Source organism: Micropterus dolomieu, linkage group LG22 (genome assembly GCF_021292245.1).
Source record: "Micropterus dolomieu isolate WLL.071019.BEF.003 ecotype Adirondacks linkage group LG22, ASM2129224v1, whole genome shotgun sequence".
In the NCBI taxonomy this organism is placed as follows: Eukaryota; Metazoa; Chordata; class Actinopteri; order Centrarchiformes; family Centrarchidae; genus Micropterus; species Micropterus dolomieu.
Genome location: NC_060171.1, coordinates 23,167,519 through 23,270,715, shown reverse-complemented (window position 1 = coordinate 23,270,715; position 103,197 = coordinate 23,167,519). Strand labels below are relative to the sequence as shown.

The 103,197-nt window shown below is 40.5% G+C and overlaps 6 protein-coding genes across 15 annotated transcripts in view; 3 read left to right on the top strand and 3 right to left on the bottom strand.

Moving 5' to 3' along the window:
- Positions 1-20,241: 20,241 nt before the first annotated feature.
- On the top strand, positions 20,242-29,398 carry ldha (lactate dehydrogenase A4). 2 transcript variants are annotated; one of them, XM_046036703.1, is made up of 8 exons: positions 20,242-20,510; positions 24,929-25,054; positions 25,656-25,773; positions 25,908-26,081; positions 26,265-26,438; positions 26,596-26,713; positions 27,863-27,986; positions 28,137-29,398. In XM_046036703.1, the coding sequence occupies exons 1-8, from the start codon at positions 20,487-20,489 to the stop codon at positions 28,299-28,301; spliced, it is 1,023 nt and encodes a 340-aa protein (XP_045892659.1). In that variant the 5' UTR covers positions 20,242-20,486; the 3' UTR covers positions 28,302-29,398. The 2 variants fall into 2 exon arrangements, with proteins under 2 accessions (XP_045892659.1, XP_045892660.1); XM_046036704.1 differs by lacking the exon at positions 20,242-20,510 and adding an exon at positions 22,028-22,183.
- Positions 29,399-30,587: 1,189 nt separating this feature from the next.
- On the bottom strand, positions 30,588-42,368 carry tsg101a (tumor susceptibility 101a). Its single transcript, XM_046037978.1, has 10 exons — positions 41,947-42,368; positions 40,818-40,905; positions 40,630-40,695; positions 39,695-39,858; positions 39,147-39,273; positions 37,213-37,270; positions 36,894-36,988; positions 32,858-33,060; positions 32,507-32,746; positions 30,588-32,031 (listed from the first exon to the last, which is right to left on the bottom strand). Exons 1-10 carry the CDS (start codon positions 41,986-41,988, stop codon positions 31,942-31,944), a joined length of 1,173 nt encoding a protein of 390 aa, XP_045893934.1. The 5' UTR covers positions 41,989-42,368; the 3' UTR covers positions 30,588-31,941.
- An 8,759-nt stretch (positions 42,369-51,127) lies between these two features.
- zgc:123278 (uncharacterized protein LOC641569 homolog) lies at positions 51,128-51,883 on the bottom strand. Its single transcript, XM_046036352.1, is given in 5 exon segments — positions 51,128-51,159; positions 51,162-51,209; positions 51,385-51,450; positions 51,573-51,657; positions 51,768-51,883. Coding segments are annotated over 5 exon segments (273 nt in total). The 5' UTR covers positions 51,810-51,883.
- A 1,192-nt stretch (positions 51,884-53,075) lies between these two features.
- On the bottom strand, positions 53,076-67,953 carry hrasb (HRas proto-oncogene, GTPase b). 2 transcript variants are annotated; one of them, XM_046037553.1, is made up of 6 exons: positions 67,655-67,953; positions 59,628-59,779; positions 58,649-58,827; positions 56,944-57,103; positions 56,148-56,272; positions 53,076-55,921 (listed from the first exon to the last, which is right to left on the bottom strand). In XM_046037553.1, exons 2-5 carry the CDS (start codon positions 59,736-59,738, stop codon positions 56,153-56,155), a joined length of 570 nt encoding a protein of 189 aa, XP_045893509.1. In that variant the 5' UTR covers positions 59,739-59,779; positions 67,655-67,953; the 3' UTR covers positions 53,076-55,921; positions 56,148-56,152. The 2 variants fall into 2 exon arrangements, with proteins under 2 accessions (XP_045893509.1, XP_045893507.1); XM_046037551.1 differs by having other exon boundaries at positions 59,628-59,776; positions 67,655-67,952.
- A 1,373-nt stretch (positions 67,954-69,326) lies between these two features.
- lrrc56 (leucine rich repeat containing 56) lies at positions 69,327-82,022 on the top strand. 2 transcript variants are annotated; one of them, XM_046038709.1, is made up of 13 exons: positions 69,327-69,447; positions 69,683-69,860; positions 70,440-70,527; positions 71,171-71,231; positions 74,007-74,103; positions 74,565-74,762; positions 77,938-78,115; positions 78,211-78,399; positions 78,661-78,728; positions 79,921-80,063; positions 80,376-80,581; positions 80,822-81,077; positions 81,373-82,022. In XM_046038709.1, the coding sequence occupies exons 2-13, from the start codon at positions 69,696-69,698 to the stop codon at positions 81,548-81,550; spliced, it is 1,827 nt and encodes a 608-aa protein (XP_045894665.1). In that variant the 5' UTR covers positions 69,327-69,447; positions 69,683-69,695; the 3' UTR covers positions 81,551-82,022. The 2 variants fall into 2 exon arrangements, with proteins under 2 accessions (XP_045894665.1, XP_045894664.1); XM_046038708.1 differs by having other exon boundaries at positions 80,765-81,077.
- Positions 82,023-85,781: 3,759 nt separating this feature from the next.
- Positions 85,782-103,197, top strand: part of rassf7a (Ras association domain family member 7a) — a 36,935-nt gene continuing 19,519 nt past the window's right edge. For 2 of the 7 annotated variants that reach the window (XM_046038073.1, XM_046038075.1), the window contains exons 1-2: positions 85,809-85,925; positions 92,142-92,271. The gene's annotated coding sequence lies outside the window, so the exon portion shown is untranslated. Of the gene's footprint in view, positions 85,926-86,049; positions 86,166-92,141; positions 92,272-99,368; positions 99,724-103,197 lie in introns of those variants that run through there. The other 5 variants (XM_046038072.1, XM_046038077.1, XM_046038076.1 and 2 more) reach the window with 5 other exon arrangements.

The window sequence follows — 103,197 nt, the reverse complement described above, 5'->3', positions numbered from 1 at the left end:
CGGCACTGGCAGGAGCGCCACTTTGAAGTGTTCCAGAAACATCTGTAGCTTGAGTTTTTAATCACCTTGCCTGTACCTCCCTGCTTCCCATCAATCCTTCTCCACTTCTCCACTCTTCACAACCTTCATCCCTCTCTCCCTGCAAAGAAATTAATGAGAAGTCTTCTTAGTTTGTGTTTGAGCTTGTGCACTAGTGTGTGCATGTGTTTATGTATACACAGCCACCAAGCTGCAAAATTCAATCAACAGGATAAACAAAATTCAAAACAGCTCCTTGTCTTCTGGATGTTTGTGAAATATTCAGAGAGGCAAGAATTATCAGAGTCCTGTTAGATAACACACATTTACCATCAGCGAAATAGCAATCACCTGGAACTGCAGGCTCCAATACGTCACAGGATGTGCATACTAATAGTCTCTTCCCAAATATCTGATCAAACTAAACAATGATGTAATGAAAGGCTAGAAATCATGGAATACGTGTGTACAGTGCAAGACCGCTTTGTCAAATCTTTGTCAATGATCATCATGTTTATTTTTTAACAAAAGAAAGATGTGATGAAAGATGAGGTGTGCCAGAGATAAAAGATACAGAGGGAGGACAGAGAGGGAGAGATTTACCAAAAAGTGGAACATATTTGATGTGTGGCAAGAGTCCAATAACCTCTGGACGTGAGAGGGAGCCCAGGCTGCATAATAGCTCTACCACACTACCACATAATGAATAGCTTCATAGCAGAGTCTGACCAGTTCAACAGGGGGCCATAAACACATTACCTTCTACTAAATGTGTGCACATACACAACTCCACGTGCACTCACAAATCCACAAACTGGTAGTATTACAACGTTTACATCCAGGAACAACTGCTGCACACACAAACACATACTGTACATGTGAACTCACAGCCCTTCAGGGTTGTACAAACTGGTTATTGCCAGCTAGCTGCATGCTGGAAGCTGTTGCCCGTTACTGGATTGGCCAGCATGGTGTGCTTGATTAATTAGCGTGTCATTCACATACAGAGGAGACTATTAGTGTTCATCTGCATACATTTAGAAAACTGGAGAGGACAGAAATGAATATTAGGCCAATGGACATGGATTTTGGAATGACTAAATGAATGAACAAACATTAGAGTCATCTGTTGGCTTTTAAAATTAGATTCAGTGCAGCACCCAAAATAATGAAAGGAAAGGGGTGTAACAATTAAGAGAAAGGCGAAAGGCAAGTGAAAGAATCTGTTCATACTTTTCTCAGGCAATGCTGTTTCTCATGATACAGATAGCTTACCCTCCCATTGCAGACACAAAAGATTGGTGGGAGGTCAAGTAGGGCACACCCAATGGAAACAATTAGGACAGGTTACTCTTTCCATAGTCTCTCATAGATCTCTGTCAGATACATATGACAGTCAGCACAGCCTGTTTTCCCTCTGTCACATGCAGGTTTGTAGGCATGTAAGTGAGAGAGAATAAAAGTTTTTAGTCCATAAAGCTATCAAGGAAATAAAAGTGCATCATAAATACACATAGGTAACCAAATCCACATACTTAACAAAGCTGGAGCTTTTAGGGTAACGCAAGAAGGATGGATCCATGTGCAGAGCAGAACTGTGTCCTAAATTCACATGTGTGTCATTATGCAGACACTGGGGGACTTGTGCACGTCTCAGAGTCTGCATGAGGACTTTGGAGTGTGGGACACTTGAGCCCTGACCACTTCTGTATGCAAATGAGTGGGCTCACACAAACACACATACATATGTTCCACCATCCAGCGTGTTCATGTGCCATGATCAGTGGTCGGCTCATTTCAAATGTCACTACAGAATGCTGGTTGTACACTGGCATGGCCATGAGTGAGACTGTGAAGGGAATACTCACCAGGGGGAATAAGCCTCTCCCTCCCTCACACACCCGCACAAAAACACACACACACACACACACACACACACACAGATGTTATAGGCACACAGCTGCAGCTTCACTGCCCCCTGCTGGTTACAAAAATGCACATTCTTCTACTCCCTTTTCCCTGAAACCCCTCCAACCTCCCACACAGACATCGGTAATACTCTAATAGGATATGGAAACACTGTTCCTCTGCAATTATGACAATACACACATTTATCCAAATGTCGTCAGACAAGATCTCAACAGAGACTGTGTCTTGGATTTTCTCACATCTCACATGGTCTTGCACATCTCACCTCTCTGTACTGACATCATGAAGTCACAACCACAGTATCTGACCCAGTTTACTTCAGTTTCTTTTCTGTGGTGCTGCAGCCTTCGAGCCCTGAACAGCCCTGTTAACAGCAGGAATTAACATGCTGTACAATAAAGGTGGGTTTCTCCTGTTGTGAGTCTTAAGACAGAAAATTGGATCCCTGCACCGCACAGCAAAGAACCACTTCAAGAAAACCTGAAAATGACTTTTATTTTTACAATGAAGCTCTTAAAGCAGAAAGAGGTTGACAGTGGGTCTGTAACTGATGTAGTTAGCTTTGAAAGAATACAGCAAAACCATATTTGTTAGTATTATATCCCCATGCACACAGATACCTGAACACTTACAAACACATGGCTGCATACACAAAGCAAGCACGTCCTCTTTAATCATAGCTTTTTTGCCACTGCAAAGAACATAATTGTAGTATAAGAAACAAACAGCTAGCAATCATGTAGAGCGGTTGACTGTGGCATTGAATAATTAGGTTGGCCGTGTGCGCCTCACTAATCACAGGGACATATAATGGCAGCATTGGGTGAAGTACTAAAACAACTACATTTAGCTGTAATATATTTACTGATCACTCATTCAGCATGCACAATCCCTGTTGTCTGGCTGGCTCTTCATCAGTTTGAGTTTAGAGAAACACACGTGGAGCACAAGAATATAACAGCAATCTCTTCAGCGATCACTCCATGGTGTAAGGTTCTTTAAAATATATTAGCAGCATCCTTTGCTGCTCATTTGCATTAAGGATTTTACACGTTAGACAAGCAGCAGTCACCTGGTATTCATTACTTATTCCAGGCTTAGTGTTCTGCACATTTGCTGGAGTTGTTACTGAACCCATCTGAACTGTAGGCACCATTTATTTCATTCATTTGTTCATGTATTTAACTAAAAAGTATTTATTTCTTCACACTTTTCCCATTTAAGCCTCAGTTAATCCCCTAAGTGACCCTGCACCATTCCTACTTTAGACCCCTTTATGTATCTTTTGTAGATTCCAGACCTGACAAAAGAAAACACATTTTTAAAAGCACTGACTACTTGCCAATAACCATTTAGTCACTATTAAGAATAGTTGCTTGCGGGGCTGACATAGGTGACCTTTCCTTGTTGTGCAGTGGCTGAATACCCTTGAAAATGACTCACACATATACTAAAGCAAGCTTTCCTCTCTAGCCAATTTGAAATCTGCTTCTGGCAATGGCATTCACTCCAGCCTTTAGCACCTCACTAGCTACATGATCTAATGGACTTACATGAAAGAAAAACATAAAACACATCATGTATCATGTACAGTTCATTATAGTGCATGAATCCTGATTTTTAACCCCACTCCCCAAGCCAGACTGTTAACCTTTTACCATCTCTAATCATCTTCCTCATATCCATCCCACACCTTGCTGTCCTATTTGTGAGGAATTATTGGCAGCTGGCAAGGACAATGACATAACATGTATTCTATTTTTATGCTCATAAATTAATCTCTTCACATGACTATAAGGGAGGCGGTGAAGACGTTACATCAGAAGAAATAATAATGCAATTGCTGAACTGATAATAAAGGCAAAACATTTTCTAGAGAAAAGATGAAGGCTGAATGCCTACCTCTATCCCACAGTAACAGCAATGATGCTCAGTCAACAAAGCTTCCCTCAATACCGGTTGCTTCAAAACACAAAGCAATTCAGTTGCTTGTGTGGAGACCTCACTGGTGCTTCAATGCTTTACCCCTAAGAATATCTGATGTTTTAAGTCTGGAAAGGTGCAATAATCAGCGGGCCTACATGTTAATGTTAGTGTGCAATATTAATATTAAACTTGTGGAAATCTAAATTTCATTGTCAAGGCTGTATACCTCTCATCTGGAGTTGGACCAAGTCACAAAGATATTTAATCAACTTATTCAAAAAGACTAAGATACTGGTAACCAAGGACAGCGTTTATGGCATATGACATGAACTTGCTGATGCTGAATCTGAGGGCATACATTCAGGAGTAATACAGTCACTCAGGCACTATTTAGAAATGAGAAAATGTGGCTGACATGAGCCACCAAAAGTTCCTTTATTTCCGTAAATTAAATTTCAGACCTTTTTTTGTTTTAATCTTAATGATTACAGCTTACAGCTCATGGAAATCAAAATTCCATATCTCAAAATATTAGAATATAGAATAAATTATTTTTATTACAGAAATGTCGACCCTTTGCAAAGTTGAAAAGATCTGAAAAAGGTTAATGTATGCACTTGGTATTTGGTCGGGTCTTCTTTTGCACGAATTACCACATCAGTGCGGCATGGCATAGAGGCAATCAGCCTGTGGCAATTCTAAGGTGTCATTGAAGCCCAGGTTGCTTTGATAACAGCCTTCCGCTCGTCTGTGTTGTTGGGTCTGGTGTTCTCATCTTCTTCCTCACAATACCCAATAGATTCTCAATGGGGTTCAGGTCAGGTGAGTTGTAAGGCCAATCAAGCACAGCAACCAGCGGCGTCTTTAGCCCCGGATCTCAGAAGGATTTTAGAAATACAAACAACAAAAGGCCGAAAATTTAACTTTATTTATTCTTTCACTTTCCATTAACAGCGCATTGAAAGCGTCTTTAGTCTCTGCAGAGCAAATGAAGACTAGCCTACACACTGTAAAATCTATGTCAGACGATCACTGCATTGACTGAGATATATTAAAAGTGTCCTGTTGATCAGAGCATCGCTTTGGACATTAGCCTGTTTCTTTTCTTTAATACACATAGGTTACTATCTGTTTTATAGCGATGTCCATAAACAGTCCATAAACAGAATGTCGCCGGTGAAACTAATCTTTCACCCAGCAGCTACCAGCTGTTATTTATTTTTGAGATGCACTGAGAGAGCGAGAGAGAGAGAGAGAGCGAGAGAGAGAATATGGTGGATAAATACTCCTGTTGGGTTTTACGCATGACGCACAGTTTCCTCTGTATGTAGGTTTACCTGCTTCAACAACGAGCTGCTCTGGTGTTACTGCCACAATAATTCTTTGCATTGTGAAGATTATTTAGATGCTTCAGGGATAATCAGATTGTATTGGCAGCCTGTGCTACTGCAAAGCAAGTGGTTTGGTTGGCTACATCTCCATAATAAAAGGCACTGGCAACAAAAGTGATATTTTAAAATGATCTTATAAACACCTTCATGGAGATTTAAAAAGGAAAATAATTGTAGAAATAGAATTGTAGAAATAGCTAAATTACAGATAATCAGCTTCTTCACTGCATTTGCAGGAATATTTTAATGGGCTACTTAAAAAAATAAACTCATCAAGTTGCCTAGTCCCCATCCACACTACTCCGTTTTAGTTTACAAACGGAGAATTAAAACGAATACAACTCCGTCCACACCAGCGTTTCCGCTGCGTTTTGGAGTTGATCTCCGTCTACATTAAAACGACTGAAAACGCTCAGCTAGGACCCGTTCAGATACACTGGGCATGCGCGTGCCAGGGTAAACATGAAGCAGATGGTCTATTCCGTAGTTACAGAAGATTTGGCGAAAGAATAAATAAATACAGATGAGTGTTATTTGCACGGTACAGAATATTTTAATAAAAGTATGATGTCAAAAACCCGGTCAGCAGCATCGTGTTTTTGCTTTGCAAGACCCAATCAGAGAGCCGAGCTTGAGCGGCTGCGTCATCGTTTCTAAAGTCCTCCATTTTGGCCCGTCTTCACTAAAAAGCCCTCCGGAGTTTTGAAACGCTAAACGGGGTCGGCAGCGTTTCTAAACTTCTGCGTTTTAGGTGTTCGTTTTCATCCTTGTAGTCTGGACGGGAGGTGCAAACTTCGAAATTCTAAAACTCAGTTGTGTGGCAGTCCATTTTTACTCTCATAGCCTATCTTGACCTTTTCTCATGTGAACACATAGGGGCTGTGATCCTGCACAATAAAACAGGCAAGAATTAAATCCCCACACTACCATGGATTGTAGTGGTGCAACCGGTTGCAGAATCCGTGGTATGGATTGATTGCAAAGTTTATGATGATTTATCCTGTTTGACCTCTCAAAATATCCTTTATTCTGGAAATGTCAGAGAACCCAGTTAGATTCTGAATGTGCAGAACTTTGAACATGAGCAGAAAACCTGCTGAAACACAGGAGCTATTAAAGTCCAGGAGTTTATAACTGAATTAAAATGATTTAATTTATTATTGATGACGTAAAAAGAGGTTACCTCAATCAGTCAGGTCTGCATGTGTGTTGATTCAGCAGTGATGATATTAAAAGTTGATCTACAGGAGAAACATATCTGAAAGTAACCCAGATGTTGTGGTGGCAGCCCGGCTGACTGTGAGCGTCCTGTTTCTTTCTCCTTTTTTTTTTTTGTGATTCTGTTTGCCCCTCATGTTTTGGTTGTGTCTCCTCCCCTCTCCCTGTGTGTGTGCTCTCCCTCCCTCTCTCTGCTCCTGAGCCCAGTCAATTATTATGTGAAGATATGAAGTTTTATGGGCTGGGCTAAGCCCCCAATGTTTCAAGATCCTAAAAACGCCCCTGACAGCAACTATGAGTGGAAGCATGAGGTGCTCTAAAATCTCCTGGCAGACGGCTGCATTGACTTTTGACTTGAGAAAACAGATCAACACCAGCAGACGACATAGCACCCGAAATCATCACAGGCTGTGGAAACTTAAAACTGGACTTCAAGCTTGGATTTTGTTCCTCTCCACTCGACCTCCAGGTAAGACGCTTCTGACATTGTCTCTGGTTCAGGAGTGGCTTGACACTAGGAATGCCACACTTGTAGCTCATTTCCTGGACACTGTCTGTGTGTGGTGGTTCCAGGCGCAGTCCACTTCATGTGAAGCTCCCCCAAGTATTCTTTTCAAGGCTGTGGTCATCCCTGTTGTTTGTGCACCTTTTCCTACCACACTTTAGGCTTCCAGTCAACTTGCCATGAATATGCTTTGATACAGCACTCTGTGAACAGCCGGTCCCTTTCAGCAATGACTTACTGTGGCTTACCCTCTGTGGAAAGATGTCAATGAGTGTCTTCTGGAAAACTGTCAAATCAGAGGTCTTCCCCATGATTGTGGTTGTGTGTACTGAACCAGATGGAGAGATTAAAGGCTCTTCTCAGATCGTTTCTGTATTATACATTCTTTATTCTGAAAATTCTAACATTTTAATCTGTAAGCCAAAATCAAAGCTTAAAACAAAAATGAAATATTTCACTTTGTGTAATGAATCTAAAATATATGAAAGTTTCACTTGGTGAATTAAATTACGGAATAAAATTTACTTTTTCATGATATTCAAATATTCTGAGATGCACCTGTATATAGGACTGTGCTGTCCAATCAAAATAATTGATCTGTTTTGAAGACAAAGCTGGAACCAAAGTTGGACCAAATACTGTAAGTACAATTAGTGTTGACTGATATTTTTTAGTACTGTGCCAGCATGTACTGTGTGTGTTGAGCAGGTTCTTACATGAACATGATAACGGACATGTTTGAAAGGATGTCTGCATATGTCTTGTATGATATCAATGTTCTGTTGAACAACAGCGCAACAGCCAAGGTCACACAACCTCTTTGTAGCAGCAGCAGAAAAAGTTATTAAACCCCCCCCCCCCCCCCCCCCCCCCAGTTGAAGTGGCCCACAGCTCTACAGAGAGCACTAAAACCCCATTAATCATCTGGTAAACAGAGGTACCCTTTTATCAAATGACTGATGGCTTCTGGATATTTGCTATTGTGCTGTTGAACAGAACAAAATGAGGATTTGTAGTTGTGTTGACAGTCAGAGAACAGAACACCATTTGAACACCTTAGTTTGTCTGACAATATAAAGTTACACAGTTATATAGCTTATATTGTGTTTATTTCTTCAAAAACTATGAAAAATATAATTTACAATCCACAAAGGATTAGTTCAAATTACCAGAAGCTACATCCAACACACAAATCTTAACTGAATTACTTATCTTGAATTACTCCTCCCTACATTTTTGCATTAATCATTAAAGTAAATGCATTATAGTTGTCACAGGGATAGTATGATTATTGCATAATATTGCATGAATAATGTCTAGGAAGTTTGGTTACCCTTCTTTGAAAGATCCTCAAGAACCTAACCGTTCTAAAACAAGGTTGTTGCTACTTCAGGTAATGTGGTAAACATGCTACACTCTTGATAATTACATTATAAAAACAATTATTTATGCAGTGAAATTTAGGGACACTCTAAACATACAGCAGTTTAGACTGTAACTGCTCAGACGGTACAAACTGACATCATCTCATTTGAACAACTGTATACACTCTTGCGCAGCTTTTGTCTTTGTCTCAGTGGGAGGGACGAAGGGAGGCCGAGGGTGGAAAGAGAGAGATGGATGGAGAATAGGAAGGAGGCGACAGACGTGGGCGATGCAGGGGTGGCTCAGGCTGTCGAGGACGAGTGACAGTGGCAGATGCATTACCAGCAACATCTCCATCCCTGCTGATGCCGGATGCTCTCCGTGTCCACACACGCACGCACACACACACACGCACAAACACAAGCATCTAAGTTGATCGAAGCCAGCGGTTTGGCCCCACAGCAGGAACAGGGGGTTATAGCTGTCATCCTTTTTTCCCCCATCAGCCCCCTGCCTTAATCAACACACACATAGTTACACATGTACAAACTAACAACTACATTTACACGTATATTCTGTTTGTGCTATGTTCTCTCCTACTCTCTCCTGCTCTCTGAAATGTCAGGCTGGCAGGGGGTTGTGTCGGGTTCCTCCGGAGAGCAATAAAAGCTGATTGGAGTTAAAACAGTTGGTCAGGCCTCCCCGCCCCAGCATCTGTTGGATTACAGTCAGCCAACCTGTCATCTGTGAAATGAAGGGTAGTATGAGAGGAGAGGGGAAAGGCCACAGGAGGGGACAGAGAGAGCGAGAGATGGAGAGGGGTGTGTGAGACAGGGAGAAGAGGAGCACAAAGATTGGTTTAGTAAAGGTTATTGTGTAAATTAAGAGGACATACTGTGAAGAAATTCTTAATTTATCCACATTTAGCTGAAGAAAAAAAGGCAGAGAAAGACAAGGGGATCAAAGACAAACACAGCGATGGGTGAGGGGTCAGACGGAGGGAAGGACAGTCACACCTGACCTTTAGATGAATCATTTCATCTCTCTGTCATCATGTATCACTGCCACTGGGGGTGAGGAGCAATCCCTTTGCCCCCCCCCCCACCTCTTCGCCTCCTCCCTCTCTCCTGGTTTCTCTCCGTCACTCGCTGCTGAACCCACGCACCACCTCCACCTGCTATGCCCCCCCTGAGGGAATCATTTTCACTCTAACAACTTCAATTAACCTTACCCCTTCATGCACGCATGACACACACACGCGGGCATGGTGTGTGTGTGTGTGTGTGCACATCTCCCCTCCCATATCAATCACAGGTGGTAAGGTCACTGGACTGGGAGAACTCCTCTAGTGACATATAAAAGAATGTAAGGTTACCTGCCGCAGTCTACAACACAATGTATACACTGTCCTTAAACAACAGTGACATTGTCATAAATCCTCAGAAATAATTAGAGCTGGGACAGCCGAAGGAAATATATTTAATTTCATGCTCGAAGAAATGGTAAATGTCTGCTTCATTTTCTGCTCCAGGATTAATTCAGCCCATGACCTCCAGGTCACCTCAAGGTTGGAGGAGACATACATGTTGAGTGAAACTAAGGTGAATGGATGCTCCTACACACACAGTGTCTAGGAGTATCGCTGTGTCAATTGCCAGAATTACACCGCAGCCTTTTGACACTGAAATTGCAAGAGTTAATAAATATCTGCTGCGCTGTCCTCGAATCTTAAAACTCCCAAATTAAATAAGCAAAGTATAATTAGAGGTCCCCTTTGATACAAGAGTTGGATCATTGTTTCTGAAGCCAGTTGGGGGGACTAATCTGATGCGCACACAGTTTGGCAAGTTCACGGGTAAAAAGCAAATCTGGAATTGAAAGATTGGTGGGCTTCCAAGTCGCACAGCAGTAAACAGCTTTCAGGGTCTTTGATCTGCCATTAAAAAGTAGCTCCTGCTTGTGTGTTTCTATGTGCATGCAAGCGCACATGCGTGTGCACAATGGGGGGGGGTGCTTGCATGCATGTGAATGCGTGTTTGTGTGTGCAAAAACCCGGAGGGGGAGGTTAAATCCACACAGCTGTTCTTGAAATCAGACTTGGCTGGTATGTGAATGCCTGCAGGCAGGAAACTCATATCTACCCTTCCACTCGTTTTCATCATCATTTAGCTGCTCTATAACAATGCCAGGCTGCTGTTTAGGCAGTGAAAAACTAACAACTGCCAACATTGTAACTGAAGTGTTTTAATATGCTGTAATGATGACAGAAGGTAAGTCTTCAACCAGAGTAATCATGCACTGTACTGATTCAAAACCAAATGTATTCAGCTGTTTGCCGCACTCATGCTTATACTTTCAATAATAACTTTGAGACTACACAGCTGAGAACACTACCTGCCTGATCATGGCTTCAATTAACACCTGATAACAACCATGGGACAAGAACTGATTTCACATCTGATTATAATAATATGCCCTATGAAGGGATTAAGACTGCAGGCAAAAACAAAGAACACTCAATTAGCTTTACTTGTTTAACAAGTAAATGTATGCACAGACACACAGCCTTTAATTCTGTACTAAAACACACCAAATCACTCTACAACTGCCACATCCTTTTCCCACACCCAGCAGAGCTCTCCCTGGGCTTATCAGTGCATAATTGCTGTTGATTGGTGTATTATTGCTCTGGTTAATCTGCCTGTGGGTGGCTAATAAAGGAGCTCCATCAGGGATGTTATCAATCGTAGACAGAAGGTGTACATGGGGTGAAACTGGAAGCCAGGAAAAGGAAGGAGAGGGAGAGCTGGCAGCGTGAAGGAAAGGGGAAAGATATGAAGGAAAGGAAGGTGAGTAGTGATTGTGGGATGAAGGGGGAAGAGGAATAAGACAAAAAAAAAAAAGGAAAAAACAGAAATCAAACAGGATTGTGGGTTTAAAATGTTTGTATGTTCAGGATGCGTACATCTGAGGTGAAGTACGGTAACGTCAGTGGTTTGGATGTTGTTCTGACAGAGTTGTGACAGTGATCTCGCACCCCGGGGAATCCTTTAGTGATTGATGTGGCCATGTTCCTTGGCCTCGGTTCTATTTCTAAACAGACGCTGGAGGAGGAGGAGGAGGAGGAAGCTGTGGCGAGGTGATTAGATTCCTCTCCATTACGGGGCAGGCTGAGACAGGTAGGATATCACCCAAACCAGACACACCTCGGTCCCAAAGCCCTGTGCAATAACAGCATGCTGGCAACTGACCCGGTGGTGTGAGAGGGAAGCTAACATGACAAACTAGTGTTTCTTTATTCCACTGGGGGTGAACAGTGATTGAATTCGCACACGCTCCAGAGACCATTGAAAGAGGTGATGGAGGATGGAGACAAAGACAAGTAATTCAGTAGCAAGGACAAGAAGAAGTTACTTAGAGTCTGGGAAAGTTTGCAGTACATCGCTGTAGGCAAACTGAGGACATTAAACAACGAGAGATGAAGTATGATTTCCAACACATCTAATGAAACTTCATCCATCTCCAGCAGTGTTTTATACTGTCACAATCAAACACTGAAGTTTTTATTATTTTTCAAGTCAGGGTCCATGTGATAGATGTTGTTTAAAATGAGGAGTTGGCTGGGACTGCCATTTGAGGAGAATTGGCCTGGGGATCTGAGTGGCTAATATTGCAACCTTTGATTCAATACAGTGTATTGTATATTGTTAGGGAAGTATAGACATATATAAAGTATAGATTTTGCAGTACTCTGTCTACCTCAAAACCTTTTGATCCTGAAAAAAACTTGGAGGCTCATGGGAATCTACAACAGCAACTACTACTGTGGATTATGGATTAGTAAGTGAATTAAGTGAATTTTTACAACATATATACTTTACTTCTAATTAATTTGGCATTTAAGTTTAAATGTGATACATATTCTATGACCTAAAAAAATGTTTCCTTGGCTTCAGTTGTATGGAATGGAAAGTCAGTTTCATCTTTGTGTTTTTAGTATGCGCTGTGGGATGAGGAAACCACTCTACTGAATGTTGACATCCTTCACTATCAGGTAATGCTTCATGTTATCCAAGTAGAAACTAGTGCCCACATTAGAATTCAAATCCATATGGGAACATTATCAGTGCTGTTTTTCTACTGCCTGTATGATAGCACCTCCTGCTGGTGTGCTGCTTGTATTGAGCCAGTGTGGGTTTTTTTTAAGTCTGTTTATTGAGTAAACCCCCCCACCTAGGAAACATAAGCTACACACAAAAAAGTGTAGGACTCTAAGTAACATAAACAAATAGCTTCAACAGTGTCAATCAAATATACATTACAGAAGTACTCTCATCCTAAAATTAATAGAAGTTGGGCCGTTCTGAAAGGCATCCAGGTTTCCATGGACTTGTCCTTGTTACCCCTCAAGGCAAATTTTATCTTCTCTAACTGAAGATAACACATAATATCCCTGATACATCTGACGTATAAGACCATGGGCCAGTAAGGTAGTGAAGGCCCCGACATTATACTTATTCTGGTTATTCTTATTCTTTAGGTCCCACACTAAATATACCAAATAAAGGATTTGGGTCAATAGCAGTACTGAAAACTTTGTAGCGATTTGACCACGTTTAAATTTGCAAGGCAGGGGACATGGGCCAGTAAGGTAGTGAAGGCCCCGACATTATACTTATTCTACTTATTCTTATTACGTATTAGAGCAAAGGTTTAGAATATTTATTTTTCAGACCCTGATCAGTAGAACAGCAGTGGCAGCTAACACTGACACTTCTGGTGACAGCCTCAGCTGCCATTGACCTGTCGCTGTTTGTGGCAGCTGCCGCTAACCTGCCACTGTTTATGAACTAAAACAACTGCTGTAAACTGAGAGAGATGTAGATCTGTAACATGTGAACATGTGTATATTAGCCTACTAGTCTAGGTGACCACATTTATCTCTGCATCCCAGGATTCTAATTTAAAAGCATGTACAAAAGGCTTTCTATCAGTGACTTTTTTAAAGTATGCTGTTAATACAGTCTTGAATTTCAGATGCTGTAGTGCATGGGGAAAAGGTCACCATAATGAAGATAGTATTCATCTGTTGTTGGAAAACTTTCACAAACAGTATTTAGATGATTCACAATCAGCCAATGGGAAGTTTAAATATGTGGCACATTTCATACACACAAAATGCTTCACATAATGCAGTGAAAACAGCATAAAACATTACAATACAAATCTTAAAATTCAGAATTTATATCCATAACAGTATATCCAATACACAATACAGAAAATGTTAACTTCATAATGTCAGTGAACATCCCACACATCTTGTTACGGCAAATATTAAGAAGGATTGTGCTGTTTAAATACATTTCAATATGCTTGTATGTAATATGCACAAATACATTAAAAAAAACAGACAATGAAAAACAAGCATTACAAAATATGGAACCTGTAAAAGCAACTAAGAACAATGTGTCCTATCATCTTATTTACAAGGTGTGTTACTCAAATGTGTTACTTGTGCATATGATTTGCTTCATATCCGAACAATCATAATGACTGTCATACATCAAAATAACAAAACTAAATGGAGGTACACTCAAACATATATGTCTGTTAAGTTTGACACTTAATGTACATGGTGTAAATGTAAAATTTTCTTGTAGACTCAGGAGCAGTCTCATCGATCCAATCTAAAGTGCTCCCTCATGCACAGAATATATTTTTTAAATGATTAGCATTTTCTCCTGGAACATTCCTGATGCACTGGAAACAGCCATCAGACCTATTTACGCATAGAAGCAGTCACACTTCATAGAAAAAAGGTGCCATTTGTGAAATGTTTCCAGTCGCCATGCACCTCCCCCATCCTGCCTGTAGAGAAAAGGGGATTGGTGGCCAGTTTTCAAGATCATAGGAAGATAAATAAATGACCTTGTGTGGTAAAGCTAATGTTATAAGTTCTACCAGCTCCATTTTGGTTTTCTGTGACTGATTTAAAAAATGCCATTTAAGCATTCCTGTTTCCATCCTGACTCATGATTCTGTTCTCACATTTTTGCAATAGGTGGTGATGATATATTTGTGTGTTTCTCCCAAACCAGGAGATTGTCAAAGTGACACAGTGTCACTATTTAGTTTCTCAGCAGAAAACTGGTTTTTCAAATGATAAGGTGAGTTTTGTTCCAAAATGGATGCGTTTTAATTTGGATCACGAATCAGGGACAGGAAATCCAGGAATTTCCAAAACCACAATACTAGCAGGCTCGGGACATTCATGGATTATAATTTTTTGTGGCGATCTCCCACCCCAAACATGGGGGAAAAACAGCTGGCCATTGACTGATTTCATTTTTTGATCTTGAACTGCTAAGCAGACACATTTTTTACTGACTTAAAAGCGCTTTGAATGACTGCTTGACTAGGCTTAATATTTCTATCTTTTTAACTTTAACTTTAACTGTTTTTGTTTTGTAGATGGTGTTAGTGCGGGCAGCAATTTCACTTGATTTGTAGTGTGTTTCTATGTTTTTCTTTTCACTCTAGGAATGCAGTATGCATTTGATTCTCAGTATGCACTAAATGTTCCTTTTCTTTTCTACAGGTCCTGCCCACAAAGATGTTCTAATTAACCTATTGTTTGCATTCATTTCTCACCTGCCTTCTAATTCTGTATGCAAATGGTAGGCCCATAAAGGTTTCTAACAACCCGGTGTACAAAGGAAATGCAAAGCTGATTCTGCCCTGTTTCACAACAATTTCACAGTTTCACAACAATTTTCTTCCCCTCAAACTGTGTTAACGTTGGCAAGGCTGGATGATGGCACATTAAGTCACTGTTGTACATTTAACCGTGTTCTGAAGTTTTTTCCCTAAAAGTCTAGAGCAGCGTTTTCCTGATCCTACATCAGAAAAATAATAATAATAATAATAATAATAATCCTTATTTGTAGAGCACTTTTCAAAAACAAGTTACAAAGTGCTTTAACAAGTGTAAAGAATAATACAAAAAAAAAGATAAGTGCATGAAACAATAACCAGACAGGCGGCAAAATCAGTGATATCATCCCTGGCATTTAGGATTAAGAAGAGGGATCCACAATAACCACAAATAAACCATGTAATCAAGGAACAGACAATGACCATGTTTCTGGAGTATTCCTGTTTTGAACTACAAAGAAGATCTGTTGTTATATTTGTCTTAGTTTTTTCAGTTTTTAGGAAATTCCGTTCATGTTGTTTTTTTAGTTCCTGTTTCTGGTTGTTTTTTCTTTTTAGTGGTATCGTTATGATTTTGTTTGCAGGCCTCATTGTACAGATTAAATAATTTTGGTTTCTATGTTTTTTTCCCCAACAAATGGATAAATGGCCAATTCTGGCCCCTACAGTACTATGACCATGCATGTAGGCTATTCAACTCCTGTATAATGTAAGTGTTTTTTCTAAATCATCCTATGTTTTTGAACCTGTCGATCACATGTATGTAAGCCCTAATGTACAGATGATATAGGTTTTTTACAAATTTAGTCCTTCATATTTTTCTCGTTTCTTTCCGTTTCTGATTTTACTGTTTGAACTATTCATCAATCATTTAATGTTCTTATTTTTTGGATTTCCACTAAGACACTTCTACAGTGAGTCCCATCATTTTGATTTTTCAAAGATATTGTATTGACACTTTGTGTCAAAAGTAGGGAATGTGAGAAATAAATTTTAGGTTCTTAAGACTCATTTAATTCTGAGAAGTCTTGGTCACAGAGCTTACTAATCAAAGGATTTTACAATAGACGCCTGCTGGCATGTAGGTGAGATTTTAACACATGGATGAGTAAGGGGACATTTCTGATGCTAAATTACATTTGCATTCTTTTGTCAGCTCAGGAAGTGTATTGTCAGCACACTGAGTGTATGCCACAGTGCCGCAGTCTACCATTTGTTGTTGTGTTTGTACTGGAGTGTTTTTAAGGAGAGGGAGACTACATGTCGGGAGAGACTTGTGATCTTTCTCGCCATGGCCACATTTAAAGAATTGATTCATCACATCTTTGACTCCGTATTCTTTGGGAAGAAATTATTCCACCACATTAGCCATAGAAACTTGTAAGAGTGTGAAGGATGAAGCCAGAGCTTGCTTAAAAACTCCTGCTGTTGCATTTTCTCAAAACAAAAAGTGAATACAACTTGACAGTGAAACTAACATTACAAAACTGTCACCAATGAAAATGTGTACAAAGTTCTCTTACTACAGTGGGAGTCATGTATACTACTATTGAGTATGATATTTTTTTTTTTAAACAGGTTTAAAGTCTTTGTTGAGTTTAAACTAGTGATAAAAATCTTAATTGATATTTCTGTTTTCATATTGAGAGGGATTATATTAAAGACTTTGAGTGCCAAAATGCAGACGGCAGTTGGTCTATCGGTTGCATCAGTCACAGCCATCAGGAGCAACGTGGGGTATCTTACCTAAGGACACTTAAACACACAGACTGGAGGAGCAGGTGACTGAAACACCAAGGGCGAGTTCACCCTGCTGTGTACGCAAGCGCACTGCATTTTCTTGCCTTTCTAACACCATTGTGTTTACAAACTTGTGGCAGCTGACTGGATAACACCTAAGACACGCCCACCAAACGGGAGAAAACATACCTCGAAGCCCGTTGCAGAACGTTGTGCAAAGTTGCAAGGAAACATGTCGTTCAATCAGAACACATTGCAAACCGGTGCAAAACGTTTTGAGATTGAACTAGCAGGTAACTGGCTCTACCTCTTGAGCCACATCCAGCCCTTATAAAGCATGGGTGAAAGTGCATGACTTAAAGACAGATATTGATTTTAAAATATATGCTCAGATTAACTGGAATCAAAAGTAGAAACTTCAAATAGAGCTCCTGTGTGCTCGTATCCTTGCTCCAATTAAAACTTCAGCAGCATGATTCTGTACCACTTATAACTATTAACCTTTGAAGAGACCAACTTCAAATCTGTGTAAAGAGACATCCACTTTTTTAAGGAAACCTAAGTCTACTTTTTGATGGTACATATAACTGAAATGTTGTATATGCAATTGGAACGTAAGTGCAGTTCGGTCGGTCAGGATCTAATGTTAATTAATGTTTTGTGATTTAACACACAAAGTGTGTGTGAAAAGTGGTGGGGACATAAGGGCTCAGATTAGGGGCGTGATAATACACTTGGGTCACGAGACGTGAGGATTTTAACACTATTTTGAAGAAATATGAAAAGCTGAAATACATGAGTGGGGGTCTGTGGGTCCTCCCCCAGAAAATTGGAGCATTAAATCCTTAATTTCCTGCATTCTGGAGACATTTTCTGCACCAATTTATGGTGGAAATGTCTTTATTTAAATAAAGGCAAACAAAAGATGGCAGGTGACAATTCATAATTATAAAAACATAACAGAATATAATGCAGACGACTTGTTTTGTTTTTTTAGCTTAACTTACTTTTTTTGGACAATGCACAGTTGTTGCATTGCATGTTTTCTTATTGTACAAATAAACCTTTTTCAAAGCATTTTCATTTGAAAGTTAACATTTCTTGCTGCTACTTTTCAGAACATTTTTAACAATTGCTTTCAAAAAGTGATGAGGATAAAAATCAGCCATTTCAAAATGTGGTAAGTACATATCCACAGCGTCCCTAGTGTACATGACACCTATGTCCAGAATCATGAAATGAAACTATTTTGGAGTAAAGCAGACATTCCCCTGATAAATGCTGAGCTCCATCAGAGCTGTCTAAATGTGTATTTCAGAAGCTAAAAGTTTATTTCTGTTTCCTCCGTCTATCCTGTCAAGTTTATTACTGGGTCAACATCACTGTAGGGTATTAACTTAACATAACATCACTATAGAAGTGTTGGTTATATTGGGCTAAGTTTTATGTTCATAAAAAAAGAATTCATTGGCTCTTAGATTTTGTATGCAAGGATGCATAGCCTACTATTTTGCTATGTCCCATGCACTGCTCATTCAATTTCAATGAGTGTAGCCTAATATATAGGCAAATTATAATATATATTTTTATTTTGTCTTCATATTAATATTTTAATACAGACGCCTCCTTTAAGAAAAGGCCATCCTCTTCGGTGACACGAGGACAGGGATTTTCTCTCTTCAGTGGTGGCAAATTCAACTACTGAGGAGAGCAAGTTTGACTTTCCAATTGACAAATTAACTTTGTATGAGTTTGCTTACATGTTTTGCCAAAGCTTAACATGCCCTTCCTATCAGCAGAAAATATGCAGGAAGTGATTAGAATACTATACAATACTATACAAGATACTATACTATACAATACCATACAAGATGTTTCAAATGTATAAGTTTAACTATATCAAAATCTCTTCAACTACCAGACTAGCTAACGTTAGCTTGTCATATTTTGTTGTATGCTAACCGAAGTTCAAAATGTCAACACTGTCATTGTCCCTGTTTCATTATCATATTTTGTCATGCTTTGTGTTTTCTGTTTTATGTGTCTACCCTGTCATCTTGATATTTTAAAATAATAATTTAAACAATTCAATCAAACTATATACATTCCACTGTGTTTAATAGCTCGGGGAGGGCCAATAAAATGCAAATAAAAAACTGTATCCAAATACCAAATATTTTCCCCAAATAACAAAAAAAAATACATGTGTGATTTTTGTGAGTTTATTTAAAAAGAAATGGTTGCATAAAATAGCCTATTTCATGAATTTATAGTCTGAAAGCAAACAAATAACCCTGTTTAGGAAAGGGACATCATACATTTCCGAAAATATAATTTGCATCTTAATATTGCAATGAAAATGTATTTTACAGTAGGATATTGTAATGTCCATGACAGGGTCTTATGGTTTACGCTCTGAATATTGGCCTATAATTATCAAAAAAAATGTTTGGGAGCTCAGTTAATATATATTTCTACAACTGACTTGTGACAAGACTAAGAGAATGAGAAGTTAATACCAAAATTAATGAGTAGAGTATTGTTAGGGCTGAAATGCACAGTGATATAAGATATTTGCTGTGACATTACTGCGCTCACGGAAACGTTTAGGCCTAGCTAATGATTAGAGTAATGTCAGTAATTTAAAAGAAGCCTAAATCGAAGACAACACTCATTCATAAATAAAACACACAATAAATCAGTCACCCGGAAAGCTACAGAGATCGGTAGAGATGGAGGGCAATGTCCATGCGGAGTGAGCCACTGGATTTCTGTGCATGATAGCTATGTAGGCTACTATGTGACTGCTTTTGACATACTGGTATGCTATAATGTCTGTTGCAACCTCGAGATGTTTCTACATGTCATAATGCCACGTTCCTGGATGGTGAAGATATGATCTGTAGCCTTTATGTAGCCTATTGGTGCCGACAGCTGGTCTGCTCACCTGACAGAGATAATAGCGGAAGGATGTAACCAAGGGGGTAAGACACAGTTGAAAAGGTGAAGCCGACCAAAGCCTGCACCATAGACAGTATATTACTGGACGAAGCCACCCCGCTGATTTGAGTGGAGAGCAGTGAAGACAGTTTTGGACCAATAAAATACTACTACAAGGTTACTTCCTGTTGGCACCAGCGTCAACTGCGCATGATCGCAAAGCATAACCGCGGTTTGATGACGTAGAACAGCGGCAGAAACACCGTAATCCTGGTAGCTGCATAGCTGCGCCAACAAAATGTTTCATGGCTCAGTGTGTTTGTCTGACTCGGCTCGTCACTGTTTAATCAGCCCACCTACGAGAATCACCTGTGAAACACCAACGCAGCGTCACTGATGGCCGAATAGTTTTTTTAAAATTCACTGAGAGTTTATAATCCAAGCAATACGGTTACATCTGTCATGTGCGACGGGATGTCACACTGTCCGTGCAGGCTTTGGTCGGCTTCACTGTTTCAACTGTGTCTTACCCACTTGGTCCAAAACTGGATTCGCTTCTCTCCTCTCAAATCAGCGGGGTGGCTTCGTCCTGTAATATACTGTCTATGGCCGGTCCCTCTGGAGTGATGGCGGGCGCCAGCAGCAGGTCATCTGTGGGAGGTCACTGGTTGCCATAAACAGGCTGCTGCGACTACTTGAGCTACATAGTAGGATGTGAAATCATCACATAATAGTAAAGCATGGAAATCATATCAAACCTCAAGGTCAGTATATATCTGGACTACGTGTTCTTGAGCAAAGTGCTAAAAGAGATGATGGTCTTCTGTGGCTGCAGTCTGAACAGCCTGATATTAAAACAGAAGAAGTAATGAGTTTGGAAGTGGGAGTTTAATCTATTATAACATTAATGTGTATTCAATTAACTGCAAAAATACATTAGTGTGTACCCATTTAATAACTTAATCACTGTTATGAGCCCTAAACTGAGGACATCTATTTGTATGATGGAAGTAATCTGCTTGGATTTGCTCCTCAGAGGACTTACAACCCAAAACATTACACAGTACACAAAAATAGATTATCAAAGCACACTGGAATGCAATGGGTTTTTTTATATAACACTTCTCATCTGTTGACAAAATTGTTACTGGCAAATGTTTAGGCCTACTGTCTAAATATCATGAACATTAAACTAAGAGCTGATTTAACTATTAGGAATTTGCTTTGTCCCTTTTGCCATCAATTTATGTTGGTGTTTTGTCATCTAGGAAATTGTGAATCATGACCTGACATTCAGTGCATGATGTTGCTCAAATAGAAAGAGTCCCATCTGTGAAAGACTTTTTTTGAAACAGTGGATAAAAATTACATAACTTCACATATCCCTGAATAGAGATGCTCAAAGAACATCCAACAGCCAATGTTAGCCTACAGTATATCTGGAAATGGATACTCTTGAGTGCAAGATGTTTTGCAGTGTTGGCCAAATAGTTGATAAAGAACAATAAAAAAATGGAAATGCTATGTTGTAACTAATATGCAACTCCTGTGTCTTTTGTCAGTCGAACCAGCTCTATCAGAACAAGAACATTCTTCAGATAGGTAACACAAATGACTTGTTACACTGCTGTGGGTTGAGTAATAGGGCTTACATTGTAACTGAAACCAAACAGGAGGGGGCGCTATGGCCATTTCCTTATCAGTCCATCACATTTGGCTACCTTAAAACTAAAACATAGCTTGGTGTGTTATTATTACATCAACGGCCACATTTCACAGGGCAGATACAATTTAAAAACGGTAGAACTACATTACTGTTCTAGTAGGCTCTAAACGGGCACTAAACATCAGACATTAGACACGAGGCACAAATGCAAAATTCAAGTTGCATCCCCAACATGAGTCATTTAGGACTGATGTTAGGAAATCCCCACACGTGGGTTACTATGCTGTTATAGACTCCCATGTATCAGACAACTGAGCCGTTGTGACAGCGGAATTATACCAAGTGTTAAATGAAATCATAAATTAATAAGCGAGCCTATTTGTAGATTGTAGATGGTAGAAGAGACATCCAATTTTCATTCAGGCTTCCGAGGACATCTTTTTAGTCGAGAATCTTTCCCACCATCCTTGAACTACATATAAGTGACGGTCTGCCAGCAACAAAACACGCAACCTGAATATTAGAAAGAAGGGGTGGTACACAAGACGCGGTCACTGCCGCATCCTTCATCGTACGTGACATGCAACATGCTCTGCAGACTCAGATCCGCCCGACCTCATTAGTATGTAAGCACGTAGCGTCTACGGAGGGGGGCAGTCTTTAAATACGGACAGACGCCTCCTCCGCGGTACCACTTCTGCGGAACAGCTGCACTCAGGAGGAGCAAACACATTCCAGCTCGTGTTTTCACTTTTTAACTGAAGCTCTAAGGTAAGATAACCCGCCTGACTACATCAGCAGACAGTGCACTTTAGGTTTCTCCGGAAGTATCATTTATTTGGAGTCATTTGCTTGTACATTGATGAAAATACGTAAAAAGAGGCCTTCGCTGACACGATGAGCATTTCAGAGGATGCAGGGAGGGGCGTGTCGCTGATAATATCGACAATGTTGATTGGTTGTGAATGAGGTTGCGCCAAGTATCCGTTTTTAATAGTTTGCATGTGTAATGAAGCTGCGAAACAATAGTAGCTGAAGCAACAGGATGTGGGCCTGGAAGTGCAGGAGTCCACTTGTCACGGCTGCGAGATTGACTCCGGGGCGGATCGCTGGAATTCTAGACGATGTTTGTGATTCCACCGGCGTATATACAAATCACAAACATATATATGTATATGTGTGTGTATGGCCTATTGTTGATGAAACTCGAATCAAGTTGCACAGAGCAACACCGGGAAGGAAGTCATGCACAGAAATGGCGGAGAGAATCCGTTCATTTTTTTTATAATAAAAAAAACCCTCCCGTTCGTAAATCAATATAAACATAATTAAATAAGCCAAAACAATATAACCACGAGGCACAAATATCGAGGGACTAAATGAACAAAACCTGAGTAAGTCAACAAAATCAGGCAGGCAACTCGCTCCTTGTGGGATATGAAGCTTTGCAGATAACAGGAACGGTTAATATAACCCTGTGCCAAAAGTGCTGGTGGATTTAATCGGTTTCTTTCATTGCATTAGATGATTTGTATTGCTGTAATATAGGCAGTGTTACGCATGCGTGCCCTCTACTGCCTGTGGCGTCCATCATGCAGACGGCAGCCTGCAAATAAACTGAGCACGGGATGTGTCGTGACTGCATCTACATGCTGGAACATTGGGAGGGAGGTCTTAGTGAGAGTTGTGTTGGTGCTTTTTCAGTGCTTTGCCAGATGTGCATGAATGTCACTTTTATGATCATGTCAAAATATATTTTGAAAAATTATCTCCGGTAACACTTTTTGTGGCTTAAATCCTCTGCTTAATCAAACTAATGCCATTCTTGGCACAGTGTTACAATAAGATAAATAGTTGACAGTTGAATCCTGTTGGCAACTACAGTTGATTGTGTGATTACATTACGAATGCACAGTGGAAACAAAATAGCATGTGGAATTTTAAAGGCAAATGAAGGTTAGGATAGACCGATGTTTTGTCTGATCACATAGTGTGAAATAATTCAGGAGTGCAGAAACAACATGTTGCCTTCAGTCTGCAAAATAATAATGTGAAAGACCAGATACAACACCTCACCCGTGATACGTGACACTGCATTAAGGCTCAGTGAACCCCCACTGACCTGTTGGCGATCAAATTAAGTAAATACCACTGTGTGCTGGGAAATGTGAAATTACAAGCATGCATAAAGCAGTTTTAGTTGTCCAGTTGTGTGCAACAGCTACTTGTTGTAAGTCTATTGAGTAATAGGGCTTTGTATTGTAATTTAAACCAACCAGGAGGGGGCGCTATCTGCCATTTCCTTTTTGGTGTCCATCACATACAGTGTTTTATTCTTACATCAAAGGCCACATTTCACAGGGCAGATACAATTTAAAAACTGAGTATTACTGTTCTATTAAGCTATAATTTACACTAAATATCAGCACTACTTGTTTTAAGTCCCAGAAATTCACATAATCTGAAGCTTGAGATATCCGCCTCCCTCTCTTTCTAACTATATCGCATTAAATTCTTTAATCTACTAATAATCCTTCTTGTAATCCTCATTCAGTCTATAGTAGTAGTATGAATTTGGCTGGTTTGTACAGCATATTTCAGCAGTAAATAAAGAAACTCTGGCCAGTATTGAACATATACTGTAATCCTGTACTCTAAGCTAACAGAGGGTCCTCCGGACCCAGCTCTCCCCAGGGCCAGGTCCTGGTATTTAGTAAGAGTTCGGTTTTAACCTCTGAGTGAGAGATAATTGGATAAAGGGATGTTGGGTATGTCTGTCCAACTTCCCATATCCTACCATGCCAACTCACCATGGAGAGGATTTATATTCTCTCAACTCAAGGAAAGTATAAGTGTGTGTTAATCATGTCAAGTACTCCACTACGTGCTTGTTTCCACATCACAGGAAAACCAGCCTAGTCATACTGGTGATGTAAACGCCTGCAAGCGTGAGCACTGCCCAACCAGGAAACATTAATAGTGGGATGTGTGTGTGTGTGTGTGTGTGTGTGTGTGTGACGTCAGCTGGGGATGGTCAGTGCTGCAGGCAGACAGGCTGCAGCCAGCAGTTGTTGCCATGGAGACCCAGAGAGGCGTTGTGAAGCAATAATTATTGTCTGCAAACCATTTATGGAAGTACACGTGATAAAGAGTGGTAAACGAAAAGTACAAACTAGAAGTTGTGGTTGTTAGAGGTCAGGGTTCTCAGGTTATGAAAAGGACACTTTCAATTCTGCAACTGAGATTAAATGAGAAATCTAAGTTTGACTCAGCCATTGTCGGATGAGAAAGTAGTCACGTACACCCCTCGTGTGAGCCTATGAGTGATCATACATTATGCAGCACTACTTTACTGCCTCGCTCTTTCAACTCTCACCCTTCCCCCTTATCCCTGCCCACTTGCCTAACACTTCTATCCCCCCTCCACCCTCCCATTGCTTTCTCCACTTGGCCTCAATGTCATTCACATGTCTTTGTCTATCCCTTGCCCTGATCCCATCTCTTTATTTTCCACAGATGTCCACCAAGGAGAAGCTGATTGGCCATGTAATGAAGGAGGAGCCTGTTGGCAGCAGGAACAAGGTGACGGTGGTGGGTGTCGGCATGGTGGGCATGGCATCTGCCATCAGCATACTGCTCAAGGTGAGACAGAAAGAAAGAGGGAAAGTTTGAACAGAAAGAGCTGAGTGTTATGTGTGTTGAGTGCTGAAATAAGTAAATAGAAAGTAGGTGGAAGTAGAGTGATGACAGCATAAAAGGTAAATTGGTGAAAGTACAGTTATTACAGTAGCAAAAGTGAACTCACGGGTGGCTATAAGGGGCTTTAGATAAACTTTGAAAAAGTATCAGCTTAGATGTGAATGTTGGGATAGCACTGCTATTGTTCCATTACAAATGGAATCGCAAAATAGTCTCTGAACTGAGAAACCTCCGAGGGCTGTTGTCAAACCAACCGAGTAGTGAAATCAACTTCATTAATGCTTGGTAGAAATTAAAAATTTAACAACAAAGGCTAAGAGAAACCAGATCACGGGTCTTACAAATAACAGCGCTGCTGAATAGGCAAGGCAGAGATGAATGATGTTGTTCCTCACTTCTGTATTCACGTTATTTACTTGAAACAACACAGCCACTTTAAGTAAGCCCCACTGTAGCTTTATCTACGTAATAGATTTGCTGTAAGATACACTGTATGAAGCATATAGTAAATTGTCAAGATGACTTAATATATGTATATAATTAGGACTTGTGTGATGAGCTGGCCCTGGTTGACGTGATGGAGGACAAGTTGAAGGGTGAGGTCATGGACCTGCAGCATGGATCCCTCTTCCTCAAGACACACAAGATTGTGGGCGACAAAGGTGAGAACACACAAAAATAACTGCAACCTCTGACTCTTCAAAAATTTAGTTTTGTTCTGGTATGTCACCTGACCCGCTTTAAATGACCGTTACTAAAACAGTACAGAACATCACCTCTTTTGTCAATTTGTCAGACTACAGTGTGACAGCCAACTCCAAAGTGGTGGTGGTGACAGCTGGTGCCCGTCAGCAGGAGGGAGAGAGCCGTCTTAACCTGGTGCAGCGCAACGTCAACATCTTCAAGTTCATTATCCCAAACATCGTCAAGTACAGCCCCAACTGCATCCTGATGGTGGTTTCTAACCCAGGTTAGACAGACAGGGGGTGTGAATGAGTGAGGGATGAGGGAAATGTGTTTGTGGCGTGGCATGAAATAGAGTTGAGGGGGTACTAGAGAAAACTATGTCTAAAATATGATCTAACACATAATTCAGCAGTGATCAAAGGATCATCATTTTTAAGAGTCGTCGCCTTTCATTCCTTACTTTCAGTGGACATTCTGACCTACGTGGCCTGGAAGCTGAGTGGTTTCCCTCGTCACCGCGTCATTGGCTCTGGCACCAACCTGGACTCTGCCCGTTTCCGCCACCTCATGGGAGAGAAGCTCCACCTCCACCCTTCCAGCTGCCATGGCTGGATCATTGGAGAGCATGGAGACTCCAGTGGTATGCAGCTCTGACTAAAAATAAAATCTCTGCCAGCCTTCCACTGTGTCAGTTTGTTGGTCCGTGGCAAACTTTAGGTTGCCATGGTTGCCTTTCTGTATACCCTTTGTATTTAAGATGAACTAATTAATCACTATTATATTTCTGTTTCTCATAGTGCCTGTGTGGAGCGGTGTGAATGTTGCTGGGGTTTCTCTGCAGAGCCTCAACCCACAGATGGGGGCTGAGAGTGACAGTGAGAAATGGAAGGAGGTTCATAAGATGGTGGTTGATGGGTGAGTTCAAATGATTTTCCAGTAATCTGCTGATGAGCCAAAAAGTCTTCCTGAATTACCCTGCAAACCACATTTCTCTCACACACTCATACAGCTTAATCTACAAAGCAATCTGCCATGTGCTTACAGGCCATCTGTCCAGCACTGAGGTGGGAGCAATAAATAATGTTTTGTTGAGACTGATCTTTAGGGTTTAATGGCCTAGTCACCTTAGCCTATTAACATAAATCTTCCAAAAGCCCAACAGGCACAATTGAATCCAGTGGCCCTGACAAGCCCTGTTGAGAAATTTGATCAGTACTGTGAGCCAAAAGGCAAGCAGTACACACTAGAGCCTGGCAGCTAGTGCAAACAAAAAAAGCTATGCTACTGCCTGTAACACAATACTGCACATTAGTGCCCATGGTCTCACTTACACTCCTGAGTGTGCGTTAATGAATTACAGGTCTTATTCCTGAGTAAAGACAGGTTTGCCTTAAATTAATGACTTATGAGTTACTTATACCCGTTTATGAACTTGCATTATGAATGTGTGTCATTCCTTTAAAAGAGCATGATGCAACAGTTAACCCTGTAAACTTTGCTATTGTACCATTATTTCATTGTCAGCCAGTCAACCTGACTGATCTCACAAAAGCTAGGTGTTCAGGGAGGTCAACCATGTACAACACAATAGTTGATTTATCAAAGATATTTGCAAAAGTTTCAGGTATGAAATAAAAGCTTTCAAAAGAGTAACAAAGTGGTAAATGTACACAATTGATGTCTCATGACCCATACTGAACAACTGTTACTGAAACTATTATTCTGTTGCTCCATCAGAATGTCTCTTTTGTCAATTTGTCAGACTACTATGTGACAGCCAACTCCAAAGTGGTGCTGGTGCTGCCAGTTGACTCACAGGGAGCTTACCTCAGGCATAGATAAATATAAACTTCCCCCCACAAAACAGCATTAGATATTTAACGAACATGCAAGATTTGTGCTTCTTTCATGGTGATAAACAGATGAATGTTCAGCATTAAACTAGGGATATTAGAGGAAAATGTAATAGTGGGAGCAAACACAGTCTCAAATACCACAGCAGATTGACCGCTCTATTTTCTCGTCACTTGACTGTAAATGGTTTCCCTTATGTGTCCACTGCAGGGCCTACGAGGTTATCAAGCTGAAGGGCTACACTTCCTGGGCCATTGGCATGTCTGTGGCTGACCTGGTGGAAAGCATCTTGAAGAACCTGCACAAAGTGCACCCTGTGTCCACACTGGTCCAGGTGAGGAGATTGGGAGCAAGCCATACACGTTTTGGCAAATCCTACATGATGAAATTCATTGTATCGATTAATTACCACAAACATTCTGTACACATCTTCAAATATTCTGAAATGATCCGCTGACCTTGTGGTGCTCCCTTCATCTGACAGGGTATGCATGGAGTGAAGGACGAGGTCTTCCTGAGCATCCCTTGTGTCCTGGGAAACAACGGCCTGACAGATGTGATTCACATGACACTGAAGGATGAAGAGCAGAAACAGCTGGTGAAGAGTGCTGAGACCCTGTGGGGCGTACAGAAGGAGCTCACCCTGTGAAGAGCGCTCCTTTGAATTCACCAGTCCACTCCTAAAACCATACTCTGTGTTTGATCCCCTCCCACTGTACCTCCTGTATCCCTCACGGCAACAGCCGAATGAAACATCTGAATATCTAAAAAAAAAAAAAGGCCAAGTGTTTGTAGCTAAACCAGTGGAAGTTAGATTTTTACCTTCAGATAGTCAAACATGGGTGTCATTTTCCTTTGCTTCCTCCCACTCGTCCCACTCCCTCCATAACTGGATTCTCAACACAACTCATGCATTTAGCATTTGAGAGAGAGGTTATATATGTTGTCCTGCCTACAAAAGAAAAGTAAAGTATTTCATAGTGGCATATAAATTCTATGTACTGTACGTTACCGTCTATGGTTGCTGCATCTGTACACTCCAATGTTTGTAGTTTGTATTTATTCTGTGATTGTTGCCAGTTGTTTTTTTTTTTTCCTCCACTTGGTAATCTCTGTTTTATTTTTTTTATTTGGAGTATAATGGAGACATTCCATTCTTTTTGAGGAGAGCTTCCTATTCACCCACAGTCATAACAATACTGCTGCATATATCACTGGGCCAAAATCCATTGATACCAAAGTACCTTATCATTTGAGAAAAGCAATGCTACGTGTGCTGGTTGGCATTGAAGACAAACATCTAACCACAAGTGCATTGACAGAAAAAACTATTTTTAAAGGCAAGGTTTCAAAAGAGGTTGCCACTGAGGCAACTTGACACAATTTAACTTAGCAAAAATATAACAGAGAGCCAATAGAAAATAGTCAGCTACAATCATGACCAGGGTTGTGGTTATGAATCATAACAGAAGGTAACAATCATGAAGAAGGTGTTTGTGGGCACACTAAATACCTTCAACGGATTCTGTATTATTTTTCTCTGCCCGACTCTGGAAAAAAAAAAAAAAAAAAAGGCTATCAGGAGAAAAACGATGGTATTAAAACTGTTAAACTTAATACTTTTAAGATCTGTTTATGTATTAATGTTACGTTATCTGTCATGGCAGCTGGATATTGATTATTATTTGCCGTAACATCAAATAAATCTGCCAGGATAGTCTCTACTATCATGTGTTTGTCATCCAACATGACTGGTTTGTACACTGAACAAAATTATAAATGCAACACTTGTGTTTTATCCCCCATTGATCATTAGCTGAACTCAAAGATTTAAGACTTTCTCTATATACACAAAAGGTCAATTTCTCTCAAATATTGTTCACAAATCTGTCACAATCTGTTAGTGAGCACTTTCCTTTCCCGAGATAATCCATCCACCTCACAGGTGTGGCATATCAAAATGCTGATCAGACAGCATGGGTATTGCACAGGTGTGCCTTAGGCTGGCCACAATAAAAGGCTAGTCAAAAATGTGCCCTATAAAGTGAAAACCTGGATTCATCTGTGACGAGAACACCTCTCCAAAGTGCCAGATGCCATCAAATGTGAGCATTTGCCCACTCAAGTCAGTTATGACGATGAACTGCAGTCAGGTCGAGATCCCGATTAGGACAACGAGCATGCAGATGAGCTTCCCTGAGACTGTTCCTGACTGCAGAAATTCTTTGGTTATGCAAACCGATTGTTTTCTTTGGAGACGGCTTATGGTAGAGAAATGAACATTCAATTCACTGGCAACAGCTCTGGTGGATATTCCTGCAGTCAGCATGCCAATTGCGCGCTCCCTCAAAACTTGCAACATGTGTGGCATTGTGCTGTGTGATGGAACTGCACATTTTTGAGTGGCCTCTTATTGTGGCCAGCCTAAGGCACACCTGTGCAATACCCATTCTGTCTGATCAGCATCTTGATATGCCACACCTGTGAGGTGGATAGGCCTTTTGTGTCCATAGAGAAAGCCTTAGATCTTTGAGTTCAGCTCATGATGGATGGGGGCAAAAACAAACGTGTTGCATTTATAATTTGCTTCAGTTTATGTGTTCACAGGGCAGCTGTGGGCCAACACGAGGCAGGCAAGAGATTTTTATGCAGGAGATCAAAATATGGTCACTATATCTGTGATATCATGGCATGGTGAACATGTACACCTAGGTAACTACTGCTGCACCTGCTGACATACCAGTATTTTAAAGTGTTTAGTCAGCAAGAACTAAAATACTATCAATTACAGTAGTTCACAAAGTACTTTCTGCGATTTTAGAGTGCGTGTGTACGACAGAAAAAACACTTCATTATCGGGGCTTACTTTTCTTTGATTAATAACAAACAATTATGAAAACTACATAATGAATACTTAAATGACCAGAAAGAGATGAACAGTTCAATCAGATTTATTTTGTTTCTACTGATTTACATAAATCTACAGATATAAAAGAACAGGTGGTCTATGGTTCAATTGGAAACAAGAAAAAATAACAGTAGATATTCTATCATACAATTCAAAGTGCATTTAGTAAAAGGCTAATTTAAATGAGACCTGTTTGCAAACTTTACATAAGTTAACTTCTTGATTAGTATAGTTCTTTATGTTTTGTACCCTAGTCCTTTATTAGGCTTTATTCACAACTTTTTCCTTGTGTTTACTGAAAACCTAAATCTCTCAGCAGGACTGAGAATGAGTCGACAGCATAAGGAAAACGGAAAAGTAAAGAAAGAAATACAGAATTTCCTTTGTAAAACCTCTCTAGACGGTCATCCACCTTTAAACAGAGTGAAACAACCACTGTACAAGAGTGACTGGTTAAATGCAGTCAGACTGGAGGGCAGACCTGAGCAGCTGACATAAAATGAAAGAACCTCACTCACACCATTGGGAAGAGACACACAGAACAGGGAGAAACGAATAGTGTGGACAAGAGACATGGAAGCTCATTCAGCTCATTAACAGACTCGAACAAGACACTGACAAAACACAATTCAGGTCCACGTTCATCATCAAATCTACTGTATGAAAGGCGATCACTTTGACTCCATGGCTACTGAACATGAGCCAGACCTCATACAGCATTAAATCCTTAGGCTGAACCCCCTGTCCTTCCTGAAAGGTTGCTCTGGGTTTTTATATCAAAGCCTAACCTTTTCATTATGAAGTGTGTGGACATATGGCTCTCTCTAAAGCCCCTCGCTACTAGCCCCTAACAATTTGTGCTTACTAGCCTGGCAAAGAGACTGCTAACAGAACCTGTGGCTACCCTGGAGAGCATGAACATATACAGGTCAACATACAAACCACAAACTAGAGTAGACCATATTAGTAGTTACCAATATGGCATGTGTGTTAAGCACATGCCATATTGTACATGGTTCACAATGTAGTCTGTGGCTTTTATTTAATGTTGGGGCACAACAGTAACTGTGTAATGTCTTGCAAAATGATCTCAAAGAAGTATTTGGTCAGATCAAAATACAAATAATGTCAGAGTAGAACAGCAGCCACAGTTTTCACTGCTGAACAAGACAGTCCGATTCTTCATAAATGTTGTATATTTAGGGACTCTCTGTTGTTGCTGTTCACATTTCTGTCACACAAGAACAGATTTTATAGAGATTAAAAAGAGGGCAGCTGTTTGAACTAAAAAAAATACATTAAAAAGGGAATACAACAGAGGAGGAAGAGAAGAGGGTAAAGGAGCACGAACATATCAATGTTTCCCGGTAGTCAGTGTGCGTCAGTAGAGATCACTAAGGCCTGCAGTCTTGCGGGCTTTCTGCATGAGGGCACGAAGCTGGAACTGCTTTCTGGACAGAAGGCGTACATGCTGTAACAAAAGAGAATTGAGAAATCAATAAGGCTGAAATCACACAGGACTCAAGCGTGTTTATATCTGTGTCTTAAAGCATATCTACACAAGAGCCCTTTCCTTCGCGTCTTTCATTCATCCTTCTGACTCAGCGTTTCTATTTTAATCCATACTGCTGTGTACAAATGCTCTGCAACACAGCGTGTTTTACTCGTTTCATGCGCGTTTAAATAAGACCCAAAGCATATTTTTATGCTTCAAGTCTATTTTCTTCTGTTTTATGCACATAATTACAGTGATTGTGTGTTGGGATCTGAGCGCTGTCAAAATGCGTGACCTACACTAAGTAATGTGCCTGAATGCATCCTGTGTAGTAGACACTGCCTGAGACTGAGACTAAAGCTGCTGCTCTGCTAATGAGCCGCTTTCACGTTGCAGGCCATGTAGACATTATGATGTTGTGCCTTAGTGGCAGCTGTGATGATGTGGTCACCTTGAGAAAAACCTCCAGGTCTATGACGCCCCTGCGGAGAGCCTCTCCCAGGTAGAAGATAGTATCCTCAATTGCATTTTCTTCAGCATACAGGTTTAGGATCTGTTTGTACAGCGGAGCTGTGGGCACAATGACGTCATCAATGTCATTGTTCTCTGACTGGTTCTCCATCTTCTCCAAGGCCTCACTCAGCTCCTCGTCCTTTCTCTTCAACAGCTCGATATTCCTGTCAACCTCATTCTAGTGGAAACGCAATGATTACAACCAAATCCTTTTTGTTATTATGGCAAAGTAACGATATGAGAGAGAAGAAAAAAAAAATACAGATGTAAAAAGAGAAGGCTCTCTCACCACTTCCTGATCCAGTCTTGAGACCATCTCCTCCAGTTTCTGATGTCCTTTCTTCAGGTCTTCCTCTGTTCGCTTCAGGGCATCCAACTCTGCCTGAGCTCTGTCCATCTCCTCCTTCATCCTCCAGCGAAGCTTGTCACTCACAGCTGAAATCAGAGACGCGCGGATGGTGTCCTCGCCAATGGTTCCATCTCTGCTCGGGCCTTAAGAGGAAGAGTTTCAGAAGAGATGTGAGACCGTGAACCGAAGAAACAGAAAACAGCAGCTGGCAAAAAACTTTTAATATTCAAACAATATCCTGTAAAATCGCTGAGGTATGCAATGATAGTAATTAAGTGCACCACACGCTGTGAGTCCAGTCCGTTGTGAAAAGTCATGTTATTTTGCAATATAAACATCTAAAACCTGAGGCGCAGCCTTGCTCTGTTTGGTACTGTGAGCTGCACTTTACCGGAGCTGCTCAAGTTATGTGTGTGGATTTGTGGCGAGTGTTTTCCAGTTGGTTTCAGTTTCACATGCAACATGCAGTCCCAAACTGTGTCGGTCAAATGGTCTAAAGGGGATAATTCTAGCAGAGAAATAAAGTAATGCACAGCAGAGTATAGGACATATGAATCCTAATTAAATGATGATGTCAGTCTCGCCTTTATACGTTTTTCTTGACATGAAAAACATGAGCAGAAATCCTGTTGAAACACAGCAGCTCTTAAAGTTCAGGAATTTATAACTTGAATTAAAATGAACTTATTTGAGTTGAAAAGGTGCCACATGCACAGACCCAAACAAAAGACTCAAAAGAGGAGGGAGGACTAAATCATGCCCGCATATGTGCTGACTCTGCAGAGATGTTATTAAATTAGAAAAGTTGATCTACAGAAGAAAGTCTATTTAAAAGCAACAGCTACAGAATGCCTGAAAAGCGTCACTGCATAATATTCTATTAATTTTTTATATTTTGAATTGTCACCTGTGTTTGCCTTTACATAAATTATGACTTTTCCACCATAAACTGAGGCAGAAATTTTCACCAGAATGCAGGAAATTAAGTCTTTAATGCTTAAAATGTTCTGGGAGAGGGCCCCCAGACCCTCCACTTCATGTCTGTCTCCTCCATCATTGAAACTAAATAAATGTTCTGGCATTTCAAGAAATCTTCCCCATAATGCAAGAAAACAGTCTCTGGCTTGACACAGTTTATGGAGGGACACAGGTTTGGTCTCCCAATTTAGGTTATGATGTTGTAGTGGTGGAAAGTAAAGAAGTAGAAATACTTCGTTACTGTACTTGTAAGTTCTTGCATCTTTTTACTTTCACTTCGCTACATCTCTAAGCCAAATATCAACTTTTTACTCTGTTACATTCTGCACGAGACCTCGTTACATCAGTATTAGTAGCCTTTGCAGCACACATGAGTGAAGCAGCACTGAAAAACAAATGTACAGTAAAAGTGGTAAAGCCGACTCAGCGCGAATCAACTTTAGCCAGCTGATGCGACACTGGCATACGCAGTGATAATCCAGCGCTGGACTGCCCCGCCTCTCTTTCCTGTCAAAGCTGAACACGAATGTTTAAAACTTTGATGAGAGGATGAAGAGGGACTATCCTTCTAGGCATGAGAAGAGAAAAAAACTCAATGACAGTGAAGTGCGGGAACAGCAGTCAGGTAAACACGTGTTCTCTCCTCTCATAGTCTGATGTAGATCAGACTTAGCCTAATGTGCAGGTGCAGTGAATCTCTCTTTGTCTGTCTGTCCTGCTAACCAGCTGAGCAGCACAGCTCTTGTCCGTCTGTGTCTTGGTAGCTTGCCAAACTGTGTCTGAACAATGTTAGTGAAAGACAACTCTTTATTACGTTTTATAAACGCAGACGTGCCACGTTGTTTATAAACTGTAGCTCGGAAAACGATGACTGCACGTGGAAATACGTTCATATGTGTGTATACGAAAGTAAACTTGCACATTCCCGTATGAAACATCTGTGGGACCAGTCCAGACAGGATGTGATCACGGCACTCCCCATACATCATTTAAAAACAAGACAGTGACGTTTAGTTACAACTCTGGACTAATGCATGATGGCAGGGCTCCAGACTAACTTTTTTGACCTGAAAGAGAACCGTCCTGAAAAACAATTTGGACCGTCCTGAAGTTAACGTAAAGCATCCCAAAATCAAAATGGTGTTTCTTTACTTTATTATTCTCAATAGTTGTTAATGACATAATAAATGATTATAAATTGATCAAATAAATAATATTTATTTTGCTTAATTCAAACAAAAAGATTTATAAACAAAAATGAAGAGTTATCTGTTGGGGTACCTTTTTACCTTGATGATAAATTATTTAATTTCAATTCAGTTATAAACACCTGGATTTTGATTCAGCAGCTTTTCTGCGCATGTTCAAAACTTTCGGCACATTCAGAATCTCACATAGCTTTGTTCTCTGACATGTCCAGAAGAAAATCGTAATATTATGAGACTAACATTATTATTTAATGAGAATTCATAATCTTTTTTTAAAAGTCTACCTGACCTATACTCTGCTGTGCTCCCCATCAGACTGTACTGAATGAGACAAGTGCACTGCACTTCAGAGGTAGAAACTGAAACCATCACTGCCAATCAGGCAGACATCTCAGCGCAAATCCTCATGTTAACTTCTGCAGCTCCAATAAAGTGCAGCTCGCAGTCCCAAACAGAGCCAGATTGTGCTTCAGGTTTTAGATGTTTATAAAGCAAAACTCTACCAGCAAGTCAGCTGGTTACTTTACGATCACGCCGTATGCCGAGTTTCATCAACTGGGTGGAGATGATTCTCGCCGCTAGTCGACATTATCAGAATATTGATTTGTTTTTTTATGGAACAGTTACTGCTCCACCACATGACCCTGCAGATTGACCCCCAGTCTTAACAGACTTCATGAGGACTGAGTTAATGTGCAGGGGTGGCTCAGATCATACCTAAGTGAGTATAAATTCCACAGTCTAAAAATACACCATTACTAGTCCTTGAAGTCCTGAATTCAAAATGTTACTTAAGTAAAATAAGTTATTATCTACAGAAGGGCTCCTTTAAAAAAGTGTTATTATAGTATATAATAATATTCTTCTTATTTCACTAAAATATACATGTAAAAGTATTTTAATGTTATAGTTTGTCAATGTGCCGAGCCAATTTTAGATATTTGTATACTACTAGGTAGTTTAGTAGTACAGTAGTAAGTGTATTATGTTTTTATGTAAAAACTAAAATGATCAAATGTAGTAAAGTAATATGTAAAATACTACCCTCTGAATTATAGTGAAGTAGGAGTGTAAAGTAGCAGAAAAGGGAATTACTCAAGTATAGTACAAGTATATCAGAATTGTATCTAAGCACAATATTTGTAAATGTACTAGTAAACGTAGTTAGTTACCATCACTCCCGATGGATGTCTAGAGAGTCAAGACCAACTCATGTGCAGTCAAGTCAGCACTACAAATGTCAGAGTTGATTCAGCCTTGAGATCTGAGTAGTCTACAGGCAAACTCATTTCTTCTGCTTTGCTAATTATAGGAGACAGCTTAAGCTCCTCCTGTACTCTGGTCCTTGACCAGCATTTCACTGGTGCAAACTGATGTTGGGACAGCCGATGGGTCCCCTGATAGTTTTGTCTTTGTGTGGAGTTACTGTTCCGATCCTAAAGATAGCGCTCTTTGGCCTTTAATGCTCCCTCCTCTAGTTACACTAATGACCTTTTGCTGGGGGCTCAGGACGCCACCGGAGTCACACAGAGGGTGAGAGAGTTTGAGTCAAAAGGTCAAATGTCTTGATTCAGGTTTAGCTAAAGACGTTGGAAAGCAGGAAATGTATTGGTTATTTGAGGGGTGAATTAAGCTTTTGACAAGTATTGAATCATTCTGTTATATATTAAGACAAAAAAAAGACAAATGTGTGTGGAGAAGTGCAAACAATAACAATTTCTAAGAGAACATTCAAATGTACTGATGATAAAGAAAAATAAAGCCCCCCAGATACTAAATGTGATACATACCCACTGTGGCAACTGGAGTCTGGGTGGGATAATGAGCAGGTCCAGCAGTGGCAGGGTAAGAGTTGCCCCCCGGGTACTGGTATGCTGGATAGCCTCTGCAAATAACAAAGAGCTAATGCTTTACATTTCCCCCACTTTTTAAATGTCCGTAACATTTAGCTATAAATGTAACTCAACCAGTTGTACAGCGTTTTAAAAATATGCTTCTGTGTGATACGCTGCTGAAGGAACCCCAAAAACATTGCCAAGACAGGTTTGTTGGGAAATACAGTGTGTGAAGTCGGGGAGACGGTTGAGAACTGCTTGAGAAACATCTTACCCCTGGTTCGGATTTGGGCTGTAGGGTGAGACCGCAGGCATACCAGGCATGTAGGAAGCTGAGGTACAGAGATAGTTGAACAATCAGGACATGCACGTAAACTGTTAAAACATTTCTCTCTCTCGTTCTCAGGGACACATTCACTTTCATTTTTCCATGGTGAGCTATGGTGGTATATGAGCTCCATCTGGTGCTTAAGGAAATAAATGCATCGCTTTAAACATGATGCAATAATAAGGCATGTGTACCAGTATACATCTGCAAAAACATTAACCTAAACCATTAACCTAAAAGAGCTGAACCACTGTCACAGTATGAAAATGCTGTGTTCCCTGACAATATGTAAAAAACAGTACCTGGATGACCTACTTGAAAACATTTTCAATAAAAAATACTATCGGTAAGTAATCTATCACACAAAACATCACTAACACCACTTCTTAAGTAAAATGAAAATAATCAATTTAATAAAAAAACTTTCAATTACTTAAAGGGCAAATGCATACACATGAGCTCATGTATGCCTTTGCTAAACCTGGTGTTTTGAACATTACAATATTAACCTTTAATTTCGAAAATTTTAAATGATAAGCTACAGTATTAGCAAACCCCAAACAGGTAACATACCTGTTCAACATTCACTATAAAGTCAGAAGATACAATTACGTACAGTTACAGTAAGTTGATTTTGTTATCTTTTAAGGCAAACAGTCAACTTATGGCAACAACATTGTAAAACATCACTTTGAAGATCAATTAGAAGAAAAACAAATCAATTCAGAAAAGGTTTTCAATGTATTGGAAATTACACTCAGTTGCCCGTTTATTAGGTACACTCAGCTAAATCTAAATCAGTTTAAGCCCTGCAATTAAGCCTACCCTTAATGAAGGCTATAATGTTTCTTAGGTGTAATTAACTTTATGGATATTTTGGAAGCTGTAGCTTGCTGTGCTTATGAATGGTGTTGGTTTTTTTTAAGAGGTGTTTCTAATATTTAGTCTCCCAACACTGATATATAAATGGGGCGGCCAAAATATTAGAAACACTTTTCAAGGTACATAGCCCCTTTTCCAGTGCATGGTACCAGCTCGACTCGCCTCGACTTTACTCGTCTTTTTTGGTTTTCCATAGTGGAAAAGTTGTACCTGCTACCAGGTACTTTTTTTGTATCACCTCCGTCGAGGTTCTAAGTGAGCTGAGGCGATACTAAAATGTGATGTGAAGCAGCAGACTACTGATTGGTCAGAGAGAATCGTCATTATTCACTGCATCATCATTGCACGCGCCAAACAAGTTTTATATTTTACAATTTTCATACGTTATTTCATCACTAAATCCACTTATAAGAAGTTCTGAGGTGAGAAATCAACTGTGTAGATTTTGAATATTGACAGTTTCACAAAAAGTGATGGCAGAACAAAAAAGTTTTCGGAGTTGAGGAACTCCACAAGTGGCGGCGGGGGAAGCCTGCGGAGGAGCCTGCGAGGCCGGCCAGCTGCCCGTTCACAGAGCACTCAGGTCCCACAGTCACACAGACCGCTGCAGCAACAACGGCAGAGGAAAACACAGCTGTAAGGTTTTCATACCGCTTATCTGTCTTTATATTCTGAGTAATGTTGAAACGTTTTAACTTAAATCAAGAGACAGCTCTGTGTGGGTCGCTGGTGTGTGTGTCGAATTGAACATTACATCGCAGCAGTTGTGTGTGGAGTTGCTATGATGACCAGCTACAGGGGTAGGAAATTGGAGGACGGCAGGCCAAAACCAAGTCTAGGAGAGTTGAGCTGGTACTGGTAATGGAAAAATGGCATATGCAAATGCTTCTATTCTGGCACAATCTCACTTTGTAATTCTTTTCTACTTACACTTGCAGACAACACCATAGCCACGTAGATTACCCAGTTTATTTGCAACAAAAATTTATTTCACTCACGGTTAGGAGGTCCAGCTGCTTGGAAGGCTTGGTAGGGGGCTTGTGTGGTGGGGCGGGAAAACACAGGAGGCTCCTCTCCAAACACCACAATCATCACCTGAATCAGACCATACAGGTCTGACTGAGGCTGTAAGACATACAAGTCAAGGGAAAGTTTTATTAACCAAGACAACTAATGCAGAATATTATTTAAAATGACCAAAAGGCAAGTCAATGTTCAAATACTATCTAAAGCCACAGTTACCTTTATGGCCCTCCATGATGCCATTTTTTGCTGACTGACTGGTAGTCATAGACATATCTAAATATTCCAAGAGCTACAGTTATGCTTGCAAATAGTGTTGTATGTTAAAGCCACTCAAAAATGTCACTGCTGCAGGTAAACCTCAGATCTTCTACAACATTACGCAATGCTTTTGTATTGCTTTTCTTATTATCCATTTTCAATCTATGTTTTTTTACATTTTACAAATTCCAGTTAGTGTCATTGCCTAAATAAACAGTCTATACATAAAAACAGAATAGTGTGTGAAGACCCTCACACTTACATGCTTCCACTCATGTAGATAAGGCAGGTAGATCTTGCCGTTGGCATCGATGTGCTTGCCAGTTTTAATCATCATGGCACTGGTAGGTTTGACAAAGCATATGGGAGGGTTGTAGGGATATGTGTCTAGCAACCACAGACACACTGGGATGTTGTAGATATTGCCTACAGGAGACACACACACACACACACACACACACACACACACACACACTATGACATCTCAGCATTTTCTGTTTTCAGGAGCACAGGGGAGCTCTGCATAAAGACAAACAGCAATTACAATACACTGCATACAGTGTTCCCTGCATATTGACTTTACTTGGGAGGACCGCCCAGATATATTTGGCGACCCATTTTAGCATTTTGCAAGAAACACAGAAAGAGATGTTGTCTGGTATTATGTTACAGGACGAGGACACGGTGCATATCTTACAAGCATGGACCAGGTAAAGCAACAGTGAGCAGTGATCACACGAGTGCAGATACCATGTTGGTTTCAATATGGCACGTCATTAACAAGCCTGCTCCACATGCGGCGCACCTGCTGCTGAAAACGGGATTGCAGGTAGAAAATCCAAAAGACGAGTTCTGTGTCTTTTCGGCGACTTTATAAAATGTACTGCTGATGGAAAAAGTCAGCAGAGCAGAGACATACAAGGAGAGAGAAACAGAAAGAGGCAGGGCAGGCCGGTGTGTTTGTACTAAGAGACCAGAGCTGTAGATTTGTGCGTGTGTGTGAGGAAAAGAGAACTGAGGGAAAAGGCAGTAGATTCAAGTGTAACACTAAATAATAAATAAATATACCTCGCATTTGTTACTCACTCCACTCGAGTAGGAAGAAATTGTAGGTAAGCAATTAACCACAGCTAAACACAATCAGACACTCAACTTTCTATACTTCAGTCTTTCAGATTCAAAAAGGACATTCTTTACCTCTGTAGCTGACTGGGACAGTTCCTGTCAAGCTCATCAGGTCTCTTGTGGAGCCATCATTAAACACTGAAATACAAGAAGATTACACGTCAACTAGAAAAACGTCGGATATATACCATTTTATAAACATTCAATACATAACTGAGATCAGACAGTAAAAAACAGGAGATCAGGATCATTCAGTTTACCATAAGCATCCATAAGAGGCTTCAAGTCCTTGTACTGTGAGATGACATTGATCATCTCACGAACAGTCAGATCTCTGTATTTGTATTGCTGGACAATGACAACGAAAGGAGAGAAGGAGAACAAGTCATGTATGTTAGTATATTGACACACACAATTGCTGACACATTTAAAATGAGCAGACACAAAGTACTTTTAGCGCAGCTCAAAGTTTGCAGCTGTTTGCTAGCTTTGTTTAATACCAGGTCCTTAAAGCGTTACAATAAGTGATTTGAATGTGACAAATTATACCCTCAACCATCAAAGTCAATACTCTGGCTGAAACCGGCTATCACTCCCAGGTCTAACCAGACTGAATCACAGATGTCACAACTATCACTGTTATAAACTTTCATTCTTATTCTGTACAAAATCAGATGGCATCTATAATCAGCATTTAAAAGGCCTAGTCGCACTATTAAGGACACAAAATTGTGATCAATTGTGAAGTTCAGAAAACGCTTATGTTTCATCTGTACATCAAACTCCAATAAGCATGTAATTTGTATTATCATAAATCGCTGATTAAGCTTTAAATAAATTCCACATTTTAGCATGAATGGGTGACCTGTCTTTTATACTGAGAAACAAATACTTTATAATTAATCCAAGTATAAAGTATTTACGGTTGCCATCTTTCTTTATTAAGAAACATATTTCTACAGGCTGAGCAACAGCTCGTTAGCATGTGGGATCGTTGTTGTAAAAACAGAATCGGAAAGATAGCCTTTTCAAAACTAGGAATATTGGTTCCGAAACGTGTTTATAGTTAAACATAACGTTATAAGTGATGTTGGCTTAGTATTAACGTTAGTTATGCTAGATTGTAAAATGCAACACAAAAATGTGTGAGATGGTTAACGTTAAATGCGCCACAATAGTGATCGCTTACAACAAAACCAAATGTTTAACGTGCTGAACATGAAAGGGAAAACGGGTCGTTTATTAAGAACGACCCATCCCAGGAAATGTTAACCTGCTGACGCTAACCAAAGTCCTTATAGGCTCTGAAATGTCTCTGCGCAAACTAACATGTTTGGTATCGGTAGCATTAGCTCACTTGCTAACGTTACTGTTCAGCAGTAGGCTTACCTTTAGCATTTTCTTCAGGGCACCTTCGTTGACAACTGCCATGGTTGTTAGGCGTTTGTTGTAATCGTTCTTATTAATGAGTTAATTGAGTGAGCAGCTGTTTTTTAAGCCAGATGAAGTGACAGCTAAGACAAGCTAACGCTAGCTAGCAGGACTAACACTTAGACAGCAATGCTAGGCTAAAGTTAGCCCAGCCTCGGGCCCGACTACAAGTAAGACAGTGATTCGGTATCTATATGAAACTTTCCAGTCCAACACGAGTACTATCTTTGTTGTCGACAAACCAATAATAAAAAAAACTACGTTTGAATAGAAACCAGACAATAAGAGTTCATCAATAGTTCTTAAAAAGAGGCCGGAAAAACAAATATCCGATAGTCAACAAAAGGAATTTCCGGCTTTCCACATGACTGCTTCCGGTCCGTATGTGACATGAGTGGTTCCCAAGTTGTGGTCCACGGGTCCATGGGACGTCTAAAGAAAAACCAAGCAATTATTTATTTTAGTTTTAATCTTTTCTTTTCCTTTACTTCGACACGAATACAATATGCATGAGGATGACAGCAAAGGATTTGTGAGTGACTCATGTTGTAGGTGTGATCTATAATAGATAATATTTACTGTAATTTTGGACTACTGTATAAAAACGTAATTTTTGGTTTTACGAATGTTGAATGTAATCTTAAATAAATAACAAACAAATACTTTTTGGAGTATCAAGTATTATATCCACAAATGTAAATTTACTAATGCCAAACCAATATTTACTATATAACTTATATATACACATACACACACACACACACACACACAAATATACACACACACACACACGAGAAACTCGAAAAATTAGCATATCGTGCAAAAGTTCATTTATTTCAGTAATTCAACTTAAAGGTGAAACTAATATAATATAGACTTATTACATGCAAAGTGAGATATTTCAAGCCTTTATTTGATACAGTTTTGATGATTATTGAATACAGCTATGAAAACCCCAAATTCAAAATCTAAAAAAAAAAAAAAAAAAAAAATAGGGGGATTTTAAATACAGAAGTGTTAGCCCTCTGAAAAGTAGAATCATGCATATGTACTCAGTACTTGGTTTGGGCCCCTTTTGCATGAATTACTGCCTCAATGCGGTGTGGCATGGATGCAATCAGCCTTTGGCACTGCTGAGGTGTTATGGAAGACCAGGATGCTTCAATAGCGGCCTTCAGCTCTTCTGCATTGTTCAGTCTCATGCCTTTCATCTTTCTCTTGGCAATGCCCCATAGATTCTCTATGGGGTTCAGGTCAGGCAAGTTTGCTGGCCAATCAAGCACAGTAATCCCATGGTCATTGAACCAGGTTGGTACTTTTGGCAGTGTGGGCAGGTGCCAAGTCCTGCTGGAAAATTAAGTCAGCATCTCCATAAAGCTCGTCTGCTGAAGGAAGCATAAAGTGCTCTAAAATGTCCTGGTAGACGGCTGTGCTGACTCTGGACTTAATAAAGCACAGTGGACCAACACCAGCAGATGACATGGCTCCCCAAACCAACAGAGACTGTGGAAACACTGGACTTCAAGCATCTTGGATTGTGTGCCTCTCCATTCTTCCTCCAGACTCTGGGACCTTGGTTTCCGAATGAGATGCAAAATTTGCTCTCATCAGAAAAGAGGACTTTGGACCACTGGGAAACAGACCAGTTCTTTTTTTCCTTTATCCCAGGTGTTGTTTGTTGTTCAGGCGTGGCTTGACAAGAGGAATACAACATTTGAAGCCCACGTCCAGGACCCGTCTGTGTGTGGTGGCTCTTGATGCAGTAACTCCAGCCTCAGTCCACTCCTTGTGAAGCTCCCCTACACATTTGAATGGCCTTTTCCTGACAATCCTCTCCAGGCTACAGTCATCCCTGCTGCTTATGCACCTTTTTCTTCCACACTTTTCCCTTCCACTTAACTTTCAATTAATGTGCCTTGATACAGAACTTTGAGAACATCCAACTTCTTTTGCAATTACCTTTTGAGGCTTTCCCTCCTTGTCAAGGGTGTCAATGATGGTTTTCTGCACAACTGTCAGGTCGGCAGTCTTTCCCATGATTGTGAATTCCACTGAACCAGACTGAGAGACCAATTAAAGGCTCCGGAATCCTTTGCAGGTGTTTTGGATTAATTAGCTGATTAGAGTGTGAGCCTACAATACTGAACCTTTTCACAATATTCTCATTTTCTGAGATTTTGAATTTGGGGGTTTCATAAGCTGTAAGCCATAATCATCAAAATTATATCAAATCAACACTAACTAACCTTAAACATGTGTATTTTTTTCCAGATACAGTCCAATTCTATCACTTAGGGGAGTAAATAGATTATTATAGCTACAGTGTAGTTTACAGCAGCAGGCATATCCCTGGACTATGCAAGATTGAAATCATGAAACTGTATGAAGTAATGTGTGTGTGGGGATATACTGTCTCATACAGTAGGCATGTAGTGTCTTAGTAGACACACACACGCACTACTTCATACACTACTTAATTCATTGTCATGTTATGAATTGCGGGAAGGAAGTAAAGGCAGTCAAGAAGGAAGAAAGATGGTTTTAGAAAGACAGAGCATGACAGCACTCCACCTGACATAATGTAAAGGCAATCAGGCAGGTGAAGTTGCAGAACAAATCAATCAGTACAGTGAAGGATTTTGACATAAATTTGACCAGAGAAGAAGTCAGACAGCCATGCCCCCAACAATGGTTGGTTATACAACGCCACGGAAGATTTTGTGGAGAAGCAGCTTGTTGAATATATTACTAGGTCAGCTGACATTTATTTTGGTCTGTTGCCAAGTGACATCAGAAGATTTGCCTTCCAGTTTGCTGTGGCACACCAGCTGAAGGTCACGCTTATGTGGGCAGAAAACAAAAAGGCCAGAAAGAATAATTTACAGGCTTACTAAAGTGGCACACATTGCTGTCGCTGAGAAAGTCAGAGGCAACTGGCCTTGCCAGGGCAAGTAGCTTCAACAGAGAATATGTTAATGCTTTCTTCGACAATGTAGACAAAGTGTACAGAAATATGAGTTTGTCTCACTGGCCTGTCCTGTCTCAGCCACAGGGAATAGTATACCTCCATATTTTATTTTCCCCTGTGTCAACTTCTACAGTAATTTCCTGATCAATGGGCCACCGTTGACTTCCTGAGACATTTCAATTAACATACAAAGTGCTCAAATGAGAAGCCCTGTTTACTCCTTTTGGACAACCACAAGTCTCATCTGTCACTGACTGAAATATGCCAAAGAAATTGGCATGATTATGCTTTCATTCCCACCCCACTGCTCACATCAGTTACAACCATTAGACAGTAGTAGTAGTCTTATATTTTTGACAGTACAACGTACCTGCCAATGGGGTAAATTGTCACATGTGCACACACGTGCACACTGTCTGTTCAACAGTCTACAACTTAAGATAAGATATGCAGATGTAATGAATAATGTAGTTTTTTAAGGAGGCGGTTATTAAACCATTTCTTAAAAAAGCCTACTCTTAATCCAGGGGTTTTGGACAGTTACAGACCAATATCTAACCTTCCTTTCATATCCAAGATCCTTGAAAAAACTGTGGCAAATCAACTCAACTCAAATCAATTTCCATAGCAACAACTTATTCGAAAAATTTCAGTCAGGTCTTTTAACTACATCAGATCAGGGACTAGTCTCTGTATTGGTCTTGTTAGATCTAAGTGTGGCATTTGATACAATTGATCACCACTGAACACTTAATTTCCATAAAAAGAACTGCTTTAAGCTGGTTCAAATCTTACTTATCAGATCGCATCCAGTTTGTAACGATGAGTCCTCTCTGCACAGCAGAGTCACCCATGGAGTTCCACAAGATTCAGTCTTTGGACCTATATTATTCACCTTATATAAGCTTCTGCTAGGTAATATTAGGAACCATAGTATAAATTTTCATTGTTATGCCGATGATACCTTTCTATCAGACCTAACAAAACCAACCAGTTACTTAGGCTTCAAATGTGCATGTGAAGACCTGGATGTCTTATAATTCCTTGATGTTGAATTCTGGAAAAACTGAGGTTGTAGTACTTGGACCCAAACACCTCCGAGACACATTGTCTGCAGACATAGTTGCTTTGGATGCCATTGCCATGGCTTCCAGCACCACCGGGAAGAATCTGGGAGTTATTTTTGATCAAGACATGTCTTTTAACTCACACATAAAGCAAACTACAGGGACCACCTATTTTCACCTTCGCAATATTGCGAAAATTAGAAACCTTCTGCATTGAGATGATGCAGAGAAACTTGTCCACGCATTTGTTACCTCAAGGCTTGACTACTGTAACTCCGTGCTTTCAGGCTGCTCAAAAAAATCTCTTAAGTCTCTCCAGTTAATACAAAACGCTGCTGCACACATACTGACTGGAATTTGCAGGAGAGATCATATCACCCCTGGTTTAGTAACTTTGGACTGGCTCCCGGCAAAATTGAGGATTGATTTTAAAATACTTCTTCTTACATACAAAGCCCTTAATGTTCAGGCACCATCTTATTTGAAAGAACTCCTTACACCATACTGCCCCACTAGAACACTGCTCTCCCAAAATGCAGGGCTACTTGTAGTGCCTAGGGTCTCTAGACATAGAATAGTTAGCCAGAGCCTTTAGCAATCAGGCACCTTGGCTGTGGAATCAGACCCCTCGCGAAGCAACATTTCCATATTTAAGAGTAGGCAAAAACTTTTCTTTTTAGTAAAGCTTTTAGTTAGGGATGGTTTGTCTTTATTTTGTGAGAAGGCTTATAGTTTGGGCTAGGGTATTTTTTTAATTTAAATTATTTATTTCATTTTATTTATTATTAGTTTTATAAATATGTATTTGTGTGTATCTTGTTGCAGAAAGATTATGTGTCTCTGTTTTCTGTAAAGTGTACTGGGACCAGGCAGCTGGTGATTTTACACTTTAAATAAATTTGACTTGACTTGAATACAAAATATGTGCCCAAGACTTCCTTCTTTCATTTGATGTATACTGTTGTGATGTATGCAGCACAGTAGGGATGTCACGATCATGTTGTTTGCCCCTGATCCTGATCCAAGTCATTTAAAATTGAGTATCTACCGATTCGTCCCGATCCGATACTTGTATTTTCTTCGATTATACAGTTGAACAGTGCACACTTTAAGTACATTAAATCAATCAATCAGTCAATCAACATTTATTTATATAGCACTTTACAGCATCCAACAGGTGTCCAAAGTGCTTTACATCAACCAAGAATAAACAACACAGCATTCAATAAAAGAAAAGAAAAAAACATGAAGCCTAGAAAACAGTAAGCTAGATAAGGTTACCTAAATTCACCAGAAGAAGAGGGAAGTTGTTGCACCACTACTGCGTATTAAAAGCCATTCTAAATAAATAAGTTTTAAGTTTTGATTTAAAATGAACAACATCCGTTATAGTGCGAATGTCAGGGGAGAGCATGTTCCAGAGTTTTGGGACAGCAACAGCGAAGGCCTAATCGCCCCACTGCTTTTACCTCGACCTCGGGAGGAAACCTACCGTTGATCCAAAGACTGCAACAGCCGATTTTGCCCACCCAAAGTTAAAAGCTCAGACAAATATTAGCTAGGCCATTTAAGGCTTTGAAAAAAAACAATAAAATCTTGAAATTGATTCTAAAACGCACCGGAAGCCAGTGTAATGTAAATAGAACGGGAGTGATGTGTGCACTTCTAGATGTACTGTATTTGTTAAAAAGCGAGCAGGACCATTTTGCACAAGTTGAAGATGCGAGATGGATGTTTGACTTAGACCAACATAAAGAGCATTGCAATAATCTAACCTTGAACTTTTCTATTAAGAAAAGGCTTAACTTTAGCCAGGAGACGAAGTTGGAAGAAGCTCGTTCTGACAACATTGCTAATGTGCTTGTCAAATTTCATGCTGCTATCAAATGTCACACCCAAATTTTTGACAGTTTGCTTGGTGCATGAAATCAAAGCTCCCAGACTTAAAGCTGGATTGTTTGACATAGATTTAGTACTGAAGATAATACACTCATTAATATCATTAATGCCATTAAGCAGGCAGTTTAGTGCAACACTGTCATTAGGTTTCATAGGCAGATAGATTTGCAGGTCATCTGCATAACAATGAAATGACAGGTTGTGCTTGTCTATTATAGCCCCTAACAGCAACATATATAAAGAGAACAGGATGGAGCCATGTGAACTCTTAGCAGTGCCGACTCAGTGCTGTGACGTGATCTAAAACCAAATTGAAATTTTCTGTTCTGTTGTAGAAAGACTTTTCCAACACCTTCGAAGGAAAGGGCAGATGTGAGACTAAAATTGCACAACACATTGGTGTCAAGATTAGGCCTGACTCGACTCGACCCAGTAGTGCTAAAAACCTCCTTCACCATCCTGGCGGGAATAATGTCTAAAGCACAGTTGGTAGGTTTCACGTACATTGAATTTCTGTCTCCTTTAAAAAGTGTCCCCCAGTGTGTGTTGCTTCGGTGCAGTGTTACCTGATCGAACTCACTGTATTCTGCTGGGATGATTTTATTTTTCAGGTGGCTTATGAAATTGGTAGTACTGAACTCAGCTCTTTCAACATCAGTAAACACAACCCGCAAATATTTGCCTTTAATCTGGTTTAAGATAGCAGTATGAACCCAAAATAAACATCAAAATAAATGCCAAAATAACTAACAATGATGCTGATTTGTTTAACATATGAATTCATTCTTCGTCATGTCTGTCCGCAAGATGATAAGCAAACAACTTTTAAAATGTTTTTTTCTAAATGGCATTTGGATCGACCAGGGCTATGCTATGCTAACTTGTTTCATAGCCAAGTACAACTATAACTTGAATCAAGTAACATATTTTCAGAACTTACCAGGTAGTTCAACTTCCTCACTTACTTTTCTTCAAGCAATCTACTGTTCTGTCCGGTTTCTGTATTAATATGAAGTAGTATCACAGAGCAACTCCTGAAGCACGAGTGAAGTTAAATCCACTTTTTAATCACCAAAATGAAAAGTTAATTTGACCCCTTGGCGCCGATTGTCGTGAATTCGCATCACACCTCTTCCTTTCAGACTGCAAGCCAAGATAGCGCATGGATTCCCCCAATGCCTGTTGGTGCATATTCGATACTTACCCAGGAACCTTTTGCAAGCCCTGGTTTCTCGTTTATGCCTGTTGTCGCTAATTTGCATCATACTTACATCATACCTGAATTTATATCTTTTCTATGTTGTATAGACAAATTAACACTCTTCACTTAATTTAACAGCTTGAAAACACAATTTCTTTTATTTTTTTATTGTAAAAAAAATTCAGGCATCAAGGGGTTAATAAACGAAAGTATTTAATTAAAATATTTCCACACTGCAGACATTTTAGCCATGTCCTGCCACAGACTGCAAATGCCTTGATTGGTCCTGATCCTCAATCGTTATGTGTGTAAGAAGTGTGACAACGTACCCTGCTCTCCCCTACTGTATTAATTCACCTAAAAGTATAGAAAGATTTTCCAAAACTATGATGATTGGATTAAAAAAAAACAATTAGAGAGATTTGGAGAGATCAGATGAGTTTCCTTCACACATCACATATTAAAGCAAAGTCAAACGTTTACTGAGTAATCTTATAAAACACTGTTTGACAATTCTATTGAAAGTGGTTCCCGCAATGACAAGCACACACGTTTAATATGGCTCTTTATTTACAACACCAGAATGAACCAATTAATGAGTCACTTTTCACAAGAGGTTGTATTACATCCACTGAGTTTATGCATCCACTGAAACATTTTACAAAATAAGTCACAACAATTTTAAACATAATAACTGAGAAATTACACCAACAAGCAAAACAAGTTGGCTTACACTAATGAACAACCTTGCAGACTCGGCTTTAGTTTTTCAGTTTAAGTGTCGAGTTGTCAGAATTGCTGTTATGCTATTGCTATATTCTCTGTCAAAGGTAAATCAGCCACACTAGTCTATAAAATACCATGCTTTACTGGGCTGTACCTGGCTGTGCATATGTTTTCCAAATTACTACATTTTCTCTTCACTGGTCAAAAGTCAAAAACGTCGGGATAAGAAGACGACAAATCTGCCTTGGGTGCAGTTAAGGCACCTTTTTATGAGCTGCTTGTAAAACAATTTGTGTCTATGAACACAGATTCAAATGCCAAATAATTTTCTAAGGAAATATTAAAAAAGAATTTCAAGCCATTTAATCTTCATTTTCATCAGGTGCTGCTTCACATTTACAGTCTAATTTTTTTTTTTAAATATAGAAACACAGAATGTTGTTGTTTGTCTGAAAAGGTCAATTAATGCAACATAAAATAATCAATGGATTCCATGAAACACAGCTCAGGATAAAACACTTCATCACAGGCAACACACAGTCTTTACATAAACTCCTGTCACTTTCAACAAAAGGCTAACAGTTGGTTTCATTTTCTTGCTGGAAAGGTTGACCATCTTCTCTGGCTAAATACAGATACAAACTTCCACCTGTCTTTGAAGGCACCTCTGCTTGTCTGTGGAACTGCAGCCCACCTAAAAATATATATATATATATATATATATTTCATTTATGCAGGGTTCCTATCAGTCAAAACAAACACATAAACATGTTGACACGGGAAAGTATTTTCAGCACTAGATCAATGAGGGATAAACCTAGACCATACCTTATCAGGTGTGGCCTAGATTTGAATCTTGGATCTGTCTCATCAACATCAATTTGTATCTAGGACATAGATGCAAGTGTATTGAAACTACGTGCCGGCTGGCACTCTGCCTGTGTGACTGTTACTTACAAGAGGCTTGTTCGGGCTCTGGATAAGGCTGCATACAAACAGGAGGGAAGTCTCCAAACACTATAAGCATCACCTGCAGTAGACTCACTAGGTCACACTCGCCCTGGTAGGGGAAAGAAAAAGTCATACCAATATAACATGGCTGTAAAAGCTATAACCTACACTCTGCTGTACATATCAGTGCCAGCAAACGTCAGTCCTTAACTCTGAGGCGCGCGTGATAAAGTTTAAAGTCTCACATTCTTCCACTCCTCCAGGTAAGGCAGCATGACTTCACCATCGCTGGAAATATATTTTCCTCTGATGATCATCATCTCTGGACTAGGTCTGACATAGCAGATGGGAGCAGTTTCAGGGTAGGTTTCCTCAATCCACAGGCACACCGGGATGTTATAGGTGTGATCTTGTATGAGAACAGGGGGGAAAAGTTATTTTTTGTCCTACATAATCTGAGATTGTGAGCTTTATCTTTCTTATTTTGGATTTGAATTGACCAGAATTCATGCCAAAGTCAGCTTCCAATCATAATTTAGCTGTTTAACAGAGTCACACAGTACAATATGCAAAGTCATTGTTACCGTGAAATATGACAGGAATGGTTCCGGCAAGACTCATCAAGTCCTTTGTGGTTCCATCCTTGTAAACTGTAAAAAAAATAAAATAAAATAAAACAATGACGATGTATCATTTAAAGTGCTTGTCGGAATTTTCCACATGTTAAATTAAGTTCATGCAACAGGTTGTTTGTGGTTATTTGGCTTCCTACCGTATTTATCCATAATGGGCTCAAGGTTTTTGAAGTGAGTCAACGCAATGTTTATTTCATGGGCCACATATTTGCGATGATAGGTCTTCAAAACAAAAGGATAAAAAACAAACACTCAAAAAAGTCTATACATACTGTTTATGTTGGATTTAGAGGGAATTAATTCTTCTTTCAATTTTTGATGATTATTCTTACCTTGGGGAGCATTCTCTTAATCGCATCTTCGTAGTATGACATGATTATGGTTTATCCAAAAGGCAAATGTCACTTTTTCTTTTTCTGTGTACCTTGTCCGAACACCAACACTCAACAACCCTTGCCCTTTAGCTCTGTCTTGGGTTTATGGATAACCTTGTTTCTTTTATGACACCATGAGAGGCAGTAACAGAAGAGCCTCACAATTATGCAAATCATCTGCCATAAAAAGCAGCACCTAAGCTACATGTCCTAAACAAACAAGACAGGAATATAACGGTGACCAAACAAACCAATGTATATATTAGTATAATTGAGGACTGCCATAGGAGCCATACATGGTTGTTGTTGGATGGTGAAACTGTTTAATCTCTTAGATCAGGATCAATAGGATCACAAAAACATCTTTTACATCTATCCAGCACCTTCATAATCAAAAGTGCTTTCAATAATGGCTATTATATTAATGTGTAAACGCTGTCAAGCTTTTCATTCCAGTGGTACCATAAGGCTTATCATTGATAGTAACAAATAACCTCACTACCAGCAGTAATAAAATGCATAGACCTCCCAAATGTCATTTGGAAATTCATACTTACTGTACTTTAACACTGTAGTTGAGTTGAGTAGAGATTGGCTTTACAATCTGCTGAGCCTAACAAATTTGACATTGCATGTAACAGTTGACACACTTTCTCCTTCTTTTTCATTTGCTGAAAGAGACCAAACCCACACACACACACACAAGAATTCAGCAATAACCACCTTACAGACTAAGTATGCATTCCAGTGAAATGTTATACGCACACACTCACACACTTTTCTGTGCAAGTCTTTTTCTTTAAATAATTACACATCAATTATATAGTGAGGGAAACATCTACCAAACATAGATCAGGATTGATACCATTGATAACATGACACCAATTTACCAGCACAGGATGAACCCATTAACTTTAGAAACAGAGGTTATCTATGAATTACCAAAATTAAAAACAGGTATGCCCTGTTTACCAACCAAAAATTGCACCAATGATGGTAAAACACATGTAAACACAAGATGTATGACTGTCCTTAGAGCCTTCATCACAGCTGTACTTGCCCACATTGTGTAAAGTACAGGAGATCGAGCATTATGATCCTGCCATACAAACAGGAAAAATATTTGTCATGAACATTTATATAATTCTGCTGTGTTCAAGCAGAATAACAGTTAACACATGATACAACACAGCCTGTAGGTGGCAGCAAATCTAAAATTTAACAGAAACATGAGAAAGCTAGACAGTTGAGGAACCAAAGACACGGTTTCATCTTGACATCTTTATTCCTGTCCTGCAATACATTTTGCCACATTTTCAATGAGTAAATACATTTTAAATAGCTAAACAGTTGACATTTTCACAAATTCCTTCCACGCCTCCATTCCACAGTTTGCAAGGGGAGAAACAAGCCCTTGAGCCCACTGTATCCTTGTGCAAAACTCCCAATGGTCCGTACAGTCTTTGTCATGCTCGCCAGGTTTTCTGAAATGTATACTTGTGGTTTGCTGGCTGGAGTTTCCCCGCGGCAACATGACGCTGATATTTTAATGCAGCGGGAATTTGAATACATACATTTGTGGAATTCTGTGGTATTATTATCACGGATTTACTGTTCAAACATCGACAGGGAGAGGGCAAGTATACTATCAGGACTGTAATTACATGTTACAAACGCCACGCTCTTATTCCATTAAAAGTACAATGGGTGAAAAATAAAAAGTTAGAAACAACACAGCCAAAAGTGGGACCAAGGATCAACTCCTGCATCATTTCAATATTGTAAATTTGAAACACAAGGCTTCTTTCAAACAATATCTAAAGACTCAAAACACATTCACAGTTCATATCCTTCCTCCAAGCAGAGAAATGAACAATTAACTGATTAAAAAAACAACTTTACCACTACCATCCACACAGTAACTAGACTGGTGATCAAATTTCTTTAAGCCATGTTATGAGTTAAAGAGTCACTTTAACTGTATGAAATCAATTACGTCAGAAAAAAAATCCCTTGAAAGGAGACTACAGCAAAATAACATTTTGATGTCTTTCACGGAAGAGGTTTTAGATGTTTCTGAGGTTTGCATCTGAAGCTTGATGCCAAAACGTGCCTGTAGTGTCTGGGATTCCATACATTATCTTACATGACCACATCTCTAAACTGCAAATCTGGACTAAAAGTACATGGGAATGAACACGGGAGCAACTTGGCATAAAGAATTCTCTCTAAACAGAATCACATTCAGACGCACATGCCATTACAGAAAAAAAAAGAACCCTTTTTAAAAATCAGTGTAGTGTTTTTAAGGACATGTCTTTCAAAATTATATACAGTGCATGTCTAAACTCAACACACTTCTATATTTTTTAGTTGCACACATAATCAAAACATAAACAAAACGATGCAGCCAAAAGAACACATCATCATCTCCTCAGGTAGAGCTTGCTGCATACATGAGGTACAAACTAGCGAACAGATAAGGCCAAGTATAAACAGAGCAGTCTTTTTCATTTAGGCAGCAAATTAATGCAGTCGTAGAGAATACACGCCAGTCAGTATGAAGAAACAAAGCAATGCACTCCCATAACCCAATCTCCATCTCCTATTACACACAATAGTCCCACATATACTGTAAATATGGTTGTGACATGATTAGCGCCTGACCTGTTATTGTTCTGTTGCAGAGCTGAGGTGGCAGAAAAAGGAGGAGCAGTTTGAGGATAGTATGGTGTGTGGAAAAACTGAAGTTTCACTTTGAGGCAGGACGTGTGCATCTGCAAAGCTAACCGGTGACATCCTAAATCCTGGTTACCAGGACTGTTAGGTGAGACCTTTCTGGACCCCGATTCCTGAGCCTTATCGTCCTCAAGGAACGATTTTTGCAATCTATAAATAGCCGTTATCGTCATGTAGTAAATAAGAGTTGTACACCGTACAGTTACTGAAATGAAATGCAAGACAAATCTACCGATTCATTTGAACCATAACATTGTCATTGTGTAACTGTACAAGTGTAGGGGTTTCCTCCTATTCTACAGGCGACCTCTCCAGCTTTAGCACCTGGAAACATGACAACAGCTACAGTTTCATGCACGGTACCTCTCCTTCCTAAAACAAAGTAAAACAGGAAAATAAGGAGCCATGAGAGGTGGTTTATTCCCAATACTGTGTGGACAGTAAAGAATCCTATTGCACCAGAACCTACATACACTAGCCATTACTATTATTATTCCACAAAGACAACTCTTAGCAAAGAAACACATAAAGGAGAGAAGGCAGCTGCATTCTGGAAATTTGTCTCTTTATATTCTCCATTCAACATTTCTATCCCAAAATGAATTCCAACTATGTCAGGCAGGTCATGAAAAATGCCAATCCAGGTGCCATCTGAAATAAAAACAACCTTGCTTACATATTGCTCAGTGACTTTCAAATTCTGCAACCACAAAAGAAATGAAAGATTTTTATTTTTTTTTACAGCTAGGCTAACAACGACAAATGAGCCATTCCCATGCCAGCCTCCATCTCTTGTATCCAGTACGATGAAGGGACTACACAGCCATTCCAGGGAAACCAAAGGCAGGTAGAGGGTTGGGGAGTTGTGAGTATGCGAGAGGTGTTTGGGTAACTAAATGTCGATTCCAGTCCTTTTCATTTAAGTCAGTCCTTCCAGTGGCCAGGCAGTGGGAGTGGAATTAGGCTTTCAAGGTGGGAGGAGGTCAGAGACACCCCTTTAAGACCAGTGTTGAGACTGAAAACAATAAGTTAGCAGGAAACCTGTGGAGCTACCCAGCGAGACCACACTGGAGTTGACAAAGAGTCATTAGTGGTGTTGCTCACAGGTCGACGTGTGGACCAAAAAAAAGAAAAAAAAAAAAAAAATGGGGGGGCCAGACCAGACTAGATCAGGCAGCCACTTAGGCAACAGTCCAAATCCTCCTATTCATAAAAGGTCTATGGTTCAGTCAGCTCTGGTGGTTTCCTTGAGAGCTTTCGCTTCAATCAGCCTCTTTTTGAAAAAGTTTATATTTCATCATTGAGTTGTTTTATCTTTCTATCTTTAAAGTCCATGCTGTCACTAGCACTTCTCCTCAATGTGCAACAGTCAGCTGGGGAATGAAATGACAAGAGGGGGGCAGATATTAGTGCCATTTTATTGCTCCTAGTGACAAATTTAACTGACGGACATGTGGTTTCACATTTGATTTTACTCACAATGGACATTCTTATAGATAAACAGACATCAGTTCTAGCATAACACATACATGTGGATACTTCCCACATTATTGCATAGGTGTCAAAGAAGAAAAGTAAATTTCTGGAGAAATGTCTCACCTGCATCACGATACCACACAGCGACAGCTCATACAGTCCTGACCGCTCTCATCAGGCGGGTTCAGCTTCCTCAGCTTATGCTGTCTGATCTCCCTAACCAGTGTGTAGAAAGCGTCCTCTACTCCCTGTAAAACACACACACAAACATGCAGAAAGGTTACAGAAAAATCTGGCCACTTACAATGGCCTGTTATAAGTTGAGTACACTGCATGCAAACCTCTCAGGTGTACTCACCACTGAGAGGCTTGGCAACATAACCATGGCCACCCTGATCATTTCAGATACGGTTAATCAAGAGACCATAATGACTTAAAAGAAATCATGTTCTTTGCACAATTTGCTGCAGGTTCAGTGATGAATGTAAGAATCTGTATGTACCTACATAATGTGTGACAGTGAGTCAGAGACAGTGAGAGCTGTGTGGCGACTTCTCCTAATAATGAGGCCTTTCAAATACTGTAGCTATATTCTCAAGCCAATGTAACCTGACTGTGAGTCATTGCCTGTCGCATAATAAAATGTTCCCTGCAACAAAAATCTGCATCTTCATGTGCATGAATACACGTGCAGAGCTCATACTAGAACACTTCTTGACTACAGTATGATGCAGCACAGGGGGACATCAAATCTGTTTTGTGGCTCGCGAAGACAGCAGGAAAAGTGATGATATCAGAGAAATAAAAAAAAAAAAAAAAAAAATTTAAATACCAGAGATTGAGGGAGAGAGAGAGAAAGGGTTCTTCCATGAAAGTGCATGTATGGTGTGACGGCGTCTGCTTCTTGTTCACTACCTACCTGTCGTGTCTTGGCAGAGGTCTCAATGTAAGGGATGCCGTAGGAGCGGGCGAGTTCCTGGGCTTGCCTTGTGTCCACTGTGCGTGCCGGGAGGTCACATTTGTTTCCCACAAGCACCATGGGAACATCGTCTGAGTCCTTTACACGTTTAATCTGTTCTCTGTGAAGTGCAAAATGAGGAAATTGCAATAGTTGACATTTACTTTGCAAATCTTTGGCTGTTTCCTTAACCCACCACAGCACTGCATTTAGTTACAGTGACATCTCTCTTGTCTGGGATCCTCCCTGCTTCATAAACAACAGCAGCTCTGCCACTGGAGAGCCAACCACCCAGGGAGCTCTAGGACCCTGAGGAAGAGCCACGGCCCGCCAGTGCTGGGCTGTGCTGCACTGCTGAAGGAGGGAGGTTGGGAGGAAGGGAGGGATGGACAACAGGCAGGCGGCAAACAGCATTACCTCATCACTACAGCAGCCAGCGCCAAACGCCAGGCAGCCAGGGGGAACTGAGAGGAGTGGGTCAGATCAATCTATCAGCTCAGCCCTTCTTCTCCCTAAGTCACAGTACAGCAGGATGCATCCACTACAGTTAGCCCTGCCCATCTGCAGTCAACACAGCTGATGGTGCTTACGAACACAGTTGTTATGAGTCTTTATGGCACAGCAGACATGTTACCCATGACTTTATTATTTCAAGTCTAATAGGCCAAAAATGCCAGAAAACACCAAATACATATAACTGTATCAATCTGGTGCATTTTTCAGCGAAGTACAATGCTACAGGTTGTTTCAAATTAAAGGGGGAAAAAAATCAAGATACATTGCCTAGTTTTAGGTAGGTACCAAGCCAATATGTGCAAACAGTGGAGGAGAAGCTGATAAAAAAATAAAAAAAATCATCTGACTATTTTTGACTATTTCTGTAAAATAGACAACAGATCTTTAAATAACTCAACAGCTCTAACCAGGCCGCCGCCTATTCAAGCACCCAGCCAAAGATCCGTGCATGCTTTCACAATTTGCACAATGGTTTTACAGTGATAGCAGCAGTTGCAGGCCCAAAAAAAGGCCAAGCTGAAATGGCAGCGAGCCTTACAAATGTGTGTGTGTAATGACCACAAAAACCCTGCAAATCTGTGCACCTTGCCATGTGCAAGACTGGCAAGTGGGTATCTAATGTGATAAGAAAGACAAAAAATGTGGGAAAGAGAAAAGAACACTGTCATCTCCAGCTGAATCCCCACCCCCACCTCCCTGTCTCCTTCCCTGTCCTTGAAAGTGCTACCTCTCCCCGCTCCTCTAATTGAGTCAGGATCGATTTCATTGGCATCGTGCTGTAATCCTCCAGTCGGGGGCTAAGCTTTCTTTAGCTGTGTTAAACGCTACAGCATGACATCATCCAACTACTGCAGAGAGCTGGCACACATACGTATACACACCCCTCTTCATCCGGACCCCATGGGAGTCCCCTGTAACACACACTGCATATACAAATGCAGTACACATACACAAACCTTAAAAAGAGAACTAACAGAAAATATTTTGTGTCTGCGCTCCACTGGTCTGTGATCAGGCCGGTAAATACACAGGTTGACATCTGCAACAATAGATCCCATAATGATCAGTATCAATGTCATGATTTATGAGGCACCTGCATCCCTTAACCCTTTAATGCCTCACTCTTACGGACATCCACAAACACACACACCTGTACTGATGAATGTCCTCAAAAGACTTGGTGTTGTTGATGGCAAAGACACAGAGGAAGCCCTCCCCTGTCCTCATGTACTGATCCCTCATAGCGCTGTACTCCTCCTGACCTGCAGTGTCCAGGATGTCCAGCAGGCAGGTCTCCCCGTCAATCACAACCTGTTTCCTGTACGAGTCCTGCAGAAAAAAAAAATGGGAGAAACTCCAACATTTAGAGACAAAACAGATGGTTCAAGTGGGATTTTAAGGCAACTGTAACTGCAACTCCCATCCTTGGCCTTGGTCACTCAGTGCTAAGCAGCATGTACATATACAAACAGACAGACAAACAGAGAGATGATGCTGATTGACTGTATATTAACTGGTGTCTTTTATTAATTCCCTGTCCACTTCCAGGTCAAATGAACGTCAAGAGATCAGAGGAGCAGGGTATCGGAGCCAATGTTTAGCCTTCCAACACACAGCCACAAAAACACGGAGTGCCGTCCCTTTGTTTGTTAGAGCATAGGGGCCAGGAATGCAAACACACAAAAAGGACATTGTCTGGCCAGAGGCAGGCGTGGTGAGAAAGAGAGCGAGAGAGTGGAGACAAAGAGGGAGAAAAAGAGAGAAAACATTCTGACTGGATTCCCTTTCCTCTTTGCAATGTCTGCCATGTCTTTCAGAGTTTCATGAAAATATAAGAATTATGGTGGGGAAGAGTAAATTTTTATTTTATTCTTTTATTTCTTTTCTAAGAAAATTAGTCCTGACCATTTGGAGAATTGTAGCAGCATTCAATTAATTTTAATTAAGTTAAATGAGCTTGATTTGGACTGGCTGTCCTCTCAGTGGGCTCCAGAAAATATTGTTCAGCAGTGACATCAGGACTGGACTTCTTTTTTTAACCACATGATCAACCCTTCCCTACTGTCCCTCCCCAACACCAAAGCTGCCTCCCACAAGAATATTGTACAGTACATGCAGAAGAGAAATACCTCTATGGTGGGGTCATATTCATCCACAAAGTGGTTCTGGATGAGCTGGATGGTGAGTGCACTCTTGCCCACGCCTCCAGCTCCCACCACCACCAGCTTATACTCTGTCATCTTTCCCGCTGCTGCTCACCACACACGCGCACACACCACTGCTGGGGAGAAGACAGGGAGCAGAGTAAAGGTGCAAGTTAGCACTCTGACAAGAAACGTTCACGTTGCCAGGTTTCAACGGAACAACAGACGTACACAGAGCTTTGACAGGCTCTGCCACGATGCAGTCCACAACTACAGGTACAGACAAAGCATACAGTTATTACCATTAGTGTCCAATGGCGAGAAACATTTGTGGTTTTTGTGTGTGTCTTGTAGTGTGTGTGTGTAGTGGGAGCTGAGGTTGAGACCCTCAAAGGGGAATGTGAAAAATGTGCTGAAGGTACTCAATGTTCCAATCCTCTCCTGCTCAGTGTGAGAGTGTATGAGCGAGGGAGAAAAAGAAGGGGCATGACACTGGCAGACTGAACCTCATCACTCAGGCTTCACATTACTGATGCCTACACCTTTGAACCCACTGTGACAGACACCACAGTCAAAATTCAGCAAGATAGAGCAATGGAGAAAAAAAACACATTGAACAAAAAAGATTTTTTTATTTCTCAGTAAGTAAAATGCATAAAAAGTGAAATATCATTCAAATGGATCTGCACTCATTTTTTCAATAATGAGCTAAATCACTGTTCACTACCGCATACAAACCTACACTTTTTCTAACTGTTTCTTGTTGGTTTGCTTCTTCCACAGGGATCAATCCATAGCAACAGAACAAGAGGCCTAAAAGAGAATTTTATGACTCCAGGTGTGCTTGCAGTTGTTCCCTGTGGACCCACTGAACCCACTTAATAGGTCCAGTCGATGTTACAGGACTGCCCTGCCTATAAATCAAAGCATGTTATTAAAGAAACATGTCAGCCTCTTGAGAAAACATGAGTGATATCCATTTTTTGTAGGCTAAAACACCACCTTCAGAAGAACGTATGGACCTGGAGGACATTTGAAAACAGAGCAGTTCTGACATTGACGGGAAAATTTAAATTACCATTACGGCTTAGAAGGACATGATTCTGCTTAATTATCTGAAAAATAATGGGAAATGTGGCTAGCTCAAAATCAATCCTTTGGATGTGCGTTGGAAAATCTGCTACACAGCTAGGTTTTTATTAAAGTTTTTGAAATAATTAAGTTGTATATTGGATGGGTTGTAACACCTTAAATCAACAACTGAATGACAACAACAGATAGCAGTAGCAGAGCTGAAGAATAGAGCAGACAAAGTGGACGTCAGCGGCAAAGTACAACTATGCCTAATCCGGATTTTACCAGAAATATTTGGAAACTTGCAGTACGTGCCATCACGGAGCTATCGAGCCAGCTGGAACCACACATGTATAGCCATGTATAGACACAAGGCAATACAAAGACACGCACACACAGATCCCCTGACCTCACCACCACCTTCACAACACTGCTGGTCAGTGAAATTTCAAGCACATTGCGTTAATAAGTAGAAAAGGCAGTCATATGGGTGTTTCCACTAAATACACTGGCGAAATGTGACTCAGTCTATTGCAAATTTACCAGATTGACAAACATATGCCCTGAAAATGACCTGACACCAGCCCTGTGCTAGACATGATGGCACATGATGAGTCAGAGTGGGAAAGACATGAAGCCATCATGGAGAAAGATTAAATCAAATACAAGTTAGGGCTAGTGTGACCAAAAATATGGCTAACCACCACATGTAAAGTCTGCTGGAGGCCAATAGCAACTGGAGGAGCCTCCCATGGTTACAGCTTCAGTTTGACATCAACAACACTGAGTGGTCAGGTGACGTCATCACAGCGATGTCATCTCTGACGTCAGAGCTCAGAGAAGAATCACTGGGAATTCTTGTACCTCCCAGGACACAATGAACTTGAGCAACAGTTCAGTTTCACTTTCTGTTTGACGGTAGTGACCAAAAACTCAGTTTATTTTATGCATTTGCACTTTGAATTTAGTTGAGCTGTGACATTGCCACTTTCAACACAAACTTAAAGTAATGACATCTGAATCATTTTAAGCACTATTGGACACCGTCATCTACTTCGCCACCCTAACACCCAGAGCAGCCTCAAATTTCACTTCCTCAAAAGTAGTCCCTCTCATGTCTTGTAATTCAGACGAAGCAGTTCAGAGTAAGATAAGGTCACATGGAGTTACATATCTCAGCCTGTTCGTCCACAGAGTCTCAATTTGCTGAATGAAAGAAACCTGCACCACCTGCTAGTATGTGTAAATACTGTCAGGATTTCAGGAGCACCACAGATTATGCGGTTTTACCTTCTCAAGGGCTGCAACTGTCATCCCCAACATAAATTATTGTACTACATGTAGCTCTGTTACACAAAATCCTTGCTCACCACAGAGTGGTTGAACATCAGCGCTTTAGCCAGCCTGAAAAGAACACATACACACCCTCTCTCTTATGCTTCACCTCCCAAAGGAGCACGCACACAGCTGGAGTGAATATTAAACCTGACTTGTAGAAAGAGAGCAGTAACAGGTGGCCAGTTTAATGAAAGGAAAACATGCAAAGCATTCAAAGAAAACTAAACTTGTGAAGCTAATTCATTCGTGGGCAGTCAAAAGTAGACATACACCTATGTATATTTGTCTCCGAGTATGGTACGTAATTAGTAGCATCTGCATGCACCTCTGTAAAACCTTTGTGTTGTTGCCTCAAATTTCGTTATTGGTGTCCGAGATGTGTGTGACTGTACTGATGTGGGGGCAGGCTAAGATTAGCCAAGGCTAAGACTGCCTTACTGATGTTAATGATTGACAGAAAAACAGACTTGTTAACTGACAACATAGGCATTTAGCAGCTCTCGATCACACTGACACACACACGATCCCGTAAGCCATTGCTCGCCTTAATGGAACAGGTAGCTCTGAACACCATCACCAATATCAACAATGCCTCCTTGTAAAAACACCCTCACTGCTATAATTCTCAAGCACAGAAGGAAGGGAATCATCCTGAACCCTCAATCTTGTGGCCAAACATTTAGCTTCCTTTTTCCTCACTGTAATATAAATCAACCTGGTACAGAGTGCAGCCCGCCCTGGCTAGAGTACAGAGACCATGGCAGAGCCAGCCTCGCTCCTCAGAACCTCCTTTAACCAAATAAACAGCAGCTGTGTGAAGAGGAGGGACGTGTGCACTGGGCAGAGAGATGCTGGAACACCTTTTGTCAGTGTAGGCTACACGTTCAGTACAGGGCAAAGACTCACATCAGGGCCGATCTAGTTTAATGTGATGAAAAGAGCAAGGGAACAAAATAACGTGTTATTACAGACTGGTCATTGAGATTAAAGAAAGTGGACTTTCTCTCAAATCCAGTTCACTAAAACGGGTTATTGTCGATATATTTTTTTGTCGAGTGATTGCTTTAACACTAGCATGGATTACATGAAGATTTGTGAGGTAAATCTGTAGAATGCCATTCCCAGTCAGGTAGGTGACTTTTGCCAGAGGGATATTTGTATTCCCACTCCCGTATTACTCTTCTGTTGCTTTCTGTGCTGACTCCCTCTACTATAACCTTCCACAATAACAGCACAACCCAGTTGTTAACCTACACATTCAGACTTGTATAAAAATAACTAGTCTGTTACATTAGTAATATTTATTGGTCAATTAGATCTTTCCAGTCCTTTTAGCATATACAGTTACCCTAAACTTTACTCATACTTCAAATTCAGCACCTGCTTCGCTATCATGTCAAGGTAATGATAAATGCTCACCATGACATGTCCATGCACAAAAAGCATTTTAATAACTATTTTTTAACTTTTATGACAATGAATTGAACTGAGAAGTGATAAAAGATATAAAATGTAAGACACACACACACACACACAAATAAAAACAAAAAGAGATTGACACCTGCACTCTCTCACTTGCCCACAGTTCTCCAGATTCTGACACGGCGAGTTGCCGCATTTCCGCAAAGTGTACACCTGCCAAACGATTAAAATTTACAGCCTGAAATGCAAATTCAACAAGCCCGCGCCGGCTACTGGGAGACTGGAGAAACGAAAACAGACAGCCGTGCCATCTCCTCTCAAACTAGGTCATGTCAGCAGCTGATTAATAATCCACACATACACATATGGAGATGAATAGCAAAATGAATCATTGATGAGATGCTGTCGCTTTCTCAAAGCCACTTGTTGTCAGTGGGGGCTAATATGGAGCTGGTCTTTGTGCAGATAGAGAGGAGGGATGCGGACATAGGCACTGGAGATCACAATCTTCAGAGCATGCATCAATCTTTTTACATTTCCACACAGAGATTAAGCATAAGAAAATTTTAACTGTTTTTTTAAAATCGTTATCCTGTCCCTATAGTGGTGCTGTGCCCTCCTCTGCAGTCCTGATTTTCATATTGTACAGTAATTACAGTCAACGCATGTTTAAGATGTACGGTCCTTATTTGCCCCAGACGTGCAACAGGTTGCCACATTTGGAGGGTGAGATGATCAGAATCTATTTTGTAATTTTAGATCACAGTAACGCTATATGTCCCTTCAAGTAACTGTTCTGTAAATTGGAAATGAAATAGTTGAAAATAACAATCACATTTTAGTAAAAAAATATTATGCTCAACTTCCATAGAAACAAAAACAACAAAAACTCCTACTGCTCATCATTTACAATCTCACTCTCTGCTCCATGTTTTCTTGTCACTCCCGCCACCAACTGACGCTCTCACGTCACATGAAAACCAGTCCTGCTCCCCAAATCGTTGCGAAAATCCCTACCGGGGGATACATTTAATCCGTTACATGTTATATATAGTCACGTTACCCAACACTAGAACACATGCCAAGTACACTTGTAAATACATATAACCACAGTGAGGCTACACAATGTTGCACTTTTTCTGTCACAGCCATTAGGCTATTGCACGAGAGCAAAGCCACTTGTACTAACACCTCAGCTCATCAAAGGTGAATAGAGTAGGCTTCCTGCTACCACTGTTAACATACATGACTCAGAGAAAGGGTATAGCTGCAGTGTCATCTACAAGTTGGTGACCTAATTTGGATTAGGTCAAAAGTCTCTCATGGCTGTTGCCCTTTTTGATCAATGAACATTAAACATATGTTTTTGTTTAGGGTTATTTTACAGTATGTCTGTGTTTAGGGTTATTTTCAGCTCACCACCTCCAGTCTGGGAAATTAACAGTTCGTTTTGAAACCCTAGAGCCCTGCCTGGAGCAAGAGGATGATATTACATGACAGCTTACGGAGGGTGCAAGTGCAGAGCAGCAAGAGGGCTGATGGGAGGAGAGTGGCTGAGGGCGAGAGCTACTCATACTATATGCCAAGGGCATGAAACACCCAATGAGGGAGGGGTCGACCTGGAAACTGAAAAATGTATAAAGACAACAACAATGAAAATGCTCAACATTTTCCCATGGCAGAAGCAATTCAACTGTATGGCTTTGTTAACTACAGTCAATAACCATATCTCTGCTGTTTCTATGATTCCAATTCCATCACTTCAAAAACACACTGTGCAAAAAGGCGAATGAATGAATGAATGGCCATCTTCCTCAACATGCATGCTGCTCTCCATCAAAGTGCCTAATTGGTTAAAGAATCCATACTGGCAGAGCCACAAGCCCACTGCAGAGATAATAGATTTTTAATGGAGCGATGATGGTAAGGAGACCCTCTCTAGGGAGGTATCACAGTCGAATACTGAGACTCCAAGACCGTTCCTAAAGCCTTGATAGCCCACCGCACCCTCCCACTGCTTTCAATGACATCACCCTCCTAAACAGCATCCAAACATAAGTGTTGACCGGCAGCTGAGGAGTCAATATTCTGCCAATGGTACACTAGCAACTTCAAGCAGTTATGAAGTCTATAAATTCTGAGATAAATCCAGTAATTAGGCTATACCCCTTTAAAAACTATCAATTGAATTCACCCTCTAAGGTAGAAGCCAGAGAAAACCCCCAAGCATGAATGAAACCGTACTTTTGCTCAAAGGGAAACTCAAGAGAAAAATCCCTTAATAAACAGTTCCTCCGCCCAATATTTTCTCCCTTACAAACATTTATATAAAGCGTTTCTGTGTGCATCTGTGTGTATGTGTGCATGCTTAAACAAGCCACTCTTAAAAGGCACTAGAGTAGAAGTGACCTTTTCCCCACTGGGTCATCCTTTCAGCTTGTTGGATTGGGTGAGACGGTCGAGGCAGCAGCAGAGATGAAAAGGCCAGCTGACCTCCACACAAAGGCCGGACAGTTAGAGGAGCCGTGAGTCTTCTCATCGGACACCAAACACCCCGAAACTGATCAGTGGTCTTTTTTTTTTTTTTGCAAGCAGAGGAATGACTAAATCTTGTCCAGCTGTTTCAGTGCATGTAAAAAAACAAAACAATTTACAAAAATATACACTCTGCACAGACAGTACATAGTGCGTCACATAAACTAAGCATACAATCAGCCTGTAGAAGGTCCCACCCAATGTTTAGCCAAAGAAAAATGAATTCAATACCGACATTCTTCAGAATAATTACCCTAAAGAACAACGACAATATCAAGTATGAGCTATGATAGAGCTTTATATTTCACAAAAACACATCCCTAACATATGCTTACAAGTACCCAAAAGAGCATATCCTGAGCAATCTTAGAGCCTCACACCGACACATTTAACAATTGATAACAAACGCAAACCTACAGATGACAGCAGTATGAAAAGTTGTCATTTGTAAAAGCTTGGTATCCAGAGGAGTCACACCGGCATGCAACTGGGCACCACCCATGGTACAGCAGTTCAGAGAAAAAGACTAACATCACACCTCTACCACTGGCTGGACTGTCTCCAGCTGTTTCCCCAGCTGCCTGAATAAGTATTGCCTTCAGTCTGAATGCTACAGACACCGGGCCTCCTTAATTGAACCCACGTACTCCAGCCAACATGATCATGCAGAAAATAAGGACATCGCTGACTTGTTACATATTACTCATATGATGTTTGGTCAGCAGCAGTTGTGTTGTGGTGGATTAAAAAAGATGACACATGAACAGCAATCAGTTAAAAACCATATGCCTGACAATAAACAAAGTCAAACACATTTTGCTTTGTTGTCTATAAGGACCCCAACTTCAATGTTAGATGCTACTTTGGATGATGAATACAATGAATTCGGGCGAAGATGTGTGTCAGCTCATGGGTTGGGTAAACTGTTTCTACTCTTGTCTTAACAGTCCCCATCGCCATAATTTGGGTCAATTAAACCTACTAAACATCTTTAACAGACAGCTTTGAGAGTCGAAATAATTCCAAGTCAGCTTTCTAAATGCCTTGTAATGGAATCTAACTTCCGCAGTGATACACTCGTTTTTACTCAGTGTGACGGGGCGTCACCCTACTTGCCTGCGCGGGGCTACTATCGACAACTGAAACCTCATAACGTTTCTCAAGACTGTCTTTACATTAGACAAAATACAGGCGACAGAAAGTAATTTCCCCTCTCTGACTATGTTAATTTAAATGCCTTCGGTTTCTTTTTCATCAGGAGATGAGGGGGGAATCCACGGCGGTGTAATGTTATTCCTCCATAACCAAGTTACAGCACCCGAACTCAATAGAGACTGTTTGTCAAAACAGATAATTGTTTTGTTTTTTTAAACTGAAGCACAGGCAGAATCCAAAACCTATGTAATTCCCCGTAAATGCAGCCAGGACTAAAAAAGCAGGCATGAATTGTTGAGCTCGATAGATAACGTTAACGTTAAAGCTCGCCCGGCGTGAATTAAAATGTTAGGATGGCTAGCTAACATGTTCTAACAGCGGACCGCAGTCTCCAACGGTGCCCAAAACACTGAAAGCATTTACAGCGGCATCATCAGACAAAAACAGCCCATGCCGACATATTTCAGAAATGTGCACTACATACTTACAACAAACAGATGTCTAATTAGCGACTAAGAGCAACGTTTCGTCTACCGGAGAGGAAAAAAATCTTTCAACTCTGTCGCCTCTCAGCTGTAATCAGAAGGAAACAAAATGTTCTTGGTCTGCTTCCCGCCGTCTTCAGATATCTGCGCCTTATTCTCGCGGAGAAAGTGTTTAATTTTCAGCAGCAGCTAAAATACACCAAGGCATTCATTGGTTCTGGGTAAAATGAGCCCGCGTTGAACAATGTGCTTCCACAGAGAGTAGAGGGGATGAGGAGTGTGGAGCCCACGCCCAGCTCTATCAAACATAGAACCGCCCCGGTTACCATGCATGTTGCTGCTGCATTCACGTGGCGTCGGAAATATGGCAACTCAGCGGTGAAGGCCAGCTGACTGTAACATTTCATTGTAGTAATGAAGGCCTCTTTTATTATTAGGCAAGGGCGTATTTTTCATGTCACTGTTGTGGGGACACAACATGTCCTACCAGGAGGCTTTTAGAAATAAAGTCGCTGAGGGACTCAAAAAAGGTAGGTACCACCACTGTGAGGCACATGTGGCAGGGGCTTTTTTATACGGTCTATGGGTGGGACATAATCTTTCAAAACTTTAAAAACGCATTGTAGTAGAGAGCAATAGCTGAAGACCGTTTGTGTGTGCTACCAAATACATTGACCAGACGCTGATAGACAACAGTGGTTATATTTAATTGTTTTGATCAAAATGATTGCTTGGGACAGTTCAATAGCTGCTATGAAATCAGGTTAAGAAGCGATATTTATTGAACTGGTCGCAAGAAATAATAATGATTATTTAATAAATATTCATATGGTTACTTTTTATGGAAGAAATGTAGCTTGTATACAGTATCATACTTGACATATTCATTTCATAAATCTCATTTAACTTTTGTCCTTTCATGAACAGACTGTAGACTACAGACTATTAGAACAGGCACTAGCAAGGATTTTAAAAATACTGAGGTAATGAGTCTAAATTCCCGCAGCACAGCCCCACCCATCTGAGAAAACCAATCGAACTGTGTAAAAGTTTCTGAACAGTTTTCAAAACAATAACAAAAGTTCATACTTTATGCATGAATTTAACATTATATTTCATTTATATTATTTTCCCCAAATTTGATCTCATCATGGCCTTATTGATGTTTTAAAAGCCTGCTCTTTGATGACAATATTTAGTTTATAAAAAACAGCATAAAATCATAGAACTCTTCATGCTATGAAAACCCCCACATTCCCAGATATTATCAAGGACATGGCGTCAATGTCCTCCATGATAGCCATGGGGCTTGCTCAGCGAATTGCTTAGTATTAATTTGAAGTTAAGAAACCAGTTATTATTTACCATTAGCATATTCCTTATTATAGTAGGCTTCATTAAAAGAAAACATTAATTATGTAACAAAATACATTTTAGCTTACGTTTCCAAAGGCAGAGCTTACAACGAGCATTTGAAGGCAGCACTAGACTAAAGTAGCCTGGTTAAGGTTATGGTAGTAGAAACATAGGATTACAGATGTATCTTTTATAATTATAATAATAATAATAATATTAATAATAATATAGAATAACTATAGCTAAGAGCTAACCTCAAGAGTTGTCCCGAAGCGCTAGTCGTTCCACGTTCACTACATGTCCCAGGGTGCCACGGGTCCCTCATTGCCGTATCCAGGAAGTCGTCTGTGGTTGTCAAGTAAACTTTTGCTTGTAAGCAAAGTGCTCTCAGTCTGTAAAATGCATAGACCGTCTATTTAGTCTGCAGTTTCATGCAACAGGTAAATATAAATTCCAAGTAAAATGACCATGTAATGTTTCGTTAGAAGTAACGTTACAGTCCAAGTGTAATATTAATTAATTCGCCTCCCGCATTGTTTTCACATGTATAGCGCTAGTTGGTTAAGTTAGCTAATTTAACGCCAGTTAACGTTACATAACGTTCATTATTTCCTCTTTGTCAAAAAGAAAACAGTCAGTCGTGTTTGTAAGACACTTTAACGCTGTTCATTTCAGGTAGTCGTGAGAGATGAGTTGCTGCCACGGGTCTGTACCCCGGGAGGTCCGGCCTGGTACAGCACGGGTCCTAGTGACAGAGCTGAGTGGATCAGATCACATCAACCCAAGTCCTGCCACGAAACCCTGTGAGGACTCTGAAACAACAGTGGAGCTTTACCTTGCTCCAGAGAAACTGGTAAGATTGCACAAGTGCCTATGGATACAGTCATCCTTCACCCCCCTCATGACCTGTTCTTCCTTGTCTTTGTCTTATTTCTATGGTTAGTCTATGTGCATAGTAGGCTAAACATCTATTGTCTGAGATATCTGTTATTTTCACTTTAGTGTACATCACAGCAGTGTCAGAGGCATATATGTAGCTTTATTCCAACTTGTCTGTGGACACTGGGGTTGGGGGGTAATGGCATATGTCAACATGGAGATTTAACATCTACTTTATGCATCGTGCCTGTATAGCCATGTGTTTATTATCACGAAATAATTCTGTTATTGCACTCTCCTATTCGTAATGAACTGCTCCATGAGCAGTAACTAGAGAAAAGGAAGCACACGCTTTGCAGATTGCTGTTTCAAGGTGAGGTGGGCAGACAGAATTATTTCACATTACATGAGGCTTCAGACAAATTGTTACATCAAAGTCACAGCTTAAGGTCTAAGGCAAATATTAAATTATTAAACTCTGATGAGTAAACACAAAATCCATTTCGGTATGCTAGTACAGGTCTGATGTACTGTTACTTTTCGTCCCTCACAGGAATTGCTGTGTGGAACTCGGGACCTCTCTCACGTGACCTCACTGGAGATCTGCGTAGACACACAAGAAAACACATTGGGTAACTTTGGTAAGATATAAAGTACATCAAGGCATTTATTAATGTAAATCATGGCTTACTATTTCAAACCAAATGGCACAGGTACAAAGTTTGTTTGTGTACTCATTAAAGCTCACTGTTTGTTGTTGGTATTGGTTTTATTGTTTATATTTAGTGTTCCTTATGTGAACATGTCAACATGCTCAGTAACTCCTGTTACATTAAAATTCAGATTTAAAAATTCTGACAAAGATTTCTAGGCACTGTACAATGATGATTCACAACAGGTGCCTATAATGATCACATAAGTAATCACAAACCAAAACTGGATAAGAGACCAATAAAGACACCGCTATGACGCACACAACATATCCGTACTAGATTTCCTGTCAGGTGTGCCAACCTTATTGCAAGAGCTGATAAATTGTGGAGGAACATCTTCATTATGCTCACCTTTGTTCTCAAATTTGAAGATTACACAACGAGTGCAGGCATGATAGAGCGATGTCTGTATATGTATGAGTCATGCCTAGCCTGCCACTGTAGGTGCTCTTCCTTTTAGGTAATTGAGTTTGGAACAGAATGTGGATGCTAGTTTAAAAGCCGATAAATAAACCCCCTACTGTTACACGAAAGTGAGAGAAATGGCTTTGTTTATCTGATCATCTTGTAGGTGCCTACTTGCCCAATCTGATGCAGCTCAAAATGAACAACAGCATGATTTTGTCAGTAAGGTAAGCTTAAAGTTACCTAACACGCATACCATCTTGTTTTCCTCCTGGTCTGTGTTCTTCAAAAGCAACATGATCCTGGTAGAACACACGTAATCACACTTTTATATAATGTTGACATTTCCTCATGGAATACTCTACTTAAGTACAAATTTGAGGTACTTGTACTTTATTTGAGTATATTCTTTTCATGCCACTTTCTACTTCTACTCCACTACATCTCATCTCAGAGGCAGATATTGTACTTTTTACTTCACTACAATTATCTGACAGCTTGACTTACTTTACTTTAAAAATTAAGATTTTAACACTCAAAACACATGAAGACTTAAAAACATATGTTTTGTTTTCAATTAAACTACCCAATATTTTATAAAAGTACAGCTGACACGATTATTAGATTGACATTGAAATGAACTGGCAACAACTTTGATCATTTTAGACAACATTTCATGTAGTGTTGTAGTCAAGACCGCCCAAACTGAGACCAAGTCAAGACCAAGACCAGAGTTTATTGAGACCAAGACAAGACCAAGACTTTTAGGGGCTGAGACCAAGTCGAGACCAAGACCAGTTTCCCACATTACGTGACACACAATAAAATGTGGAACGAGATCATAGGTACTTCTCAGATTGATCTGAATGATCCACATTCCCATTAAAACACCCACATACAAACACTAAGAGCTGAAATTAACGCAAGCATCTTTATTCAACATTCTTTTTCCATGCTTACCATCGCGGGTAGAGGTGACAATTGTTAACAGGAACAACACATTTTAATTAGAGTTATTGGCTGCATTTGAAGCAGTACGTTTTATATCCAATCAAAGTAACGATGTTAACAAATAAATCAGACAATGCACAAGCAATTTATTGATATTCCCAAAGTTATGGTCTTGACTAGTCTTGAAATAAAATCCCGAGTCCTCTATGTCTGAGACCAGTACAAATGCGGTCGAGTCCAAGACAAGACCAAGACCATCAAAAAGTGTCTTGAGTCCTACAACGCTAATTTCATGGTTCCTCCTTCACAAATGTGAATATTTGCTACTTTTCCTTTTACTTGTTTTAATTGATTTGTAATAATTTCGAGCTTCATACTGTTGGTTAGACAAGACATGCACTGTGAAGGTGTCACTCTGGCATCTGGTTAATTGTGATGGTATTTCTCATATTTTCAGAATTTCAAAAATCGATGATTGGAGATAGTAATGAGCAGATTAATCCATAACAATAAATAATCATTAGTTGCACTCCTATACAAAATAGTTAAAAATGAGCTCCTCCTCAACAATTACAGCAGTAAAACCCTGCTTTTACATTAATGCATGAGTAATTATAATAATCTAATATATAATAGTATAACAGGGCTTTTTTTTGCATTCAGTACTTTTACTTTTAAAACTTTTTCAATGCAGTACTTTTACTTGGAAAAGAGTATTTTTACAGTGTATGTTATAATGAATGCCATTGTTAAATAAATAGGAAAGTTTGCCCAGTGTATTTTTAAATTCATGTCAGCAACCCCTGACAAACATAAACCCATTATTATTAGTTATTTTTAAAAGCAGGTACTTTTGTACTTTGACTCAAGAATAAATGTTAATTGGAGACTTCTGTTTTTAGTGGAGTAACATTCAGCAAGGGTATCTGTACTTTTACTCAAGTACAGGATTTGTGTGCTTTGTCCACCACTGGGAATACTACAGAATCTCAAGAAGCTGCAAAAACAAAATATGGCTGAATTTGTACGCTTCTTGTCACTGCATGAACAATTTCATATTAACTGTAGCTTATGTTTAGAAATAAAGCAAGCAGCTCCAGGTCTTTCCATAAAGAAAACTGTAACTGATGTAAACTGATCTTGAGAAGTGATGTAACCCATGTCATGCTTCACACAGGTTACACAAGACACTCTTTAGCAAGCAGCCCTGGAAGCTATAAAAAGGCAGTGCTTTGAAGCAGAATAGCAGGTCAAAAGTCACATGGATGTGTACCTGATGGAAATAAAAGAGTAGTGTGGTTGGAGTGCAGATGTAGGACTTTGCTGTGCTTTTACTAACTGGGACTTGTAATAAATGTTTCTGCATAGGAGATGCATGTTGCTGCTTGTAAACCAGACACCAACAGATGTGGTGTTCAGTACAGTTCACCCACCTGTCTCGAAATAGTATACACAGGGGTTTGTGGCATATCAGCTTTCAGATTTGTTCATTTGGACACTCCTGGGAAAAAGACAAGAAATATGCACAGTATCTCCTGGATTGTCCTACCAGTTTGATTGCAGCCACAGCTGTGTCATCAAAATTTGATAGAACAAAAGCAATAAACCTCCAGGATGAGACACACACACATTGCAAATTGTCCTTATAACAGGACAGGTGGAGAATTGCTTCCACAGAGACTGCTGAGGGATGAGACGGTACAAACACAAAGATAGGGAGCTGTCTGCTCCACCCTGAGAGTAGCAGAGCAGAGCCAGCCGGACGTGCACTGCCTCTGATAGCATTTCCTGCTCTGGGCTATGGGAGCTGTAGTCGAGAGGGTGTCTCGGGGTTGTAGATATACACTGAATGAAACTCTCCTGGAAGGGTCAGAGCACGGGTGTGCTGTAGAGACAAATGGGAGGCAAGGGAGAGGCCAGCATACTGGGGAAGACAAAAGAGCTTCTAACTTAAGTGGCCATGGAACTGGAAAGCCTTTCCCATGATTCACAGCGTTGTGTAACTCCATTCCCTGCCTCTAAATCAAGTGTGTGCAATTTTGTCTCCTTAGAGACCTAGGAACCGCCCTTTCCCACCTGCAGGTGCTATGGATGTCTCGCTGCTCCCTACAAGACCTAGATGGCATTTCTACTTTCTCCTCCCTCAAGGTAGAGACAGTTCAGCAAATCAGCAACAAATCCCAAAGTACTATACTTTCCTAATTTTACTTTAAATGTTTAAAATGTATAATGAGCAAAAGAAAACAAGTCAAGGCATACTTGGATACCTGGTTTTTAAATTTGTTTCTTAACTTTACCATAATTTCCATTTGTTGTGTTGCACTGGTGACAACTTTTTACATGGGTCTAACAGAAAGGCAGGCCATTTTCATATATATACAGCAAATATGGAAAATTCCTAAGTTATGATATAATACATTACATTAGCGATCAGATTTCCTGTGATCTTAAGCTCCTAGTCTCTGTGAGATGGGTAGATACCATATCTGTCTCTCTGACTCTGCCTGTTCCAGTTCTGTGTCCACAGTATTACTTCTCTATTAACTCCATTTGAATTTAATTTTTACCAATCTCTACTATGCTGTATGCGCATTCTCTCTCTGTTTCAGGAGTTATATGTGGCCTATAACGATGTGTCGGACCTGAGTCAGGTTGGCATGCTTGAGAACCTGCAGCTGTTAGATCTGGAAGGGAATGATGTGGATGACCTAGTCCAGGTTCAGTATCTCGGGTTGTGTGGCAAACTCCAGACACTCACCCTGGAGGGAAACCCTGTGTGTTTGCGCCCAAACCCCACTGCCATGCAGGTAGGGTAATGTTCTGCTAATGTTGTTTATGCCATGAAACTAAGTACAGTAATATACAATTTGTCACCACCTATTGAGAAAGATGGCACATGGATGAAGTGTAACTATCATTTCTGGCTTTTCCTTCACCAGGGGCCTCATTGATAACCGATGCGTAGACACAAAAGAGGGCTTGAATGTGCGCACGCTACATTGTAAGCAAAATTGGTAATTTAAAAAAGAAAATTGATGAGTAAATGTGCATACATTTAGGGAAACTTTGACCCATGCATACAAACATTTTGAAATCGCTGACGCAGATGGTGAGGTAGTGAATTAAACTATACACAAATTGTGTAAGGATGCCTCTCACACATTTCATTTCACTTAATATCAAACATTAATCACAGATCCACATTATCATTAACATCCAATTCAGCAGCCATAACTATACCATAAGGACCTTTCCCTTTGAAAAGAAATCAAATCTTAAATCAAAGTTCGCTTAGTATTTCACCAGCGCTGTCTCATCTTCACATCCCCACATAGTTTTTGTATAGTTGTGCGTGTAAAATTGCTGCAGTGACGTACACACACTGCCATTCTAACCAACTCACAGCACATCTTCAGCACGTGCACATATGGATTATGTATATTACCAACGTCTGGTAATAAAACCAGTGACAGCTCTCACACAGTCACTACACTCCATATCCTTATCATCAGTCTTAATTATAATGCAGGCCAAGCATAACAAAACCGACGGTGTTCACCTGTCAAACCTCCATCTTCACATGATATCCCTGGGTGATGGATACCACTGGTTGACTCAGACATTTTGGCAGAATGTGAAGTAATCAGTATGATTGCCGTTAACATATAAATGTTGCGTGCATCGTATGGCTAATACACCGATTTAGATTCCCTAGGGCCATACTCTTTGATCTGCTTGCTGAACTGGGCGTTTCACAGACCAACCCGGCACAATAAGTAGGTTATAACCACTCTGGGGTTTCTGGCAATTGGCTATTAGCAGCAAGAATTATCCGACAGGTGTGTGTTTGATATGATCAACAATATTTAGTGTTTACCTTTCTGCCCAAAGCCCTTTTTGGCAATAATATAATTCTGTTAAACATCAGTTACCTGCAGGTGTGTGTATGCACAGTTTTATAAATCAGATGTCTTTTTGGTGCGCGCCATTTTTGTTGTGCTCACGTACACTATTAGGATGGACCCAATGCACTGTTTTGTAATTGAGGCCCCTGACCTATCTTCCTGTCCTTGCCAGGCTTCTTTTTGTCCTTTATGATTCAGCAGACACAGATATTCGAAAAATAAGCATTGTCCCTTTGGGAGTGTAGTGGAATTGGAGACATCAGAGAGAGACAAAATTAGCCACAAAAGTCATGTATCTGCCTGTACTGTACTTAAGACAAACAGTTATTACTGATCAGCAGTTGTGTCACCATCCAAGCATGATAATGCTTTGATGATAATGCAAAGAGGATTTTAAATGGAGGTGTGTGTGTTTAATGTGTCTAATAGACATTTAGCTGTGGTTCCCATCCAGATTAACAATCTGTGAGCACAAAACAGCAGAATACACTTAACACATAAAATCATGTCTCATTGCCACCTGAAGTAGCAAATACCAAGTGATGCAAGGGTCAGAGTCACAGCAATCTGCCAAAAGATATAACAAAAAGAAGAGAACGGTTGAATAAAAGCTTGAGCAATGAGCTTGACAAAGTTCCTGAAAAGAAACTGTTGCATTCAGTTGATGTTGTAAGAGCCAACTTTTAAATGCAACTTGTGGTTCTGATGTATGTATCATTCAGTTAGTTGCCCCTCTTGTGCTAGCAGGCTCGTAGCCCTTTGTCAGATAATGACTGAAATGTAATTAGCTAGTCCTGAGACATGAAAGTATCTGTGTGATCTCACCGCTCTTTAGCTGGGTCTTCAGCAGACCAGACAGGACACTGAGAGAGCAGGAGGCATCAAAATAATCAAACATAACAGGCGCATAACTGACAAACTCATTTGTGGAGACATGATGACACGGACATAATGGTTCATTATTACATTGCACTGCTATTGGATCTCTTTGGATGTACATGTCTGGTGCATAAGGCAGCTCACCATGGACCTACTCAGTGATATTGAGTGTAGCTGGCTACACAGGGTAGAAGCTGCATTTCTACCTTCTGCTGATTCGAGGTACAGTGTGCTAGGAGTTTTTTTGGGCCACTGTGAATGTGTTTATTTACACCCACCAGCAGAGCATTAATTAGGAAACTGGGGCAATGAGGGGAGATGCTGAGCTGAATATGCATTAGGCCTGTGCTTTGTAGTGACTGAGGGGTTCTTGGGTTTGCTCTCTTGCCAAACTATCACTCCTCTTGCTCTGTCTCTTTCCATCACACTCACACAGGTACTTTCATCCGCTCACTTCCTCTCACCCGGCCCTCATTCTCCTCCTCTTTTCTCTTTCATTTCCTCTCGCCAGCCCTTCTTTCCCTTTTTCATTCATTGCATCTGTGTGGTTTGGTGAAGGGCAGGAGTGCCGAGCTCTAATTTGATCGCTTAGTAGCTCAGTGATTCACTGGACTCTCTCTCTCTCTCTCACACATGGCTTTCTGTACACAAAAGGCTACATCCCTGAAATACTTATATCTGCATAAAACAACGGATCAGCTCATTTAGCGTGAAGCTCATTTAAGTGAAATAAAACCGTAAGCACAGCATCTCACTTCATAAACAGAATGAAATGACAGGATATGAGTTCAAATCAATGCCAGTTTCAAAACCAGTGTAATTTACTGTGTAACCTGTAAGATGTTTTTTTATTAGGTTTGACAGTTTACAGGCTCCCCATGGGACACCTGAATCTGACACAGGTTTCAACTCTTTCAACTATTTTTACACAATGCATCAATCTCGACATTTTTCCCTCACAAAGTTATGATATCTGAAATGGACAATGTTAACTGGCTTGTGTTGAGTACTAAGGTATAAGTAAGGTAACTTAGTGTACACTACTGTGCATACACGTAAGTCACAGTTGCTATCTAATTTCATGCCCCATTCATCTTGTTATACTCTTCTTTGGCCCCTTTAATTGCCTCTTCAAACATGTCTGTCCTCTACATTCACTTTGCCTCTCTCTTTCCTGTGCTTCCTACTTTCTAACCAGATGGCAGACTATAGTTATCGGGCTGCAGTGAGGGAGCTGGTCCCTCAGCTGTGTTACCTAGACGATGTAAGGGTGGAGGAGGACAGACTGAGCTGCAGCAGTACCATGGGAGAAGATTGGGCCATTCTCCGAAACTCCATCAGAGACGGCAACACCTCTCAGGCAGCCACTGAAGATGGTGTGTGTATGTATGTGTTGTTTTCAGTAATTTGATGACAACCAGGATAATCACGGCATGAGTATTTAATGGGCCACTCACTTTTGTCTTTGTAGAAGAAACAGTAGAAAGTGCTTACAGCAGACCCGTCTCAGCCAGGCGCCCTGCTTCCAGCCTCTCTTGTGTCTGGCCCCTCTCGTCATCAGGCTCCAGACCCCACACTGGCTCCAGACCCGGATCCAGACCTAGTTCTGCAGATTCAGACTTAACAACAGTAGAAGCAGAAACCAGCATCCTGACCCATGGTTAGGACGGTGGCTTTTTTCCAGCCACGTTTTCTTAACTTCACCAGTGTTACAAACCCATCTCTGTTGCTACTTTAGTGTCTTCAATAAGTAGATCTGTGTCAAAACTAGTTTTAGTACCAGTTCCAGTTTCTTCTCATTAGCATCAGATAAACATTTTCAACAGCTATATTTATCAAACAGTGCCACCAAGAGGTCCTTTTTGTGTCAGAAAACAGTGTGATTCACTGGAATCCTTCTCTTATCTGTTGATTTTTGAAGGAGCTGGCAAGATCTTGTTCTGTGGAAATCCAGTCCAGGCTATTCGAGCAAGGAGAGAAAAGTTGAGGGTAGGTGATATGTGTTGGAAGAAGAACCTTCCTTCAATTCAGCAGGAAAAAAAACATTTTGTTCTTGAAAAAAATCTCTGTCAATGAGATATCAAATCAGTCCACACCAATCATTTCTTGCATGCTGTTTCCCATGCATGTAGTGTCGACTCAGAGGAACAACAAGTTTTATGGGCTTTGAGAGGCAATTATGGCTATCTGACACCACCAGCTCATCTCTTTATTGTCATGTCTGTCAAGGTAAACTGAGTGCAGCAGCAGGCACACTAAGGTGTGGACCCAAACGAAGACTATGGCAAAGAAGATGCAGTTCAAGAAAGGTTTATTGAATAAACGAAACAGGTTTACGTCCAAATAAAGGCAAGAATCCAAACAAAGGGGTAAATCCAAAAAGCGCAGAGAAAACCAAAACCAAGAGAACAATCCAAAAATCCAGCGAGACAGCACATAAGCAGAAAACTCACATATGACGAGAATGCTACAAAGACAGAACAGAACTGACAGCTTAAATACACAGGCAAATGAGTTGGGAGGGAGTGCACAGGTGAACGACATGAGGAACTAATTAGGCACAGCAGACACACAGTGAAACAGGGCAGAATGAAAAACAAAAAGGCAAGACAGACTATGAAACCAAAACGAAACAGATCAGAGTAAAGAATTAACCAAAAAGACCATAAACGCAAGCAGACAGATCCATAAACCAAAGAACAAAAACACAGGCAGAGGTTACAAACTATAAGCTATCAGACAAGACTAAACTAACAGAACAGGACCAAAGCTAGACATGAACACGAGGCACTGACGGTAACAAAATAAAACCGGAAGTAAAGCTTGCGACAATATTCAAGGATGGACAAGATATAAATAACTATAACTATAAAAATACAAATCAAACATAACCCAAAACCAGACTACAACAATGTCAGTATAAACAGAAGGAGCAGAGTCAGAGGGACTTGACACCATGTGATCTGTCATACACATGGCTGCTGTCACTCTCACTGTTTTCTTCTTACCTTTCCATCCTACACTGCCTGCCCCTCTTGTGTTTGCTCTCTCTCTCTGTCTGACCATTACTCTATTATCTATCCATAATTAATGTACTCAGCTCTTAGGCCTCTATTCTGTTAAGTATCCTAGCTTCCTCTCCTACCCCTTATGCTCATTCTCCCTCTCTTCTGTCTCATAGACAGCACCCACCAGGTCTACTTTCACCCCCTGTGACCTGCCCATCCATGTACCCGAACACACATTCGACCTTGAGGAGCCTGATGTTAGAGAACGCGGAGATGTGTTTGCTGAGCTTAGAGCTTGGAGGCAGCAGCACAGCTGGTATTAACTACTTACACACCTCACCCCCTTTTTGTTAAGCTGGAAACACACAAAATAAAATACTATTACTACTAAAAGACTATTTTGTAACATCTGGCTTATGATGACAGACCAAACTCACCATGAGAACTCACATAGTTATATCTAATACCTATCAAGGATTTGACCTTTAAATTCATGATACGGAGCCCAGCTACAGCCAGTTAGGATTTTAGAAGTCTTCTATTTTGTTCCTCACTTCAGCTGTTAACATGGCGTCCTCCATACATTTTAGGCGGATGACACTAAACATCTTTCTACATGGTTTTTCAGGCGTCTCCAGGCCATAGAGACAGAAAGATTACCACAGGTCCTGGCTATTCAGCATAGTGATGAAGGACAAGGGGAAGATGATGATGATGAAGAAGGATTTGGGGGTCAAAGTAATGGCAGTAGTGATGACGAACATGGTGAGGAGAAGCATGGTGACAGCCTAGATACTGCCTCACCAGATTCCTCTTTCCAGTCTCTTTCTCCAGGTGAATACTCAACGAATGAACCTAATTGCTGTTGCTTTTTAAACAACGGTAAAACTCTGATGATCATATATCCACAATAACACCTCAGTCGAAAACAAAGGCGTAACAAATGATATACCAGTAGATTACAAACTGTAATGGCAGCCACTAAAACTTTTGTAATGACTTTCTTTTGTTTTTTAGACCTGCATCACAGACAGGCCTTATCCCCTGACATGGCTCGATTGTCCCTATCCCCAGACACCCCACTATCCCCTTCTGCCCCTCTCAGTGTCACAGCAGCTACTGGTAATCGCAAACTACCAGGGATCCGTGCACGTAGGCTTCGACTCAGCAAGACCAGTTCAGAAGATGTACCTGATTTCAGCAGTTCAGACCTGACTCTCCAGAGGTTCCAGCGATTGGCCAAGACTGATGTGCCTCTGTTGCCCCTGCCTGCACACATACCCCACCCGCCTCCAACGAGTGCCCTGGGAGAAGGACACATGGATTCATGGTATGGCATTATAAGATTACAAATGTGTATGTATTTGTAAAGTATCAAAACAATAGATTTGATCTGTTTTTGCTGTTTAAAGTCCATGTATTATGTAGTTTGAAATTAACTGTGAATATAAATGGTGAATTAAATACAATTTATCAGTGACGATGTGTTTTTCTAAATGCGTGATGTGATAATTTTAGAATAACATTCTTCCATTGATTGTGACTAGTTGTTCATTAGCACTGTGTAACAGCTTTGTTAATTATTTAAATAGGGTGGTACTAAAGAAAGGTTCTCTGTCTTTCAGTGCAGAGATGGACTTACCCAGCGTACAGTCTGGCAACAAGCATCTACAAACTCCTCACATGTTCAAACCCCTGGACAGGCCAGCGATTACTCGTCCTCACACAGCCAGGGCAGCTCTGCAGAAACATCACCAGCACCACAGACTCCAGTCCTGCAGAGGGAGCTCACACCCCGACTGACACCACCAATAAGCAGATGTCTGGCCTTGCCAGTGATCAGTATGATTAGTGTTCCATAACCTTAAAAACGGACAGCTCGGCGGCCACTGAGGGGGAATACTCCCCTTATATGCTCTGAATGTCACTCACACCATGCTTTGAGATATGTTGGGATTACCTGTATTTCCCAGAAATGTTGAGACTCACCATCACACCACCATCCCGTGACCTCGTAACTCACAGTGCTTTAGCATGAGTAATTAAGTTATTAACATGAGTAGCAGTGTAATTGGAGGACTTGCTATGGTGAGATAACCTCTCTAATTCTACTGAGTTGGGGGTTTTCTGAATCATAAATTAAATTTGCATTTCTCAGGTTGAAATATTGAATAATTATAACCCAAATGCTACTTTGTGTTCTCATCAGTTCAATCCATTTTAGATTCTCTGAATACTGAGGTGGAAGGTTAATAAAATGTAATGGTTCATTTCAGCTAAGGTCTTGATATTCATGGTGTAATGGTCAATTTTGCCACTTGAGGGCGCTCTCTGTAAAAAACTAAATCAAAACACTTAATCCCTTGCTCCAGCCACCTTGAGCAAGCAATCTTTCATATCCACCAACATTAAAACACATACTTAATTTGTTTTGTGGCCAGTTCGTCCACATCTAAGGATTAGCATTGACATTAAAGAGGGTGTGATTTACAGTATACGCATAAAAGCTTTAAGCATGGACCTATGACCTATTCACTGATGCACAACATGAGTAACAGAGTGGAACACATCAAGTCCCTTTAGAGTTAATATGTTCTAAATGTGACATATCCTGTTGTTTTCCAAGAAGTATGAGACATCCATCCATTACACTGAGAAGGACAATCTCAGACTGATTTTGTCCTGATACACACTTACAGTATTTGGCTGGATGAGGACCAGAGAGGCAGCCACAACTAATACCTTAGTAGTTCTTATGGGCTTATAATATTGAGCGTGGCGGCTTGTTTTGAAGCTGTCACATCGATCTTAGCATGAAATTCCATTTCTGGGGAATCGCTATGACTGGCACGCAGATGTTTCCAAACTTGCCCAGACCTTTTCTATGAATACCTGACATGGGCGAACACACATACACACCAAGACACACACTATAGAAGGCACTTTGCATATTTCGCCTATGCTTCAGTTCTCTCCACAGAAACATGATGCTAATAAATTAGTCAAAGTAACAAAGCACAGGCAGTCAGAAGACCTCCAGACCGCTGCAAACACTCTTCAATGCAGTGTTGGTTTGAGAGATGTCAGGCACAGGAATGTACGATGTGTGTGTACATGAATGTGTGCATATCTGCTCAACCATGAAACAGCTCTTATGTAACATGTTTGTGCACTTCTTATGTTCTAGCAACTCTTTCCCTCATGTAACTGTATCACCTTCGATCAACTTCTCACACGGCTTCTTCATTTTTTGGTATTGCTTGGCTCCCTCGCTCCGTGTCAGGTGTTTTCAGCCACGCTCTCATCTCACTGGTTCTATTATGTCTCAAGACACAGATGGAGGAGAAGGGAATGAAAGGAGAGGCCTTTTATGGTGGGATAGTGTCCACCTACTCTCTCTGAATAGTCTTGTAATTTCTCTGAAAGGTATCATTCTCACAGCTGGTCAGAGACGGGGACCTAACCTGGCCTGTGAGATGCTTTCTTCCACTCCCCAGTTATTACGAGATGATGTGCCAAACCAGTAAGGCCTGGTTTTAATACTGTGAGAAAAGCTGAAAATCAGATTGTAAAGATAAACAACTTCCTCTGAGTAGTGAAAGAGATGTTCAGTACAGTAATGACTTATATTCTTTATAGCATTTTGAATTACAACAGAAAAGCATACCTCTATTTCTATGTTATCTAATACAGCACTGTGGTTAGAAAAGCCATGGTCCGTGAAGATGGTCTTTTTAACCAAAAATCAAATTAAAAGACAATTATAGCACTGCAGAGCCACCGTGTCATAGATTTGCTTTATGAAACCTTTTGCCCAGAGATGATTATAAAGAACAGAAGGAGGATAATGGTATTATGGCAAATAGATGATGCAACAGCAAAATAAGTGCACCTCTGTCACAAATAAACACACGCATACAAAGGTAAACAAAGTGCATCCTTTTCTGTCAGACAAAAGTGGAAAAAACTGTGTCAACTCATGCTGTGAATACGACTAAAACAAATACCAGATGTGGTTGTTGAGATTGAATTCAATTCACGATCATGTCAGGTGGGTGGTAGTTACATTCCCCAAAAGGCTCCATCAAAGCTTTCAGAGACAGGAGCTTCATATCATAGTCTAGCCACATGCACTGCTGCTTTATGTTGTAACTGCAGCTAACAAAATGGGTGTGAATAAATTACAGGGAAACACAATGCAAAACACCAACTTAACTTTGTGGCTGAAAGGGAATGCACATTTTATTTTATTATCATTGGAAACTACTTGTTTTGACTTTAAACGAGTCACTTTTCCTATACGGCACTGTGAATGGAAATACCTAAGTATGAGTTCAGACAGGCCCAGGTGAAGCTGTTTGTACAATACATGCAAGACCGCAGGATCCTGCTGAAAGGAACATTCCATGATATTTAAGCTGCATAACTCATTTTCTGCTGACACCTTTACAACCAAATGCAGACACGCACTCCATAATGGTATTCAAAGGTATGAAGTTAATCACAATTACTGCTTCATATTTACATTTTAGCTTTCAAAATCTCTTCCACAGGTAAAGTCGTTGTCTTTGTGTTGATGTGCATTACCAGGCAATTCCACCATCAGTGTCAGTTTACTTTTAACATTTTCAAGCCCCTCAGCAATTCCAAATCCATATTTAAGAGAACTGTTTTTGTCACATTTAACTAAAACTAAAAAGCTGAATTGATATACCAGAGCTAATTTCAAGGTCATGTGTTCAGGAACTATGAGCAGCAGGAGGCACTGGGGACTACCTGTTGTTCAAAAGGAAGAGATGAAATGCTGTAGAACTAGGATAGAAACCTGATATTGCATACATCAATTTTCTATTACAGTATCTTGGCATGCTTCTAGAAAAAATGAGTGTTTAATAATCCATTCAAACAGAACAAAGCCACAGACAGCTGTTGTAGTTTTCTGGTTTGTGATTCTGTTTCAGTTGTCCTCTCTTCAAAACAGTCTTGTTTTAAAGCAGTGATTTTAGTTTGTGGGACAAATACAAAATTTATTTTTTGTTTTGCATACAGTATGTTGGCAAAGCCACAACCCCATAAACATGATTCAGTAGTTGTTTGGCACAAATACATCTGGGGCGGCAATCATTTTATGTTTTCCTAAATTAACCTGAGTAGAGTGATAGGCATACATGATTTCATCTTCTAATGTTAGGTTATAGACTATTTTGAGATTTTATTTTGCTTTTCAGCACTTTATAGACATGTTTTGACCATCACATTTTTAATTCAACAACAAAAAATAAACATTTTATTGAAAGTTTTTTTTTTATCACATTCCAGTACAAAAATACAACAGTAAAAGTAAGAAGTTAGCTAAGCTTGTTGAGGTCAGTGATTGTTAACACATGGATGGTGTCTCTTTACTTTTTTAGGCAACAGCATACCCTTTATTAAAGACATTTTTATTAGATTAGATTAGATTTTTACAGAAGCAATTACAACCTTCCCCTTCTAACACTTCCTCCTCATTGTTGCTGAAGCACATGCTGTAACATGAGCATTCTCTGCATCAGTGCTGTATTTTGTCATGGCCTCTAGAGGTGAGGTCTGGAAACTGCAAGGTGGCTGAATTTCAGAGTGTAATCTCTGTAATTAGTTATGGTACAGATAATCCAACAATGTAGCCTAGTGTAATCTGTCTGCTGCCGTCTCAGTTAGCATACCTCTAATATAAAAACTTTACTGTTTACATAATTTAAATCATATTAAGTCTAGTGCTGCCAACATGCTGTGTGTCTGGGACTTTCTCAAGCCATGTGTTGACACAGGTTAACCAACTTTTTATTATAATAGGCAAGGACTAATTCCCAAGTCACTCCCCCTGTATAATGTTAGTCTGTATGCTGTTGCCTTGGCAGTACAATTCCTAGCTGTTCCTCAGTAACTTACAGTAATCATGTGTAGTTACTTTTTAATATGGGATTTTGTATTTAAATTCTCAGGGGATTCATGTCACCACATTTATATTAACATTAATATTCTCGAAGAATGCCATTAATTTGAAACTGCTGACCGGAAATCGTATTTCTATTTCCTTGATGGCTTGACACCAGCGAACTTTTGACTACGGGATCTAAGGTTACAGGATAAAACACTCAGTTTTTCGTCGTATCAAGATCGACTACCAGCTAGATCACCTGTAAGTTGTTTTCACTTTGTCTTTTATTTTCTATCAGAATAATGTGAAACTGAAACGCTTTTGAAAGCGAGTAAAAAAAAGGATGCAACAAGTGCTGGTAAAGTTAAGTGAGCTCAGAGCGCTGCACTTGCAGGGTGATGACAGGCTGACAATAAACTGGGATACAACGAACACTTTTCTCGCTAACTCTGCTGTGCAACAAGAGAAATTACGCTTAATATAGTCGACGAACTTTACGAAGTAAGTTTGATCGGATTCGTTGCCATGTTATGTTGCCCAGTCGTCAAATAGTGGTTAACTAAAATAACCTAGATCTTTTCAATAATCAGTTAACGCCGGGTTGTGCTAACTTAACCTGATAAGTTGTTAATAACTGTATCATTAGGAGGTTAAAGTTGGGTTAAATTGAGCTAAAATAATGTCAAGCCAAAGGTAAGTTAAATGACAATATTAATCAAGATGTCAACAGCAACAACCCCAACGTCACAGACGCTAACGTTAATGACTAATTCCTTGTCAAATTCTGCAAGGATATTTGAATTGAATCAGCTCAATGCAATTAATTATGCAATTTTTTTTTGCACACCTGAGTGTTGTACCAACCTCTCTGCTTCTTGGGGAATTTAACCATTCTGAAACTGGCCATTTAGGATTTTTTAAATAATTATTTGTACTACACACCCACATAGTTGGCAGTTAAGGGAAGTATTATTTTCACTTATGAAGAGCAGTAGAGTTTTTTAAAGCCCTTTGTTGTGCTAGAAGATTATGTGGCAGTACAATACATCTTGAGATTCTTGAATCAGATAATAGTATAGGCTAATGGTGAAAACGACCAATAACACTCTTAATAAAAAAATGAGAAGCTTGAATTGGAGTGCCATTTTACAGCCGATACCATTTGTGAAAATCCACGATTCTTAATACCACTATGGCAAAAAAACAAAAACAGAACAATAAATCCCATGTATTTTAACATACACTCCTTAATTTAATAAAAACATTTATCTTTACAAAAAACAACAATAGCAACATGTTGACTTCAAGTAGACTAATGAATCAATAAAGAATCTAATCTGAAAAGGTAATGGAAAAATTACGAGATTTCAGTTATCAGCTATAGCTCAGTGACTAAAAAAAGAAAAAAAGCAGAGGCTACACACACACACACACACACACACACACACACACACACACACACATTCTTCTACTATGTGTGCAAACAGTAAAATGTACTGACAGACCATTAGTCCATAATATTTATTTAAAATCTTTTAAAACAGCTGTGATTACATTATGTTAGCCTAAACACGGTAGCCTTTAGCATTTAGTCATTGCAAACCTCATATGGAACATAGTTTGCTAGGCTACACAGCAATGTGTAGTCTCAAACAAAAACAATACTAACAACAGTTATCTCAGGATTAAGGATATAACAAGGAACACTTTGGATATGTTGTTAATGTAACTTGAATTGAAACTCACTTAATCTGAATGTCTGTCTAAAGTGATTTGCTAAGTTGAAAGTGTTTCCTCTTTTAGTATAAAATATATATGGCACTGTTTTTGTTGCAAATTTATTATTACTCCCTTTCTTTTCAAAGATTTGTTGCGGAGCTGTCGCTGCTGCTGCACTTTTCGCCCTCTTTCACGTTTTTGATCCCTGGTACCTACTGTCATGTTTTCAGAATTTTGGTATCGACTTGGTACAAAAACATCAGTTCTCGTAACATCCCTATTTACTACACGTGTTCTGAATGCACATATAGGCTACACAGTCTTTATGTTTATCAATTTGTTTACCTATCCTCTTTTACCTGTCTAGCTGTTATGTTGTGTTCTGTATGTGTTTGTCTCTTCCTTTTCTTGGTTGTTGCTGTGGGTCTATTGTTTGTACTTCCACTTCTCCTCTGTTCACCCTTACTTCCTAGTTATTTTTATTTCATGTTGTTTTCTTCTCGTTTCTTTATCTTTCCCACTTCAGAGATTGACCCCAAGTGAATAGCGTACTGTGTAAATGGCTGTTGTGGCCTCTTTATGTCGTAGCTATAAGTATTTCAAAATATTTTATTTATGTCTTTGGAAGCCATAATGTGTTTCCATTAGTGTGTGGTCTTCCCTGTCTGCTTTGTTTGTAGAGCAATCCTTTACGGATTTTATCAGATCATGTTTGTGTGAGTAACTGTTTGAGAATGAGGCATCGATGCTTTTCTGCAGATTTTTGTTTTGGTCATCTTCAATAAAATCTCCTAGTCCATTCAAATTGATCATTAATCCAAACCTCTTGAGCTTGACGATAGCTTTGGGAAACCTACATTTGAACATCCAAATATTTCTGCTTCTGGAAATGGATTTAGGCTTAGTGCTCCAGTAAGAATTGATTTAGTATTTTTCTGTAGTGTTTTCCCATGATACATTCGCATCTCACTATGGTCATAATGCAGGAATAAAGTGGAAAAATCATACAAAAATGTAAAGTGTTCAGTTGCATGACTATTTTGTCCCCTCCACATTATGAAATCCCTCTATGGTGACTCATCTGTCCAACTGCTCAACACTAGAACACATAAAGGCTTGTCTACCAGCTGAGAATCACACACGTACATGCAGACACGCACACAAACATACCCGGTCTTCTTCTCACAGACGCTAAATTATTGAAACCCCATCTTCTTCTCACCCCTTACACTAATGTATTGACTTTCGGGAACACTGGGAAAGTTTAGATCCACTATACCACATATACTATACTATACTACACCTTGCATGAGTTGAATATTTAGATTGTGTCTTGAATATAGCCATCAGATCTGCCTGTAGAGTTCATGATGCTCACATGTCAAGCAGTGACGGCCAGCACTGAATGTATTCATCATCATCTGATGTGAGCTGCAGTATAGAAAAAATATAACTAGACTAGCAGTTGTGCATGTGTAAATATTGGCTGTGTTTTGATTATTCTCTTCAGATTAATATTATAGATAATCTTAAGCAAAAGGATAGGCAAGAGTTGTTTAAGGAATAAAACAGATCAGTTTGCATACTGTGAGTTATTGTTCCTCAAACTTGTGAAGCTGACTGCTTTTGTTGTCATTTTGTGATTAAGTCTAATCTCCAGGTTGCATGTTCCATCGGCGGGAATATCCCAAGACTCTGCAGTAAGCCTGGGGGCAGAATGTGCCTATTATCTATTGACAAGTTGATACAGGATTGTTAATCCTCAGGTAGTCCTCTCCATTACCTTTATAAAAAAAAAAATCAATGGAAAAAGGTTAGACGTGTCATTGCTGTCCATGCGTTGGATACTGTCGGCTTAGTCACCTTCTCTTGCCGTGGCTCATCAGCTATCCTGTCACATTCACGCTGCAGAGATATAATTGGGCCCCTTTTCACTTGGTAAATGCTGTTCTGAGAACGAGACCTGTCTGCCACAGCAGAAGTAGGGTAATTTACTGCCGCTGAGGCTATGTATTACAAGGCAGATGATTGTGTTCAAGTGTACATGACATTGCTGAGAAAGTGATAGATGTGTGATAATAAAGTATAAACCTGCTGGCTAACATTCACAGACTGTATTGTCTCACTGTTCTGTTGGGAATGTACGTTGGAGAGCCTCACTATAATTTAGTTTACCACTGTGGACTGATGCCAGAGTGCATAGTGAATATGTGATGCACTGCACATTCATAAGGATTTTGATTTTGAAACAAAGATCAGGGCTAACAACATTGTTGTGACATCAAAGTGACTTTGGGGAAAATAAGTGAAGTTGCCTACTTATCTACAAATAGCAAAAAAAAGCTTCGGTTTTTGTCTTCTTGTTCAGGATGCAGAGTGAAACTACTGAATACATTAAGGATGAAGAACTGTTGGCCATGTATGCTTTGAGATAACAATAACCTGCAAAATAGTGGTTCTCAAACTGAGTAGGACCAGCCTGAGGGTCGTAGGGTGATTTTACGGGCGGCAAGATTAATAAGGGATAGGATGAGAAAATAACTTCTTACTATACAAATGCATTTTCAGGTTTCTCTTCAGCCATTCGCTAATATCAAATCAAATGAATCAACCTGAAAAGGGATTTCCGCTTCGCTGCTTCTTGCAGATGATGTAGCTCTGCTGGCTTCACTGGGCTCTGACTGCTGCTGTGCAAAGGGCTTGTTTGAATGCAGGTGTTAAGCTATTGAGGTGCGGGTCAGCAAATCTGAATCATGTTTTGGAAAGGAGAGGGTTGCTGTACAGATTGCAAAGGCAAATTTGTGATTTATAATTTTGGTGCATGTAACTAAAATTGACTTGCACACTCTTAACGTCCTAGGCGATTAATCTTGCGTGGTACTTGCCTTTAGCCATTTTCATCATGCGTGTCTGTGATTGGCACAGTTGGTTAAGAGATTTTTTTTTCCCCTTCCAATTTATGTTCCACTTGCTGTGCAAACATGAATATATATTGCAAGTGTGCTTGTGTATGCCCTCAGTGACCTCACATGACATACCAGTTTTCATTGGTCTTTGCACTTGTGCCTTTAAAATAGAACTGTGATTTTCCATAAAGCGAACAGCAGCATATAGTTGAGATAGTTGTGCGTGGCAGCAGCATTCTGATAATAATGGATATTGTGTGAGAGTGAAGTATGGAATTAGAAACCGAAGGAACAAATGGAAAGAAAGTCACAGTTTGTCGTAAGTCATAACTTTTTCTCTCAGTGACTGAAGCTTAACTGCAAAGAACTTACATGTGTAAATGATGTGATGGAAGGACCAAGAGTCCAACACATCAGGTGAGATACATTTGTGTACCAACAAGACTTGTAGTAGGCTAATTGTATGTTAAGACACAACATTGTAGGCTAGACAGTGGCATATATACTACAATGACTTCTATCATTCTATCACAAGCAGCTCCATTTTTTTCGGGTTTTTTTACACACAAATACCATCATATACCATATACTCCAATGAAATGTCAGGAAGCTATGTAAAAATAGAGACCCCTTCGTAATTACATGCATGTTGCCAAGTTGACCACCACTGTAAAACTTGTTAGATCACGTGATCTTGCATTGCCGGAGCCAATGTCTCATCAGTCATCAAAGAACTGTCAAGAGCACTTGAGGAAAATACAGCTGGTGTGAATGTAGATTTCTGTTCATTTGTGCAGCAAAATTCAGCTAATTTAGGATGTATTGAAATACGTGTCAATATGAATTTTAAAGATCAATTCATATATTGTGTAAAAACTGTTGCATACATCTTGATTGTCTCTTTACTGCGTTTCTGTTGTCAGCCTGTAACTTAAAAAAAATTCCCCACTGTCAAAAAAACATTCTGAGCTAATAACTTCTAATCCCCACCGACAAATTGAACAACAGCCTACACACACATACAAACAAACAAAACATTACAGTTCATCAGTTTAGTATAAACTGTAGCATTATCTGCTGATAACCAATAAACACTGTCAGCGCTTTAGGGCGAACTGGTAATTCCTTATTGATTTCACCTTATGTCCACATCAGTGATTAAAGAGCAACTGTGACAAAGGTGAGAAGTGATCTGGTATATTGATGGTCAGTTCTCCATGGGATGGACACAGTGTACTACCCAAATTGTCAATGATTTGTACGCCCTGTATATCAATAGCCTAATATGGCAGTAGATGGGTAATATTTGAGTGTGCCGGCTGGAGACAGAGCTGTACCATTAGTGTCACAGTGTGCTGCACAGCATCGTTCCTCTTAGCAAACAGAAATAAACCTGTTTGGTAGAAAGCTGCTGCGAAAATGGGACTGTGAGGAAGATGACATGGAAATGGAAAAGTTTGTTCCTTCATGCAGAAGGTTACAGGATGGAGTCAGGCCTGGTGACCTATTCCCTTCCTCTGTAACTCAACTCCAGTTCTCTACTACTCACTTCTTTTTCTCTGTTTCTTTTTCTTTCCTCGCCTCTGTATTCTTCTCGTCTTTATCACCCTCCACCCCCCAACTTTTTTTCTTCTTTCCCTTCTCGCTCTGTTAGGGAGTGGTGTTTTGTCATGTGACTTTTTGTCTGAACACAATTGCCGGTGCTTGCCATTGGCCAATTTTCTTTGAAAGAGCGTTGGTTTCCCGGGTGATGGGGAATGGCGGCACCACTTCACTTTTCTCTGCAGCTGCCCCCCTCCCCTCTGCATTGCTCTCTGCCAGCTCTCTCTCTGTGGCTCTGTCTCTTCCACAGGCTGTGGTGGATCAGGTAGCCCGTGAGCACGACACACATAGACAGTGGCAGGGTTGTGCAGCTCTTCCTCCTCTGCCGCTTCTCCTTTTTCGTCAGGCAGTGAGTCCTAGAGACCATTAGACTGCAGGAGGTGAGTGAAACAAATGGCTTTGTTTGTTGAGATTTTTTTCCCCCACTGAGTTTACACTTGTTTTGTTTGTTTTCCAGTTGAACACATGGCTGAACTTGTTATCAGTGCTGCAAAAATCATACGAAGTAAGCAGAAGAGCCAGGACAGATTAGTCTTTGATTAAACAATTAATACTTATTGTTTTAAAGTTAAATATAAGACAGAGGCAATTGGATGATTTGTGATATTGGGCTATATTATAAACTGACTTGTCTTTGTTTATTTGCTCTTATCACTTTTATTAGTCACCATGGTAAAATCATTCGATATGCTTTCGAAAATGCGTGCTCGCACTGTGACAGTATGGTTTAAGTGCTATTAACCGATTATGACTCATTCAGAAATCTTTTTCTGCACCAGTATCAACGTTTACTGTGATCACTACTAACTTAAGTGTGTGTGTCTGGGACACATTTTATACATTTCTTATGGTATGGTACGGTTGGCTTGGCACAGCTTTTTACAGGATAGACTGTGACTAAAACTATGTATAACATGGTCAAGATGGGTTATTTCCCTGCTGTAGTGAGAGCTGTACAGTAGGCTTAGTTCCTTTTTATGTTCCATGAGAGATTCAACAGCTGTGTGCGCTTTCCGTTCCGCTCTTCATGGCACGTACACACTATTGGTTGTGTTTGGGAATCAGACCACTTTGTGAGGATTTTCTGGCATTGGTTACCGTCCTGAAGTGGTGCCCTCTCTCCCCTCTGTTGTTGGGCTCCGTCAACCAGGTGGTCGCGTCTGTGTTTGGTCACCGTGGCAACACTGAAAACGGGCTCCCGGCCCCTCCCTCAGGTGCACTTTATCTGATGACCTGAAGGATCCTCTGCACATACAAACTCGCACTCCCGTACACAAACACACACTAGCATCTGTTTGCTGACACTGGACCCCTCACAGAGACAAGGGACACCTGAAAGAAGAGTTTGCCGCTGGCACAAGTGACTGGTTTTTGCTGCTTATGAAACCACAGAATGTGGTTGAGGAATGATGAGGAAAGCAAAATGGACTTCAGTAGTATACCTTTCTTCACTAAGTTAGCCTCAGGCTATACTCTTGTCTCTTTGTAAACAATCAAGCCATTTATTTCTGCCTGTTGACCTTAGACCACATCAAGCAGGTCAAGAGTCTGAAGTCTTGTTTTGTGTACGGTCATTCATCAAGGCTGGTTGTCTCTTGTTACCTGCAGGCAAATTAATCTGATTTAAAGCTGCGTGGTCAGATGGTGTGCAAATCAAGCAATTTGTAGGAACACGATAAAGCGAGCAGGAAGCAGGGCTCGTGTGGGCGTCATTGATCCAGCGCCCTGGTATCACGTCGCTGATGTAACCAGGAGAAAACTGGCGCTGAGGCCGTGTTGTTGCTTCTGACAGCCTGCCATGATGTCACCACTGCTGACCCGACAATCCTAACATTCCTGCTGATAGGGTTTGTTACGCAGACGTGGTGGGGGTATATGTGGGAGAGATTCACAGTCTTGCACACATATGGCCTTTGTCTAAGCGCTGATTAATAATCTGGCACATCCACCGACACACACACACACATACGTCATTAATTCAGTGTCATACACATGCCCACTCCAGCGCACATTCAGACCCTCTACCGCCCAGATAAAGATTGTGATGGCGGCCTTGTTAAAATTCAACAAGTCTTTAAGTGTCTGTACTTGAAGTTCTGGTGAATCCATTTTGCATATATTGTCCGCTTCAAACTAAAATGTCTGTTGTTAGACATGGAATGATTAGAGAGATCAAACTCCATTATGCACTGGTGTCATCACATCTTTTTGTGTGTGCGCATGCGTGCATACATTTCTCTGTGCATGATCTACAAAAGACTTTCTTCCTATAACACAGCTACAGCCTGCCTTTGATCCGCTAAAGCCACAGAGGGAAAGAGATGACAGGCCCGGTGCAGTGAAAGCTTTTAAATGCTGTTTGTGCTGTTTGAGCTGCAGGTGTTTGCATAGCCCTTTCCCCCCCAGACAGCAATGTTTTGAACAAATGGACAGACAAGTGAGGGTGACATCTTAGTCTATATGGAGGACAAATGGAAAAGCATTTAGACTCGACAAAGAGATGTTACAACAACATTGTCAGACAAACAAGCTACAGGCGGGGGCGTGTAGAGAAAGGTGTAGACAGGCAGACAGACTTGGCATCAGTGAGCGCATCCAGGGGGCCTCTCCCTCACTCTGTGTGAGGCTTACAAAGCTTTTGTTCACCTCCGACCCCTGACCTGCTCACACCTGATAGCTCCCCTGTCTCTAACAGGGGAGCTATCGCATTTCCTGTGTGCTCAGTGCCCACCTCTACTGGCTTTTGCTATTGCTGAGATCATCATTAAATCAGCAGTTCCACCCTCCTTGTCTTGCCAACCCTTTGTCTTTGTTTCCTTGCTCTCTTAGTGAACACTGTGCATTGACCGGGGTTGTAGCTTGTGGGTAGGGTCCCCCTTCTGTCCTGAGAAATCCTCAGCTAAGCCAGGACCTGAGGCTTGTAGGGAGGGGGGGATGGGGTCGCTGGCAGTAGCGCCTTGTTGACTTTGACTCTCTTTTGTTCCTGGGCTCACTTGCAAAGGTGGTAGTGGCTGTCAGGCCAGCCGCCAACTCTGTGCACAAGTGAAATGTTGAGGGCCCGACGACAGTGACAGCTTTCTCCCAGTACCAATCAGGCTGGCTTTAGCCTATTTTATTTACAAATATGAACATCACAGAGCAGCACAGTGTGACACTAATGGTAAAGCTTTATCTCAAGAGTCAGAGAATGACTATACATCTAGAAGTAGGATGAAAACAAACTGACTTAGGGATAAAGGAGATAGATTAGACATTTTGAGGCACTAGTTAGGTACCTCCAACATGACATGACCACTTGAAAGCATTAAAGAACAATGCTGTAGCTTGTAATCTAGGTCTAAATGTCACCTCTGAAATTAGTTTTGTCATATAGCCCCTCAAAAATGGCGCACGAGGCCATGTGAGAGGTAGCAGCATTTTGTGATAGTTACTTAGTCCTGAGCCGGTCTGGACTGGTTCTGAATAAAAAGGGAGAAAAAGAGATGATGTAGAAAGTCCGCTGGAGTGCGACCAAAGTCCCAACAACTTGGAAGCTGCTGAAAGCCAACAGAGACTCTCTTATGTGCTTCATTACTGCGATCTGAAGAGTGTTCAGAGGGGGGAAAATATAAGGCTGTCCACGCTGTGTTTGGAGGTATGCGGCGTTTGTTTACCAACAGTGTATATGTTAATCCAATTGACCCTCTCTTTCGGTCATTTTCACTCTTTGTCCTCACATTTACCTTGCCAATGTATTTTCAGCACAGCTGCTGTTTTAGTACAGAGATGATATGGTGACATGTATTGGCCTCCAAAAACATGAATCATCTTCTGAGCCAGGTTTCTGGGAAGAAAACAAAAGTCTTTGTCTTTTCGTGGTGTGTGGGATGTGCTATATTTACATCTCAACAGTGCAATTACCTTCGCTGGTGAAATTCATCCTGCCTGTCGTAATGATACACAAGGCATAGCTACACTACTGGAGCCACAGCACTGGCCTGACCATAATGAGACCGGAATGCTATACTTAAGCGTGTTTGGCACAAAAAGAGCATTACTACCTCGCGTTGCTTGCCATGAGTATGAAAACCGACGTCAACAAGAGTTCAATATTTTGTAACTTGTTTTGGCTCCTGAAAATAGACCAAACGTAGTCTTCTCTCATTCCATTCACTGTCCAGGCATTAGTCTTCACCGATGTGTTGTCCACCTGTTTAGGCTGTTTTTAGTAAAAGGCTGAATAAATAGAGAGGGAAGAAGGGGTGGGGGTTTCAACAGCGAAGATGGGAAGGGGTGAGCCGTAGCAGCAACTTAATGCTATTCACTCTTGGTGAATAATGGCCCACAAAGACATTATCAGCATGTATTCCCCTCACTTTGCTCCCCTCCACAGAACCTATTGAACTGCTGCCAGACCCAACCCGTCTATTTCTCAGCCTGAGAGCCATCTTCCTGTCTCTTCTGAGCCTCTTTGGACACATTTGTACCTAGTATCACTTGTTGAGATATTAACCTAGTAGTAGGTGATGATTGAAAGCAAATAACTATGTAGAGTACGGAGTTGAGTACATTTTCAGCCTTTGTGCGATGGGGATAAATGGTGAAGAAGTACAAAATGGAGAAGGATTTCTTCTTAAAGCGCAAGTTTTAAAGCTTTTTAGGCCTCCTCTTTGTTTTCTTTGCTCAATGCAGAGGGAGGGTTGGAGGAGGAGGAGGAAAGGGGGTTGCAAGAATGCTTGAGTCACACATAAAAAGAGGGATGATATGTGGGGTTTGACAGGGGAGGGTGGGATGAGGGAGGCACTGCAGTGGGAGCTGCCCTGAGGAATGCCTGGAAGGTGTCAGAGAAGTCTTTGGACTGATAATCCTCCACATGGCATTACAATACCCTCACCCACCACTCTGATTTCAGCCCTCCTTCTGTCTTCGAGCTCTCAAACCAATAAGGAGGACTCTCCGCCTGTTAACCTTTGCTTAGTCATGTCTTAAAAAAGCCCTTATAGGAACTTGGTATGGGTCTGACGATGGACAAGCACATGATCCCCTGAAGGTTATAGCCTGTCAGGATCCATAAAGTGTACTTACTTCTCTGTTGCTTTTAGAATGTCACTCTTCCTTGGCACCTCAGCTTTTTCTCACTGTGGTCTTTGGTACCTAAGCAATCCCTCAGGAGTCTCTCCCCCTTTTATTCTAGTGTAGTTTAAGTGATTTGTCAGACAACACAGCTCTTAGATGTGCCAAAAGCTTTGCTTTATAGACAGAACAGTTCACATAGATGTGAAGTGACTCTCCATGGGCCTCTGTGACTCAGCCTGGCTAAAAGCTACAGCATTCTTCACTGTGGTCTTTTGTTTGCATGATTTAATTAATCACATTAATGCAATTAATCCAAGACATCTATTTTTGGATCATCTGCTTTATACAATGTGCACACTGGTTATTAGGCGCTGTGACTGCATGTCCTCATTAGTATGTTCAGATAACAATCTGATGTCGGATAAAGGCAAAGTAAACCGTAAAGGATGAAGTAGGTATTGTCAGTGGCATGCTGTGAGTTCCAAATGGTTTCGTGCAGAAGGAAGTAAAATGTTCCTTTTTTAATATTTTGTGATACTGCAGTTGAAAGTGCATTTTGAATGCAATTTTTTTGTCTTTTGTTTAACTGGTTTTTAAACTTTTTAAATTCCCCTTTCCTTCCTGGACCTGAATTCTAGCACCTTTTGTGACAAGCATTTGTTCTGGTATTACCTAATGTTCTTGGCTCACACAAAGAAAATAAGTAAACTAATTAAAGTAACAGTTAGATGGTCAAAAGAGAAATTAAGTAGCCAGTGTAGAAGACAAAAATTTTGGTTAAAATAAGAACCCGACTGATATATCAGCCGATATTTGATGATCACAGATTAATCAGTATATATGTATGTATATGTGTGTATGTTTGTTTGTGTATATATATATATATATATATATATATATATATATATATATATATATATATATATATATATATATATATATATATATATATATATATATAGAGGCTGATAAGTAACAAGAAAAAGCAGGACAGGAATGAATAGAATATATTTGAGGTATTGTTTAGAAACAGAAAAGTGATGTTGTAGTTTATCCACCAGAGAGCACTGACAAGTTTTTTAAAGCTGTAAAATGTTTTAGGCCATACTTAAACAGTTTGTATATGTTATGTGTTTATGTAAAAAATTTATAAAGAGACTATTTTACTATATTGTTGTCAGGTTTGTAAACTCAAATATTGATATCAGCATGGCCTTTAAAAATCCAGTGTTGCTTTTGGTTTTTTGGTTTTTTTTGTTGGTTAAATATGAAATGAAGTAAAAAAAAAAAAAAGGGGAACATGTTCATATATAACAGTGTGCTGGATGCACTGAAATCTTCCAGTGAGAGCTGATAACAGCATTTATTTATTTTACTGTATGCTTATTCAAATGTTTTTGTGTTTTTCATAAGTAATTAGTCTATATTATATATAGATAATATATTTTAATAAATAGGTTTTTACTCTCTATTGTATCTAGGTCAAACTTGTAACTTCTGTTTTTAGGATGTCATTAGGGACAGTAAAGTCTGACTTTTTTCCCATTTAGGAGGTCTGCTTGGGGTCAGGTATATTTTCAGTGGCTAGGCTTTAGTTGAAGGTTTTTGAGGGAGGTGTGGTAAGGAAGGGGGGAAAAAAAGAGTCCAATAATGGTTCAAATGTAAGATTTGGTGAGATGTAATGATAGAGGAGAGGTGTTAATAGTAAAACATGTCATCTTGAGGGGCTCCCATACAGTCCTGCTGAGCGATTGGTCACGCATGTCTTGGCTCTGCGTTTGTGTGTAGGAGGGATGGACTGTGGAGCACTTCAGGATTGTGGCATTGTTTCATAAATGAATGCTGAGTGGCTCCTATAATTTACTAGGCTTTTGTTTTGTGTTGCTCTCTGGAACAGAGTGGTCAGATTTAGGCCGCTTGGTTCTCTCATTTACCCACAGGGCGTTGTCCAGCTCAAACACAGACAAACACACGCAGTCTAATTGCACCTGGTCTGCCGGACTATGACCTCATTCCAGGAAAAGGAAAAGAAAATCACCTGACAGACTCATTTGTGTAATCAGCTGTTCATGTGACTGGAGGCCAGAGGGTGTATGTCTAAAGCCTCAGGTGATAGATGCATGCAAAGAGTTTCGAGTTGATCCTGCTCGTATCTCTGAGTGTTCTTACAAGCAGTCCCTTATGTCACTGGGGAATGCAGAATACAAAGGGAATAACTGAGAAAACTGATACACAGAGAGCGCGACAAAGCCGAAAACACGCTTTCAACTACCTGAAAAGGGGGACGTACCTGATCTGTCAGCACAGCAAGAAAGGGTGGAGAGAAAGAGAGTGTGAGAGAGAGAGAGAGAGGAGTGACTGTGAGGGTGTGTTTTTGTGTGGGTGAGAGACACAGTGAGAAGGAGGAGGGGTGTAGACCGAGAGAGAGAGAGAAACCTAGCTGGCTCTCAGATCTTGGCTGCGGTGAGGACACCCAGGAGAAGTGCATTCCTGAGGCAGCAAGCGAGGAGAAGGCACAGATAAGGGAAGATAGAGCGGAGAAGTCGTGACATCCTTTAAATCTCCCCCTGACCAAGTCTGACTGCCTCTGACCTGCGCCGGACTCGCACGCTCCACGCACACTCACCCGCTGCCTTTGCACACCAGCTGCACAACCGGCTCTGCTGCTCTCTCAGACGTAAAGGATTCCCCTTCGAGCGAGGAAAAGAGACGGAGAGAATTAAAATCAGACAGAGGGAATAAAGACAACGGAGAGAAGGACAGGATCCTCTCACTCGGTGAGTGGAAGGGCTTGTTTCAGAGAGTGTTTGAATGTGTCCTTGCCTGTTTGAATGTCAGTGTCAGGAAGTTTCTCTGAAGTCTGCCGATCTCTCTGTGGCTGTGCTATTTGTTCCAGCATGCATGTAAAGAGAGCAATTATGAGTATTTTTTTAAGTGTGTATATAAGTGTGAATCTTGTGTTGTGTCTTTGGGGTGCTGAGCTGTGTCTTCACCTGTTAACGCTAGACTCGTGCCACCCAAGTATTCCTGTATGAAACAAAAGGACTCAAACCTGTTTGGGTGAAACTTCACTCTTTGTGCACTCGTTTTTTGTGTGTGCGTGTGTGTGTGTGTGTGTGTGTGTGTGTGTGTGTGTTTGGAGCAGTCCCAGTGTGAGTCAGTGAGCAGCCCTCTATATGCATGTTTTTGATTGAGTCATTTAAGTCATTTACCATGTTGGAACTATGAGACAGAGTGCAGGCTATCTCTTTCACAGGTCTCACAGTCACACGGGCTGCTCCTTTTACCACTGTGGGATTAAAGATTAATTTATGGAGGGCACGGGCAGAGTTCAGCTCGCTCGCTGCGTGTTCTCTTACCGCATTTAACTGTTAACGTGCTACACATCTCAAATGCCAACACTGTGCAAGTCTAATGCACCAAACCACTCTAAGCCTGTTTAAACATTGACTCATCATTATGCATGGCTAGTATCTTATTTAACATTTCCCAGCATGGTATGTGTCAGATAGTGGAACTTGGAGCTCATTAGCAGGCTGTATTTGTTATCCAATCAGGACCCATCGATTGGTACCCCCCTCCCCTCCCTCACCCCTTGGGAGGTGATTTTTTTCCCCCTGACTGACTGTGGGAGTTACACAGTTACAGCATATGTGTTATCTCTGTTTGTGTTTTTCACACAGTGAACTTGGTTCCAAAGAGATAGTGTCATCATAATAGATGGTTGTAAGGGAAAGAGCCAAATGGACAAGTTTTACTCAAGCATATATCATTTATTTATTCATTTATTTTAGTTAGTAGTTATCACTGGTGGGGTGGTGGTGGCGCATAGATAAGATGCGAATTGGTGTGGGAGACCTGGGTTCGTTTCCCACTGTGAGACGTCCACCAATGTGTCCCTGAGCAAGACATTTAACCCCTAGTTGCTCCAGAGGCGTGCGACCTCTGACATGTATAGCAATTGTAAGTCGCTTTGGATAAAAGCATCAGCTAAATGAATAAATGTAAATGTATCACATTTAATTGTTACTGCTATTTTTCTTTTTCAGTTATGTGTACCTGCACTTGGTAACCCTCATTTAACTGTACCAGGTGCTGATACTGACTCTGAATACCACAAGCGCCTTGAAAAACCATTTGTCTTCAGTATAGAGTATTTATTACCTCAGTTACTTGATATAATGTACTGCTAAATGCCCCCTCTCTTTGAGGCACTAAAGATATTATACCTAAAGTGACTGTCAGATGATAATTATGTGGTTGCCAGCAGTCTGAACGCATTTTAAAACTTTGAACTTTCTTCCCAGCCTTGTTCAGTTAGCACTTCCTTTCTCTCCACCTTCCCTTTGTATCTCCCCCTCGCTGCCTGGATATTTCTTATTTTCTATCACTTGAATGAGCTTGTTCAGCATGGAGAGAGCAGAGTGTCCTCTGAGAGTCGCCTTGCCTTGTTCTCCGCAATGTTATTTTTACTGCTCTTTCACTGCTTGAATACACAGATGGACTCCCCTCTTCTTCCAGAATAGTCTGTCTGCGTCTCTGTCAGTGTGTCTGTCTTTCACTCAGCTGGCATGGCAAGCAGATTGAGTGTATGCCGAGATACCTCTTGGGAATTCTTGATGGGAATTTTTCAGAGTCATTCTTCATGCTGTGAAGTGACTTCTTTTCTCACCGTCCTCATGAGGAGCGTTTCCCAACTTCTGCAGATGCACTCAGGGCCAGACGTAATTGGAAATGCTATGACAGCATAACAGTGAAATAACATGTTTGCATGTTTGGGGTTGTGATTATTTTTGGGAAGGTGGCTTGAACCACTTCCCCTCCCTTCTTTCTCACGTGTTGCTCTGTCTACCTCTCTTGCTCCCTCTTGTTCTTTCCGTGTGTCCTTCCCCTGCCTGTGCAATGTGACAGAAAGTAGTGCTGTGCTCGGCTCATGTCGGATCCATTAGGGATGAAAGCACACTGCAGTGATAAAAGATTGATCCAGTCCCCCTTGCATCACACTCACATCCCTCACACCCTGCTTCCTCATCCTTCCTTACACCACTATTTCCAATCCAAAGTCAACCCAGTTTTCAATTTATCAAATCATCTGCACTCCTCTAAATAAATCATCCTCACCAAGTTTACTATGGCAGACTTTCCCCGCAGGATTTCATAAAGGGGAACATTTTAGTTTTTTTTGTGCCTGTATGTACAAGGTTACAAGATCTCGGTGATGCAAAGAAAAGATCTTCCTTCTCCTGAAATTCTCTTGGCAGCACATGCAAAAAAGTAGAACCTCATTCACTCTCCAGGTGTTTTTGTTCTACCAGGGTAATATGTATTTGGCTAGCATAGCCAGCTAAGCATACACAGGCCTTGCTTCACCTGTTGTATCCGAGGAGGCAAAGACAAACACAACAGACCTGTAGTTTGTCAGCTGGGAGCCTATAATTACTGAGAGGAAGGAGGGGATTTGGAAAAGGAATTTCACTGCGGGTTCTGCTTTTAGATCTTAAGACATGAACATTTCAAGAGCACCTGAAAACACAGTTTTTGTGTTGTAAAACTGCAGAAATTTCTGGACCAATCAGAAACAAGTGTTTAAATCTTTTGATCCCAGCTGGAAGTTTGAGAAACATATCCCTAAGGGAATGGTTTGTTGTACTTGTTTTTGTCTTCAGTCAACCTTTTTAGGGAGTGTTGTTGAAATAATTTTAGGTCATTGAGCAACATACATGTCGTTAGCCTCAATCTCTCTTCATTCATGCAGCATGTGTAGGTCAGAGGTTAGATTAAAACACCTTCTCTCAGAATGTCCTTTCAGAGCTTATTCCTAAGGACATGTTCCCAAGTGAGTCCAGCTGGCTGGAAAGTCAACCTGAGTGAATGCTGTCATGCCCTGTCAGTGTGAACTTCGCGTAGCCTTCATGGGCATTTGCCCTGTCTTGTCATCAAACCAGTAGCTTCACATTTCCTGTTCTGTTGTAACAGTTTGACACCACTGGCAGGTAATAGTTGCTGGGGATGTCTCCGTCTGTTTGTCTCTCTGTCCATGGCTCTCGGTCCTATCGTGTATAGTGATTGTTGTGCTGTAAACATCTCTGCCAGCCCCCCTGGGATAGTCATGTGACTGTGTGTGTGAGACAGTGAGCAGCAGGTTGCTCCCTCAACCAGCCACGCTGTGTTGACTCTCTCCACACAGGGCTCTCTGGGCAGTAAATAACATGGTGCCTAAATAACATGGACCGGGGGGGGGGGGGGGGGGA

Coding starts and splice junctions, on each gene's coding strand:
- ldha (XM_046036703.1), top strand. CDS start 20,487: ATGGAAATCATATCAAACCTCAAG. Junction 25,055..25,655: donor CCATCAGCATACTGCTCAAG/GTGAGACAGAAA, acceptor GTATATAATTAG/GACTTGTGTGATGAGCTGGC. Junction 26,082..26,264: donor GATGGTGGTTTCTAACCCAG/GTTAGACAGACA, acceptor CCTTACTTTCAG/TGGACATTCTGACCTACGTG.
- tsg101a (XM_046037978.1), bottom strand. CDS start 41,988: ATGGCAGTTGTCAACGAAGGTGCCCTGAAGAAAATGCTAAAG. Junction 39,274..39,694: donor ATCTACATGAGTGGAAGCAT/GTAAGTGTGAGG, acceptor TATGTCTTACAG/CCTCAGTCAGACCTGTATGG. Junction 32,032..32,506: donor ACCTGGAGGTTTTTCTCAAG/GTGACCACATCA, acceptor CTTTTGTTACAG/CATGTACGCCTTCTGTCCAG.
- hrasb (XM_046037553.1), bottom strand. CDS start 59,738: ATGACAGAGTATAAGCTGGTGGTGGTGGGAGCTGGAGGCGTGGGCAAG. Junction 58,828..59,627: donor AATATGACCCCACCATAGAG/GTATTTCTCTTC, acceptor TTTTTTCTGCAG/GACTCGTACAGGAAACAGGT. Junction 57,104..58,648: donor GAGGACATTCATCAGTACAG/GTGTGTGTGTTT, acceptor TGCACTTCACAG/AGAACAGATTAAACGTGTAA.
- lrrc56 (XM_046038708.1), top strand. CDS start 69,696: ATGAGTTGCTGCCACGGGTCTGTACCCCGGGAGGTCCGGCCTGGTACA. Junction 71,232..74,006: donor AGCATGATTTTGTCAGTAAG/GTAAGCTTAAAG, acceptor TTGTCTCCTTAG/AGACCTAGGAACCGCCCTTT. Junction 74,763..77,937: donor CAAACCCCACTGCCATGCAG/GTAGGGTAATGT, acceptor CTTTCTAACCAG/ATGGCAGACTATAGTTATCG.